General features: G+C 35.6%; 1 protein-coding gene across 2 annotated transcripts; it reads right to left on the reverse strand.

The window, feature by feature from the left end:
* Positions 1-28,493: 28,493 nt before the first annotated feature.
* Positions 28,494-66,033, reverse strand: TMEM26 (transmembrane protein 26). 2 transcript variants are annotated; one of them, XM_081073888.1, is made up of 6 exons: positions 65,717-66,033; positions 50,759-50,837; positions 46,455-46,568; positions 44,513-44,733; positions 35,702-35,778; positions 28,494-32,947 (listed from the first exon to the last, which is right to left on the reverse strand). In XM_081073888.1, exons 1-6 carry the CDS (start codon positions 65,905-65,907, stop codon positions 32,523-32,525), a joined length of 1,107 nt encoding a protein of 368 aa, XP_080930014.1. In that variant the 5' UTR covers positions 65,908-66,033; the 3' UTR covers positions 28,494-32,522. The 2 variants fall into 2 exon arrangements, with proteins under 2 accessions (XP_080930014.1, XP_080930013.1); XM_081073887.1 differs by having other exon boundaries at positions 31,953-32,965; positions 65,717-66,005.
* Between the last annotated feature and the right edge of the window lie 78,146 nt (positions 66,034-144,179).

Below are 144,179 nucleotides of genomic sequence, written 5' to 3' on the forward strand. Positions count from 1 at the left end.
AAGTTTTGTATTACCCTCTACCTCTTTGTAGCACTCATTGTAGTTGTAATTCATTTTGTAAATGCTTTGATGTTGATTTTCCTGAAAGCCTATAAAGTTCCATGACTGCAAAGACTATCTTTTGTATATTTCTATATCATGTACCCTCAGGACTGAACATAATTCCTGGCGCATAGAAAATGCTGAATACATAACAGTGAAATGAATGCAAATTAATGAAAAATTTAAAGACACACCGTTTAGATATTGAAGGTGCCAGTGGAAATTCCAGTCAACGTCGATTCTAGTCCTAGCCCCATCGTTAACAAGTTTTGTAAGCTTGGACAGGTCCCTGAATTCCTCTAACCCCCAGTTCTCTCTTCTAATAAGATGGTTGGATTTGCTGATGATCTTCCCATCATTGGTGACTTTTCACCTTATTCAGCCTGTTTTTTATTTATGAATGAAAGGGTTTTTGTTTTGTTTTGTTTTGTTTTTTTAATGGGAGGTGAGGAGAGAATCTTATTACTATTTATTTATTTTTTTGTAAATTTTATTGGGGGATATTGCGGGGAACAGTGTGTTTCTCTAGGGCCCATCAGCTCCAAGTCATTGTCCTTCAATCTAGTTGTGGTGGGCGCAGCCCAGCCCCAAGTCCAGTTGCTGGTTTCAATCTTTAGTTGCAGGGGGCACAGCCCACCATCCCATGTGGAAATTGAACTGGCAACCCTGTTGTTGAGATCTCGTGCTCTAACCAACTGAGCCATCCGGCGGACCCATGAATGAAAAGTTTTAAGTGTATCTCTTCCATACCCACACATTTTATTCACAGCTCTAGGCAATTAATTGCCTGAAGGTTAGCTTGCTCAAATGAAGATATTGAGTAACTATCATATTTACCATAACTTTTTGTCTTGTTATCTGGCTCTGGGGACTCTAACTGCCTTCATTTCTGTCTCAGTTTTAGTTCCCTTGCCTTATTTATTTTTTATTTGGTTTCTGCTGTTGGTTTTCCATTCATGGCAAGAGAAAAAACAAAAAACGGAAAATACAAAACACTTTGGTCAGCAGTGTGACTCTTTCTTGATGATCTTTTTCCAATAGTGAACATTTTCCTCTGGGAACCACACTACCATTTTTTATTTCCAAGCTGAATTCACATTTATACCTTATTAAGAGCTCATTGGCACTAAATGTCTCTTTGTTGAATTTCTATGTGGATTTGCCTGTGTGTATGTATGAATTTTTGGCTGGATTTATGCCACAGTTTCCTTAAAGGGTGAACCTGCTTTACGTTTTGAACCCTTTAAACAATATCTAAAGTAAATACAACAATAAAATAATTTTTAAAAAAATGTTCCGGATATACGATTTTTTTTCTGAGAGAGATGCTTTATTATAGTTAAGGATGGAGACACAAATCCTTCTTGATTATATCTGTACTACCATCTCCATGGTTTCTAAGCTACTAAAGGAATATAATATCCAGTAAGAACCAAATTCAAGAAGCTTTCAAGTAGAATAAGTTCAATATGCAATCCAGTCTTCTAGTCTCCAATATTACGATATAGCTACAATCAGGCTCTGAGAGGGCTCAAATGAAGGGTTCCAATTCCTATGAGAAAATCAGACAATTAGGAAAAAGGAGTGGTTTAAGGAAAAAGAAAGCTTGAACTACTGTTAAACTAATTATGTGAGTTGAATCAAAGAAGTTTGAGTTGAAATTCTTTTCACAACTTCAGTTTTCTTTGACAGAATTAGAAGGTTATACATGGGAGATCTAGAAAAGAAGATAAGGGAAGGGGTTTGTCAAGGGAAGAAGTGGTCAGTTTCTCGTTATAGTTCCATAACTTGTAATTCTTTTAAAGTTTCCTGTTGTGGAATATTATTTTCCATTGTAAAAATACTCCAAGTAAAAAGTACCTAGATTTTATAGTCTATTGAATCAAGACTGATATGTGGTAATTTACAGAGAGATGCATTGAGGCCAATCCCCAAGAGGGATGCTATCATTTTATACAAAAGTGACACAAGAGTAAAATGAACTATTAGAAATGTTATTCTTTCACTGGCCAACTACTGTCATCCTATAGTCAGGTCCTAAAGTTGATGGGCTCTGATGTGGGAGGTTGCTATTGTAGCTATGTTTCTAAGTCTGAGAAGTTACTGCTCTTATATTTTAAATAGTGAGAGGACTTTGCAACACTGAAACTTTTTCATTGGAAGTTTTGCCTGCATCAAAGAAATAAAGATATGACTTGTATTGAAATAAAATCGCCACAGGAGGGAATTCCTCCCCCTCAGACTTTTATTCATAAAGTATTAAGAATTCCCCTAGTTTTCTAAAATACAGTGATGGATGCATTTTGGCAAAGTGAAAATTGAATATAAAATGTTATGATGAATTATAAATACATACATATTTCATTCTCTCATCTCAACACTTTGCATTAAATATGAGTGTTGTATTTCTTTCAAGTGACAGAGTTAATTTTATCTGAGAAATAATAAAATGATCATTCATTTCAGAAAGGCCTTTGGAAAAGTTTACACTCATTTCCTTTTTATTTTTACATACATGTATAACCCACTATTGAAGAGCCAAGAAAGTGCTTTACACATCTCATGAACTCCATCAAGTGGAAAAGAACTTAAAGCAAATATTGACATAGAGTAGTGACTTACCATATTACCTAGCAGGGAAAAATTTAAATTAGCTTCTTGAAGGATAGATCAACAAAACCCAATGGTAAGTGAAATCTGCACTGATCTTTGAGAAAGTTTGAACTTCAGAATAGACTTTGGTGATTTTAATGAGACCGAATGGAAAACGGGGTGAGAAGTAGTTTACAAATCATGCAGGGTTATTTTAAAGGTGTGTGTGTGTGTGTGTGTGTGTGTGTGTGTGTGTGTGTGCGTGTGTGTGCACGCACAGATGAAGGGGATATAGGGGAACAGGAGGAAGCAGAGTGAGCGTCTACCAATTATAACTTAATTGCAATACATCAATGTAATAAAATAGAATGAAATAATGATGAAATAAAATCCTAATAAAATAAAATATGATGACACAAATGTAATAAGGCTGCAAAAATCACATCAATACAAGATACTGAGAAAAGAGAGTCAGAAAAATTGTTTTGCCTTCCAAATCAACTGTACCTACATGTGTAAATTCTCTCCATGAAGAAGGGTTTGCAGGTCTTGTGGAAGTTCATAAAGCTGCTTATCCTCGTACGAGTCACCAAGATTTCACATGTCCCTCCAAAGAACAGAATAGTGTCATCTGTGGCTGGAAAAGGTACTTATTGCCACTTCTTCTTCAGCCAGTTCTTTTGTTATGAAAATCTCTTCTTGGATGCAAACACATAAGATAACTGAAAAGACGTTCTAAACAAAAACCACTAGGTCAAATTCATCATGTACGTAATAATTTTAACTAGTATTCCGGGAAGGCTTTAAGAAGTAGACTCAAGATTAAATAAACTTAAAAAGTAGATAGGGGCAAGCGATAATTAATGTTACGATAAGTAATTAACATAAGTACAATTACGCTAAGATTTAGATTCAGACTCAAAACACATAGTACAGGGAAAGGATGCCAGATGTGACTCTGAGGTTTCTAATTAATAATACAAAACTTAGAATAGAACCAAATATGATCACTCAAAATGTCTGTTATTTCCCTTAGGGAAAGGCAAGCCCAGATAGTCCCAGCACTAAGGCCAGGCAGAAGTTCCTCCCAGGACTTGATGAAGTACACTCTGAAATGTAATGAAGACAGTTTTCACCACCACCTACCTTCACATGCTACAACTAGAGTCTCTGAGAGCACTTGGAGGTCACGATGGCATAATCCTGGAAGTGTCTCTGGTATCTACGGACATACTATTTAGGATAACCTCACTGATTGGTTTCTGTTTTTGTGCAAACACAGATTAGTAGTAATATAACACCTGTGTAACAAACCCTTCACTTAATTACATCTTAATATTTTGCAATATTTGTGTTATAGTATTTTAAAATGCAAGAGGACATTATAAAGTTTAACTCTCCTCCACCCAAATCTCATTCACCACCCTCTTTCTCCAGAGGTAACCAGTTAGTATTTTAAACTAAAAAAAAGAGTACTTGTTTGTTAAATTTTAAATACATGCTAAAGAAGTGTGTAAATGTTAAGTGTGGAGCACAATCAACTTTCACAAAGTGAAGAGGCTCATACAAATACTATCCAGTTTAGAAAATGGAACATTATTAGTTCCTAAGGAGTACTCGCACCCAAACTTGTACCTCTTAACCACTATCCCCTACCCTTCTTGTAAAGTAAACAAAATTCTGTCTTCTATTGCCATAGGTAAGTTTGCCTGTTTTTGAACTTGATATTTTTAGAGTCAAATTGTTTGTCTCCTTATGTTTGCTTTCTTATGATCAAAATGGAGTTTATGACATATATCACATGTTGCATGTGGCTGGCATTGTTCCTTATCATTACTGTATAGTGTGCCATTGTATCAATATACTGGAACTGATTTAATCACACTACAGCTGATGCCATTTGCATTGTACCTGATTTCCAAATATTAACAATGCTGCTATTCTTCTCCATAGATTTTTGTTGGATATATATCAAGAAGGAAATTGTGGAATTAGTGGATAAAAACAATCCCCAAACTGATTTTAGCAGTTACACTCATACTAGTAGTACATGAGAGCGGCCACTGTTCTGCATCTTTGCCAATACTTGCTATTATCAGTCTTTCAGTTTTAGTCATTTTGATCACTATAAAGTGTTATTGTGATTTTTATTTGCATTTCCCTGATGACTAATGGGGTTAAGTACTTTTATTAAATGTTTATGGGCCCATGAGGGTGAAGTGTCTTTCAAGTGTCTTGCCTTTCAATTGGGTTATGTTTTTTGTCTTATTGATTTGTAGGAATTCTTTACATATTATGTACATGAGCCCTTTGTGAAATTATGTGTGTTACAAATATATTCTCCACCTTGCCTTTTCACTCATCTAGTTTTCTATTTGATTAACAGAAGTTCTAAATTTTGATGTTTATAATTTACAATATTTCCTTTATGAATATGGCTTTCTCCATTCTATTTAAGAAGTATTTCCCCACCTCAAAGTCATGAGGATATTCTCCTATGTTTTATTCCAGAATCTTTATCATTTATACTAAATTAGAATAAATAATTCCCATTTACTCTTCACTCAGATTTACCAATTGTTAGTATTTTCCAGATACACACACACAAACGTGTATATACGCATAAACACATATATTTATGTGCAGTTGTTCTATCTGTTTTTCTTTCCCAGTGCATTACATCAGGAGGTACATAATATTTTCCCCCCATTTTAGTGGTGTTAACTTTGATCAGGTTAAAAAAGAACTTAAAGCAAGAATAACTGAATGGGAACCAATTTATTTTTTAATTACTTCGTAAGGAATATGTGAGAATTGTGAGTTTGTGTACAATTAAAGCAGTAGTCTTTACCTGTATAAAGCAAAAACTGACAGAACTTCAAATTAAATTTCACAAACTAACAATTATGATGGGATATTTAACTCAAGTCTCTAAGAAACTCCATAGGCCAAGCAGCCAAAAATAAAGTAGTTAGGCTACAGATGTTTTAAATGAAACACATAAATACAGAGATGGGGGGGACAGAGGGGAGAGAGAGAGAGAGGAAGAACTTTACACCAAAAAAACAGAAAGTATAATTTCATTTCAAGTAAAAAGAAAACATTAATTAAAATTGAGCTCATATATTCTACATTATCTGACTAACATTAAATTAATAATTCAATCATAAATTAATAAATTTAGAAAAGCTGGAAATTAAGGAAGGCACTTCTAAATTTCAAATAGAAATTTAAAAAGAGTTGAAAATAAGAGTATTAAATAATAAAAATGTATAGCATTTAAGATTATAATTAGAATAAATTTATAGGCTTAAAAGCCTTTATTAAAAGAACAAAAATATTTGGAAATAAATGAGTTTAGCTTTCAATTCGAGAAGCTAAGAAAATAACAAAGAACAGACAATTAGGGAGAAGAAAATTTCAAAAATAAGATTGATGTAATCTTGATGTAATTTTTCAAAAGAAAAATTGATATAAAATGAGTCAAAAAAAACAGAAAATCAACAAAACTAAATGCAGTTCTATAATGAACTAATAAAATAGTCACACTTCCAACAAGAGTGATCAAGAAAAACAACTTTAAAATTTGTGAACTAAAGGGAAAATCAGTTATGGTATCAATTTTTTAAATCATAACGAATACTATAAAAAAAGTAAAAAAAAAAAATGAAAACTTGGATTACATTAAATATTTCTAGAAAAATATACACATTAAAAAACACAAAGTGTAATAAACTAATAGTTTTCAAACTGATTTATAATCAAAATCATTGTCCTCATTTCTCTCTTTTCCTTTCTTCCAACAAAACATAATAAACTCCAGAACCGACCACTCTCAAGGTGAGTATTCTCCAACCTTCAAAAAAACTGGCAAATACAAAATATTTAACAGAATAGAAAAAAAGTAAAAGTCAGTCCCCAACTGGTTTTAGATAAGTAGTAACTTTGAAATCAAAACGGGGCAAGGAGAGAAAAAGAAAGGGAAAATTATGAACATAGATATAAAGTTTCTAAGTAAAATGCTAGAAAAAGAATTGAATGATTTCATATACATGTCACAATCAAATAATATCTAGTCCAGTAAGTCAAGAATGGTTCAACTTTAAAAGAATCTAATAGAAAAATGGAAAAATAACATGAGCTAGCAACTCACGTAAGAGAAAACTTATAAACATATTAATAGACATTAAATCTCACAAATATTCAGGGGAAAATACACCATTAATACCAAAACAAAAATGAAGAAGATTCTTACATACATAGGGTTGGTGAAATTTAAGAAGTCTGACAATATCAAATATTGACAAAAACAAAGCTTGCAAAATTTAGAATTTCCAACATTGGTGGGAGTGTAAATGGCTGCAAATCTGAACATTTTGTTTAGCAATTGGCTAACATTCAACACATTTGAAGAAAAATACTAATTTTGCTACAATTCCCTCGTTAGGCATCTTATCTAGAAAGCAATCTTGTAAAAATTCACAAAATGATATATACACGTGAATTTAGCATCGTTTATAAGAGTAATAAAATTGGAAATAACCTAAAAAGCTTTCAAAAGACAGTGAATAAATTGTAATTGTTTTAGTTATTATTAATGTCAAACAATAGTCTACAAATAGTAAGCACAGAAGTTTAAATGAATGAACTACATATTTCAAGATGCATCAGTGCCAAAAAATAAGGCTAAGTAAAAAGAATGGTAGAATGACGCAATCTGGTATAAAAACGTATACAAAATTGATAATTTATGAGATACCCATTCTCATATTTTTAATTTGTCAGGGTAGTTATGTTATGTCTTAGGTGGATTTTGTTTTCTAAACTTAATGTAAATCAGTCTTTTGTTAATTTTTAGCTTTGTTAGATCTATTACATTTATTGTATTTATTGATCTATTTTATTTCTATCATCTTATTTTGTATTTTATGCTTACATCCTTTCCTTTGCTTCTTTTTTCTTCTGTTTTCTTTTGAATTAGTGAAAAGCTTAAAACTCTATTTCACTTTCCCCTACAGGTTTAGAACCTCTATTTGTGTTACTATCTTACCAAGTACTCTGGAATTAAAAAAAAAAAAATTAAATATGGTTAATTTTATTTTCTAACAAATTTTGCAGATATGCAACACTTCTTCCCCTCTCTCTAACATAACACAGAACCTATCATACTACAGCTATGCATTCATTGTTGCAATCTACCATCTCATTATGTTCAGTTCTATTTTATGTTTCTAAAAATATATAAAAGTTGTTTTGCAGTCAATAAATAATTAAACTTAGTGACATAATTTATCAATTTTTGAGTTCACTTCTCTGTTTGATGACAATCTTTAATTTTTTTTTAAGTTGAGCATCTCTAATAGTTAATAATTTTAGTGTTTGTATACTTGAAAATGTCTTCGTTTTGCTTTCACTCTTGTAGTTCAACTGGGTATAAATTTTGAGGTCACAGTTACTGTCTTCAGCATCTGAAATATATGACTCCATTGTCTTCTGGGGTTTCTTATTGCTAAAGAGATATCTCCTGACAGTTTGAGGGCGATTTTTCTGTAGATGTTTTGCCTCTAGCTTTTAGGATTGTTTTTAATATCTTCAAAGTTATAGTTCCAGCTTTATGTTTCTTTTGCACACTTTTCAGTCAATAATTTGTTATGAATAGTTTTGTCTTTCTTTACTTTTGGAAAACTAACATTTATATCTGTTCAACTATTGTTTCTTTACCATTTCTCTTATTCGCTTATTCTGGAGACTCAAATCAAATATTTCTTAGCTGCTTTTCCTTGTCCTTTAGAAATTGATTTTGTTCTGTGAATTCCTCAGTATAATTATCTAATTCATTAACTCTCTCTTTTTCTACAGTGTTTAGAATTGTTTGGATACCATCTTTAGAATTGTTTTACCTAATGGGTGTTATTTTTTTCTTTAATTTCAGTGACTATAGTTTTTATTTCCAAAGTCTGTGGTTCAATGTGTTTCATCTCTCCTTGGGCCTATTTCATTTATGTATGTTTTGTTTTCTAGATTCTTGCTATGGTAAACAGGAACTATTTTTTCATTTGAGATTGTATCATTGCCTTCTCTCATTTGTATAATGCCATGGTTCCAGATAGCAAGTCAGCAGTATTTGAGTTTTGTTTCAGTTTTTGCTTTAATTTCCCCAGCTTTATTTTTTCATAAGCAGGAGAACTTTACCCTGGCTCCTGTTTCCAGGTAATGATTCTAGTTTTGGTCCTAATTTCATCTGGAACTCTTTTAATTTCCCATTAGTAGCTTTTACAACCTGAATCTAGACTCATGGATTCAATCTTGCTTATCACTTTGCTTTTCTATTCTATTTCTTATCTCTGCAAAGATTTACCTTGATAAGCCTCATTATGACATTTGCAATATCTAATATTCCATTTTACCTCCTATTGCTATGATTCTGGAACTATGCATGCGGTAAAAATATAAGTTCTGCTCCATTTTGCTTGTGTTTGGAAATCGATTATGAGAGCAAAAATTATAATATACTCCTGATTAATATATTTTATAAGAAAAAGGTAAACCTCCCTTCCTTGATCAGATAAGCTTGATAACTCTGGTTAAATGAAGGGAAACGGGTTTGTTTATTGCTGGAAGTCTCAGCATCTTTAATGTGTGCATGGTTGGGAGCCCTCCTGGGTGAGCCATTCATGCAGCATGCAGGTCCCTTGAAGCCTCCACTCCTTTCTTTTTCAAGAAACATTTTTTGAGAACTGGTGCTCTATGAAACAAACATTTAGAATTTAGAGTTCAATTGTTTTTAAGTTGGTATGTACTTTCTTAGAGGAGAATGTAGAGATAGAAATTACAACTGACTGTCATCTTAATTTTGATGGGAATAACCGGATCAAGGTATGAGCTAAAAAAAAACACACACAACAACAATAAAAAAATCTTCCTAGGACTTCAGCTCATTGAACCATCTTAGCAACTTATTCTGACCACTTACAGAATTCAAGGTAAAAGGAAACTTGAGTGGGACCTACCATATATTCAGGGTCAGGATCCTTAGGCTTGGCTGAGAGAGATCAGTGAGCTAAGGAGAACAGCTTCATGGGGCAATGCTAATGGGCTCTGAAGTGCTAGCCTCTGTTTTTATGGATGGCTACTCTAACCAGTTAATTAGGTTAGATGAAGCCAGGAACTCTATTTCTTAAAAGGGAGCAGATGTCATTTGCCTATTTTTATCCAACATGATGATAAGTAACCTGGACTACAAAGAGTTTTCAAATAGCACTGGTCAGCAATCTCAGTAAATTATAGGATTTGGGGGAATGATTTTTAAAATGAAAATGTACCAGATCAAAATTATGTGTATTAGTGAAAATATTTTTAGTCACAGTATCCGACACACATCATAAAAATCACCAATGGGGTATGGTTTAAATATTAACATATATATCTATCCTCGTATACCTACAGTAAGCTTACTTTGTTGTATTACTTAAGTTAATATTTTTACCTCATTTGCATCTTTCTTATAAGCTTCTGTCTAGGTAATCTCATGAATTCCTATAATGTAGTTTCTTGAAATTTAAAATTATTTCTGAGAAACCGTTGGTAACTATCCTCATTTTTTTGTATGATCTGATCTCTAAGAACAGAGAGATGTTGTAACACAAGCTAACACTGAGTTTTTAGTTCCTTCTTTAGAAATACTTCCCCTCTGGCCAGTCCACAGACCTGAGACAAAAAGCAAGGTCATAATTGCAGAATTCTATACTGTTAGGAAGGACCCCAGAGGTCATTGACTTTATATTTACGCTTTTTGATTGTAACCTGTAACAATCATTTAAAAGATGCTTGTAGCATGTATCACTATTTCTCATGACTTGTAAATACAACAAGCAATATCCTACGTAATTAATTTTCATAATATTTATTTTCCTGCCTTTTGTATCATGTCTCCCCAGGCATCAGCAAAACATAAAAGAAGAAACCTCTCCAGTTTTATAAAGTCATTTATTTAGTTCTTGTTCTTTAACATCCTCTGCTCCGTCCCCCCGCCCCCAAAGAGAAGGAGGATCTGAGTTGGCTTAGGGGAGAATGGCTCTCTAGCAAGAGCAGAATTCAGTTTAGACATCAGATCGCCTCCTCCCCCATGATCTGACTGTTACTTAACTCTTCCCTTTGCAACTCTCGTGACCCGGTCTTCAAATTTGTATTCTGACAGCACTTAATCTCACACATCTGACTCATTGTTGGTTATTATTGCTGCATCTAACAGGACTGGCCTTTCTTCCTGCCCATGGCCTTCCTGTCTCTTAGCCTCTTGAACTTCCACTTGTGCTCTAAGATTCCCTGAGCAAGACTTTACCAACCCTCTTAAGTTGATAAGTGCCTTTTTCTGGCTCTCAGAATTCTCATGCAAACAATTCTCATCCACCTTTGCAGTTTCTGTAATGTATTATGTTTATGTGCTTTCTCCCCTCTGCTTGAAAAAAAAAAAGAGCTGCAGGTTTTAGTTTGTGTCACCATTGTGTAGCGCAGTAGGTGCCCAATTAATGCTTACTGGGCTCATGAGCACCATGTGTGATAGGGCCATGTGTGATAACATTAAAGTATTTTGGAGTTGGGTAGGTAAACTCCACTAAAGTAAGGATTAAAACACTAAGCTAGGGAAAGCAAGGAAAACTGAAGGATTAGAAATAGACATTTTCTAAAGACGGTGGTGCGGGATAATTGCTCTCTTGCATCAATGAAGCATTTAACTGTTCCATATAAATGAATTTATCGTATATGACATAGTTAATAAGTGACATGCTAAGTAGGATTGAGAAGCTGGTCTATTTTGGTGCTCTTTACATAAAACTGCATTGCCTTCATGATTCTTAGCTGTATTCCACATTTCACATACAGGTTCTTTTTATTTATGTATATTTTCAGGGTGTGCCCTGCTGCATAATCTCTCTGGCTTACAGATTGGTTTGCAAAGTGGATATGCTATAAGATAACTTAAATTCTGAATATGGTGTTGGAAAAGGACAAAGGACATATTTTTGTAAGTTTACAGTTTGCTGTGAATAAACCTTGGGAATATGCCAGATTTCAGTCTCTGCTCTCAGCCCCTTGAAGGCAGGCACTGAGGTTTTATTAGTCTTAGCCTTTTAGGTTGTTCTCAGCCACACAAAATCAGTGACCAATAAGCATTCCATGACTGTGATGCTCATCCAATAATTCATGCATCAAAGAATAATTTGTTAATTATTATCAAATACGATTTCTGTATTTGTTTCCTGACTCAGAAGTCCCAAATATTTCCAATAAATATATTTATAGATATAAGCTGTTTTGCTGCTGGTAGTATTTTGTTCAAAAATAAAAGGTATGTTGAATCAAGTTAATTACAGAAAGCCAAAAAAAGTCAACTGAGGCTTTAAAAAAAAAAGTCTCTTGCTTTTCTTCAAACACTTTGATCTTAGAATATCATGCCATCTGTAATTTCTTTGATTCTTAATCCCACTGACTGAAAATATTAATCTTCCAGCAGGCCCAAGTGGAATGCTCCTCTGGAGGTGGAAGTGGATTGTGGGGAGAGAGGCAGGAATATAAACAAGATCTCCACTCTAGAGCTCTCACCCAAACTCCATACGCACATATCCAAAGTCTTAACTTGACTTTTCTACTTGGATGTCTAACAGTTGTTTGAAATTTACCATATCCAAAATGAAAGTCTTTATTTTCCCTACTTAAATAACTTCTGATCCTGTAACCTTCCCCCATCTCATCAACAACAGCTTCTAGTTGGCCAAAATCTTTACTCTTTCTTTACCACCATCTTGTCTCAAATCCACCTCTAAACCATCTGGAAACCTGGCTTCTGCCTTCAAATTAAATGAGAACCTAGCACTTGTTTATTCCTGTGTAGCTACTGTTCTTACTCAAGCCACCAAAATCTCTCACCTGGCTTCGGAACAGGTTTCCTTGTTTCATCTTTCCCCACTATTGTCTATACTTAACATAGCATCCTAATACTGCTTTTAAAATGGAAGTCAAATCATGTCATGTCTCTATTCAAAAGCCTCCAATAGCTTCCCCCGCCATCCAGAGTAAAATTAAAAGTCTTTACCATAGCACAGGAACCACCACAGGATCTCATTTTCTACTGTGTCATTCTGGTCTTCTTTCTGTTCCTCAAACATAACACATCCACTCCTTCCTCAGGGATTTTGCATTTCCTTTCCCTCTGCTGGAACATTGTTCTCCAGATGTCTCCTTCCTTATCTCTCTCCCTTATTTCCTTTGTATCTCAGATGCTATTTCATTATTGAGGCTTTCTCTAAATAATCTACCTAAAATAACCCCTTCACCTCCATCACTCCCTATTACCTTTACATTATATTTTTACTGCCTTTTAGTATCTGTCATGCAATATATTTGCTTGCTTTTAACATTTTTAATTTCCACCTCCCTCCTCCAGAACATGTTTTTCTCCTTCTTTTTCTTCTCCTTCTTTTTCTCCTTCTCCTTTTCCTTCTTCTCCTCCTTCTTTTTTTCAGTTTCCTACCACATCTAGAGCTGTGTCAGACACATAGTGGAAGCCCTGCAAATATTTGTTGACTCAATGAATGAGCTTGTCAATGATTGACAATAAAGAATATAACTGTCCATCAACTCACTTTCCACTCCAATGAACCCATGATGAGAGTGGGTGAGGAATTCTTGGTTCCCTGGTAGAACAAGAAAAACCAAGACTTCAGTGTCTTCAAACTCTTGTGTTTGTAGGTGACAAAGATGCCCAAAATCTAGAAAAACAATAGAAAGAACTCCAGCATTATCACATAGGGTATCTCATGAACCAGAGTGTAGGTGTGCAGCCAAATTTCAGGTAGGATCTCAGTGGAGGCTATGGGATGCGGAAGATGACTCTTGCTCCTTCACTAGGATGGCTTAGGAATGCATTAAGATTCGGCCTCCCTTTCCTGTATTTGCTCTTCTTTCTACCACAGTATTTTCTCCCTGCAGATTAGTCTTTTCTGTTCCTTTGTCCACATGGCAGAATGAAGCTTTCTACAGCTAACCTTTTATCAACTTTGCTGGGGGAGAAAATCTGATGGGTAAGGTCCAATTAGCTATGAATAAGGAGTATGCATAGCTTCCCAGAGAAGTGGGAATCATTTTGAGCTAGTCAAATGTCCTTAAAACTATGTGTTGAAGAATAAGAAAGACATTTTCCCAAAGTAACACATCCAAGGAGGGGCAGAGACCGGCCTTGAACTGGGGTCTTCCGTTTCAATCTTGGGCTTCTTGAATGTCTCTACACATACTCTATAGGGAGTTACCCATGAAGCTTCTATATCCTTTTGATGACCATAAGCAAGAGTAATGAGGTTTTTTATTTTACTTTTTTAAGTTCAAAATAAAAAGGGCTTAGAGAAAGAAAAAAATCAGTGTATAAGAATGGGCCTTTGATATTCTGAAAACCCAACCCCAGTTATCATGCTTCTGGGAAGATGACTGCTGTAGCCAGTTTGCTCCACCTGCTTATTCATGTTCACGGTACTGGAGAGCTTGGGGAGAGAGCAGTATTTGCTTCTTTTGTGATTCCAGAGAGTGTGCCCACTGGAGCATCATCGGCATTGGTCTGGCATAATTCCACCACTGCTGAACATAGGCCTGTTCTGTAAAATATTGATTTTATCAAATTTATTTCAACTTCATTCCTTTGCAAAAAAAAAGAAAAAAAAGAAAGAAATGGAGGCAGCTCAGTGCTGCTATTGGTTGATAAAAAAATGTGATTTACTTTTCTTTTTGCCCACAGTTAATTTAGCCCCATTGTTTCCTTGCCCCAAGTTCATGGAAAAATGTGACTTCACTAAGGAAGAATCCATGTAAAGATTGTACATTATACTTTAATGTCGGAAAGGTGGATGAGTTGACATCGTATAATGGAGAGTGCATCACCCTTTTACTAAGAGATGTAATAGCAGAAACAGTCTTGACTGTGGAAACTGCCATAATAACTGCTCTGCTCATTTTTTATTGATGATGGATAAAAATTCTCATAATACTGAAGCACAGTAACTTGCTGGAATATAGCTTCAGGCTGCCCCTGGGGCAGACTTTATTTATGCATCTCTACGTTCTCTATTTGTACTGATAATAATAGTATTATTATTAATAATAATAAATACCAGTACTTTCTGAATTGCAACAGGAACTAGAAGTTTTACCTGCTTTCACCTCGACCTACCCTGCTGAATCTTCTTTGAAAGATGTAATGCAAGAAAAACCATTATAATCCTCACCATTTTCCTGGTTGCTGATAGACCTAGGCTAGCAATTTGGAACAGAAAGTGAAATCTGCCCACTGTGGGTTTTGCTGGTTTTGCAACTATTATTGTAGGCTTTTAAAAAAATTATTAATTTATAAATGCTCCGAGCCTTACAGAATATAAGCAACTGAGCAGGCTGGGAAATAAAGTTACGTAAATCGCTATTAAATTAGTAGCGCAAAGCACAGTGACGATGGCTCAATATAGGAGTTTCAGAACAAGCACAATCAGGAATTTCCAAAACCTTAAAAAAAGAAAGTATATTGAAAAATAAGTAAATTTGTCTAAAAGCTTATAAAAAGAGTGTGGAATGCAGATTAATGGAGATCCCAAAGAATCAAAAACAAAAACAAGGTACGAAATTTGATAGGTATAATTTGATATTTTGAGAGAATAAAATTACAAATAACATTAAAAGGACAATTCACAGTGGATAATCATGCTTTCCCTGAATTAGACTTATAGCCCAGCCAGTCTTGTGAAACACATCACTAGGTTTATTGTTTGAATGCTATTGAGGGTGCTGATCAATGCTATGTACAGTGTAACTTCGTCAGGCGCAATAAGAGAAATTCTTGTCTGATCTTAGTACCAAGAATGGTAGTACTTGTTATGAATAATGGGTTTGTATGTTTTTATTCTACGGGCCCTGGTAACTATGTGATTGACCAAGTTTCACTTTTCATACTGGCTATGCGAAAGCAAAATTCTCATTTATAACCTTCCCATAGCAGTGTATAGGACTTTATAGTAAGTGTTTCCTCATTGTGATTTCTAAACTCACTTTCTGTTCCTATACTACATTTTATTACGTTTATCTGCTTAGCTACCTTACCTAAATCCTTACTGGAAAGAATATGGGGGTTAAAGAAGAAATAGAAAGAGAAAGAACGTTGAAGATGTTTTAACTCAGACATAAATATGATCTTACATAGCAAATTATAAAATCTAATTTTTCTATTTAAAAAGACATCACTAATTCCTCTTGAGGGATCCATATCTCTAACACTAAATAGCTTTCATAGTAGATATCAGTTCTAATTTGTCTCATGTTTGTAGGTATAACCATATTAATCCACACCAAATATCACCTGAAAGTTTAATACTATGGCATTCTTGCTAGGTTTTTTAATATCAGTTTCAATGTATTAATCTATAAAATGGTGGTAAGTGCATGCACCTTGAAGGCTTGTGAGAATTAAAGAGAATCTATATGAAGAGTGAATCTTAACTTTTTTGTATCTCAGTTTTCTCATCTGTAAAATGGGAATAAAATAGTACTATATCACAAGTAGGTCATGAGGATTAAACAAGTAAGCATATAAATCATATTTAGGAAAATTTCCAGCAGAGAATCAATGTAATTACTATTATTTCTAATATTTTTATCCTCAAAGCTTTTACAAATATCCTAAATTAGTTTTATAAATATCCTAAATTAATTTCTAACTTAGAGGTTGGAAATACAGATTTACTCAAACCACATACTATATATAGTAGCCTTCTCAAATGGACTTCAAATGACCATTTGAAAAACATCTCATGGTCTGCATTGACTTCATTAGATTCTCTATTTATATTGGTCTGAAATACTACAAAATCAGCTAACGTAGAGCAGTAGTCTCAATCAGGAGTGATTTTGCCACGTCACCCCAGGGGACTTTGGGTAGTATCTAAAGTCACTTTTGGTTTCACAGCTGGGGAGGAGTGGGTAGAGGCCAGTGGCTAAGGCCAGAGAGACTGGCTGCTAAACATCCTACAATGCACAGGACAGGCCCCACGACAAGGACTGATCTAACCTCCAATGTCAGTAGTGCCATGGTGGACAAACCCTGAGTTTCATTGCCAAAAGGAGAATAACAAAAGGAACTGTCATAGAACTGGTGAAAATCAAAATGCTTCTTGTTCAACTATTGACGTTTCTGGATTTTGTGTTTTTCAAATTTTAGTTTCCACTTTTGTGGAAACTGAAGGAAATGTGACAATGTGTATTTTAAAGAGTCCTGGAGACTGCCATTACCCACCTGCCTCTAAATTCAGAAACAGTTCTGTTTTCAAAAAGCCACTTAGGCTCCAATTCAGAATTTCAAAAAGATCCATCAGAGTCCACATATAGCATATATACTAGACCAACGTGTGCATGTGAGTCTGCAGGGCTTGCAGAACAATACATTTGGTAATGGTGAAACAGAAGATACAATCTAAATACCCATTAAAAAGAAAATAGATAATCACAGGGATGTAAAATACAGTATTGGGAATATAGTCAATAATATTGTAATAACTATGGGTGTCAGATGGGTACTAGACTTACTAGGGTGATCCCTTTCTAAGGTATATAAATACCTAATCACTGTCGTACACCTGAAACTAATATAATAATGTATGTCAACTGTAATTGAAAAATAAAATGAAAATCATAAAACCAAAATGGGTGGAAAAAATAAATTTAAAAGTTAATGAATTAGATGTGTGTCGAAGTGGATAAAGATCAAACATGATATTGAGTGAAATAAGCAAATTGTAGAACAACCTGCTTGGATAACACCATTTCTATAAAAATCTGAAAAACAAAATAATACACTACCAGTTAGAATTGTGTTTGGATGCCATTAAAGAAATTCAGCAACAGTAGCTTAACCAAATAGGGGTTCATCATTTTGTCCTATAATAGTTCAGCTGAAGGTGACCCAGATGAGGCCGGGTGAGTGTGGCTCCAAGATGTCATCTGTCAGGTCCCACAAAGCACGGGAATGAATGCTCATGCAATTAATCAGGTCTGATGGTCCAGAAGGGGAACAGGATATAACGTGTAAATATGTTTAATTAGTCCTCTTTTGCTAGAGGACTCGAAAAATTATTTTCAGGCAGGCTCAAATCTGCATCCAGGGTCCTTTTCTCAAGGCTCATGGCTGATTCTATATTCCTCTTTCACCCTGCAGATTACAAAACGATAGCTTTGGTGTCACACATTGCATCCATGTTTCAGATCCAAAGAAAGGGAGGGTCAAAGATGAATATGAATCTGAGTATACCCCCTCTTACCAAGAAAACAATGGTTTTCTTAGAAGCCCCACCTTTTAAACTTGACCAAAACTAGGTCACATCCTTCCTATCCACCCCTTGACAATTCAGCTGCAACAGAGTCTGGGAGGGGGTATGAACATACTTCCTGGGCCACCGCTTCCTGGATAAGACCAGTGTTCTGATGGAATGCAGGAAGGGAATGACAATGATTAGAAGAGCAATTAGAATTGTCTGTCTCCAATGTTGTTTTACATAATGTTTAAAGATAGGTAGTAAAGATATAAAAATGGGGTCTGGGAGAATATACCCAAAATTTCTGAAAGTATATGCCTCTAGGAAAAGAGAAAGAATACAATTGAGCAGGAGTCCCAAGAGGATTTTCAGTTAATCTCTATTTTATGTATGTGTTTAATATAAAAAGGAATCTCACGCAATGGGAAAAAATATTAAAGTTTTTTGATCTGGGTATTAGATGCATCAGTCTTAAACTCTGTCCTTCTCTGTAACTTTTCTAAGTTAAGGAAACATCTTAAAACTTTTGTTACCCTTCAAAATACGGTGGCTAATGGTAAATGTCCTTTTGCCTTGAGAGAGAGAAATGAAAATACATGCCCAAATAATGAGAAAACAGGGCTGAAAATGAAAGTTCCAGGGAGCTCTGTTCCCACTGGCCAGTAAGTTGGACAATTCTTGGAAGCCTCAACTCTCAAACTCATATTGCATACAGTGTCTCCCAGGTGCATACTCTGAAACAATTAAGCTAGGATTTAAGCAGAGCCATGGGGGAAAAAAATTTAAGTATTCATGATTCATCTTGTTCTCACTGAAAGTCAACCTAAAAGCTTGCATGTACAATATTTCCAAATAGCTGACTGTCCTAACATTTTCTTTCATAAGAGAGAGGTCATGCAGCATACTCATACAGGAGGTGCTTTCATGAAAGGCACTTTATACACCCCACCACCAAAAAGAAAAAAAAAAAAAAAAGAAAAAGAAAAAGAAAAAAAGTGTAATGAATTATTTTCCAAAGCTGATGGTTTCGGAGCATTCATTTTCATTTTCATTTTCATGAAAGTCAAAGTCACCCCCACTCAGTAATGAATTCCTTTTGGATGTGATTCAGACTTTCCAAGGTTACCAATTCAGGTTTTATAGAAAAAAAAAATGCATCAGTCTGACGGGAGCTATCCATGGGAAGTTGAGGGACAAAAAGTTAAGGAAGCAGAAGACAGGATGTGGCGACTGGGCATTTAATGAGCACCTGAAGAACTTATTTTCATGCCAAAGAAAGAAGCCGGTTTAGAATAGGTTTTAATTTATGCAAATAAAGAAGTCAGAGAAAGGAAGACTTACTGTCTTAGTTTCAAGTTTACCTGCTGCAGACTCTTGTCCCCAGTGACCTAAAGTGCTTCTGTGAAAGAGGAAGCCCTAGAAAGGGAAGGGAAAGGAAAGGAAGGGAGAAGTCTGTGTCAGGGGAACTTAGAATGTCTTCTATTAAAGACCCCACATATTCCCTGTCTCTGGGTCTGTCTTTTATTATCTTAATTGTCCTAGAAAATGTGGTAAGGATTTCAGTGTGGGAAGGAGGAAAAATTAGGTTGTTGTTTTTTCTTCTTCCCAGCTCCATTAAATATAGAAAAAGAAGAGAAACAAAACACTGATATAATTAAATCCAATACCACAGAAACAACAGCAACAGTTTTCTTTGAGCACATGTGCACAATACAAATCTCTCTTAGGGAAGAGGCAGTCAAATTATTCCAATATTCCTAAAGATGGAAGCTGTTGGGAGCAAAGCAGTTTAGACCCAAAGAAATAAAGTGATATTTTAATCACATTCTGATTATGCTGACAGAGGTTGTTGTCATGACAGTAGCTTTGGGCCCACTTCCAGGGGCAGCAGGACAATTGTGCCGGTCAAAGCTAAGTTTGGAAAATTTCTGACCAATGGGAAAGGCAAATCTATTTAATTTTTTAGGTTGGTTTGTGTTCATTCCTGCTCACTGATGAAACAGAATCATTTCATAATGAATTCCTGCCTAGGGAACTTAACCTTTGGACTTGTGCCCCTGCTCCACCCGGAAGACCTGACCTTTAGAAGTCCTTTTGGTCACTCTGGAAGCTCATTTCCTCATAGATTTAAATTAAAAAAAAAAATTGCCTTCAGAGTGGTTGTGACAATTGAAATAATAGATGTGAGAGTGTTGTATAAACTAATGTTGAGCATAAACTAATGTTGAGCGAGTGAAATTATTTTAAGAGTATTATAGATATTGCTTGTTATTAGCAAAAACCAAGTATGTTTAATTTTTTTATTGTATTTCTTTTTTTGACAGGTCATTTTGGTCTTGAATTTGCCATTCATTAGACTACAAATAGGACAACCTGACTCTTCTCTTCTCCCAGCTTTTATTTCTTGACTTCCAAAGAGGTAAGGAGATCTAACATCCCTTCAAGCTCAAACACTCCAAAGGTATGTGACTCAAAGTACAAATAAAGTGCAGAATGTATCTTGAGTAAAATCCTTGTGTGGGCAACGTTTGAAAGAAAGTCAAAAGCACAACATTATGTGAAAGAGTAGTTTTGAGGAACTTGAAGCTAAAAACTAGAAATTATAATGGTTGCTGTTTGCTCTGGCTTCAACAAGAAGTTGGAGAAATGAGGCCTGTATTCTTCAGAAGATTCTGATTGAAAAGAAGATTTTTATTAAGTTTTAGGAAAGCCACGAGGCAAGGATGAATCCTCTGATAGCTGCTCAAATATTTCCTGAACAGTATCCCTTTCGAGGGACTGGAGCTTTGATAGATGTGGCTGTCACTCCCAGACATGCCATGTATGGTAGAATAAGTGGATCATTGCCTGGATGTTCAGTCTTCTATGGAAGAACCGAGAACACAAAGATTCAAGGGTAAGCTTATTTTGCTCAGTGCTGATTTTGGATCCGTGCAGATAGTTGTGTAATTTTAAAACACAAACAACCAGGATGCTAAGAGATCACCAGAGCTCAGGCGGGGGAGAGGCATGTATGTGCAGCGGAACCAGAGACGTCTGTGAGTTGAATCAGGTCTGACTCAATAGTCTCTAAAGTAGAAGCAATGGCAGATCCAGAAATACCAGCCATTGTCACTCATGCAGCTGACTCCCAAGCCAAAAAAAAAAAACGAGGCTGAATGAACTTTTTTGTCCCATCTGACTCAGCAACATACAACTTAATGGGCTGCTTCCCCAAAGAGTGAAGTGGTGGACATCTGCTCTTAGAAATAAATGTCTGACATGTTCCCCAAACTAGCATTTTCTCTAAGGCTTTTATGTCATGTATTTCTTAAGTATAATTTTCAACTTTTTGAAATGTGCTTGCAAAGAGTTTATGGAAGAGATTGCAATGTTCAAATGTAGACCTAGTATGTCTCCCTTCTAAGATTGTTTGGCTGTAATTGAGATTGCTAGAATGTGCTGACCCCAAGTATTCTTCCCTTCAGCCCAGTGAATCTGTAAAAGTAAAGCTCACTGTTTCCCCTTATGTGACAAATGAGCCTCTTCTGCCCTGGACATCTACTAGGAATACACTTTAGATTATTCTGAAGGTCCATACACTGGTTTTAAGTCTTCTATGATGCTACCTGGCTAATGTCCCACCACGTTAAGCATAGAAATATGTCTGAGTTCAGACACAAACCTCTTCAGAATAGCTGCAACCTTTGAAAAGAATAGGAGATTATAACCCCAAATCATTATAGGTCCAAGATGAGCTCTTGCAATATTTGAGGGATCCTACAATGGCCATCCTCTAGTGATCAGGAGCCATCAACCTATAAAACTTGTCTTCAAAAGATAAACAACTCTCATTTCTTTTAACTCAGCTCTCTTGGATCTCATTTCTTCTTTGCATCCCCTTTCATATTTCAAAGTGTGTGTTGGGAGCCCGGCTGGGGACTTCAGGTTCTACACAAAACCCAGAGAGAACCAAAAGGCCCTTCACTGGTATGAAGATAGGTGGTAAAGAGCAATGTTTATGGAGGTTATAGAAACATTTTTTTGAAAGACCATGGATATAAATTTTCTCAAAAGCAAGGGCAATCAATGTCTTCTTCATTTGTGTATTCCTCACATAGTTAGCAGTGACTTGCATATAGTAGGCATTAAAAAATATTTATTGATGCCATTGATCATTCATAGCGCAAATTATTCCACGTGTACCAAGAGAATCTCTATGGGGCATCAAAAGATGAATAAAACAAGGTCCCAATTCCAGAGTTTACCACAGCACCATTTGGTCCAGGCTTCAAATTCACAAAAGGCCTAAAACATAGGTATTTTTCATTTCTCCACATGAGGTTATATATGTCTTCATAGAGGTAATACTGACAAGTGTGGGAGCTGAACTTGTTCTTCATACAAATTTAAATTAAGCCATGATTTTTACACCTCTTTTGATGCTATCTTTAAAGATCTAATTAGTATATGACCCCATTTATATAAACTTTGTTGAATCTATCTACAATCTATCATTTAGAGAAATTATATGAAATAAAACATTCATAAAGGAATGGCCTCCAAAGTATTAATGATGAACATTGTAAGATGGTGGGATTTCATGTGGCTTTTTTACCCTCTTCCTTTATTGTTCTGTCTATTTGAAACCTCATATTGAACACATATGACATATAATCAGAGAAAAGCAACAAAACTGTATTCATTATGCAAAATAAGAACTAGGATCTTTTAATTAGGAGCATCAGTCAAAATGTTTGAGCCAAAAGGGCTGGAATGATGGTGGTTCTGTTAACAGAAATTAAGGGTTCAAGAAAAGGAATTGATTTGGAAGAGAATAGAGATCGAATCCAATGGCGGGTATGTTGAACTGGAAATGCCAGAAGAGTATCTACATGCAAATGTGGAAGAGAAGCTCGGGGGAAAGCTGGCAGTATAGACTTAAAGTGTCAATGATGGGAGTGAAATTGTAAAAAGAGAGATTAGCCCAAATGGATAAGATAGAACTTGTACATTTAGAGAGAGACTGAATTAAACAGACCCAGAGATACAGAAGACACTTATCACCATAGGAGTGGAGGAGGCCAAAAAGAAAAGGCATTCATGGCACCAAAGACAGAATGTCAACAGGATGATAGCTCGGAAAGCCTATGGCAATTGGTGATTAGGTCTTTTTCTACATTCACACAGAGGAGTAGGTAGGCATTATGTTCTGAAAGAGGAGTTAACATTAGGAAAAGATCAAGAAATGATACTAAATGAATAAAGCATATATATATATATATATATATATATATATATATATATATATATATATATATCATATATATTCAAAAAAATGTATACAAGTGAACACTTTGGTCAACGTTGCTATTAGTATAGTACATACAGTAGAAAGTGCATAATTCAACCAGACATGAGAAGAAGAGGCGAAAACTTCTGGGGACCACTGACCTGGTGTTTATCCTGCAAATCCTTGTCCAAGACCATGGCAAGTGACCAATCCCATAGCTCTACATCCACATTGCCTTGCCTGGTGTCCTCAGCAGCACTGCTTCTATGAAGAAAACTCTAGAAATCAGGGACCCAGGATGGGAGGAAGTCTCTGGTCTCAGAGGAGTCTATGCTCACTCTCCTGGGCTTCCCTTAGAGTGCAGAGCAATCTCAGCTGATGGGATTCTTCTTCCTCTGTACCTTAGCCATCAACTGTGATGCGGAAATGGGCCACTTGAGCGGTGAGGGGTGAATAGACAAGGAATCAGTCATAGAGTGGTGGCCATGGAGGACATCACTGAGAAAAGAAATAGCTACATACAGCAACACATAGCAATGGAAAGAATAATACAAGGTTAGGGGAGTGTGAGTAGTATGCTATAGTGGCAGGTGTGTGTGTGTGTGTGTGTGTGTGTGTGCAGTGACAAGAAGCAAAATTGAAAAGTCAGGTTAGGGACAGCTTGTCGAGAGTCTTAAATGATTTCCTTGGGACTTTATGCTTGTTCTTCTTGGCAATGGGACGTCATCAAAGTGTTTTAAGTGAAAGACACACATGATCAATTGTGCATTTTAGAACAACTCTCAATGCAGTTTGAAATATTATTATGGGGGATTAAACCAGGAGGTTGGATGACCAATTGGGAAATGACTGCAGTCCCTGGGGCAAAAAATGATGAGATGCTAACTTAGGATAGTGGCAGTTGAAATAGAGAGGATACATTAAAGATTAGAAGGAATTATAAGCAATATAACTGAAAGAATTGTGGGATTACTTAGGTAGGGGGGATAAGAAAGAACAACCAATGGTCAGTTTCAGCATGGGAGCCTGAGTGGCTGGTGATGCTGCTAACCATTACAGAGAACACATGGAAGGGAGTATATTGGGAGTTGGGTGTGACAGAATATGTATTCTGTATATATTGAGTGTGTGATGTTTGCAGAATATTGGTGGGGCGGGGGAGGGGGGAGTGCAAATTCAGGCATGGATTCCAGAAAAGAGGTTGAAGTAGATACTATTAAAAACCACTAGTTATGGACTCCAATTCAAAAATCTGTATGCACTCCTATGTTTATTGCAGCACTTTACACAATAGCCAAGATATGGAAACAACCAAAATGCCCATCGGTAGATGACTGGATTAAGAAGCTGTGGTACATTTATACAATGGAGTATTACGCAGCCATAAAGAAGAAAGAAATCTTATCATTTGCAGCAACATGGATGGATCTAGAGAACATTATGTTAAGTGAAATAAGTCAGAAAGAGAAAGACAAGTACCATATGATCTCACTTATATATGGAATCTAAAGAAAAGACTATGTGAATGAACTAATCAGAGTCAGTTTTGGGGACGCAGAGAAAAAACCGAGAGTGGTTAGATGGGTGTGTGGGAGGGGGTTGGGGATAAGGGGAAAGGTGAAGGGATTTGGAAGCAGCTGGTAACCACAAGATGGCCTCAGGGTTTTTCTTTTGAAAATTAATTTGGGGAAGGTATTCTATAATGTTGTAAAGATTTTGTTGGGTATCCGATGGACATGCGTCCTATTTGGGAGACCACCTCAGGGATACTGTGGATACCTGATCATGGCATTGTACATCAGAAGCTAAACATTAATGAATGCCAACTATAATTTTATATATATAATGTGATGGTTCAGTGTGAGGTCGGAGGGATAGTGGATGGGGGGAGGGGGGTTCACAGTATGAGGGATATAAATGATGAACGTCTAAGTATTACCTTGTTTTGTACACCTGAAACTAATAAATAAATTAATTAATAAAAAAAAAAAATAAAATAAAAAAAAAAAAAAAAAAAAAAAAAAAAAAAACCACTAGTTATGGGAGTTAGTTGAAACTAAGAGAGTTGATGAAATAATTACAGCTTTGACCCAGCTGTTAGCTGTCACTCAGGTCATATGGGAATCCTTGAATAATAGGGAGGAACATTTTTGCCAGAAGGTAGAAACAAACCCCAAGATCCCAGAACCACAACCATTTGAATTCTCCACTTATGCACTTGGCAAAAGTTGCTCAACAGCATCCACAGAGAAGACGTATTTTGTCTTGTAGATCCAATTTTCCGTGCTCAAAATTCTTAGTTTAGATTTAAAGACTATCTGGTATCTGACTTATGCTTCGTTTAGGAATGTTTTATTTCTCTAATAATTTGATAAGAATTGCATGCAATTCATTTGATCGTTTACCACAAGCAACTGTATATTTAGTAAATATTTGACAAAAATCTAAAAAGCTTATGTACACAAGTTATATGGGCTATGAATACGAACTTGGAAACGTTCACAGATTCTTTCTGAAGTTTTCTCTGTCAGGGTTCCTTCAGTTCTCTCCATTTTCTGGGGAAATCAACTTGAATATGTAGTTCATATGAAATTCTTTTTTTGTTTGTTTTGATGGCTCCAAAAATGTCAGAGTGGGTGAAAGTGTCAGACTGGCCAGTTGCAAAGTATCTCCATGGTACTCATCAATATGCAGTGACTTGTTTTGATCAGTCTGATTTCTCTGTGATCTTATAGATCTATTCATTATTTCATTTCCCTAGGTTTGACACTTCATAAGGCAAGCAGTACTTACCTTTGAGTTTAAACCTATGATTTATCTAAAGCATCTAAAGATCATCTTTAGCTATAATGGCAAAATCTTTTTCTTTGGTGAAAATGACTGATGTGTTTTTGCTTTATTTGCAAAATGGTATCAGAACATCTGTACATGGCAGTGGGCTCTGTAAATTCATGAGGTTTCTCTTTATTAATCATCATTTTTAATGTTACAAAAGGAATGCATACTTAAAACTTTCAAACTACTAAAAACATAAAAGTACAAAAACAAAACAAAGAAAGAAAAAGTTGGGAGTGTCCATGATCATTGGAAGCTTGGGGTCATTTCACACATTTATTAACCATCTATAGAATTATGGATACCATTTATAAAAAGAATGACATACTACCTCATGGTTTGCTCCTTTATTTTACGTAACAAACTTAGTGATTGTTCATAATTAGCATTTATGGACCTACTTTATTTTTTTAAAGCTACATAGTAATATGCAGTATAAATGTTCCATAATTTAATAATGACACTATTGGTGCTACTGTAAAAACTGCTATTGGAGGACATCATACTGCTGTGAGTAGCCTCAGACACAGTTTTGCACACATTTATCTGTAGGACACATCCTTAGAAGTTGAGTTGCTGTGTCAGATGATTAGTGAGTTTTTAATTCTGACTGATATTGCCAACTTGTGTTCCAAAGAAGTTGTAATAATTTACATCCTCACCAGCAATGAGTAAGAATGTCTGCTTCCCTGACCCCCTCTAACAGCCTTCTAAAACTTTTTTGACTCTTTGCCAGCCTGATAATTCAAAAATGGTATCTGGTAGTTTAGTTTGCATTTGAAAAATGGTATTGCATTAGGGTTTGATTTGCATTTCCTTAACTGTTCCTTCTGCAATGAATCCTATTAGCTTTTGCTGATTATTCCAATGGGTGTTATTTTTTCGTTTTTTTAATTTGTAAGAGCTGTTTGCTCATTAAGAAAACTAATGCTTTGTTACAGTTGTTGCAAAACTATTTACCCACGTTGTTCAACTTTTGAATTCATTTATGGTGTTGTAATGATGTTGAAATTTTAATTTTACAACTTGAAATTTATGAATCGTCTGTGGTTTCCAGTTTTATATTTTTACTTGGAAAACACTCTGACCATTTCAATTATAAAAGCCACATTTTCTGATTTTTATTTTTAATATTTAATTATTTGATCCCTCTGAAAATGTTTTGAACGTAAAGATTGAGGTAGGGGTCCAATTTGATATTTTAAAAACCTTAAACAACTTATAATACTCTATCACCCCCAGCCCATCCCCACCCATGATTTATCATATATCAAAATCCTTAGGTAATTCCATCTATTGCTTGACCGTATGCTATTCCATTTTTCTTCCTGACAGAATCATATTCTGGTTATTGTAGCTCTATAATATATTTAAATATACTGAAAGCTCTGTCATTTTTCCTTCCTTTTCATATTTTCCAGGTATTCTTTCATGCTTACTTTATCATAAAATCTTTAGAATCAGCTTGGGTAGTAATTAAAAATTAAAATCTTATTATTCTCATTATGAAGATTATGTTAATTTTATATATCAATTTAGGAGCGAGTAATACATTTTAAAACTTTAAGTCTTCTTACTGCAGCCCCCAAAATAATACGTATTTCTATTTGTTAAATTATTCACCAGCGGTCCTCAAAATCATTTGAAGGTTTTCTTCACATGAATCTTGTTTATTTATTAAGTTTATTCCTATGTATTTTTTTGTTCTAGTTTATGATGTATGGAAATTTCTTCTTCAAATACATATTCTGTGTGATGTTTATTTACATACAGAAAAGCCATTGATTTTTGCATGATTTTGTTATTTTAATAGTTTCTTAGATTTTTGTATGCTTTTCTTGGATGTCCAACATTCCATCTTCTACAAAGAAATGATAAATTTGGCTCCTCCTTTCTAATTTCCATATCTCTCATTTCTCTTTTATGAGTGTACTGACGCCTTTCTCCAGAAAAGGAAACAACTGTGATGTGTTCACGATACCTTTGGCCATTCAGAAACTTTAAATCTTCACATAGGAAAAGCTGTCAATCTTTTCTTTCGTAGCTTCTGAGAGTCATGTCTTGCTTTGAAAGATCTTTCTTTCCCATTCCGCAAATGCTAAAGACACATTCCATATTTTCTTCTAATATTTTATAGTTTTCAGTTTTGCATTTAGATGTTTAATCCATCTGGAATTTATTTCTACATATTGCGTGAGATAAAAATCTAACTTTATTTTTTCCAGATGGTTTGCAAAATTTCCCAACATCATTTATAATATTGGTCAGTCTTTCCTCACTAGTTTGAAATGCCACTTTAGTCATACTCTAAGTGGATCAGTTTTATTTTAAACCATAGCTTAAAAACAAAAACTGAATTACAGTATAGAACAAAGACAAGAAATTCAAGCAAAAAAATGGACATTAAGATAAAGTGTAAACAAACTGTTTAATGTCTATATAATGAAATACAAAGGTCATTCAGAAGAAAATAGTATAAATATGAATAATTCAGAGAAAATATTCTTATAAAATATTCTAGGAAGAAAGATTCAGAGGATGGATACCCGTAAAATATAAGGCTTTAGCAGTTGATTATTCAAACATTGTTTAGAGTTACTCCTATCATATGAAAAGTTGTTTAAAGCCTCCGAGCTATAAACATCCTCCAGCTGCCTTGTTTAACCCCAGAGACTCTTCTTACAATTCAAGATTGTTTGTTTTTTTTCACTTACATCTCTGAGGCTCTGCAATATTTCAGCAGCTCACTTTCCTGGCACTAGAGTAGAGTGAAGGTGGACAGAGACTTGGCCTCTTGAAATTCTTTCTCCCTTTTAACAGGAGTGTTGATTAATAGTCATTGAAATTAAATGTCAAAGATAATAAGAGTCAATGGGTAACTCTGAAACCTAAAGCACCTACCCGCATGCCTTCCTAAGGCTTTAAAAAGTTTCTATTAAAGTACAAGTTAATAATTAACATTCTAATAGTGGATTCTGATATTTCTCAGCCATATCTTTCTGGTCTTATAAGTCCTGAAGAACTGATACATACTGTTGGAACTACAACAGAGCCAACTGATAAATTTGTGTAACAATCGTCATTATGGAAGATTAGTAAGATTATGGAAGATTAGTAAGAGTAATATTGCCAATGCATATTTTTATTTTCATATAGTATCTGTTCCAGTTCACGTAAAAATTGGCAAAACAATCCAAGAGAAAGATAGTTTACTAATCTTGCCATATCAAGTCATGTCCTCTGAGACTCATCTAGTAAGGGAAAAGAAAACGTGCAAGATGGTTATGAGGTATGTTTTTATACAGCACCATTAAAACTGTGTTTTCCCACAAGTGAAATGATATGTTTATATGAAGGATGTTTGATTGAGTTTTAATCAAGCAATTAAAAAACAAAATAACAAATAAGCCACTTTCTTCAGTGGTTGGGTTTGGGCGTGTGTCTGAAGGGTTGGTCCAGATGTATGGTCAGCATCACATTACGCAGGTGATCTGAGTCAGTTATCTTATTACAGATAAAATAGAAACAAGTCCCAAGATGTCAACATATGGAGGGTAACTTCTGTTCTAGCCAATTTATAGCAAACACTTGGATGTTTTCATACATTGCAATGTTGAGCAATCTACAATAAAAACATACAATAACTGAATAAATTTTTAACTTTTCATCAGATTTCTAGGGATACAACCTGGACTTAGGTTTTATTTTTAAAAGCTAAATGAATATAGATTTTTCTTCCCACAATAAAAACAGTAAGTCCAGAAGAGTGGGAATACTGGCAATTAGGTTAACAAATGCTGCCCTTAGCTGATTTTCCTGGAAAACATTGCAGTGTGCCTATTTTTGCCACCATTAATTGCTGAGATGGTCCTGGGCACTCTTTGCCTTCCTAGCACTCTAAGTGAAGCTAGACTCTAGACTTTCTATCCTTCGGAGGAGTACTAATTACAGAATACTTTACATAAACACTAGAAACTCATTCAAAGCCAAGACAAGTCTCAGATTTTAAAAGCATTTAAAAATATCCTTGCAACAGCCATACTACTTTGTACGTATCTATTTTTAGAGGCCCACTGTTTGTTTTGCTGGAAGAAAAAAAATGAAACATGAAAAGTATGCCATGAGCAAATCTGCAGTAATAAGTATCACATACATGTTGTGGAGGAAAACATTCACCATAAAACAGTCAACATAAAAACATAGTTTGCTGAGGCATTTTTGTGTTGTTGTGTTTTTTTTATACATAGCAGTTATTATTTCGCATTCAATTGCTAAGCGTTTTAAATAACATGCACATGCCCTTAGAAGTTGTCAAGTTTTTTACTCTATATAAATATAATTTTCTGGTCTTTCATAAAATAATTATGGAAAATAGTAAATGTATTCCATCAGTTCGATGCGTAATTTTACAGTTATCATATTGTTAAAAATTAGAAACACAAGGAAGAAAAGAAATGGAAACACATGATATCAGACACTGAAGAAGCCATTACTTGGAAATTATTAATTTATCTGTATAAAAACAGAATTTACCTATGAACCTGTTCAAATATTTTGAACAGATATCATGTCACACAGATTTATAGATAAAATTTTTCCAATTAGTTGTCAATAAGTCACACCCAATTTAAGGTCATACCCTGCCTTATCTTTAATGTCCCTTTGAGTTCCTGAGCATAATAACAGGGGGTAACTGTGCTCTGAGCCCAGAAAGAATAGTTTTGGACTGTTTGCCTCATATAAATACTGTGATAGAGCCAGGTACATTTTCACACTATATCTTTAAAAGCAAAAAGTCATTTTAAAGGTTCTGAGTCACCTCCATCTGGAAAACACAGTGGTGTATAAAAGAAAAGTATGACATTTCAATACTGAGGACATGAACTCTTGCTACAGGGAAGAAAAGTAAATTTCCTGGTTTCCACAATGTTGTGCCATATTCTAACCCCGGTCACTAATCAAGGGCAGTTACGTAGCTGTGTGTAGGGAACTGATGCAAGCGTCCCTCACCGATATCTTCCCTGAGACCGTCTATAGTATGGGCGTTCAGAGCAGCTACAGTGACTGCCAGCACACACCGGAAACTATGGTAACACTTAAAGGGTCTGAAACACTGTGATTGACTGCTTCAGGGCTTGTTTGCTTCAACCCACATACTTCGCCTTGGCAATATACAGAACGGTGGAGTTAAGAAAAATACTGACAAATGCCGCAAATCACGTTCAGAGTGGAAATTGGGACTTTGTTTGTATTACCAGTATTTCCTGCCTTGAAACCAGTAGATCTGTAACTGAAATGGCTTGCTGTGAATTTTGCAATGCTCAAGCCAAAAGCAGTAAAATTTCTGTAAGAGCATATTCGCCATGACAGAATACCACACCAGCCCAGAAAAATGATTTTCCTGGGAACGTCTGTGAAGCAATGAAGAGAGCTCTCAACGCTATGGAAACTAGGCAGTGAGTGTCACTGCTTGTAATCCACAGTGAGGTAATTTTAAAGGTACATTTCCCTTTATTCATCCTGCTTTTACTGAATGTACATTATTTTATGTGAGAGGGACATTGCAGAAAAGATCAGATGAAATAGACTGACAATGGAGCCAAAGTTCAAAGCGTCTCTGTTTTCAGGTAACAGCTGTATCTGCACTAAATCTCTGGAGGGCATGTCATTGCATTGTCTGAAAAGCCTGTCCATGGCTTTTCAGACAGTTCAAGACAAACAAATCACTTAGTCGTTGAACAACTGTTGCATTTGATACCTTCACACAGAAGTTGTAGCAACAGCCACTAATCAAAGTTCTTTCCATTCAGTTAAAAAAAAAAAGAAAATTTCTCAGCTTTGATTTGATAACCTAAAAATAAAAGGCCTTTCAAAGTGAGAGGCAACATGCATTTATTTGAGATCAATAAGAATAGCTATTTGGAATGTCCTGATTTAGGTGGAAGCCCAAGTAGTGCTCTGATTAGGAGACAAAGGCATAGGGCATTTATGAGAAAGGGAAGGAGAACAATTACATCAATAGAACGAAGGCATTTCTATTGCTGCAGATAACATAACTCAGTGACGCAAATTCTAAACAGTGTTTTTAATTTTCAGTCCGGTAGCCATAAAGTCATAACATCTGCTTCCTTGTTATCCTTGAGAACAGTTCTTTGGGATACAGGCTGCTTTAGGCCCAGTCCAAAGGTTATTTTGCCCTGTTTTCATTTTCCAAGATCTGAGGCATAAGACATGCAAGGCAGTTCCTCTGGCATGGCATCTCCGGCTCCATTTTAGAGGGACTCCATTTATATATTTTGACAGGTTTAAGATCACTTTTTATGTTGTTCTTTTGCAAATTATTATATGCCAATGCTTTAAAAAGAGAGAGAGAGAGAGAGAGAGGGAGATTCTGTTTGTAAGAACTAGAAAATAAAATGTTGCATGCTGTTGTCAATAAATAACTATGGTGTGGGGTAAGAGTCATCAGAGGTGACTGGCGAGGCCCGCAAAGGTATAGCCAAGCCCTCCTTAGAACCACTCTCCCAGGCCTCGGGTGACACCCCACTCACAGCTGGTTCAGCTAGAGAGCTGTGCCCTCCTCTCAGGACTTCTGGCTGACTTCGCAAGGAGGCACGGACATCCATCGCCAACACAACAAAGCGGTAGAGGTGTAACACAACCACAAGGAAATTCTTCACAGCAAAGAACACCAGCATCTGGTTGATCACTTTGAAATAGGTCATCAGTATGAGGCGCAGGACAAGGAAAGGGCCGTCCTGTATGAAGACACTAATTCCAATGTTCCATAGATCGGCACTGTATTGGCAAAAGAATAGGCTTCTGAATCCCCTCGCTGTCACAGACGCCGGGCATGCCGCCTGCTGTACTGCAAATATAAGACAGACTGATTACGGTTATCTCTCTGAAATGTCAAAAAGGAAGACAGAATGAAATGGGAACAAGTTATCAGCAATGGGTACTATATTGGTTCACAATTGAGAGTGATTCTAGCATTTTGTTCTGGTGGAACAGGTAATACCACCCTGCTATTTAATATCCTTGGTCATTTTATTATCCAAACTGACAATTGGTTGTATTTCCAGTAAAACACACCAAATGAAGTCAGTCCTCTAGTTTCTATCCATGTGAAAAATTCAGACCACCTTCTAGTCCTCACACTGAGGTCCGCACAGTTAAGAAGGCTGGAGAGAATAAAGAAGAGAAGAAACCACCTTGTCTGTTGTTGAGGTCTGCAGTGTAAGGAGGTAGTACAGCCAGGCTATCTAGGCCTCAGGTCAGGGTTATGGCTGCCTCTCCGGCTTCCTCACTGTCTAGCAGGGAGATGCTGGCCAAGTTCCTTGACCTGCCTGGGCCTCAGTTTCCTTCCCTGAAAACTGGGATGACAGTGATATTTGTGAGAAGAGGAGCCCCTATTCACTGACTCTTTTTGTTTCCATTAGAATAACACCCCTGGCTCCTCTCTCCTTTTCACTCTATCTTTGCCATAGGATAATAAATGACTTTCCTGACTGCTAAGTTTGCAGATGGAATAGAGAATACATGACCCAGATCCTTCGGGCTTCTCTCTTTGAGATCGACCTATTTACTGGTTGACTCACTTGATTCTATGTGTAAATTATGTTGTGAAAATTGAAGCTCTTATATTCAAATTCAAACTTAATTCACATTAAACATATTTTTCTTATGGTGGTGATCAAAAAAGCCCCCCCAAAACGCCATTGTTATTTTATTTTGTCTAATTCCTTATGGTTTTGTTTCACAGTTTACAAGAACTGGATATAATTACTAACTCTCCAGTTGAAGAAAAGGAGGTCCAATCAACAAATGAACTTTTTAATTTTAATTCCTAAAATGTAAATTTAATTCAGGGTCAAGGGCGGAAAATAATCCTTTTATAATAATGAAGCCTTCCATTTGGCATTTTCAAACAAAGAATGCCTTGTCTACTGAAGCTTGCAAATATTATGGAGCTGCTTTGATATGGGTGAACATACTGCACTGTTTGCTGGAAAATACAATAGTGATTTAGTCAGAAGTAACATTTGGTCTTTGTTTTACAAACAGCTGCATAACATTATCACTCCTGAAAGTTTACAAAATGTCTTTCTTAAATAAAAATTTTCTTAGCAAGGCTATAAACCACAAGATATGGGAGGGTGAGGATCAGCAGAACGCATGGAAAACCAAGATACCGATAATAGCTTTTCCTAAGAAGTTAAGGTCAGGAAAAGAGGATCTCCTCAGAGTATTATTCCACATCTAAAGTGATGGTGCATAATATTTTGTCATAATACACCAGTTAATCAATGGGTATTGAGTACCTTCTAGGGCACGTTATCACAAAACGTGTGTGCGTGGTTGTATGTGTGTATGTGTGTGTTATTGACATAGTTTTGTTTGTAATTATTAACCAGAAATTCAATTTTTGGAATTTCCAAAAAGCCACAGCCACTCTTTCCATCTATTCTGTAGACAATTTTATTTCAGAAAGTAGATGCTAAGGTCCAAAATGGCCTCTGAAACCTCTGAGCCTATCAAAGTGAGACAAAAAAGATGCAGAAAAAAAAAGAAATATCTCTGCCCTAAGATTAATTCTAATCCTGAAGCCATCAGGCAGGGTGCCATAAAAAGAAGTCAGGCTCAAAGAAAATTTAATTATTAAATCCTAGAATTTCTTTAAAGTAGTAAATCCAGGAGAATTTCCAAATCAAAATTTCAGTGTTCCGAGAAATTGAGGTATAATTCCAGATCAATGCTGTCCATTAAAACCTTCTGTGATGGTAAAAATGTTCTATATCTGTGATGTCTAATACAGTAGCCATACGTGGTAATTGAGCACTTGAAATGTGGCAACAGTGACTGAGGAACACTACTTTTAATTTGATTTAATGTTAATTAATTTTTAATTCAAATGTAAATAGTCACATGTGACTAGTAGGTAGCGTATTACACCATGTAGCTCTAGAGCATCACTAGTATGTAATGCCTGGGAAACAATTTACTTCTTGCAAGGTCTTAGGGGTTTATGTCTTTATTAAAAGGAGATCAGTGGGATTTCCAAGGCCACCACTGAGGAAAATGTTAATTTTCTATGTGGTCCTGAAACTGCTTTTGCTCCCTTTAATGTTTCAATCCACGGGTGTGACAAAGGCATGAAAATGACCCCTTAGAAACCTCAAGAGACAACATTTATATGTCAGCAACTGTGCTAAGCACTATACAAACTATATCCGATTTAGTCATCACCATGACCCTCAGCCCTAGCTCCTCTGGTTAGCATCCCCATTTCATGGATGAAGAACCGAGCCACAGATGTGTGAACGAATTTGCAGGAGGTTTTACAAATCTTAAGTGATGGAACCACTGTATGAAGGGACTATTAAAAAGCTGTGCTCTTATCCACTCAGCTATCTTAGGCATACCATGTACCAACGTGGATCTGCTCGTGGCTTTCCTAAGTTTTAATCTACTTTTCGTCTGAAAAGCTGAACTGGAACTAGCATCGAGATGTCAAAATGATTAAAATGATAATCTTCTCAAATACATCTTTAGCTTCACTACAGTTTATAATCAAGAGTTGTAGCATTCTATTTCTTTGAGCAAACATCTGAATACTTACCCGCCAGGTCAAGTGGAAACTGCAACATGCTCCAAGTCCATACAAAAAGGATGGCACAGACTAGGGTAAGGTTATTCCTAGAATGCAGACAAAATTTTAAATTAATAATTAAAACTATGATCACATGCAGAAAAATCTTTTCTTCCCCCCCCATATATGATTATTCCCTAATGAACCTCTTTGAGAGTTGTCAAAATATCTTGGTGATATAAGAAATCCATGAAAAATGTATGCATAATTGTAATTGAATAATGAAAAAGACGTTTTAATAAACCCCCAAAATTTGACCCTTAAAACCCAACTTCCACATGTGCCCACAGCTGTGTGAATTATGGCACAGCCTCTTGCTGTATTTAGTTTTACAAAATCATGGAAACATAATGGAGAAGAAATGCTAGGAAAAATGTTACACATTGACCTAGAAATTCAGAGGGCTTATTTCAAGAAGTTTCAAAGTCAAAAAAGTGAAAATTGTTCTATGGTCCCAAGACTCTAATTTTAAAAATTCATCTCAAAAGGTCTACATGCTCAACAATTAAAAGGTCAGCATGCAAAAGAAAGCTATCCTCACTTGGAAAAATAGTGTGAAGATAAATCCAGTAATCAGAGATTTACAGTAGATTCTAGGATATTAGTCAGGGAGTATGACTCTCATTCACTTCTGTGCCCAGTGCCTAAAGCAGTGCCTGGCCAATAATAGACATTCACCAAATACCTGTGGAAGGAATTGTTGACTATCCAAAAGAAGGATGCGTACTTGGCAAATATACAAAAGTCATAGACCTAGGAAAATGGCCTTGAGGACTAAAGTCCTAAAGAAAAGGTTACAAACATACAAATGGTATTTTAAAAGTATCAAAGTCATTTTTTTAAGCAAAACTACAAAGAAAATGATCAATTTCTGGGTAGTGGTGTAATAACAGATTTTGTGGCCAACTTCTCTGTCAAGAAGGATTTTCAGATTGGAGAGGGATAGAAAAGCATCATGGAAACCAAACTAAATGAGGTGATTGTAAAGAATACCGTGAAATGCTTTCAGTAGTGAGGCCCTGAAAAATTAGATCTCAAAACTCTGAGAGAATTTGTAAATGAGATTTCTAAGCTGTCATTATGTCTTGGCAGTTAACAGTGGAGACAAGCTTGGTGTCAAAAGAAAAAAAAAATGAAGTCCTAACTTTCAAAATGAAACAGAAATATATCTCAAACTGCAAAAGGCACATTTACCATGAATCCCTCGTTAGATTACATAAGTGATTGTGTAAAAGATTCTGAGAGCCCTTATAGAAGACAGTAATTACTAAGAGTCAACATAGGTTCCCTAAGAACAACTGCACTCAGCTATGATTATTCTCTCTCTCTCTCTCTCTCTCTCTTTCTTTCTCTCTCTCTCTCTCTCTCTCTCTCTCTCTCTCTCTCTTTCAATAGAATTAAGATTCTTAGGCAGGTAATGACATATAAATTATTAATAGACACTTGGATTTAAGCAAGGCTTATGACAAAGCTTCTCATACTGTTCTTATTAACAAGATTAAGAAATATTCTGGGTGTGATTACAGTTAGGGGGATTCCTGTGTGACTCCCCAAAGGGAGCTGTCTAATGGGTTGCTGCAGGCTCTGCTTTGATTCTGTTCAACTTCATGTTTCATCTATGACTTGGTTGCCAACATTGATGGTAGGATTCTTATATGTACATATGACATGAAGGTTGGATGGGAAACCAATACCCTGGAAGACACAATCAGGATCCCAAAAGATCTTGACAGGATGTAACTGGATGACCTAGAATAGGATAGAAGAGATAGCATTTCACAGCAATAGACATAAAAAGGCTCAAAGATTTTACCTTACTATTATCTAATTATAAGTCCACCATGCAACATGATTTGTCATTTTCCAAAATCAAATGCAATCATAGGTCACTTCCAAGAAGTATAAAGTCTAGAATTCTATGTGGAAATTCCTAGGGACCCCAGTCTATAACTCTTCCCTCTTTGCAATGTCAATGTCGATATATAGTTGACCTTCAATAAGTGCCTGAATGTTTAAATAATTTTACTGACAGTGTCTGAACTATGTGTATTTGGTTTTCTAACTGTTTAATTTTGTGATCACACTTAATCCTCATACCAACTCTACAAAGTACATACACTTGTTATCTCTAGTTGGAAACTAAGACATAGAGAGTTGAAGAAATGTTCAGCCGTGTGGTTTTAAGTGTTGGAAGCAGAAATCAAAATTAGATAGCTAATTTCAGCATTCACCCTTTTAACCATTATACTACATTATTTCCACGTAAGAAATGTAAAGTTTTAATCCTGCTCTATCCTACTATGTTCAGAATATATCCGAACTATCATGTGTCGTGCTCCATGTTTTAGGAAGAACATTTATAAAGTTTTTGGTCCAAAGGAGAGAGACTAGGATGGTGAGAGAACTCAGAGACATGTTATATGTGGGGTAGTTAAAAAACTGAAAACTGGAGAAGATTCCTTAAAAACTTTATTTCATACATTTAAAGGGCTACCATGTGGAAAAGGAATTAAACTAATTTTCTTGTGCTTCAGGGAGCCAATTCAGGTTCAAAGGATTTTAGTTGCAACTGTAAGAATCCAAATTTCATTACCATAGAGGAAAGTACTTTCTAATAATATTACCTCAAAATAGAATGAGTTGCCCCTGGGGTTAGTATATTCTCTATTAGTGAAAATTATCAAAGAAAGTCTGGACAAAAACTTGTTGAGAAAATTTTAGAGAGGATTTTGCAATAGATGTAAAATATATTTTTCAATAAGTGGTCACTTTTGAAGTTTCTTTTAATCCCAAAGTTCAGTAAGTCTACCAAAACTTCATGAGCAATTTGTCTTTAAGGAAGCAGAAAATGATAGTAAAGCATGAGCTCTGGTAGTAGGTTGCCAGAGTTCAAATACTAGCTCCAACCATCACCAGAGATATGTAGGCCTCAAATTCCAAATTGATTATTAACTGGCTATACGAATATGAACAATTAATCTACATCTATATGCTTTAGTCTACCTGTCTTTAATATGAGGGTGACAATAATAATAGCTATTAGATTTTATATGATAATTTTATTAAGTATGTTATTTAAATATGCTAAACATATAAAGCTCTTAGAATAGCACATGATACAGACTAATTATCGTAGATCACTACCAGTTATTCTTTTTATTATCATGTAACCTTGAGACTTTCTCTACTTCTCTTGCCTGTCACTGTTGAACTTATAAAATGGTGATAATGATACTATCTACCTCATAGTGTTACTGTAAAGACTAAATAACTTATCACAACTAAAACCCTTAGAACAGTGCTTAGGACACAGAAAGTGATAAATATTATCAAGTAGTAGTAGTTGCATTTCTATTATTATGTAAACATACTTCTTAATCTCTTTGTATTTTAATTTCATCATTATACAAAATAGGGACGAATAATAAATTAACCCTAGCCCTAAGCAAGCCAAATTCTAATCTTATAATAATGAATATATATCTTCTGCATATGCAAGTATTATCTGAGCATACACAAAATATGGGAGAATGTGTGTGTTGAGAAACATATTAGTAAACTTATCAAAACTAACTTTGGAAAAGATGGCCAGAAAATTTTTGAAGCAGATAAATTTGTATTATTAAGTCAAACAGTAAAAGTTACTCAGGAAGTTTAAAGGTTGGAATGTAAATAAATCACTGAGTTTAAATGGCAAACACTCAAAATTTGTGAAGGAATTTTGGAGTAAATTTGTCCAACATTGTCTGCATTGTGTAACTGTCTCCCCCAATTGTCTTGCTCCATTTTCTCATCTGTAATCTATCTCCATAAATGTCAATTGAAAAACATGTAAGTAGACAATGGACTCTATTCATGATGAGAAAAAAAGATCTGGAGAAGTATAATTATAGATGTGAGTGTCACCTCTCTATTTGGAAAATTAAGAGGATTAAAGACTGGAATTTGGTGCATCAGTACACTAAATCTATTGAGTGAAAACTAAAATAAAGTCATACATTGCTGATTTGCTTAATTATTTGTTTTTGGAAGTATAAATATTCCTGTAGATAGAGATAATCAGTGAATAGAATTCATCTAGCTTTTTAAAATGCATCCAACAAACTTCTTCAGAGAATGGGGAAAATAAAGGACAGAGAGAAAAAGAAAGAAAACGAAGTATTAAGCTAGCCTGGAAGAAATGTTTCACCAAACAAAAAGAGCTAAAAAAAAAAGTATAAACATAGAAAAATTCTCCTTTGTGTGGTAAAATACTCACAGTGATGTAACAGTAATGCTATGGGGACAGATTTTTTTTTTTAATAAACGATCTGTGCTCAAAAAATAGACTACACAGAGTGATCTCCAAAGACGTAAATAAGGACTTAACTCTTAATGGCAAGATATTGAAATTCAGACTTGTTAAAATGTTGGAGGGGTGGCTGAAGCAGAATGAAAAGTTTAGCAAATTCTCTCCTCAACAAACATACATAACACTGAATAAATTTTCAAAAACAACCACTTCAGATCCCTGGTAATCAACCAAAGGCAAATAACAAATTAAGTAACATTTATTCATAAAAAACTGGTGGAGCTTTAGGTAAGAACAGTGAGAGTCTGAGGCACTCTTCCCTTGGGATATTTCTATATACCCTCCAGCTTGGCTATGTCAAAGAAAAATTGTACCAGACAGTGTCAATTATACAAGGAAGAGTTTATTCAAGACTATTGCAATAGGGGAGAGAGATTGAATTCACCTCTACTGAAACAAAAGGCAGGGGAGGTTTTAAGCACTGGCTGAGCTAGTGGAAAAGTACTAGATTACATTAGAAAGGGAAAACCAGTGCAAGACCTATACATTAAAAACTACAAACATTACTGATAGAAATTAAGGAATATTTGAATAAGTGATGAGATAGTTCCTGTTCATTGAATGGAAGACAATATCATTAAGATGTCATTTCTTCACAAAGTCATGATTAAATTTTATACAATTCTTACCAAAAACTCCAGCAGTATTTTTTTTTGTAAAATTTGACATGCTGATTATAAAACTTTAAAGGAAATACAAAGGATCTAAAATAGCCAAAATAATTTTTAAAAGAGCAATATTAGAGGACTTACAGTATCCAGTTTCAAAATTTACCATAAAACGCCAGTAGTCACAATAGTGTAGTACTGGCATAAAAATAGACAACAGCAATGGAACTCAATAGACTGTCCAGGAAAAAAACCAAACAAACAAAAAAGTTACATATGTGGTCAATTGATTTTTCACAAAGATACCAAGGCAACTTAATAGGGAAAGGATAGTCTTTTCAACAAATGGTGCCAAGACAATTGATCCCAGCTGGGATAAAAACAGTATTGGGACAATGCCAAAAACAAAACAAGACAAAACATGAACGTAGACCCTTACTTCACACTACACAAAAATTTAAGTCAAAATATTACAGAGGAAAATATTGCTAAATTTGGGTGAGGAAAATGTTTCTTAGGTATGTCACCCAAAGCACTACATAAAAGAAAAAATAAAAAAAATGATACATAGGCCATTACAAAAAAAATTTTTAAATGTTCTTCAAATGACAACATTTTTTAAAAAAGGATGTAAATATTTACATTTATGTATTTAATAAAAGATTTGTATCCAGAATATATAAAGAACTCTTATCAATAGTAAAAATATCAATCCAATAAAAAATGAGCAAAAATTTTAACAGACACTTCACCAAGAAGGACATATGTGTACATGGAAAAATGCACAAACTTATTAGTCATTAGAAAAATGGAAACTAAAACCACAATATGATATCACTATGAACTCACTAGAATGGTTATCATCAAAAAGACTGGGGGGAAAAATGTTGGTGACAATATGAAGAAAATGGAATGCTCATGCATTGTTGATGGGACTATAAAAAGTACAGCCACTTTGGAAAACAGTATGACAGTTTCTGGAAAAGTTAATCATGTACTAAACATAAAACCCACTCATTCTAGTTCTAGGTATCTACAAAAAAAATGAAAACAGATCCATCCAAAGGCTTGTAAGTAAATGTTCGTAGCAATATCATTAGTAAGAAAATAGCAGTACACATGTATATCAACTACTGAATGGATAAGTTAAATGTGGTATATGCATGAATACTATTCAATAATTTTAAAGGAGCAACTACTGAGAGATGCAGCAACGTGAATGAACCCCCAAAACATTATGCTATGAGAAAGCCAGACACAAAAGAGTCATATTTTATGATTTCATTTACATGAAATTTCTAGAAAAAGAAAGCATATCAATGGTTGCCTAGGGTTGGTAGTGGGAGTGAAAATTGACTGCAAACAGTCACAAGGAATCTGGATTCTGGTGATAGTTATACAAATCTATAAATTTTCTAAATATCATTGAACCATAAAATTACAATAGTTGAATTTTATGTTGTGCAAATTCAAGCTATTTAGAAAAATTTACAGTATGTAAATTTATAAGTAAATTTATAAGAATAAGGCATATTAACTTCATGTAGGCATAATGAAGAAAATTGATTTAGGTTAAAAAATGGGATTTGACGTTTTAGCCAGGATGTAGGAAAGAGGTAGATATTATTATAATGTACACATCGTTGCAGGCTTTTTCCTAAATCTATTAGCCCAAATTATGGAATAAAATAAAAAATAAAATAAAATAAAATGTTGTAATAATAGGTAATGCTAAGTACCTTATAATGAAATAACTCCCTCTGCTATTACATGTAAACATCTTTTACATGTATATTAAATTTATTCTTCATGATTGTCTTTTTGAGGCCAAAGGGGAAAGCTATGCCACAGTGGAAGGGTTTTAAATATCGTCTTTGAAAAGACGGAGCTTTGCAGTGTCAATTCCTGCAATACCGATGGAACCTGAAATGAAATCAGAACTTGGGAGGTGAGTTTTAGGAAGGAGAAAAAAACTCTCGGTTCTTTCTGGGCCTTGGTTTTGGAGCCTTTGAGTCATGATAGAGACACTCAGGAGTGGAGAAGAGACTGCAGAAGGTCAAGAACACAATGCAGTTATATTAAAAATAAAATGACTTCCATCTGAAACCGTGAAACCTGAAAAGAAATTTAAAAGCAAAAACCATGGCATTGTTTATTTGATTCCATTCTCAGGACATGATACAAGTTTCAAATGAGAAGAAGAAAAAAAGATTTATGAAACATGCAGATTAATTTGTAAGTGGCATAAGAACTTGCTGAACTGAAATTGCCTGGGTTGGCATAGGACTCTGTGCCCTTCCACTCATCACTTGCTCACCATTTGTTCCCCAATCTCTGACCAACACATTGCGTTGCACATACTAAAGAATCAATAGTTGGTGGATAAATGAATGTCTGGTGACATTCATATATCTCCTGAAGGAATACCCCATTTCTTCTCCTATATGCCTCCCATTCCCCTAGATATTTAGCATGTATGTGTTTATTTCTATATAAGTGTTAGTCATCTTTATAATCTCGTGTCCCTGTGCCTGTAGTTATTGTTTTGATGTGCTTGTTTGTGATTTTTTTCTTTTTCTTATAACTCCATGATATTATAAGTGTCCTAAAGTACCTGAAAATTTGTTATACAGTGTAAATCACTGACCAAATATAAGGTATTAAAGCTACAAAACTAAAGTCAACATTTTGAGGATAATGGATCAACTTAGATTTGATTCCTTTTAAAATTCTATGTGTACTTAATAAGGTATAAGAAAAATAAATATAAGTGAGACAGGAAATGATCATGTAAAGGTAACCTATGGTTATAGATATACTTTGGGCTATAATTGAGACATTAAGTTTACTCAGTAAATTTTTGTATTTGTCTCAGCTTTATGTTGTGTTGTTTGAGAAACACAGCATAAAGTAAACCGTAGCATTAAAAGCCAGCCTCATTGCAATTTATTTTTATACCATAGTGCAAAACAACCCAAGCTGAAAGTACATTCAGGCACTGAAACTTAAATCCCTAATGGTAAAAAAGTAGTTCCATAAACAGATGTGATCATGGATTCTGAGTTTATTTGCTTGTGGCAAAAATAAAAGTACCAACTCAATAAGTTTTAATTTATAGGCATCTACTCCAGAAAGCCTTTGGGCACTTTGAACAAAACTGACTAAAAATAAAATTTAGTAAAATAAAACCTATTCTGCCCCATTCTTCATTCACATCAGGGAATATAAATTTCCCAGCTGGGTAAAGGAGAGATTTCACTAAGTTTTCTGTGGGTGCTTTCTTGGAATTATAGCTATACGGTGCTCTAGAAGAGAAAATTATGATTGATTGTAGATAACCGGACACTTGAGAATGTGAAAGAGGAGTTAGGGGTCATCCTTCTCCAGAAGATTTTCAGGTAACCGTGGCCCCACCTAACCTGTGGACCTGCAGACATACAGAGCTTTTCCATTCTCACATATAGGAAATATTATTTGCCACTTTTCTGTAGCAGATATGTCCTGTTTGTATTTTAATATATACCAAGTATATCTATACCTATCCCTATCCCTATTCCTATACCTATACCTATACCCGTATCTATCTGTATCTATATCAATACCTATACCTATACCTATACCTATACCTATACCTATACCTATACCCACACTGGGCTGCTATCTAATATGTATCTGAACAGCAACAAATTCTATGAATCTGCCATTGGGCATATGATATACTGAAAATCCTTATTAATGCAGAATATAAATGATAGAACAAAGAGACAGGTGTGTGGGCTCTGACCTTGAAAAGAAGGTCTTTTCATTGCAGGGCCTGCTTACCTCACATTTTTTTCTCCCAAAGTCTCACTTGTAAATTCCAATATGTCAGCAGCTGTCCCCACAAACATAAGGAGAAGTTCAGAGAGTTGGTCCCGAGTGATCACGCCTCCAATAGGTAGAAGCCATCTTCCAATTATTAGCATCAACAAGAATGTCTGATGGAGTCCCAAAGTCCAACTTTTCTCACATGTTGTGGATAAATTATTTACAAAAACTCTGGCCTGTTTAACAGAGATGTCATCCAGACAAAAGGATTATGAGTTACTACCTTGGAGAGAGATACCTTCTTCACCATGGCTTTTAATCAAGAGTTATCTTTTGTGCAAGGTCATTTTCAAATGATTCTTTACTTACTAAAGAAAGTAAAATTCCTTTCAACTGAATGCTCTAAAAACAATTAAAAGGCTAATGTGGTCCTTCAAATGGGTAGCCTTATAACTAAAAGTAATTTAAACCTTACACTTGCTAGTGGGATTATTCAGTATGATATTTAATGAGCCAATTTTACAATGTTTTAAAGATCATCTTTCATTCTATCATACTCTGTAACAAACTATATCACATAGCAAAATTTTTTAAATCCCATGTTAAAATTCCTATAATTTTCTTTCAGAGATTTTAAATTTTGATTTTACTAATCTGGGAATATTTTAGCATGGTACAAATCTTCTCTTTTGTTTTTTATTGCTTTAAAACACTACCATATCAAATGAGAACATATACAATAGTGTTTATTCATTACCAAAATATAAAGGTGCTACCTATAAAGTTATTTTTATTCTGAATATTTAACATATTATTCAAAAATCATAAGCTAGCAACCAAGTTTTCTTCTGTCCTTATTCTTGGATTCAGAGAAAAATTTACATCCCATTTATGTATTCTGAATGATATCCCTTGTCCACCTTCTAATTAAGTTTTAAACTATATTATTAACCCTATAGATTATGATCTTTTAAGCGCTACCAGAGCATGGGACTCAAGTGGATTGGATAGTGATTCCAAATGATTTAAGCAAGTGACTTAACTACATTTGTGCAAAATTAATTTTTTCCTTTAGAACACTTGCTTATGTCAACTGCAAAGGTAGAGGGAGGAAAAAAGAAAAGGCACAATGCTAACCTGATTGAAGCCATGCATGAAGATCAATAATCTTTCATTTGCATACTTCTTTATATTCTATGAAACTGCACATATGTCTTACTTAATTCTTATAGGAAGCATCCTAGCAGGGGATATATTAACATTTTCAATTATCAAATGAAAAACTGAGATACAGAGAGATTAAGTGATTTGTTCAAACTGATATTGGTAAACTGTGATTGGAGCTTGAATTCGAAACCAAAGCTAATTCTATTAACCTCATAGAATCAATAGCCTGTCTTACTGTTGAAAACATGGTTCAGTGGTCGGGGCCTTGGTCTTGAGTCTCTCCCATATATCATTTTCTAATAGGCCATGGTTATTTTGCCAGATATCAGGCATGTGAAGAACAAAGAAGTGATCCTATTTGGGCTGTAAATCTTCCCTATTTTATTAATATAAGCACATAAAAATATATATAGGGCAGATCACAATCTTATAATGATTTTATTTCTTCACAAATAAATGTATCTCTCTATGCATATATTGTCTGACCAAAATATTAAAGATTCCTTAATGCTGCAAGTTAAACATATGCCATATATATATGCATATATATACTTATACATGTATATATGTATATACATGTATATACACATATACATATATATGTGGCATAAGTCTATTATGCTTGTTAACTATATTTAATAAATATAAAAATACAGTTATTTTATGAATTCCTGAGTTAAACAAATAACTGGCAAATTTCCTTAGAGAAGAATGAGCTGAAAGGTGTAGAGCAGATTATATCCTCACCAAGTGAAAAGATTTGCTAGTATATTATGGGAAAAGCTCTCACCATCTCAATGAGATCACCCCTTCCATGGGTTTGTTCACTTGATATCAGAGTTTGATTGAAGTCTTGTTTGCTGCTGGTATTCTGTGATATTCCTTCAGATTGGCTAATGCAATTCTAATAATTTTGTAAAAAAGCAATATGTCAAAAAATTTCACAATAGGTATGATTTAAAATGGCTTCAATGTATCTAAGAGATTATGAGCAGATATGTGGAGTTCAAACAGTATGTATAAACATTTCCAAAAATCAGTTTATAGGCTTGAGATAGATAGAAAACCACTTTTCAATTAATAGAAGAGAATGTACTTTATATATCTAAATTTTCCACAAGTCTATGAGGCTGTAGGTGCTCTGAGTTGTAGGAAGCTGTAAAATTTATGGATTGATAACTGGGGTCCCTTTCTTGATTTCTGCAACAATTGTAAAACAAACCAACAACCAATGACAACATTAAAATGTGTATGACCTGGGTCAAAACATTCATTCTAAGAATTTGTTTCTTGTCCAGAAGCCTCTTTATCTAAAATACCATTTTGCTTAAGTAGATAATCCAGTTACTTTCAATCTTGCCAGTACTGTAACAACCAAAATAAATTAACACATTCACCCACCAAAATATACATTTTAGTGTCAGTTTAGAGGTCAATTTAGGTTTATAGAAAATTTGATAATAGACCTAAAATTAACGACTTTTTCCCCTTCTTATTCCTTCATTTGGCATGTAAATTTCTGCAAGTAAACTGTATGTGATTTCTATCCAGCCAGATGCTGGGAATCTAATAAAGAGGAAGAAAAAGTATAGGAGAGGAAAGGGATGGCACTTGAAAATGTAACTGTAGCGGATGATTATTTCATATATATATATATATTTCATTTCATACATATGTCATATACATTTCATGTATATTTCATGTATATTTCATATACATTTCATATATATATATGATTTCCTTAAACATTTGCAAAGCTAACATACTTTTGAAATACACACACACACACACACACACACACACACACACACACACACCACCATCACCACCACCACCAACACCACCACCCATCCGTGATCACATATTCAGATTTACAGAAAAACTATTTTTTTAAATGCTAAAGCTGTAAAAAGTTATTTTTCTTAATGATTCTAGATTCTACATCACAGATATTTCTGTGAGATATTTTTAAAAGTAGAAAAGAAAGTCTGTCAAGAAGCTAGTTTTTTCTACCCTCCATCAAAACAACTAGTGTTATGGGTGAAATGGCAAGAACAATTAATGAAAACGAGTACGTGCCATATCTCTAAGAGCAAAATACAGCTGTTTGCACACTTTTTTGTACAGCTAGGACTCCAAGAAAAGATAATAAAGACAAAATTAAATCTCTGAACCAAGTAATAAATCTTCATTGCAGAGTAGTTTTGTAACTTGAAGAACCAAATGGTCAATATGAAACAAATTTTAACCACTTTGTTTGCAGGCATGAAAGCAGCCTGTATATTAAAAGTGGTGACCTTGATGTGTTTTACATCCTTATCACTGAAAATCCATGGGCATCTTGTTATTTTTAAAAAGTTGTCTGCATTACAGTATAAGATAACTTGGTAGCAAATAGCTTATAGTCCATGTTATGATTTATAAGCTATCTGAGTCTCACTCCATTCTTGTAATTCTATTTGTTATATATTGATGAGACTTTCCTTTAAGCAGCAGCTGCATTAGGACTGCAAAGACCAACTGGTTTGACTCCTAAAACCTAATCTGACTTGTATAGTTTTTACTAGAATATAGTTTATATTCAGTATTGTGTGTGTGAGTTCATGTAGAGGATCTGGGTGCCAACCAACCCCTTTTTCATGGACTATGTCTTAAAAGCTAATAAGCTTCAATATACTCCTTTGGGTCAGACTGACACCATCCAAGACCAGAAAGTTTCCATTTCTTTCACTATGCCACTTCATAAATAAACCTAAGAGTGAAGGTCAGAATTGTAATCATAACCATTTTGTTTCCATTCATGTAGAACTAGCAAGATTCAGGAATGAAGGTACAGAATTAATCATCTAGGAGAAATGTCTTCATGAAATAGGTCAGGATGTTTTCCAAATGCCAGGTCATAGGTTACAACATTTAGGATTTAGAATAAATGTAAAAAGTGAATGGAAATTTTATTACTCTTTCTCGTCATGAAAAATTCAGATGGTTTTGACGCTAATGCCTCTAAAGCATAGAAAACATAACTGAGAAAAGTAGTGTGTTTAACAGACTAGAGGTCAAGGCTTAGATTCTAAACTCCAGACAGTTGTCGATTAGCTGTGTGGCCTTGAGAAAATTACTTCATCTTTTTGAGTCTCAGATCTTCTTCTATAAAACAGAAATGTACAGACCATACCCAACTTGTGGAGTTGCTAGGTTCATAAATGACAAAACATATCTGAAAATACTTTGAAATCAAGAAGAAAAGTGATTATTATCACAACCAAAATTTCCTACATGAATGGACAGAGAGAATTGCTGTATCTCCCTTTATTCTACCATTTCTTATTTATTTAAATGCAATTCCAATATCTTTTTCTATCTGTCTCTTGTTCTATCACTTTTTTCTATTTCTATCTCTGCCCACCCTGCCCAATTCAATCTCTGGGCATTCATTTTAATTCTTAGTGTCAAAATGAGTCAAATCCATTACTATTAGAGGGTCCAGTTTCTTTTGTAGCATGAAAATTAAAGAAGTACTGCCAGGGGCTCAAAAATCTTTTTTTTTTTTTTTTTTTTTTTTTTTTAGTGAAAAGAGAGCTTTGGGTTGCAGGCTATTTGTTGTAATGAGATTTGACCTGTATATCAATTAACTGTGCCACACATTTTTATTATAAAAGCATTTGGGGAAATGAATTGTTATTGTATATGATAGCCATGTCATAGAATTGCTTTTGAAGGAAAAAATGATTGAAATCACCAGAGCTTATTTCCATACCCCTGAGAGTAGTAAGTAGTAAGGAAATTGAAACAGTCCCCTAACTCCCTATGGTAGTTTTTAAAAGCCATGATAACTAGAACCAACCAATGTACTGTTATAAAAATAGTTTTGCTACAGACATAGAGATAGCCAATGAGTTTAATTTGTTTTTAAATGAAATTTAAGGCAGACATATGTTTTCTTCATGCCTTTATGATTGGTACATGCTTGTGGAATTCTTCCAGAATAGTCCACATAGCTAAATTTCCCTCCATATGCCTGAAATTTGGAACAAGCATTTTCCAGATAAGGTTTGAATCTCTGAAACATACACAGGAGGCTTACCTTTGCTATAAAATGACCAACTGTAGCAAAGAAGTCTATATAGAGGCACAATTCTCACAGATCTTCCCTCAAGTAATTTATCAGTGAAGGTAATAAAATAATATTATTTCATAACTATGGTTCATCTGTAACACATAGTCCTGTAACCTGAACCCTGAAGACATTAAGTCCAGGCTGGAATCTGATAGACTTTACTAACTGGCTTCCCCCATATTGTAGAGATTCATTAATAACAAGAAATATCTGAAGCCAGCCTAGAGCCTGCTACCTAGAATTGCCCAAGTAGGAAGCAACTCACTTGAAATTCAGCACCTTTCTCCCTATATAGATTAATGTCTCTTATTGGAAGCCGTTGTTTATTTTCTGGGTCAGTGTGGTTCTAATACATAAAGCCCACCTTTCCCAATGGTGAGTCCCATGACTCTTTTACCCTGATTTTGGGTCTATAGAGTAGAATTCCTATTTCGCTGAAACATCTCGTGGGAACCTCAAAAGTGAGTCTCCTGTAATATGCACAGCCTACATTTTAAGACAGCCTATTTCAAATAGACTCTCCAAGTTTGATCGTATTTATATAGCAGAGTACAGATAACGAGGTTTGTTTTGTATTTGTTGTTCCTAAAAATGTTATTTTGTAGGATGCTAGGTTATTGCACCCTGGCCATTCTTAGCCTAATATAGAAACTAATTGAAGCTACAAGGGTGAAAAACTAATTTTTACACCCCCGTGTAAATTCTCGCATATTAGGCAGAGCGGGAGGGGGGAGCTCCTAGGAACAAGCTCTCTAACACAAATTGTTAATTATATAATCTTAAGTGTTAAATGAATGTAATATTTTTATTGTTTTTGACAGATCATGGATTCACTTTCTTTTACTGATGATCCCTTATTTATTCAGTTCCTGATAACTCCAGTTCCTTAGGAAAGTGCATTTCTGACACAAATTGGATTATAATATAAAAGTAGTTTATTGCTGAATAAGCCACTTCCTATTTTGCAAAAGATGTACCTGGGTCTCATGGTGTGTTTCAAGAAGCCATAATGATGGAACAATGCTAATCAGATATAAAAATATGGCTGGTGAAAACCTGTGAAAGAGGAAAAAAAAGATAGTTAAGCTTTTACAAAAAAAAAAAAAAATTAAAGAAAGAAGGAAAAATAAATGCACATATCCTGACCACAGTGAGTCAAACCTTTTTATCTCAAATGTTTATTTAGATGAGGGGAAAAAAGCATTATGTGATTTCTGCCATATGGATTATAGAGAAACAAAGTAACTGTAAAAGGCACTAGCAGCTGTCATTCTCACTGAATTTCTAATCCAATTAATAGATGTTAATTTTAATATGGTATAATGGGATACTGCCAGTTAGTTTCAGGCACAAAACTGGATATTTTGTATTTAATATGGTTTACAGAAAGCAAATAGAGCAATAGTAAATCTTCTTGGATTTTTCAACATCACAGTTTCAGGAAGATTGTCTACATTTTTCAACATTTACCTGGAATTCTGAGAGCTTAAATAACATTCTGCTGCACAAATATCAGATGATAATGAATAGGAATGAGAAAAATCAACTGGTTTTGTCTGTATCTGCTAAACCTACTAAAAATAAAAAGTCACACAAACAGCAACAGAGGAAAGGTTTGGTATTTTTTAAAAGACGATCTATATTCATTATTTTCTTGTCCAAAATACAGAGGGCAACCCAAAGAGTGAGCTTTGTAGTCAGACACACTCCGGTTCAAAAGCCACTTTACCACTGATCTCTCAGTTTGCATCCTAATCCACAAAATGGGGACAATCACCATATTAGTTTCTTTGGGCTGCCATAACACAATATTACAGATGGGTGGCTTGAACAACAGAAATTTTATTTTCCCACAGTTTTGGACGTTGGAAGTCTAAGATCAGGGTTCCAGTATGGTTGGGTTTGGTGAGAGCTCTCTTCCTAGCTTTTAGATAGCCACCAAATTGCATTTTATTTTAGATTGGATTATTACGTTAATAGACCATCTCAAAGTCAAAATTGTAAGTAAACATAATTTTATTAAATTACATTTGACATACTTGTGATGATTTTAAATGACCTGAAAAAATAGAAAAGTTAATTGCTCAACAAAGAGAATTATTTGAGATGAAATATTATTAAAACCTTACTATTATACTACAGGAGAGAAAAGTGAACAAAATAAATCTAAGAGAACATTTAGAATGGACTGCTTTAAAGGCTTTCAACCCTTTCTCTAATATCTCCTTTCAACTTCTATGGAGAGAAAGGGAGAAAGGGCGAGAGAGAGAGTGGTCTTTTTAAAAAATCAATATTTAATATAGATCCTCCCCCGCCTTTGATTTCTTGCAGAAACTAATTTTGAAACAAAAGGTTATGGGTCATGATATTATTAAAATCTGACTTGGAAGATGGCTGGGCTGCAGAGATATCAAAAGCCCCCATGTTGAACATGCTTTTAAAAAGAAAAGAAACAATTTTTTGACCTTACATATCAAGGGAAACATCAGGAGAGAACATTTCCTTTGTGAGATTGGAAAAGGAAATGAATTCTAGTTGGAAGGACAGTTGGAATATGTAAATGTTTGTGTGGGTAGTAAAATGTTGGCTGGACTGCAATTTTGTTGACTCTATGAGGATTAATTGTGGGATTAACTCCCATAACAATACTGTTACAATAATAATGTAGAGAAACCATAGACTGAAAATATAATAGCTCTTGAAAGAGGTTAAAAATAAAACAAACAATAGCTGGTAACGTCTTCTATGTACGAGATTTATTTCTATAATTGGAAAGAAAATACTATCCTTTTCAACTTATTTCCTCTAACTAGGAATCTAATTATGTTAAACAAACAAACAAACAAACAAACAAATAAAAATTCAAGATCCGTGATTTTCTGTGTTGCCTACTACAGACAATCTAAATTCCATAATCTGGTATTTTCTAAGCCTCCATTATATAGTTTATCTCCTCTTCCTCTTCCTCTTCCCTTACACATCCTATCAAGCTGCGCTACTTGAAACCTGCTGTGCATTTCCAACCTGCTGTGTATTTAAAACACAATAAAACATTTTAGAAGGTTTCCCTCACTCAGTCCTTCTTCATTAGTGAAAAGGAGGTAAGGAATCAATGACATTGAGGGCCTAAGAATCGGTCACACTAAACTCAAGAGAGCCTGAGTCCATAGTCTTTGTTACCATAGTCCCTACCCTCTTAAGCCTGTCCTTAGAGGATTTGCTGGAATTTCAGAAGGCTTCCAGATAGAGCTACCAAATACACAGTACCACACAGTGACCAAAAGCGAACCAGAACTGGAAATCAGGAGCTTGTTTTACTGTTCCTCCCTAACTCCCTAGTGGCAGACCTCAGCAGTTGTACATCTGAAATTTAAAAAAAAAAAAACTTATGGAGACAATTAGTCTCTGTAATCTAGAGAAGTATTAAAAACATTTTATTTTGGCTATGAAGAATACATTTCAGCCAAATATGTTTTGTTAGACCATGGGTCCCCGTTGAGAACGAAGAGCTCCATGCTCCTTCAGTTTGGTTACTCTGAGAAGAGGTGCTGAAATGGCTTTAGAGCAAATGTTCCTCCAAATTATAACTGCCTGTTTGGAAAACCCTCCTTTTACTGCTCTATCCACCAACATCATACCTGCATTTTAAAGGCATACCAGGAACTAATCTTAACGTGTATTTCTCTTGTGACTCAACACATTCTCCACTGTTTTATAGTCATGTGTATATGAGACTTAGCTTTCCTAATAGTATGAGTCCCTTGAAGGCAGATCCTGAATTTTATATCTTTATGTCCCTTCCCCGTTCCCTTTCCTTCATCCACTTCTCAGTGTTATCTGGTATCTTAGTAACTCTTTATTTAATGCATATTAAGCAAATGCTTAAATGCTCAAATGCCTGGATTTATGAATAATGGGAGGACTGAGCAGATAAAGAGAAAGGAGGCTGCTGGCATCTAAAAGGACATTTATTGCCATTTCAGGAGGTCCAATAGCAAATATACTTCTTGAGTTCTGTCCCGTGAGGAATCATTACACTGCAGTAGAAATTTCACAAACTTAAGAGAGCCAGATTTGAATCTTGTCTCTTCCATTCATTCATCTTCGGAAATTCACGACCTTCCCTGAGACTCAATATCCTTGTCTTTAAAATGAGGATAATAACATCTACCTCACAGGGCGGTTGTGAGGGTTAGTTGAGAGGGTGCATGTTCTGAGCTTGTTATTGTATGTGCTCAATCCATGTGAATCCCTGCTTTGTCTAGGCTCAGTTCTGCAAATACATATATACCCATGGATGAAAGAGGACCCAGGGGATATCCATTTAAAAATCTGTGTCTGCAAATAACTTATAATCAATCCTATTTTTAAACTATGATTCTGAAAACTAAAGTTATTTAAGCCTTCTGGAATCAAGGGAAGTGGTCTGTATTGCTGAGGACACCATAACTTCACATTCACCGGTAAAGCAATGACTGTCCTACATTGGTGGGTTATATGAGCCTTTTGCCCATCACAAGCTATAAAACGCTGCACAATCAGGGCTCTTCCTACCTCTTGGGTTCGGTTGCCTGCCATTCTTTCTCACTGTGCTCCTATAACAGTTCTGGCAAAAAGCTAAGTGCCTTCCTAACTCAGGCCTTCCCTCATGTATTCCTCTCCCTTGAAATACCTTTCCCTCTCACTTTTTACCTGATTATTTCCTTCTCATAGTTCATGTCAGTTATATGAGACTCCACAGAAAAACTGACCTTGTCCCTCTTGTCTAAATTAGGTCTCCTTGTTATGTTTGTCCTATAGCACTCTTCATTTTTACCCCATATATTTTCAAAATTCATCATTATATATGCACATATGTATATGTGTATGAGTGCATGCATGTGTGTGTTACCATCACTCAATTGTCTCCCAGCAATCCTAAGTACGACAAGCACAAGAACTGTGCCTGTCTGCTCATCATTATACCCTCATCTCCTTCCACGGCGCCCAGCACATAATGGGCTCCCCAATAATACACGTATGTAGTGATTGGATAAGGCCACGGTTGATTTACGGTTCCTACGTGCTTTCCTGCCACTCTGTTGCTGGTTTGGCTAGAAATGTCTTCTTGAAATATCATCGTAAATCGAATTTATCAGAAGTTTTCTGGAAGGAAACTATTCTATTCTTATATGAACCGAATGTGTTTTTGCTGCTATGAAAGATTTAATGTTTCGAGATGACATTTTAGCCATTACTTATTATTTTGAAAATTTGCCATATTCTCGATTGCACATTGTCAGTGCAATTCATTTTTGGAACTGAGGAGAAAATGAGTTCTAAAAATTAAAAGCTAGGCCTAATCCTCCTTTTTTCTGTGTAATTAATCAAATGGCATGCTCTTTCTCAGGAGCTACCAAATCATTTCAGTCCAGTCTTCACATCTTAACGGTATCAGAAGTAAGATGCCAAGCATTTTGTATGAAGACTAATACCACAGATGGGTCTAGCCCATCTAGCATCTAATCTGGATGCTAGTTTACAAAAGTAAGACATACTATCCATAGACTAACAAATACTGATACGTACATGTTTAAATAAGATATGTACAAGTGGAAGTTTTTCACAAAATTGGTAATACCCTAGAATAATAAGTCATCTGCTCTTAGCAAGTCAGATTTATTACAATACCAATTACCACTGTTTTATCAGAATACAGAAGGTGCCCAACATGTCAAATTACTCTGCTTTTCCTCAGCTATTTTTTCTAGATTAAAACCTTTGTAAAGATATTCTTTCTGTCCAAAGAAATTTTTGTTTGTGCGTTTTTTATTTCACAGCCCTTAGCCAGCATACCAGTTCTCTCTAAAGTACTCAGCAGGAGCACCATCTTAAAGCATTTTTTCCTTTATTTGTTTATCTACTTATTTACTAATCAAATATGTTTATAGGTTTTACACACACTCAATGGTGCTCCGAGCTCTTAAAGAGCTACGCTCATGTTTCTTTTCAGTTCATTTCATCCAAAAATAAAATATTATTTATCACACAAAGTTGTAATTTCAACAGATTATAATGTTTTTCACAACATGATTATGTCATGACATTTAGCAATTTAGCCCTGTAATGGATTACGTTTACTTCAACTCACCATTAGTCTAGAATTAGGATTCCATTTTCATCTTTCTAAAAATGACAGTTATTGTGGTTCTTTTATTGAAAAAGTAACAATTTGTTCATTTTAGAAACATATAACAATATAAATAAGCAAATAGAAGAAAAATTAACCATAATATCATCCGGTTTAGCTTTGCTCTCTGCAAACAATGAAGATTCTTGTCTTCTGATCATATGCATAAATCTGAAAATGTATAAGATTTAAGTGAAGTAAAAATAATGTTCCAAAATTATTTTGACGTGAATTGGAATTTTATTTGTATTTAATTTCTCAGTATTTCCTACTCTACAAAGGAGAATAGAGCTGTAAGAATACTAGACCTAAGTTGCAGAATCTCACATTAAACTGCCTTGAGTGTCCTCAGTAAAATTTCTGGAGCACTTTATAATAATAGGCCTACTTTCGTGGAAATCAAGAAAGTAGGTCAAGATACCCTCTTGTGAGCCCCTAAACCCTGTCTAACAATTTGAGGATTGTCTGTCCTCCTTACATGCACAGTAGACTTACTTTCAGTAAGTGGGCCTTAACATCCACGATTTCCAGCGGGGCTACTCAGCAAGGGCTTTCTATTCACAGGGGGAAAAGTGGTCAATACAACAGCCCCGACCTATTATCTCCCTCTCTGCAGCCCCCCAAAATGCACCCAGTGCTCTTGTAGAACATACAACCCCTGAAAGCCTGAAAAAATCACAAATCAGACTTCAGCCACCACCCATGTGTCTTCTTAACCCTCACAATCACCTCGCTCCCAGAGCCCTTTGTCTGTATCTGCCCACTAAGGAAGGACAGAGACCACAACTAAAGGGCCCTAAGCTCATGAGAACTCCCCCCAAAATGGAAAATGAAATATGGAGTGTGTATGTTTTAATAGGCGCCAACATCCGATGATAGCGTTGTTTTGTCCATGATCTTATGGGGGGCAGACTAATAACAAGAACAGAAGAAACGGGGGAATTTCCAGTGGTTTGGGAATACTCATTGCAATGGAATCAAAATCTTTATACTTCCAAAGCCCTTGAAGAATACCCACGTTTAGGTTTTGTAAAGAGGAGACTACTTCTAAGGGTGAATAGTAGGGCTCTTAATTATAATTGTCATGGTTGTTGCCCATTTTAAAAATAAAGCCATCATCCCCAATTATGATGTAAACCAGTAATAGTACTCTGTATTACACTTAACTTAAAATTGTCCAAGAGAATATCTAAAACAAGAACAAGCTTTATTAAAATTGAAGTTGCCCACGTTCAAACCTCAGCAGTAGGCTTCAGTATGACTAAACTAGTTATAGGAACAAAATATGCATCAATTTTAAAATCTATGTACTATTTTCCTCATAAAATTTCTGAGGCAAAGAAAATCATGACATCTTCCTAAATGAATTGGTTCCATTATTGAAACCCTAAGTACTGCCAACATGATATTCCATCAACCGGAAAAGCCCTTCTGTCTTCTTTCCACTCTTGTAAAACCACCATCTACTTCAACGGCCAGTAAATAAATCACTTACAAGAAATTTTCCTTGTCTAACAAGCCTACCGTACTGATTGTATCTTTATTCTGCAGCTTTTCTGCACTCCTGAACTTAGTTTGTGGAAAAATTATTTGGTTGTCAGAGAGTTGTTTTGTCCTGTTCTCATGTATCTGTATATATTTTTATATCCTTCAAGAACACCATCATAGCACCTAGTACAATAAATGACGGTTAAATGCATAAGTGAACTTAAGCGCTGATGACTACAGGAATTTTAACGGTCTCCGAGAGGATAAAATGCATTATGGGTATTATTTATGTAAGGCTTTAATTTATTTCATTCTATAAAAGACAATGGTATTTATTTCTTTTCTATGGAAGAGTTTGGTTTCTCACTTTATGACCAAAAATAATTTAGACTTTTCTACTCATCTGTTTTCTTTTAATCCTGTTTTGGTTTAAAAAGATTTCTACTCATGCAAGAGTGTCTTTGAACCATTACCCTGTGTAGTCTGCACTTTTCTACCTTTTGTTCTAAGCAAAATTATCCCAGTGCGCATTCACAGATCACCTGGGATTTACCTACCTAATTTTGAAAAAGAAAAAATATGTATTTCAACCCTTTCTCCACTGTCAGAAATCCTTGACTCTAAAAATATATGTAGCTGTATTGTCCACAGGCAAGCCCAGTTTGGTTTTTGAATGCAGAGAATAACAAATATGCTGATGGATCCTGGGATGGGGAATCTTTCTCTAAGCCTCAGGCTTCCTTATTTGCCAGTAGGAGCAAGAACTGTTCTACCAGGGCTCTTATGGGGAGTGAATAAGGTAAGCACGCAATGCTGATGCCTGTCGCAATAAATGGGAGTGCTCACCAGGTGCTGGGAATTATTTTTGTGATTGATTATGATTTGTTGTGACCTTAGCTGAGTAATCTAGCCTAACTGTGCGGCAGTGTTCTCATCAAATGGTGATACAAATGTAAACTAACCCATAGGCTCATTGTGAGGATGACCTGAGAAAACGCATGTAAAGCAGGCTGGGAGCATTGTCAGTACTCGGTAATTGATACCTGTTACCACCTCCGTTATCGCCATTGCCCACACTTTCATTGCTGTCCTCATTACTATTACGAACAGGCTGTCAGAAAATGGCACAGCCAATGTATGAAGAGGCTATTCTAGGTGGATTAAATCAGGTGTGGGGGACAGGAGGCCCAATCGGGGAAATTAGAAAGCAAAGGAATAGTGCAGGATGTCACTCGGGCTACCAGCAGCCCTGAAGGGAAGGAGGACTTCTTTTATTCCTAAGGATTACTAACTTCCATTCTAACAGGCGTACAGCACCAAGCCAGTTGTGCACCAGCTACCTACTGTGAGGTCAGACACACTGAAGATAAAATATAACCCCCCTTCCTAAACAACTATGAGTAGGAGGCTTATGTTCAGAGAAAGGAAACAAAATTAGTCATTTGATAGTAACAATCTGTATGGCCTTAATAGTAGTATTTCAATGTGACTTTCAAAGAAAGTTTATTTTTGGATAACTATATAACAAAACTATTTTATTAAAAACAAACAAAAAAAAAACTGGTTTTCTTAGAAAAAAAAAAAAGATTTATATACCCCAGGATTAACTCTCCTGATACCAGTACTTCAGAGGAACCTTGGGACTTGCGAGGGACATGCACAGGGGAGGATTATCCTTGATGTAAAAGTGAATTTTCCATTGTTGGAAAAGAAGTTAAACGATTCAGCTTTGTCCTGATGCTGTTTGCATAATCACGCCACTGCCTTGAGAAAGAGAAATGCATGAAATTTAGAAGTAGGAATAGATTTATACTGGCTCATGGGAGCTCCCCACACTAACTTGCACTTTGTTTTTCTACCAGTCAAGTATAAGAAATGACTAAATATTATAACCTCAGTTTTCCTTTCTAAATGCCACAGTTGAACATAGTGATGGAGAAAGCATGGACATCATTCAAAAGTTCAGTTTCCTGGGACTCCCATTCTAAATGCGGATATAATGATTGCTTTAATCCCAAATCCATTGTGAAATAAATGAAAATATGGCTTTTTCTTTAGTGTGAAGCATAGTACTAATTCAAGGTAACCTAAGACCTTCCAAAAACCATGAGTAAGATCACAAAAACAGTCATTTGCTGGTAACAGTCAATGTGTGTTTCCCAGAAGGATGCAAATTTAAGTCACCCTTTTGCATTTAGCTCAAGTCTCAGGAGATAAAATGCAAACACACAAACACATGTGAAGATGATGAATGCTTTAAAGTTCTGGGTACACACTGCAGGCAGTGCTGATAAATCCAATGCACAGTGGAAAGTGTTACTGGAATAACTAAAAAGCTAAGAAGAGATTTCAGGAAATATGGACTGCAAATGTGAACAAAAAAGAAAAATTGTCTGTTGGGAGAATCTCCAGTGCCCAAGTTGGCCATATGGAAATCACAGGGTCTTCTTCCAAATCCCTCCATTTCATCCTCTCTGAGATCCAAAAAGATCAGCAGGAGAAGAGCGCTTTTACTTCTCAGCTTTCTCACTGACATTTGAATAAACAATTTTAGTGGAGGACGCTACATATTATCAAATACTCCAGAATTACATTAAAAAAGTTCTACACTACTCAAAACTTGTTCAAGATCAGACTTCTTATGGTTTCCATCAAGTTTAGGTTTTCCATTTCGGCTATTGAACCTTTTAAATACAATTGAATAATCAAAACAGATTTCATTGAGTTTTTTACAAAATCGGTTTAAATTTGAAATCAATTTAGGATAGAATCTTTTCTGATTCCTAATTTATCTTTTTTGTTTTCATAGAAGACTCCTGGACATTTTCTAATACATGATGTTCCAAGTGAAATACAGTAAAGATGTAATATTTAGGAGGAATTTTTCACATGGAGGCAAGGGACATGGGGAGGAAAAGAGATCAGGAAGAGTAGAAAAGAAAATGTGTATCTGTCTTCTGGGAATATGTCAGAAAAAGGCACACTTAGCTCTTCCTCTCTCAATTTTTCATCTCCTTAGCTCTCCCCGTGTCTAGCTCCTTCTTTTTTTTTTTTTTTTACTATTTTTTTAATATATATATTTTTTAATTTATTGGGGTGACAATTGTTAGTGAAATTACATAGATTTCAGGTGTACAATTCTGTATTACACCATTTATAAATCCCATTGTGTGTTCACCACCCAGAGTCAGTTCTCCTTCCATCACCGTATATTTGATCCCCGTCACCCTCATCTCCCTCCCTCACCCCCCCCTTCTTTTCTCTAACAGACTCAGCTCAAATGTCTTCTCCCCGGCGAGGTCTCTCTGACCACCCTTATAGAGGGATGGAGAACCAGGGGAAAGGTTCTCTTACCCTTGGTTCTCCATCCCTCTATAAGTCATACCATTTAGGCCTTCATAGTTCTGATAACTCATTTGTTTACTTGCTTATTGTTCCTTATTGACTTGTTTATTATTTCTTTATTTTCTGAGTCCCCTAACTGAAATGTGGGTTCTTTCAGGGCAGGATTTTACCTGTTTTATTCACCTCTGTATTCTTAGCACTCAAACACTAACACATGCTAGATGTTCCAGATATTTTTGTTGAGTGAAGAATGATAAGACTCTGTCTTTCCTCCAGAGAAACCAGCTCAAGTTTCCCAACATGCATATCCCTCAGGATGTCCATTACCTACACAGCCTGTGCACTTCTCTCTCTTACCCATTTTTCCTGCTTCAGCTCATGTGCCGTGAAGTCCCTTCTCCTCCCCACCCTTTTCTTCCCCTACCCATAGTATTTCTGATCACATCCTTTCTCCTCTAAGTTATTGGAGTCTTAGTACCCCTAAGAGATCCTAAGTAAAATACTAAGTGAAAGAAAACAACAACCAGCTCTGGGCCTCAGTTTGCTCATCTAAAAATGGGTGAGATAAAATAATTGCAGCTTCTATCAGGATCAAATGGGGTAATCTATATAAAACACTTGAAAGAGCCTGAACATAAGTAATTGCTAAACATTCATAATTATTCTTATTCCCACACATTTGAGTACTTAATCAAAATGATACCTTTTATTTTACAGTCTCAAGTGTGTTTGTTTTCTGTTTGCTCTGCCTGTTCTTTCAGTGTCTAGTATAAAATCATGCTTACTAATTAGGCAATTCAACATATATTAGGTTGGTGCAAAAGTAATTGTGGTTTACAAGGTTTACTTTTGCACCAACCTAATAGTTGTTTGATTGAACTTAATAAAGAAAGGGAGAAAGAGAAATAATGAAGCAAGGTGACCAAATAGGTGACATTTTATTAACTTAATTATATTTACCTTGTATTCTTGAAATTCCAATGAAGAAAGCTCAGTGTTTAAAATTATGTGCTTTTGCCAATAAATGTAACTTAGATTTCTACTTATTCTCAGATACTGTCTACTTTCAAATGTGTCACAATCTTGGTCATTTTTTCTATCCCCTAAGGAATATTTTAATCAGTATTTGCAAGAAAACAAGTAAATATTGTCTTCTGCTTGGCTTTACATAGATGGTTATTCACAGATCCACTGGATTATTGCCCAGAAAATAGAAAATAAAATCAAGAAAAAATAATGCAAAGTGATACTAATTTCTACCTTACAGTAATGTAAGTGAATTTGCAGGTGAAATTAATAAACACTGGGTGAAATGGAACAAATTCCACTAGGGCACATTTATTGCACTTAGTAAGGGGTGTGTTGTTGGCTTACTCTCTCTATCCTATAGAATTCCAACGAGTTAAATGTCTCCAACTGGCAAGTTATCAGTGTTGATGTAATGTTGCCTGTCCCTAGACAGCTGAGTTCAGCAGCTCTAGTCCCATATTCCTTTCCAAAGGATAACTAAAGAAACATTCTTTGGACAAGTGTAATATGTTTGCTATGTTGCAAGAAATTTGGTTCACATTTCTTCTATAGTTCTGTTTATTGTTCCATGATTTCTGTAGCTTTGATTTATTTGGGACCAGGTGCCAATTATAGTAAAAAGAACAATGTTTATACTAGCCCAGAGTAGGCTCACAGAGGTCCATGGATCTGATGTTCCAAAGAAGAAATTTTCACCTCATGTGTGTACAGAATATAGTCAACCATTCAGGTATTATTTGACTGATGGATATTCGATACAGGAGGAGTTTTCCTTCTTATTCTTGACTTGTAAATAGATAGTGTATTCAACTGATACACAGAGTGACTCTTTGACAAGTACTTTTTAAAAAAATGAGATTTTATATACATAACTCTGTAGACTTATTTTCCTGACAACATATCATAGACATCCCTGTAGGTCAATAGCTAAAATCTAGCTCATTGTTTTTAATACCAGCAAAATATTCTATAGTATGGGTATATTACAATTTTCAAACAGTCTACTGATTTACATAGACTGTAAATCAAGTTGCTTTCATGTTTATTTTCCTCTAACAAGATGGAAATTAACATTGTGTACATGTCTTTACATATGGGTTGTTTTGGTTCTGTAGGGTAGATTCCAAAATGAAATACCAATGGATGAAAAAATGCTAATCTATATTAATACAGATCTCCGTACAGATCTATATATTATCATTTTCCTATATACACGTATAGATACTGCTATAATACTTACTTTATGGTTTTCTTTAATTCCATCAGCCTTGATTTACTCTTGGAAACTTTTTCTTAACACTCAGAAGCAACAAAAAATATTATGCCATGCCTTACCCAGAAAATATCAACCCAGAAATGAAATATGTCCTAAATCAAACCCTTTTTAATTATTACCATGTTGTATCAGAGATAATTTTCTATACTTTTAGATCTCCGTCTTCTGATTTTTTCTCAAATTTATGACAGAATGAGAGTTTTGTTCACCACAAAGATTACCATATTTTCAGAAGCAATTGTAACATCAGTAGAACAAAGCATTACTAATCGCAGTTCTATTTAGATCATATGCAAAGACTCATTTTCCCCTGAAATTTTATAAGCCAAAAATCTATCAATTTTTTTCTTTGCTTATTTTCAGACATTAGTCTAGATATTGAAACAGCAAGATTTTTGTGAATTACTGCTATAATATACAATACACATCATGGGCCTGTTCTGAAACAAAGGTGAGAATTGTTTTTTTTTTTATGCTTTTTGGCCCTGAACCAATGGTTTATTAGCCAGTTCCTCAAGTAAAGTTGTTTGACTTGTACAGACAGAAAATATGTCCAGTTGACATAGAATATTTTTAATAATAAAAAAAGAGAAACCCTAGGATCTAGAAAAGGCCATTCCTTTTTTATTCATTGATCATTAACATGTGTTATTTCATTTTATTCATAACCTTTGAGATACGTATTTACAGATGAAGAAACTGAGGCTCAGAGAGGTTAAGTAACTTACTCTATACCTCACAGCAAATAAGTAGGAAAGCTCAGGTTTTACTCCATTATCTGTCTGATTTTGAGGCCACACTCCATATGTGAATATGTTCCCAGTTCTCTATTTCACGCGATGCACTGACCATCACCCGTTTTTGCCCCACCTTTTTTTTCTTCTCTTGATTGTAAGTTACACATTACTCTGAATCAGCCATCAGTGATGATACCGACATGAAGGTCAAGTTCCATTGACTTCAATATTTCTATACAACTGGAGTGGAATTTTGACTTAATGTGCGCGAAGGACTCTGGTCTACTCTTGGAGAAGGAACAGGGATATTTCAGGGCCTGCTGATGTAGTCACTCTATTGAGGTTGACATTTCTCTCAGAAACCCTGATAGTAGGTAGCTGGACTACCTTCTGTGTAATATTTTCCAGCCTCCGACTTCATCCTCCTATTACTGAAGGTATTTTTCTACCCTAGAATATTGAAGCTACTCAGTAAAAACTAAATCAATTTCATATGACCTGTTCTGGGCACACGTTTCTCCCCTTTTGTTTCTTTAACCCTAAGGCTCATTTTGGAAGCTAATGCCATTTTTCTTTGAGATTTTCAAAAGACACACTGGAAAGCACCTCAACTCTCTCCTGCTTAATAAACTGTTTATGGGGGGAGGAGGCTGGGAGTGGGCAGTAACATTCCAATCTTCACTGTATTAATTTAAGATTCTACTTGAATAATTTTTTCATTGGTAATTCTAGAAATTTTTCAACAGTGGAAAATGTAAGCAATATTCACATCATTTTAAGAGAAAACACACTTACCCCCTTGCACTGTCATGAAATACACAGCCTTTTGTAGTTAGATGTGTAAAACTGTAGAGAGGGTTTGTTGGGGTTTTGTGTGTATGTGTGTGTTTTAATATGGTGGCTAAATATAATTCCATCCTATGTGTAATTCTTGAATTGGCTAATATTATTTTCTTCTTTCTCATAGCATTAGGTAGTTTTTAAAGTATTCACATATATGAAAACACAGCCTCACTCTTTAAAAAATTTTAATACAGGAGAAGGCCTAACCTGGAGAAGTTTGGGATGTCAGTCTACTGGGAGTGGAGGAATGGAGGTGGAGTCTCTTTGTAAATGACAAGAGAATCTTTTTCTCATTTCTTCTTTCGCCATTCGAGTCTTTGGGGGAGGAAATAAAGCATCATGCAAAGCCTGTAGTTCTTGCACGTTGAGGTTAAGTCAGAACCACCACCTGCTGGTCCCTCCACCAGCGTCGCACCGCAACCTGTCTTTCACGAGTCGGTCTGACCATTAACCAAGCTCCCAAGCGACCAACCCCAGACACCTGAAACTGATGCCACACCAGGGTGCCAGAGGCTGAAAGGAAGCTAAGTAGCTGAAACCACAGACATGTTGCAAGGGGCTTCTCGCCCTTCATCTCAGCCCGATGCACACAAGCTCTTGCTAAAGTCGCTGATGCCCAACGAGGGTCATCCTCATACCTGCATACACGCAGAGGAACCATGCACATCCACACGCCTCCACAGAAAGTAGCGCACATGCTATCTCCCTTGCCCCACGACTCCCCCATTTGGAGCACTTTCTGCAGATCAGGCAAGTGCCTCCCTTCTTTTTCTCATTCTCCCAGTCGGCAAACCTGGGGGCCGGTGACACGTGGCTGTGACTGGAGCCTTCCCAGGGTTGCCCTGGGACCCTGGGGTACTCCGGCATGCCCAAGGGACGCGCAAGCATCTCGAGCTCCTTCGAAGCTCCGGGCAAGGACAAAGGGGGTCCGAATCCTTGTAAAGAGTCAGCAGGCTGCGGGGAGAAGGGGTCTTGGGCTGCCTGTGAGTGCCGTAAAGAACAGGACCCGGGGACTCCTCGCGCCCTCCCTTTCCCAGGGTGCCCTCACCATTTGTAGCCTCTGCCGCGCTTGAACTTGAGGGTGAGCGCAGTCTCCAAAAAGAGCAAGAGGTTGAGCAGCGCGAGCAGCCAGTACCTCGGCTCCTTCGTCACCACGGTCACTCTCCAGACCCCAACCAACGAGTGCAGCACGAATAGCAGCCGGGTGGTCAGGGCATTCAACAGGACCAGGCCCTCCATGGCGGTCCGCGCGCTCTGCCCTCCGCTCCTCACCCGCCACCGGCAGATCCCACCGGGAGCACCCGAGCCCGCCTGTGGGCGGGAACGTGACAGCTCTGAGACCTGCTACTGCTGTGGTCCTTCCTCACCCTCCCACGCCTGTAGAACAGAAGAGAGCGGTTCGCCCCTCCCCCAAACTTCCTGAGAACTCTTCAAAGAGGGGGGAGAAAATCTAAGCCCAGCTTTTCTAGACTGCAGGGCTTTCCCGGAGGTCGGGGCTCACCGCCCCGGCTCCTGGGCGTTCTTCTCCAGGGCTGCCCAGCCCCCTCCTTCCCCGGCAGGCAGTCTCCATCCCTGCCCTCTATCCCCACTCCATGCCCAGGCTTCCACGGGGTTCCATGAACTTCCTCACCCCAAGGGATTGGAAAGAGGAGAGAGGTGAATAGAGGGTCCAGATGCTGCCAGAAAGGGAAGGAGGACCTGTCTGGGGCATCTCCTTGCTTTCCACTGAAGTACTTTAATTCACTCACACCCCTTGCAGGAACAGGCTCTCACAGTGACTAACAGGGGACGGAGGAGGGCCAAAGAATCTGCCGTCCAAGCAGTTTTAGAAATGCAGTGCATGCACACTTTTGAAGCATTGAAACCTAAAACCAAAGGAAATCAGACGTGTTGGGCTTTCTGAGCGCTCCCTGCATCTCCGTTAGCGAAAGGGTAGCCCTGGTGACTTCTATACTTTGGGTACAGTAATTAAAGCAAAGAGATAGTCTTTATTATCATCCCCACCCTCACTCCCCCACCCCCTCCACTTTTTTTTTTTTTTTCTGAAAGCATACAGGGTTGCAAGACATGAAAGCAGACGGGAAATTGACGGGGGGGAGATAAAAGAGAGAGGGAGGAGTTAGATTAGGAGGAGAAATTCATGGAGCGGGAAACTGCACCTTGAGGGCAATGACCAATAAATTAAACTCTGGTCTTTCCAGGATCCAAGGCAAAGAGGAAACTGGAGTCAGGGTGCCCCAAAATACCTCCATGATTTTTGTTCCCTTGTTTGATCTCCTACCACCTGTACCACTATTTACTTAACATTTTCCTTTTGACAAACTCAATTTTTTTCACTGAAAGGAAACTTTATATCACTTATAAATGGAAAATCAGTATAGTAGGCTACAGATGGAAGGTAGTTACAAAAATAAATAAAATGAAGGTACTGAAATTTTGCTAGATATTAATTATTGCTTTTCAAGGCTCTGTGCCTCACTGTCCCTCCTCTTGGGGAGAGAAAGAGAACTACGCATATTGCTACCTCGTAGGAATGCTCTCTTTATCACATTAGTAAATTGAAAGAAAAATTCAGAGGGGATATCTTTCTTGGTTAGGTTTATATTCAACTTAAAATCATACCATACCTTTCTCAGAATTATGTTGAAAACTCTGAATCATATGATTAATGACATCTTAGGTAAAAAAATAAAAATTAAATTAAATTTAAAAATCCAGCTGCTTAGAAGAAGCTCAGTTATTTCTGGTACTGTGAGTAGGGAGAAATTTTTTTTTGTTTCCTGTGGAATATCTTACAGAAACCCAGCAGTGATTTCTTAATAATGCTTTTTTAGATAGAGGAATGTTTGTTCATTTTTGTGTTGTGGACAATATTCATGTTTTGTCTGTATTCAGACGTGATTGCAGAGAGGTCCTCTTTTTTTCTCGATCCATCACACTCACAGAGTAGCCTTCCTAGATCTTCATGTTTTATGAAATTTTGGTGTTCAACGGGAGAATACCGAGGCCTGGTTGGTGGTACCAGACCAGTTGCCTGATATGGGGGCTGCTTTTCTCCTTCTCGGCACCCTACGAGGTCTCTGTAGGAGAAGGGTTAAACCAAAAAAGGAGGGAGGTCTGTCTGACATCTTCCGCACATCTTTGCTGTTCACTGTTTCGAAGGTTTAAATTCAGTATAGATTCTGTTGATTCTGGATCTGAAAAACAAAACTGTCATTAAAGAGAGCTTTAAGGTTATGTCTTTAATTTTCTCGTCAGCCCATTTTAGAAGACTGAAGGTTTTGAGAAATATCTTGGGACCTCCAATCCAATAGCCCAATAGTGCTCCCAAGGGAAATGGAATCTTTTGGAAGTGAAGCACAGCAGATATAATAGGACAGGGCCTTGAGCAACTGGAGCTGGAGGACAGCTGTGGACTCGGGTGGCTCCGGGGACCTCTTGGTTGCAGTTTGTGGACCTTTCACAGCTACTGTCTGACACTCTCAGCTTCCAGCCAACATCTTTCCATAATCTGAGTTCAGTTTCCTGAGAAAATGTATTCAATTGAATCGCTGCGACTCTAGGTTTCAGGTCATGGTGGACCACTGAGTAGGCTTTTGACTGACTTTAGACCAGTCAATGGCAATTCCTATGCAAAGACCAATGTAGTGCTGTTTTCTTCATCCTGTCACATGGGGTTCTGGGCAGGGTGGTTTGAGCAGGGTGGGAAAAAGGGCATGACAAGCACCTTGACTGATACATCCTGTACCATCCAGTCCACAGGTGACATGCACACATCCTATGCCTACAATGCCAGAGATGTCCCTGCCCTAAACATTGTGCATGCCATTATGGGCCCACCTACATAGGGCTTCCAAACAGTGATGCAATCCAAAGTTACATCTGCATCCAGAGGCCACCAAAGCTGAAGGTTGGTCTCAAAAACTATAGCCCCTAGTAAAGTTCATTTCTTAGCTCCATTTTAATCCTATTCAGATATCATTCATATACACATACACACACACACACATATGTGTGTGTGTACGAATGATGTGTATATATGTGTGTGTGTGTGTGTGTGTGTGTGTGTGATATAATTCATGGGAAAAAATGATACACTATCAGAAAATACAATTCTATTCCCCAGAAGGAATTATTCCCAAGTAATACTTCCCATTTAATTTTTTCTGCCACAATTATATTTTTAAAAATACGCTTTGTATTCTTCTGTTTCTTGATTGGCCAGCTTACAAAAAATGTTGCTTCTCAATTTGAAAGTTGGGGAGTCCAATACTCTTATAATACCTTCTTTCTTCCTGACTCTCCCTCTACTACCCAAATTTTGTTAATGATGTGGTATATAGCAACACCATTTTCTTTCCTAGCTCTAATTCAATCTATTGTTTCTTGTCAGTTGATCCTAAATATTGAAAATCAATAAACAATATTTAAGATATATAATTATTATTCAATGTATTTTTCAGATGTATGTTTCCCCGAAATTTTGAAGCATTCATTATTTTCTAGAATCCAGTGTTACTGACAAAATACCTGATGTTCATCCCTTTGTCGTTTCTTTGTGGATAAGTATTTTATTATTATTTTTTTTCAATTGCAGTTGACATACAACATTATGTTAGTTTCAGGTATACAACATAATGATTAGACATTTATATGATTAATGAAGTGATTCCCCCCAATAAGTCCAGTACCCACCTGGCACTATACATAGTTATTATGATATTATTGACTATATTCCCCATACTATAGATAAGTATTTTTTTAATTTTTTAAGATTCTTTGGAATGGTTATCATTTCAATGTGTCTAGATATTGGGCTTTTTAAAATATACTCTACCAGATTTAGTAGTCTTATGTCTTTATTTAGGTGAGTCAAATATTCTGCTATTTCTTTGATAATTTTTTTCTCTATTGTTTCTGTTTGTTCCTTCTGGAATTCCTTGTTTCCTATCTGTGCTTTTTTTTATCTATGTTCTGGTAAAGTGTCTTAATTTTATATTCTAGATGTCTAACTTAACCACCAAATGATTTTATTTCATCATGTAACTATCCTGTTAGTCAACTTATTTTGCAATAAGCCTATCTTATTAATTGAAACTTGGTTTCTCATAGCAATTTCTTCTTGTTTGATGGATGCAATATCTTTTTAAATGTCTTTAAGAATATTATTTATAACGTTTTAATTATTTTGTCTTTCTTGAATTATTTCTGTTTTCACTTGTTGGTTGCTCAGTTTATTCATTTCCTTCCTTCACTTTCAGGATTTTATAATCTGTTGATCCTCATATGACCTAATGATCCTTTGTTGTCCATTCGTATTTGTAAATAAAGGACTGGGCTGGCTATTTGGTACACATGTTCTGAGCTGCTATCTGTCTATTGAATGAAAGAGCTGACTATGGTTCTGATACTTGGACAGGACACACTTGTCAAGTCAGCTTCTGTGTGGGGTGCAATGAGGAGAAGTAGGCAGTGCTGTCAACGTAAGAAGGGTTCCTTTGGGAGCTGATGTTTGTGCCTCTCATTCAGGCCTTGGTAGAGCTGCCTTGATTTCTCTCCTTGACCCCATCCCAAAGATCCAAAACCACACCCAAGGGTGTTCTAATTCTTGTATATCTTTAGGAGGAGTCTCAACCAGCCATCTTTTATTTATTTTTTTCTTTTAGAGGACAGCTCTCAGATTTTTGCTTGAAATTATTGATGACTTTAAGTAAGGAGGCAGGGATGATCTCCAATCATTTCTATTGTTCTAAATGGTATAATGAACAAATGCCTTGAGCAGGACTGCTCTTTGCACTTGCTGATATAACTTCAGCTTCTTGCGGGCTCTCACAGAAAGAACTGTTCACTTCTGCTCTCTTAAGCTGTTTTCTTCTGCTTGGTTTCTCCACTGGCCCAATCTTGCCTGTATTCTATGTTCCTGGAATTCTTTAATCTCCCTGATCCAACCTGTCATGGTCTCTAGCACTGTTTTTGTTTGTTTGTTTGTTTTTGTTTCTGCATCCTTTTTGGTTTTAAAAATCATTTTTGTCATTTCAAAGGTGAACACTGGGTTCCTAGTTCACAAGTTTGAATCAGAAAACTCACAGATTTCTTTACTGTCATGGAACATGTGAATTAAGTAGGAAATGTAACTGCAACCATTTCGCATTATCTGTAATAATGGATGATAAACAGCTTTATTAAGTTAGCAACAATAGTAATAATTACTCTCTTATTAAAAATAACAAAAGTAAATGAGAAAGGTCATTATCACTCTTCAGACACTTCAACAGCTAGCAAGGAAAGAAATCTAAAGTACAGATGAAGCGTCCAGAGACAGGCTCCCTTCTCCAAGTTGCCTTCTTCAAGTCTTGGCTGTACCTCTTCAGTGAAATGACTGTTGGCAAATGACTTAATCTATTTGAGCCTTGATTTCTCAATCATAAAATAAGAATAATGATAGTACCTCCATGTCTATTGTAAGGATTACTATTTCAAAAGTGCTTAGGAAAAATGCCTGAATATAGTAGGCACTCAGTAAATATTTATTGAAAAAAATAAATGAAGATATGAGTTGGGGTTGAATAAACAACACCCCAAAACAGAAATGTATTATTTCCCAGCTAGTGCTGTAGCTGAGTCTTCCTTTTTCTAACGCTGGCTGCTTATAAATGATGGAGTACATAATAAAGCTAGTAAATATCATTGGTATGAGCTCAAGGACTCATGATCCTGTGAAGGGAGATCACAGATCAGTAGCAACACTGCATGATTGGCTGTGGTGATAAGCAAATCTAGAAGCTGATGGTTTTACTGCCCTGAATAGTATGAGGTTCATCTCCTGAGATAGCTGAGTAGTTAAGATTTTGACTTTGGAGTCAGATGATTTGGGTTTGAATCACAGTTCCTATTGTAGATTGAATTTTGTTCCCCCAAAATCCATATGTTAAAGTCCTAACCCCTTGTACCTCAGAATATAACAGGATTTCAAGATAAGGTCTTTAAAGATGTGATTAAAATGCAGCTATTAGTGTAGGTCCTAATCCAGTTTGACTGGCATCCTTATAAAAAGAAGAAATTAGGCTCACAGAGAGATAGACTCCAGGGAAGCACAGGCACAGAGGAAAGGGCATGTGAGGACACAGCGACAAGGTGGCTGTCTGCAAGCCAAGGAGAGAGGTCTAGGGAGAAACGGAACCCGACAACACCCTGATCTTGGACTTTCTGTGACGTGGGACTATGAGAAAATAAGAGTCTGTTGTTTCAGCCATCAAGTCTGTGGTGTTTTGTTATGGCAGCTCTAGCAAACGAAATGCTTCAAGGACATGATCTGTGTAAACTTGGGTGAATTTTTTTATCTCTCTGAGCCTCAGTTTTCTCATCTGTAGAATGAGGATATTAGGATTTAACCCGTAGATTTTGAGGATAAAATGAGACTACCATGATCACAGAGCCTGCCTCATAGTAAGAGTTAAATATGTTAGCTATTATTATTATTGCTACAATTATAATGATCACTATTGTTGTTTTTGTTAGGGTCTCCAGAGGGACAGTTATCAGGCCCCCTATCTATCTGATTGGAAAGTGAACAACATTATTACATACCCAAAATATTGTATCTTTTTGTAGATCATGAGCCGGTTTTACAGCTAAAGAAACCTTCTTTTAAATGATTTTTCAGATCTGGTAAGAAGGCTTGACTATTTAAGAAAGTAAAGTATGACTATGAAACACCAAATAATTACATAGTTGTGTGTTTTTTAAAAAAGAGGTTGTTCCAAATGTGACTTTAAATCATGATGTTTAGTTCCTGCATTAATAGTTTGTTGGTTGTTTCATGGTCACTTGATTGGATGTTTTGATCCATTCTGACTTTGTGCCAACACGCCTAGGCTTATAGCTGTAGCTGAAGATACCATTTATCATTTAGTCATGATCATTCTTAACCACCAAAGCAATAAAACAAATTACACTGGAAAACACTGTGAGACATTGCTCTTCATCAGTGCTTCTTTTAGGTATGATTTAGAACAGGTGGTCAGAGTGCTATGAAGAGATTGATGGGTTGGCAGTCATAACACCTTATTTCCAGTCCCTGCCTCAGGGTCTGCCCTCATAAAATGGAGCTGAGTATGCCAGCCTTGTATACTTCATGGTCCTTAAAATAATCACATGAGGTAATGAATGTGAAAATGTTCTGTAGAAGTACATCAAAGCCAAGGTTAACAATTCAGTGATAAATCATGTTGATAGTATATACATTTGATAGTATGTGATAAGAATGGAACTTTATCCCTGTGATCTTCCTCCCCAAGCTCTATAACCACAGGCGAGCCATAAGAAAAAGATCAGGCAGATATCAGACAAATGAGGAACATTTTGGATAATACCCTACCAGTACTTCTCAAAACTGTCAAAGTCATGAAAAACAAGCAAAGACTGAGAAACTCTCATAGACCAGAAGCAATTAAGGAGACATGAATGCATTACCTTGGATGGGAGGCCAAAACACAAAAAGAACATTAATGCGAAAACTTGTGAAATCCAAATAAGGGCTAGAGTTTGGTTGGAAGCAATATGTCAGTGTTGGTTCTATAGTTTTGACAAAGGGAAAATGGTGATAGGAGATCTTAAAAAGAGGGAAACTGAATTGAGGATATACAAGAACTCCCGGCACTATCTTTGCACATTTTGTGTAAATCTAAAACTATTGTAAAATTTTAAAAAGTTTATTTAAAAAATAAAATTGATGTACAAATATATCACTGTATTTGGTTATTGCATTGATTTGAAAGCAGCTTGTAAATTCAAAACCTCACCTTAGAGATGTCATAGAAAGGAACTTTTATGTGATATTTTGAGAATACTTTTAGAATAGCAGAGTTAGTTATCTTTTTTGCTGTAGTCTGTGAATGGAGTATCAACAAAATGATTTCCCTGCTAAAGGGTCTACAGTGTTTACCCAGTCCGACCTCCTCACTTTGCAAACTGACGTCTCAACTGTGACCTTGGCCAAAATCACAACTTATTTAGTTATTAATAGTGTTAAAAATATGAAACAAAATATATTTTTATTGCACATAAAGTACTAGATACATATGAATATAGGTATGTGTTTGTGTATAATTATGTACATACACACATATATGCAACCTTTCTTTTAAATAGATAAAATGTAAAAGCATAGGACAGTCTCTTCAATGCTAGTCCGGTTGAATTTTTGTCCAGAGTGTTACGGAAGCACATCCAATTCAGTTAAGGTATGCAATTGTTATTTTTGTTTGCTTGCTCTGTGTGTGTGTGTGTGTGTGTGTGTGTGTGTGTGTGTGTGTGTGTGGTTTCTCGGGCTCCTGTGGCTGATTTTCCAGGAAGCACACACTTCTCCTTCTAACAATCTTTGCTTCTCTCTACCACATGCCCAACCCAACTGGGTCACAGAATGAGGAACCAGCTGTCCTCTGCCTACAGCTCTTCCTTCTGCCCCATAGTGTTCGTGGTCCTTAGCACCCGCTCACCCATCTTCCGTTCCATTCAGGGGCATCACATCGCTCTTGTTTATTAACCCTCAGCTAAAGCAAGACTTGTGACCATCCCAGGCAAGCTAATACTTTGCCATTCCATCAAGCCTGCGGGCTTTATTTAAATTTTTCTTTTTTTTACTTTTTTTTTTTTTTTCTATCCCTCCACTTTCCTCCCCTTTGGCAACCATCAGCATTTTATCTATATCTATGGGTCTGCTTCTATTTTGTTTTGTTTATTCTTTTTTTTTCAGATTCTTCATATAAGTTAAATTACATTGTATTAGTCTTTCTCTGTCTTATTCACTTAGCATAACACCCTCTAGTTCCATTCATGTTTTCGCAAATGGCAAGATTTCATTCTATTTTTTTACTGAATAATATTCCTGTGTGTGTATGTATCATCTTTTCCATTCATCTATTGATGGACATCTCTAGGTTTCCTCCATATCTTGGCTATTATTAGTAATGCTGCAATGAACATAGGGGTGCATATATCTTTTCAATTTCGTGTTTTTGTTTTCTTCAGATAAATACCCAGAAATGACATTGCTGGATTGTATGGAAATTCTAATTTTTTTGAGCAATTCCATACTGTTTTCCATAGTGACTGCACTAATTCACAATCCTACCAACAATGTATGAGAGTTCCCTTTCCTCCACATCCTTGCCACCATTTGTTATTTGTTCACTAATTGTTGATAGCCATTGTGACAGGTGTGAGTTGCTGTCCCATTGTGGTTTTAATTTGCATTTACTGAATGATTAGTGATGTTGAGCATCTTTTTATAAGTCTGTTGGCCATTCATGTCCTCTGACCATTTTTTAATTGGATTATTTGTTTTATTGGTGTTAAGTTGTATGAGTTCCTTATACCCCCTTATTGGATGTATCATTTGCAAATATCTTCTCCCATTCAGTAGGTTCCATTTTGTTTTGTTGATGATTCCTTCACTGTACAAAAAACTTTTTAGTTTGATGTAGCCCTATTTGTTTATTATTTTCTTTTGGTGCCCTTATTCAAGGAGATATGTCCAAAAGGATATTGCTAAGAGTGATATAAAAAAGTTTACTGCCTATGTTTTCTTCTAGGAGTTTTATGGTTTGGGTTATTATATGTAAGTCTTTGATCCGTTTTGAGTTTATTCTTGTATATAGTGTTAGAAGGTGGTCCAGTTTCGGTTTTTCGTTTTGTTTTGTTTTGTTTTGTTTTGTTTTTGCATATATCTCTCCAGTTTTCCTAATACCACTTACTAAAGAGATTTTAACTTATTGTATATCTTTGCCTCCTTTGTCATATATTAATTGACCATGTAAGTGAGGATTTGTTTCTTGACTCTCTATTCAATTCCATTGATCTATCTACCTGGTTTTATGCCAGTACCATATTGTTTTTTGTTTTGGTATTGGTTTTTGGTTTTTGGTTTTGTGGACAGAATATTGGGACACTTTATTGACTTTTTTAATGTTTAGGATAAATGATAGACTTAGGGCTATGGATGTCTCTCCAGCCTGGATTCCAAGAGAGCTTTATAAAATGCAGATATTAAAGAATACATGTAGGTTTACAACAACATATTCACCTCCCATTGCAGTTGATAACCTTCTTCCAAATCTAGTACCCACGTGGCATTAGGGCAGCCAAGGATATTATCAGGGTGAAATAATTAGCTATCACTGTGGTCTTTGCCATTGATTCAGAGAATTCAGTTCTTAAAAGTGTCATCATATTCTTATGAACTCCTGGTTTCTTGTGACCTTCTTATAAGAACTGAAACTTTGAGTTTTATTAAGTCTCAATTCCAAGGATATTGTTTGGCTCCTTTCTAATATGTGCTTCTTTAATAGATCAGGTGTATAAGTCCTGATTGTGAACTAGGGGAAGATGATGACAATGGATATTAGAATAATGATAGACAAACATACTGTTTTGATTATTGTAGTTTTGTAATATAATTTGATATCAGGGAGTATCATACCTCCCCCTGTGTTCTTTCTCAAAATTTCTTTGGCTACTTGGGATCTTTGTGATTCCATATACATTTTAGAATTAGTTGTTCTAATTCTGAGAATAATGCAATTGGTATTTTAACAGGGATTGCATTGAATCCAGATATTGCTTTAGGTAGTGAGAATATTTTAACAATATTAATCCTTCCAATCCATGAGCAAGATATGTCCTTTCATTTATTTGTAACTTGTTCAATTTCTTTCTTCAATGTCTTATAGTTTTCAGAGTACAGATCTTTCACCTGCTTAGTTAAATTTATTCCTCTGTATTTTATGCTTTTTGATGCAATTGTACATGGAACTGTTTTTTTAATTTCTCCTAATTTTTTATTATTGTTGTATAGAAATGCAACAAATTTTTGCAGATTGATTCTGTATCCTGCAACTTTATTGAATTCATTTATGAGTCTCAATAGTTTTTTGGTGGAGTCTACAGGGTTTTCTATATATAGTATTATGTCATCTGCAAATAATGTATTTTTTACTTTTGCCTTTCCAATGTGGATTTTTTTTATCTCTTTTTCTTGTATGGTTGCTGTGACTAGAACTTCCAATACTATTTTGAATACGAGTAGAAGTGGTGATAATGGGCATTCTTGTGTTGTTTCTGATCTTAGAAGAAAGGCTTTCAGTTTTTCAGCAATGAGTATATTACTTATAGGTCACTCATTTATAGCCTTTATTATGTTGAGACATGTTCCTTTTATACCCATTTTGTTGAAAATTTTTTATCATAAAAGGATGTTGAATTTTCACAAATACTTTTTCTGTATCTGTTGAGATGGTAATATGGTTTGTATTCTATATGTTGTTAATGTGATATATAACATTGATTTATGGATGACAAACCATTTGCATTCCTGGGGTGAAACCCACTTGGTCACAGTGTATAATCCTTTTTATATATTCTTGAATCTGGTTTACTGACATTTTGTTGGAAATGTTTGCATCTATGTTCATCAAGGATATTGGCTTATAATTTTATTTTCTGTTGTTTTTTTTTTCTTTCTTTCTTTCTTTCTTTCTTTTTTTTTTTTTCTTTTTGGTAACATCTTTGTCTGGTTTGGATATCAGGGTAATGCTGGCTTCCTAGAATGAGTTTTGAAGTGTTCCTTCCTCCTCAATTTTTGAAACAGTTAAAAGATAGGTATGAATTCTTTGAATGTTTGATAGAATTCACCTGTGAAGCATTCTGGTCCTGGACTTTGATTTGTTGGGAGTTTTTTGATGACTGCTTCAATTTCATTGGTCTGTTTAAATTTTGTACTTCTTCCTGGTTCAGTCTTGGAGCGTTATATACTTCTAGAAGTTTATCCATTTCTTCCAGATTGTCAAATTTGTTGGCATATAATTGTTCATAGTGTTCTTTAATGATTCTTTGTGTTTTTGTGGTATCAGTTGTAACTTCTCATTCATGTATTATTTTATTTTGGGGGGGGCTCTCTTTTCTCTTGAGTTTGACTAAAGGTTTGTCAATTTTATTTATCTTTTCAAAGAACTAGCTCTTAGTTTTATAGATCTTTTCTATTTTTAAAATTTCTATTTCACTTATTTCTACTCTACCTTAACTATTTCCTTTCTTCTGTTTACTTTGTGTTTTGTTTGTTCTTCTTTTTCTAGTTTCTTTAGGTGTAGAGTTAGATGGTTTATTTGTGATTTTTATTACTTTGAGTTAAGTTAGAGTTAGGTTAGGTTAGAGTTTCTTATATTAGAGTTAGGCCTGTATAGCTATGACCTTCCCTCTTAGAACTGCTTTTGCTGTGTCTCTTAACTTTGAAAAGCTGTGTTTTAATTTGTTTCAAGTTAGTTTTCATTTCTTGTTTGAGTTCCTCTTTGATCTATTGGTTGCTTAGTAGTATGTTGTTCAGTTTCAACATATTCCTGGGTTTTTCTCTCCAGCTTTCTTCCTATAGTTGATTTCTAGTTTCATGCCATTACGATTAGAAAAAGATGCTTGTTCTGATTTAAATCTTCTTGAATTTATCGAGGCTTACATTGTGGCCTAATATGATCTGTTTTGGAGAATGTTCCTTGTGCACTTGAAAAAAAAAATAAATGCATTCTGCAGTTTTTAGACGAAATGTTTTATAAATGTCTATTAAGTTGATCTGCTCTAATGTGACATTTGAGGCCATTACTTCCTTATTAATTTCCTGTCTGGATCATCATTCCATGGACGTGAGTGGGGTATTAAAATCCCTTCCTATTATTGTAGTACTGTGGATTTCTCCCTTTGTGTCCACTAATAATGCTTAATATATTTAGGTGTCCCTACGTTGGGTGTGGAGATATTTATAATTGTTATATCCTCTTCTTGGGTTGAGCTCTTTATAATTATGAAATATCCTTCTTTGTCTTTTTGTTTATTTGCTTTAAAGTCTGTTTTGTCTGATAATGAGTATTTCTACCCCAGCCTTCTTTTCATTTCTATTTTCATGAAATAACTTTTTCCATCCCTCCATCTTCAGGCCTTATGTGTCTTTTGATTTGAATTGAGTCTATTGTAGGCAGCATATAGATGAGTCATGGTTTTTAATCCATTCAGCCACCCTATGTCTTTTTATGGAGCATTTAATCCATTTATATTTAAAGTAATTATTGATAAATATGTACTTATTACCATTTTGTTAATTGTCTTTGGTTGCTTTTATAGTTCTCTGTTCCTTTCTTCTTCTCTTGATATCTTCCCTTGTGGTTTGTTGGTTTTCTTTGGTGTTTTTCTCCTTTCTCATTGTTCCTTGTATATCTTTTGTAGGGTTTTGGTTTGTGGTTACTGTGAGGTTTATGTGTGTCTTCCTATATCTATAGCAGTCTATTTTAACCTGATAAATGTTTAATTTTCAATATATTCTATAAAGACTGCATTTTTACTCCCCTGTCTATGTTTTATGTTACTGGTGTTATGTCTCAGATCTTCTAGTGTTGTGTATTTCCTAACTATTATAGGAGTTGAATTTAATACTTTTTTTAACCTTCATAGTAGCTTTTGAAATGTCTGATTTACTGTATTTACTAAATATTTGGCTTTACCTGTGTGATTTATCCTTTTCATATAGATATGAATATATATATATATACATATATATTCATTTCAGTTTGTTATATATATAACAAATATATATAACAAACAAATATATATGTGTGTATATAGATATGCATATATATATACATACATATATATACATACATATATATATATATATATATATATATATATATATATATACACGTTTCTGGTTATTGCCTTTCCTTTTCTGCTTAAAGAAGACCTTTTAACATTTCTCCTATAGTTGGTCTAATGGTGATGAACTTCTTTATTTTTTGCTTGTCTGAGAAGCTGTTTATCTCTCCTTCAATTCTGAATGATAGCCTAGCTGGGCACATTATGCTAGGTTGTGGGTTCCTTTCTTTTAGCACTTTAAAGATGTCTCCCCATTCCCTTCAGCCTATAAAATTGCTGCTAAGAAATTAGCTGATAGCCTTGTGTGGTTTCCTTTGTATGTAACTATTTTGTTTTTGCTTCCTTCAAGATTATCCCTTTATCTTTAATTTTTGCCATTTTAGTTACAATGCCTTAGTGTGGGTCTTTTTGGATTCATCATGTTTGGAACTCTCTGCGCTTTCTGGATGTGGATTACTGTTGCCTTTCCCAGGATAGGAAAATTTTCAGCCATTTTTTCTTGAAATAAAGTTTCTGTTTCTTTCTTTCTTCTCCTTCTGGGATCCCTATAATGCAAATGCTTGAGTGCTTGATATTAACCCTGAAGTCCCTTAAACTATCCTCATTTTTTTAAATTATTTTTTCTTTTTGCCTTTCTGATTGATTACTTTCTGCCAGTCATTATTCCAGGTCACTGATCCATTCTTCTGTACTAGCTAATCTGCTATCGCTTCCTTCTAATGTATTTTTCATTTCAGTTATTGTGTTCTTTAGGTCTGCTTGGTTCTTTCATCACTCTTTGTTGAAGATCTCCCTAAGTTTCTCTATTCCACTCTCAAGTCTGGTGAGTTTTCTTATGAACTTTTCTTTGAATTCTTTACTTATCTTTGTTTCCTTAGGTTTCCCCCTACCCTCTGGGGATTTCTCTAGTTCCTTCATTAGAGATATATCCTTCTGTCTTTTTATTTTGTTTGATTTTCTATGTTTATTTATATGCCTTAGACAAAATAGCAGGTCTCGCTCAGTCTTGTAAAAGTGGCCTTATATAGATGTGACCTCTGTGTACTCTGTGTGTGCCAGGTGGTTTTGATGGGCTGGTAGGAGCTGAGTGGGTGCCTAAGGCATCCAGGCCACTGGGCTACCAAGCTGGAGAGGTTCCGAGTGGAGAGGCCAGGTGTGTGTAGTAATGCTCTGTCGACCCTGCTTGCTCCCTTTGTTCAGGACCAAAATGGGCTCAGGCAGTGAGTCCAGGAATGCACCGTAGCAACCTTGCAGGTAGGCCAGAGCACCTAGATAGAGACCCTGCTCACTCTATGGAGGTGGGGGGCGGGGGTTCACAGTGGTGCTCACCAGCCCCAGCAACCCTGTAGAACCCCCCCAGTCCCCAAGCACCTTCGCTCCCTAGCCTTCTCTATACCATCTCTTGTTTGTTGTACAGAAAATGATCCCATGTAGAAGCGACCTCTGTGTAGGCTTCGGGAAGCTGGTTGAAGCTGAGTAGAAGCTTATGTCACCTAGCGCACTGGCCTTTGGGTTTGGAGTGGCTTGCAAGGAGGCCAGGTGCTTATGGTAAAGCCCTGTTGTTCTTGCTGACTACCTTTGCTCTGAGGCAAAAGGCTCTGGGCAGTGTAGCTGAGCACGTGCCATAGTGATCTCACAGGTAGGCCAAAGCCCCAGAATAGAGTTCCTGCCACCCTGTCAAAGCAGAGGAGGATGTAAACAATAGCACTCACTGGCTCCTCTGGCCTGGAGAGTTCCCGCAGCTCCCGAGGGCTCCCGTGGCTTCCCAGCCTTCTCTATTTGGCCTCTTTCTCTTGTTTGTTGGTCAGAACCTATTCATTCAGACCTCAGTTGCTTTGTAGGGATGATTGCTATCTATATATTTGTATATTTGGGTTTGCTCATGGGAGGGGATGAGTTCAACATCTTCTTATGCTGCCGCCATCTTGGGCCTCTCTCAAGGTTGGAAGTTGGGTAAGAAAAACAAAGAAGTAAAACTGTATCCCTTTTAGGTGACAGGCCTGCACTAGGCATTGAGGATTTAAATGTGAGTAGGATCTGCTTCTTGACCTGGAGGACCTCACAGCATAGTCTAGGAAGCAAAAACCTAAAAAGCTTTACACTACAGCATTGTAAGCATAAGGATACGTGCGTATGTGGTGAGAAAGCTCTGAGGAGAATCACATGACCCAACTATGGGGCCAGATTTAAAGAATGCTGCCTTAAGATGAGTGAGAAGTTAGCCAAATAGAAAAGAAAGGGGAAAGGGATTCCAGGCAGGAGAAGGGACTTTTGTCCTCTGAGATTGCAAGGAAGGAGGGAAGTGTGTGAGTGTACATAAGACAAGGGCTAAAGGGAGACAGGTAGTCAACAGAAATCAAACCTGAGGACCTCAGTGATCACAGAGATGGAGAATATGAGGCCATGTTCTGACAATGAGAGGTGGGTGTTTTGTGGGGAATTTGAGGAGCGTGGTGAAGATTTGGGCCTACAGCTGAAGGAAAAGAGATTGGAATCTAAGCAAAAGTAAATAAGGTGTTAATGAACAATTCAGAGCTAGTATAAGCACAACATATAGGAATATGAGGTCGGATAATTTACTTTGTAAACTCATCCTAGAAAAAGTACTGCATACCTCATTGCTGAATATCACTACGGTCACCTTTGAAGTACTCACCTTGGGAAGCTATGCACCAATGCCAGCACCTAGTCCACCCTTCAAAGCAGTTTTGGAACTCTTGTTCTGGAATGGCCATCAGAGCTGTCATCATATTACCCTTGATGTCCTGAATGTCATCAAAACGTCTTCCTTTCAATATTCCCTTTATCCTCAGGTAAAGAAAGAAGTCATTGGGGGGCAGATCAGATGAGTAGGGAGGGTGTTCCAATACAGTGAATTGTTTACTGGCTAAAAACCCCCTCACACAGTGCCATGTGAGCGGTGCATTGTCGTGATGCAAGAGCCATAAATTGTTGGCGAAAAGTTCAGGTCATCTAACTTTTTCACGCAGCCTTTTCAGCACTTCCAAATAGTAAACTTGGTTAACTGTTTGCCCATTTGGTACAAATTCATAATGAATAATCCCCTCTGATATCAAAAAAGGTTAGCAACATCATTGCAACAATTTTGCAAACTTAATTTTCAGGCCTCTTACACAGCCTTCAACTGTCTAAGTGTGGGGAAAGTATAGAGAAAGTGAACTGTAACATTCGTCTTGGGTTCAGTTTTCCCAGGCAGGGTCAGAAGACTATGGATACTTAAGGGAACCATGGATAGCTGATAACAGTTCAGATATGACATGTAGGGCAAAAACGGAAATGGAAGATGTCGACAGACTGGAAGAAAATAAAGACAGTACAGAATGTGACGTTTCTATCAGGATAATGGAAACTAAAAATGTCTTAAAACTAAATTTGGTAGAAAAACAGACTGATCCATGTGTCAAGCTTGTGAGTAAATAAAAGGAGATGCCTGAAGGGGTAAGAAAAGCAGAGGACATTAAACCCAAGTGACAATGACTTTAATGGAGGATGACATTTACAAGAGAGTGGAAGCTCAGTGATGTGCCAGGAGAATGCAGCCTGGAGACTTGGGGTTGCTGGGATGCAGAATTGCAAAGCACTAAGGGATGAAAACGCACCAAGGAAAGGAGATGTGTGGACGGATTGCAGAACTGGGAGGAAGGTTAGGATAGATTCCTTCTAGCACGTAGTATGGCTGGGAAAGAAGCAGCTCACAGTGCAGGCATGGACTTTGGTATCAGACCAACCTAACTACAGGCAAGTGCATTACTCTCTCTAAACCTCTCTTTCCTCATTCATAAGAATACTGCTCTAACAGGCTGTGGTGGCATTAAAGAAGGTACTGTGCCTATACCGTCGTAAGTTGTACATAATAAATGAGAGTCAGTGTTTGTTTTTTCTTTTCCTCAACTTTGCCTGTGGCTGAAAATCCTAAGTGGTCTGGCCTGTCTATGCAAGGCCTGCACACAGTGGACAGAGAGCTGGTGCTGCAGAGAGCTGGACTCCAGTTTGAAAACCAGTAGCAAGAGTTTAATATTGACGTCAACTTTGAGGTACAAAAAATGATGGGGGTCAACATCCCAAATCACTCCTACAGATAAATGTCGTAAAAAACAATTCCCTTTTTGGTTCTGATTACTCCCCAAAAGGCTAATCTACTGTCCGTAGGTATGGAGAAGGGATGTACATAGCAGAAAATAAGGACACAGGAAAGAAGTTGAGCTGCGTAAGAGGAAGGAAGAAAGAGATGAAGAAAATCAGTATAGAGGCAGCATTGTCAAAGGAATGCAATTGAATTCGACGGCGCTCTGCTTAGGTAGGTTGTGTTTATGAGGAAAGGGCCATTCATGAGATCCATGGGGTCTTTAATTCTTATTATATATAACATGCTGGTTGTATTTATAAAATAGAATCATAACTACATCTGGAACTTTTACACAGAAATTAAGGTTGACGTATGCGCCAGATTGATTTATATTCCCTGATAAGATGGTAAAGTAGAGATTTATTTTACTTTGCACTCTTACAGCTTGGATTATTATTCATACTTTATTTTGCAAATTGGTGGTAACCCAAATGCAGCCAAATCAAGAGTTCACATGCCAAGTTTTGGTCTGAAAAAGTTTTTGCATCCAATATATACTTGGCCACAAAAATAAGGAGATCAAATAATAGAAGAGAAAATAAAGTGTTTTATGTACTCTGGAGGTCAAAAACTGATGTGAGGAGCATTCTCATGGAGTGTGGCTAGCTAACATCTGGAAATTCCTAATGCATTTCATTGTCCATTTGCAAGTTTCCCCCAATGTTTAATAACAGCTATTCAGGAACGCAGTGACTTGTGCAAAGAATAAAACTTGTAGATATCAAAAACAAAGTCAGAAAACCACTCTGTTCTTGGCATCCATCCTTCCTGGGCAAGGATTTCATATTTTCTTTCGGTCAATGCTATGTTTAATAAACCTATGTGATCGGTTCGATTTTGATTGAGCCAAACTTGTTTTGTTTTGTTTCTTTTCTATGACTCAGTGACAAAAGAAACATAAAACCTTCTGCTTACTTTAATCACAGAACTATGGTTTCTTCTATGTAATCTGAAGAAGAATTGAGAAAATATTCCCAGAAGGACTAGTTGTGCTATAGTAGGGGAGGAAGGTGAGAAAGGGGTGGTGAGGGAAGTAGATAATTTAGCGTGTTTTCTTCTCTTGGCACACAGCCTACGTGGTTTCTTGTTCCCTTTCAAACAACTCCTTTCTGCAAAGACAACTCCCATAATTGCAGAATTTATAAGGAAATTTACAGAGGAGAGCAGACATGTCTGTATTTCTGACCACAAATATTTAAAACGTTGAGGGACATGCTGTGAAGCTAATGGAGAAGAAGTTGTGATTCCCATTACTAAATGCAGCAATTAACATTAGACATATGCTCTTCACTCCATTCACAGGTCCATGTTGCATTTTATAAATTAACAGTAATCTAGACATGCTTTGACAGAATAGGGTAAGCCACAGAACTGATTGATTCATCACTAATTCAGAGATGACAACAAGGTATCAACTTGTATGCCTACTCAGGTCCACTGGTAGTGGCGGCTAAGAATACAAGGCATTAGAAGAATTCTACAGCTCTTCACAAGCTCAGTGGGAAAGTGCCTCCTTTGTAGATTTTGAATGTGTGTCAGGGAAGTGGGTAAGAACAGTAGTAGCTACGGTACTTGAGCTACTTAGTTACCATTCCTGATTTAACGAAAGAAGTGTCATGATAAAACCTGTTTCTTAAGTTTGGGGAATTTTTAATTTAAGATAAACTCAAAGTAACAAATGCATATACATATATATATGCATATATCTATATCTATATATATATGTATATACATATATGCATATACATATATGTATATATATATTGCAGTAATAGTAATAAACCCCACCACATGATAACACTCTGTATCTTTAGAAGAACTTTTACATGTATAATCTTACGAGTTTGTAAATTGATCCCATGAGGTTGAAAGGAGAAGTATGTTTATCCACATTTCCAAATGAGGAACTGGATTTCAGAGTAGATGAGTGATTCATCCTAAGTCATGCGAGTAAGTTAGAGAATGTAGGACATATATTTTGTAGTCATTTGACTATTTTGTGATCACTCAAATTTCTGACTCAAATTAGGAGTCAGAAAACTGTAGGAACGATGATTGGGATTTTCTGATTCCTAAATATTGCAACAATAAAATATAAACATGACTACACAGGAAACATTTGCAATAAATATGTATACGCATGATTAAGTGACGAGTGGGAGATAGCTGGCCGTTGAAGTGCATGAGTGACTGTACTGCAGAGATTGCCAAAAGAACAGAATATAGATAGATTTATTATAAAGAATCGGTTCATGCGATTTTGGAGGCTGGCAAATCGAACACCTGCAGAGTCTGAAGAGTAGCAGCCTGCGGTAGAACCAGGAAGAGCAGATGTCCCAGTCTGAAGGCCATCGGGCAGGAGAATTGTGCCCGATTTATTTATATAAAAATTGTTTTATTTATACATAATAAATATATTTATATAAATTTATTTTATTTAATATTTATTTTTTATAAATAATTTTTCAGAATTTATTTCTTTATTAAATATATTTATATAAATTTATAGACATACATTTATTTATATAAAAATATGTAAATAAAATTTACTTCTATATAATTTATATATTTATATATTTATAATTGGGCCTTTTGTTTTGTTCGGTCCTTCAAGTGATTGGATGAGGCCTACCCACAATACGGAGAGCAATCTGCTTTACTTGAATGACGTAAATACGAGTTTAAATGCCAAGCTCATTCAAAACCACTCTCACAGAAAAGCCACAGTAATGTTTAACCAAATTACCTGGGCACCCTGCAGCCCAGTCAAGTTGATACATAAAAGTGATCATCACAAGTCCATCCCTTATCAACTTGTCATCCATACATATCTCCATCAGCCATACTTAATGTCCAAATAAGGCAAATAACAAGGTTATCCTTCTTCCTAACAGGAAACAATTATCCTGTGTACAACCAAAAACACACCAACCATTTTCCCATAAGAAGACACAAAGTCCTTGAACAATATTTACTGTTCGCCTTGATATCTCCTAACTTAAATACTATGAGGGTAGAATGTTATGGACTGAAGTGTGTCCCCTCAAAATTCATATATCAAAGCCCTAACCCCCAATGTGGCTGCGCTTAGAGATAGGGTTTTTAAGGAGATGCTTAGTGTCAAATGGGGTCCTAAGGGCAGGACCCTAATACCATAGAACTGGTGTCCTTATAAGAAGAGGAAGATATTAGAGCTCTCTCTCTCAATCTGCACGTGCACACAGGAAAGACCATTGAGGACACAGTGAGAAGGTGGCCATCGCAAGCCAGGAAGAGAAATGTCACTAAAAACCAATCCTGGGGGGGGGGGAGCACCTTTATCTTGCAATTCCAGTCTCCAGCAGTGTGAGAAAATAAATATCTGTGGTATCTTGTCATGGTAGCCTGAGTTGACTGATACAGGGACCAAAGCCCTACCTAAGTTTCTAGCAAAAATCCCAGCTATTTATATGGGCTTAACTGGAGGTTACTTCTCCCTGACTTGGGAAAGTGTGCCCCTTTTCACTTATCATCTTTGGCTATCAGCAGGGGTAGCAGAATCCATGTCCTAGTTATCCTGACATCTTGAAATTGTGCTACTAGCTAGGCTGTAGAAGACTTGATTTAGGTATAAGGATTGTGCAATCAAAGCATGCCTAGAAGATAAATTAGACTAGCAAAGACTGTGTGTGTGTGTGTGTGTGTGTGTGTGTGTGTGTGTGTGTGTGTGTGTGTGTTTTAAATCAAACTATGCAGCCAACTTTTAGAACCATAATTTGTTGCAAGGTTCCTATGTTGGTAAGGAGGGTAAGGAGGTGGTTTTCATTCTTTAGGTAAGATTTTTTTTTTTTTTTATAGAGTTGAACAGAGCTCTTGAAATAGCTTCAGTGTTAATACAACACCTTTATGCTGTAAATCCTAAAGAAAGCCAAACAAAGGGTGGTTTGTTAACAACACTAGGTGTTTCAGTTTTTCACTGTACTGCATTCATGGATTTTGGAGAGGACCTATGAAGCTATAAATAAAAGCAATACATCTTTTGTGCGTGTGTGTGTGTGTGAAACAATTTCTAAACTCCCCAATTGGTGCAATGTTTGACTCATTTAACAGCTTGCGACAGACTTTCCTGGGGGAACATAAAGGATATTTTTCCCCTTTTTGAATCAAAAGTTGTAAATGTAGAAATACTGCACAACTACCATGACCATAGCATCTTTCCTTTTCATTGAACAGCAGTTGTGGTTTGCAGAGTAACTTACTTCAGAAAATTGTGGAGACTTCATAGCAATGGTTGAAGCTGTTTGGATTCTCCAAATTACCTAATGGAAGAGGTAAGCTTTATGCTTTAAAATGAGCCATATGTGTGTGTGTGTGTGTGTATACACACACGAACATATATATTTTTTTCTTTGAAGCCTCTGGTACAGAACTTTTCACCTCAATATTTTGTATTGAACATGAAATTTACTGCAATTCTTACGACTTCATCTTTTCAAAAATGCCAGTATAGGGAAAAAAATTGAAAATTTTTAACAAGCCTAAGATTCAACAATTATACCAATGCTGCCTTTGTTTCCCATAAAACCTTAAGAAAAATCATATATTAACACATCTGCTGCTAAGTTATCGACTTTTGTTGTTCTTCTAACAACAACAGACTCCCAAGGTTGTGGTGGTAAAATGAGTGATGAATGATGAATAGAAACAGTAGGAAATAGGCTAATAGATAGTGGTACTTTGTACAAGAAATTCAAGAAACTTAAACAAGTCTATTATGAATCAATTCAATCCAATTTTGAGTCAAGGGCATTCAAGACAATTTTTACCATTTTCTGAAACTACTAAGAGTTGAAAATGGAGTCACAGATGAAAATGTCCTTAATGGAATTAGCTAAAAATTGATTATAATAAATGGAAGTCTTAGTATGGCTGACCACATATACCTATCAAGGAACATTGGAACCAGAATGGAGGCTCAGACATGCTAGCATAGATGACATTTCGCCTCCCCCCACCTCTTCAACCTCTCTCTCTGCTCCTCATCCTCCTACACACACACCCAATCCCACCTTCTACGAAGCTACTGTAATTTGCTCTCTTGCCTTCCCTGAGATAGAGGCTGTTTATTCTTCTATTACCACCCCGACCTCCTATTCTGCACATTCCAAACTAGACCTTGCCATGCTCCAGGCTTCTGTGGGACCCATAAATCTCAAAGAACTTGAATTCCATCCACAGGCAGGATGTAGACTGATGGGGGCTGAGTGAAAATGGGAGACACACTGTAGTAGGGCCACTGCAAAGAGGGCACTTGAGAGAAATTATTTCCCAAAACTGATGAAGGATAGTGGCTCTAGGAGTCAAACTCAGTCAGTCAGCCGAAGCAGGTGAGGAAAAAGTGGTCCTATGTGCTCTGTGAGGCTGCTCTGTAACCCCGCCAGTTCCTGTGTCACCGACACGCTTTGGATGAGTGTTACAGCCAGCAATGACGAGGGAACCAGACCACTCCACCATGGGACGTCCCTGTAAATGCAGGGTGTGAAAAGGGGAGGGCGTTTTCCTACTGTCTTACAGAAGAAAACCAAAGCCAAAGGCAAGCGGTGATGGAGCTCTAAGTGCAGTGTGGCCCTAACGATGCTGCAGAGGGCAGTGTCAATGGTGGATCAGCACCACCGAATGAGTAACCAGAGCAAGAGCCCCGAAACTGCAGTCCTGGCCCTTCCAGAGATGATCGTCTGTCCCAAGAGCACTGAGCCTCAAACAGGGCAGAGGGACTATCAGTTATATTCAGGACAACCACCTGACCTCAGAGACTTGAGGACAGACTCTTTTGCTGACTTTGTCCTCAAGCTGGAGAGCCACAAGCTGGAGAAACCTGGGACCATATGAGTTACTTATGTCTTAAACCACATTAGATCAAGTATTGTTTATGATTACAGAGCAAACAAAGTGTTAGGCATGTAATGTAGACCTTTCACTGCTAGCTTGATGGACCACCTGCTTCTTTTATCTTTCTTGTTTGTTTTGGTTTGGTTGCTTCATTTTTAAACAAGAAAAGGCAAAAGTGAGTCTATTTCATTTTTCATTCTACATCTTTTTGTAGCAAAAGAGAGACCTCATTTTAAGTTCTGTAGTCCTCATCAAATACTGTGTCTGTGAATTATGATTGGTGCCTTGAGGTCAGAACCCACAGCAGCATACAGACAAACATTGAATTTGGGGAATAGAATGTAAGGAGAAAGAGCAGAGGGTTGAAAAGTCAGGCTTTGGGATGTTCACAGTTAGGCAAGGGAGGAATCCGAGCAGAAACAAGAGTTCAAAGCCAGTTCCCTCATGCTAAGATCAACCTCCCCAGATGTCTATCATAACTACTAGGAAAAACGCTGCTTTATATGTTTACTTTAAATATAGAACAAAGTTGACTGGTACATACATATATACATGCATATATAAATACATACGAATGTGGGATTTCTATATAGAGATATCGATGTATGGAGAGATGCCTGCATACATATTGAATTATATATAGATTTGTGTAAATCATAGCTGTATATGTGTGAAGCAACAGCAGGAGGAAACAGGAAAGTAGGAGAATGTATTCCTCTGACCCCTTCCTGTCCAATATCCCTGTGCCTCGCACCACTGTTTACCTTGGTGATGAACAGGAGCCCAAACTTCCCGGGTGTCCGTTTTTGCCAGGACTCTCATCTCCTTACGGTGGTGTAGGTCCCCATAATATGAGCTAATTCTTCCCTGCCCTTCAAATCCTTTTACTTTAAGCAATTTATGATTATTAAATAGATATTATTTAGCCTATACTCATAATGGACTATTCAAAAAATGACTAACGTTTGTTCAAGAAGAACACAAAGTAAATTCACTTAAGCCATTTGTTCATAATTACAGTAGACACAATGCTCTTCGTTATTGAACAAACTCTACGCTAAACATTTGGCCATGAGGACAATGGACCAAATTATACTGATCATTTTTTTACTGTTTTGCGTTTGCACTGACATACATGGCCGTAGACAGTTAATTGGATCTATAAATACTCCCAGTTAAGTTTAATTAGTTCTCTGTGCACAATCTCCGGTTATAACTCTGATGATAATTTTGGATAATTTTTTTTAATTCCATAGGAAGTCTGATTTAAAAAAAAAAAAATGACCTAGAATATGCTCTGAGAGAAAAAAAGAGAGAGAGAGAGGAAAAACATAAAAAGAAATTGGATAAAGGAGTGAGAAATAAGAGTATGAAAAGATTAGTTACTCTGTAAAAGCCAATATGATTGTAGAAGTATTAAAATCCCTGTAGGAGATTTACAGAGAAGTCTGCCCTGGATTAGAATTTGATATCAAATGACTTAACTGAACTCATACAATTTCTGTGTCATTTGTAGTTGAGTTAATAGCATATGTTCCTGGAGGATTACAGCCAATGATTAAGGAAATTAGGTTTTGTTTGAATTTAATTTAGTTATATAAAGCTGCTACTATAATTTACAGCTTTGATATTTAATATTTAATAACCCAGATCTGAGAAGAATACTAGATATAGCTGTGTCATTATGCCTTGAAATATTGTTCCCATAAGTCATTTATATTTGCTGGCTGATAAGGACGTTCATCAACTAGATGGACTCAACATGAGTCCGCTGATAAAGCCAATGCAGTTTCACAGTTTGCTGAGTCCCTTGTACATTTCCACTTCATTTCCCACACCTGTAACTTACTGAATCATAATTTATCTGGCCAGTCAATTGTCATAATGAAGAAACATTGCAGCCTTTATTTCAGCAGCCAGCTATGGGAAAGACTCAATTCTGCCTTTCTCTCACATTTTATGTATCTGTGGCTTTTGTTGCTAAAAATCGTGGAAATTTTAATGTAAATATTGCCCCCTTAATATTTTTCTTGTTTTTTTCTTTGTTGTTGTTGCTTTGTCATGTTTTTTCCCCAGTCCCATCTCCTTGCCTCTTTCTTTCTTTTTTTCCTTCATTCTTTCTGAAGCTCTATAGAAATGACTCTGATTCCTCTTCTGTATATATCTTTATCTTTGTAGAAATTTAATTTTTCATTTTCTCTGATTTACAAAAATTAATCCTACACATCTGATCCTATACACTAACTTTTAGTTCTAAACATTCCTATTTTTTTTCTCCCTATGTAAGAATATTTATACTGCACAAACCGCTTTTCTCTATTAGTACTTGTGATTTAAAACTTTTATGTGTTTTATTCACTTTTTTTGTTGTTGTTGCCCTTGCAACTTCCGAGAATCCTCCCCATCACTCTTCTGGTTAGTTTTGTTCCTCTCACTTACTTTTACATTCTAGTTTGGGCTTTTTTCAAAGACAGGTTAAGTCAGCCCTTCAGAAAATTCACAAGGTATAACCTTTAACCTCAAAGATTTTAGAGGTCTGAACAAAGGACTTAGTAGCAATACCTACTTTAAATACACACACACACACACACACACATTTATTTATTTATTTATTGTTTAGGTAGGTAGCAGAGTGGAAATGAACAAAATTGAAATATTTAAAGTTGGTCAACACTTAAACATGCAAGTTGAAACACCAGGAGTTTGTTTGAAGGGAATAAAGAAATGCAGTAATACAGCCTAAGAAACGAGATTCTTTGGTGCTTTCCTGCCATCCCTCTAAAAACTCTAACTTGGTGAACCCATTTAATACCACTAATAATAAAGCAAAGCGATTAAGCGTGGGGTCTGGAACTACATTGACTGGCTGGCAAACTTGGATTCCCTGCTTTATAGCTGTGTGATTTTGGATAACTTACTTAACCTCTCTTTGCCTCACTTTTTAAATCTGTAAAATGAGGGTAACAATAGTACTCTTGTTGACAAAGTTGTTGTGTTACTGCTTGTAAAATGCTTACAATCATGTCTCGGACATAGGAAAATCTCAATAATTGTGAGATATTGTTATTTACTATTGTTTTTGTTATTGCTATTATAAAATAAAGCACCAATTACAGTTGACCCTTGAAACAATGCAGGGGTTATGGGCACCAACCCAACACACAGTTGAAAATCTGCATATAACTTTTGACCCCTAAAATCTTAATTACTAATAACCTACTGTTGACTAGAGGTTTCACCTATAACATAAATAGTTGATGAACACATATTTCGTAAGTTATATGTATTATACACCATATTCTTACAATAAAGTAAGCTAGAGAGAAGAAAATGTTATTAGGAAAATCATGAGGAAAATGCATTTACAGTATTTATTGAAAAAATCCTCATATATGTGGGCCCACACAGTTCATACCTGTGTTGTTCAAGGATCAACTGTGTTAGGAAATAGCGAATCAAAAAGCAAACAATTTTATATATATATAAAATTTATAAATAAAATTATATATATATATTTATATAAAATATTATATAATTATATATAATTATATATAATAATATATATATAATATATTATATATATTATATATATTTTATATTATAATAATTATATATTTATATATAATTATTTATATTGTATTAAAATATTATATATATTTTATATATATATTTATATGTATATAAAATTTTATATATATATACACACACACATATGTATACATAGATATATATATATATATCTATTATATATATATATCTATATATAATATAAACATTATCAACAATTGTTCTTCCTAGATCAAAAGTAACCCATATGAGGAGTTGAAGGAAAACCCTGCATTAAGCATATTTGAGATGCAAAGATTTTTTTCTGTTGTTGTTTTGTTTTTGTTTTTGTACCTGAAGATAGTGAGCTGCCTCAAATCCTGCAAAGCTTGAAATTCTGGTTGTTAAACATTCCAACTCAAGAACCAGAAAAACAGTATATTTGCATGAATGTAGAAAAACAGAACCCTAAAGCAACAATCCAGACCTAGATCAAGATCTCACAAGTCAGAATTCCCTGATTGATTTCAAGAGAATTCCTTGAGTACTGACTGTACAGAAGGCACTGACCCTACCCAGTAAGGAAGTTAAGAACTAGAACAATTCAAGTCCTTAATATCTAATACAAAGGAAAGGATGGAGTTTGTATATTCCAATGAATCGTGAAATAAGAGCACTCCATGAAAGAAAGAAACTTCAGACTGATCAAGAAGAGAAACGAGATTGACTTTCTCTAGCTATGTTCTCATTTATTCACAAACTGGATCCTATGTTATACTGGGAAAGGGTGAAAATCTACATATTAACTAACATCGCATAAAGAATCTTCAACGAATGGAAATACAGGCAGAATCGGCATGACCTAGAAATACAGCAGCGGGAGCTACGAGTATAACAATAGAGAGGCTAATGATGGGTATTCCTAGGAACAAGATTGCCAGTAATAAGAAAGAAAGCAGTAGAACCAGAGTCAAATCCAGGTCCATTACAAAATTAGTTTCAATTACAGACACATTTTAAATAGCCTAATAGTTATAAAGTTTGAAGAACTGCCAATGTTTCTGAATTAGAAAATCTGAATGTGAGTCACATCTACACCATCTATTAGCTCCACAATCTTGAGCAGTCGTTAAGCTTGCTGAGCCGCATTCTTTCCATAATGAAAATAGAAGTGATAGTATCTACACAATACCACCTTATAGAGCTTTAATAGTAGTCAAATGAAACTATACTCTGAAACATAAAGCACTATTGGAATGTAAATTATTAATATCATTCAGCTTTTGCTTGATTTCCCATTGGTGAGAATATTACTGATTTATTATATTATTTATGAACAATAGCTCTAATTGTTAAAGGGGGATGTCTGGCCAATATATGAAAAAATATATGTAACTCTTACACTGGTCCAAGCTATATCCCTGGTGCATCAAAATGAATTTTAATCTACTATCCAATGGTATTTCTTCAAATATTTAATGATCGTGATACCCTTGAAGTTTTCTATTCTGCATATTAGGAAAATTCAAGGGTTGGTGAACTCAGTTATATAATGACATTGGAGCTCTGGATCATGTCTGGTTCTACTGTCTACTCAAAATATGATTCAGTTTCCAGACCCTGGAAATCCGGTCATTTTCTTCTAGATTCCTTTGAGTTTGTTAATATCTTTCTTAAATGTTGATGCCTACACCCATGACAAATTTGTGTTTGCTTAGCCAATACATATCCTCAGTCCAGTTGCACCTTCTCTTTTCCATCAGAAGCCTATTTAGTTCATGTTGGAGGGCAGTGTCTTTAGGAAAGACAGCCCCCCCACCCCCATCTGAACCCCCAGTAGCCAAGAAGTGAATGTTGATTAGTTTAGACCAATCGTGGCAATTTTATTGCCCTGCCACCTTCACGGGCATGTGAATGCAGTCTTGGCCACTGAGATACAAAAGAATGTCTTCAGGGAGGCATGTAGAAAAGTCCTCTTCATTCTTTAGGAAAGAACCAATGCCAGGGTTCACCCCGTCCTGCCTGTGAGATGCTTACTTCTGAAGTTTGGTTGTGCTACAGACAATCTGAGATGATGCTAGTAGGAAACCAACATTATTACAGAACCACCGACCTAGGGCCCTTTCATCATAAAGCCACTGAATTAAAAAGTATTTATTCTTGCCTTTTCCAGACATTTCTATGCAGGGTGATCCATTATGGTTATTGCTTAAGCCCCATCTGGGTGTGTATCAGGGTCTGTTGATGCCGCAACTTACCCTTTTGCCCACCTGAGGCAACCTGCTGCTATAAGAAGCAGTGCCAGCAGTCATAGTTTCCCACCTCACATGCCTGCACCTCTTCTCTAAGCTACGATGCATTGCCAAGGTGCAGTACGAGGAGTTTAAGCTCCTTCCTCCTAATCCTCAATCAAATGGAATGACATTTAGGGGAGGAGTGGGGTTAAGCCTTCCCACACTCTGGTGGGACATTTATGAAATATGTCCCACACACTTTCTCAGAGGACTCCAGCCGAGTCCCAGTAGCTGACAGCAGAAACCCACTTATTAATATATCCTTTCCTGTCTTACTTACTTCCAACCCCTCAAATTTGTTGTCCTTGATCTTGGGATCACCTTCTAAATAATTACATGTGCCTAAGACCTTGTCTCAGGGTCTGTTTTTGAGGAATCCAAATTAAGATATGTCAAGTATTCTGTCATCTACAGCTGAAAATATTCTGATGAAACGGAGCTTTCTGGGATGGTAGGAATGTTCCATCATTCCTACCTATTGGAATGTGTAGTCCAATATACCAGCCATTAGTCACATGTGGCTATAGGGTATGTGAAATGTGGCTAATGTGACTGAGGAACAAATTTTTTTTTAATTTCATTTTATTTTAGTTTATTTAAATTTCAATAGCCACATGTTGCTGGTGGCTGCCATATTGGACAGTGCAGCTCTCGATGCATTCCAGTGAGGACTGAGTGAATGAATCACATCTCTGTTTTTTTAAACATCAGAATTATATTTCATAACCTATATTTTGCATAATGAAGAATTGTACTAGGTTAGGCTTTGTGAAGAATACAAAGATGAATAAAATAAACATCTTTTGCCTTGTAAAATCAACCTAGTCAGGGAAACATACATACATATGAATATATAAAAGCAGGACACATATTGCAAGAAGGGTATAAACAACGCACTACTGTATTTCCCAGAAAGACCTAGCCGGACAATTAGCTCTAATGCGTCTTTTGGAGCAAAAATTAATATAAGACCCGGTCTTATTTTACACTATAGGGTCTTACATAGTGTAAGACCCTTATATAGGGTCTTATATAGTGTAAAATAAGACCAGGTCTTATATTAATTTTTGCTCCAAAAGACACATTAGAGCTGATTGTCCGGCTAGGTCTTATTTTTGGGAAAACACAGTATGGGAAATAAAAGAATGCACGATTAACTTCTCATGTGGGAATCCAAGAATGCTTCACTAAGGTAGCATTTAAGCTGAATCATGACGAATACAATATCTTCAGGGAGGGACAGAGGGAGAATTATATTTATAGGTGGATAGAAAAAAGAGACACAGGGAAGCAGTACAAATAAGAAGAATGAGAATGCAAGTGGCACAATAAAGCTGGGCTGTAGAACAAAATTCTAGGTGGAGAGTACACAGAGCTTTGAATTCCACATTAACACACTTAGATTTTATTACCCTGTGAGTGATAGAAAGGTATCAAAGTGTTTGAGCTTGGGTGGTGATGATGGTGTTGTCAGTGACATATTGGTTATAGAGAGGAATAATTAGAAACATAGAAATCAGTTAGATATTTACAACATTCGTCAATGTATAAATGCTATTGCTGTGAACTTTGTGCCTAGCGTTGAAAATAAAAATAAGAGACAGTTCAACCATATCTCACAGGTAGATGTGGTAGGTCCTGACCACAAAGTGAAAGTAGTGTATGAGAGAGAAGAGTTGGAGAGGGCCCCAAGAGAATCACAGAGGATCAGGATTGAGGGAAAGAGATTCTAGCAGACATTTGAACATGCAAATGCTGGGTGTTGGTGGTCACAAATGTCAAAAGAAGCAGAGTTTTAGCAGGAAGTAAAAATGAGAGGAGGCTCTTGAAGTGTACTTGTAGTTCAGGGAAGATGAAAAGAATTTGGAAAAACCAAAGTGAGCAAAAGAAAAGATTAGTTTTTTTGTTTTGTTTTTGTTTAAGTACCATATTCTGATATGCTTTTAGCTAATATTGAGTAAAAGATGGTTATTTATTCCTAAGTTCACTTGTTGATTTGGGTTCATTATTCCATTACTGAATTTATTTTTTGACTGCCAGTCATTACACAGAAAGTTACTCAGCTTTTCCAATTGTCTTCTTTTGTGTGTTTAGCCTAAGTTAGTTAAAATATAAAGTAGTTGAATAAAAGGAAAAGCTGATAATTTTCCTGGGAAATAAAGCAGTATTGTATAAATTGTGTAGTGGGTGCCATGGTGTACAGCACATATTCCCATTCAGAATTAAGGCTCTCATTCCTAGAGTTTGAGTGTTGGCTACTGACAGCTCAGAGCTGAGTCCTTCTCCAAGGTCTGTCTTTGGCTTGGCCCATTATATCTCCTCCTTGGAAGCAGCCTGTACCCATTGACTGGTTGATGTAGCCCCTTTGTTTTAATTCTGGTCAACTCTGAAGGATCATCCTAGCTCTCTATAGCTCCGTGCGGGATCAGCTGAAGTCTCTGTTGCAACTTCCTCTCTGTTCAACTTTTTCTCTGCATCCCTTCCTATCTCACAGGTGTTACTCCCACAATCACCCCCAAATAAATTACCTGCTAGCAAATCTCCATCTCAATATCTATTTTCCCTGAGAAACTCAACCTAAGATTAACTGCAAATCAAAATCTCAGCTGGTATTTTTTTTGACTTGACAAAACCATTTTAGACATCATTTAAAGTATCAGATTCTTTTTACATTTGAAAAAGATTAATGGCGATGACTTTTCTAAAGTTATGTTAATTTCATCAGCCTGGCACTGGTGCAACAATAAAGAGACAAATTCATAGATGAGAATAGATATCTCAGAAACAGATCCTACTATATACAGGAATTTATTATATTATCATGGCCATTGATATCACAAGAATATAATAAAGATTAATGACATAACAAATGAAAGAGGAAGGGAAAGATTATTCAGTAAATGGTTCTGGGACAAAGGATAGAAAAATAAATTTAATTCTTATATCATATATTGAAATAAATCTCTGATGGATTAAAAATGTTAGTTCAATTTTATTAATAATCAAGGAAGCAAATTTAAACATCAAGGAGATGCTGTCTTTTGCTGCTCGTATTGGTAGAGAGAGTGTATTGTTGAGGGCATAGGGATAAAAAAATACCCTCATATACTGTTAGAAGAACTGTACATTTTTACAGCTTTTGAAGGGTAATGTGACATTTACTATGCAAATTATAAATGTATATCTATGGTTAAATTTATTAAACTTTTAAATTGGAGAATAATATAAAATATTAAGAATTATATGTATAAATAAACTTTACATATCTTAAGGGTTTTTACAAATTTATACCCTCGTCCACATGTAAAAATAAATATATACAAACACATAACTATCACCTATATAAAGACATGAAATACTTTCAGCACGTTAGAATTTTCCCTGGTGTTCTATCCTAGGAATAGTCCCCTCCCAATAGGTGAATAAGACAGACTGTCTCCATCCTTCCTAATAAGTGACTAAGACAGACCATCTCCTTTCATGGAACTTATGGTGTACTGGAGGTGACAAATATTAAGTAAATAATTATACAAATGATTATTTATGAATAATTGATCCTAATATTACAATGTAAAATTAAAAGTGTGAAAATAGAAATAACATTTAGATTGGGGAAACTGAGGGAATACAAATCAGAAGTAACGTATAACGTGAAGAATGAGCTGGAGTTAGCCAGGCAAAGAGAGCGGGGAGGGAGAAACATACCAAGGAGAGAGAATATTATATTGTTTGACTTAGGAAAGAGTTTCAAGGACCTGAAAAGTGAAAATACTGTTGGTAAGCAGAAAAAGAGACAATGAAGGAGGCCGGAGAAACAGACAGGAGCCAATCCCTGTAAGGCGTTATAAGCTGGTTAAAGATGTACATTTTAACACAATTATAAAACCACTCAATGATTTTAAAAGAAAGTGCATTTTAAAATGGTCATTGTGCACCACTGTGAAGATGATGGATTGTTAAGAAAATTGTGTGGAATTTGGGAGACTACTTTATTAGGCTATTGCAAGAGGTGACGATGACTTGGACCAGAAAAGTGACTTGGAAACAAAAAGAAATGGAGAATTCAAAAGGTGTTTTGCAAGTTGCATCTACTGAGCTTAATGACTGATAGGGTGAGAAGGGTGAGGGCAAAGGAGATTGTAAATTCATTTAAAAGAAAAGCTTCACAGGTTACACACCAAACTTTTGGCTGTTACCTCTGCTTTGGGTTTGGATGTGGGGGGAGGATAGGGACAGATTTTTGACTTTTTATTTTGTATAGACTCCAAACTAAAATGGTATCGTGGTGGTGGTGGTGATGGTAGTAGTAGTAGCTTAGAGTTATTTTAATGACCTTGCAAAATTGCCTACAATTAATTGCATTACTTAGTGGAAATACTAAAGAAAATGGTCATTCATTTGATTTTATAAAATAATTTTATTGTATAAATGAATAACATAATCCAAATTAAAATGCAAAAAACAAAACGGGAAGAATATTACAAGTATGACCATGGGGTAAGATAATTCTATATAAAAAGTTCAGATAAGTTATTAAGGTTTATGTGAGGTTTTCCATACTAATCAGCAATTCACAAAAGAAGAAATAGAAATAATTTTTCTAGGTTTATTGAGATATAATGGACATGTAACGTTGTATCAATTTAAGGTATATAACCTATGGATTTGCTACACTTACATATTATAAAATGATTACCCCTATAGGTCTAGCTAACACCTGCATCACATCACATAATTACCATTTCCTTGCGGTGAGGCTGTTTAAGATCTACTCTCTTAGCAACTTTCATATATATAACATGGTATTAATTATAATCACTATGCTGTACATTCGATCCTCAAAGCTTATTCATCTTATAACTGCAAGTTTGTACCCTTTGATGCACATCTCCCTTTTCCCCCCCACCCACCAGCCCTCAGCCCCTGGTAAGCACCATTCTAGTCTGTTTCTGTGAGTGTGGGCTTTTTTGTATCCACATATAAGTGAGATCATACAGTATTTGTCTTTTTATCTGACTTACTTCACTTACCGTAATGCCCTCAAGTTCCATCTATTCTATCCACAATGTGGAAAATGGCAGAATATTCTTTTTTCATGGCTGAATAATATTCCTCTGTGTGTGTGTGTGTGTGTGTGTGTGTGTGTGTGTGTGTGTGTGTATCACAACTTCTTTATCCATTCTTTCGTTGATGGACACTTAGGCTGTTTCCATATCCTGGCAATTTACCTTCCTACCAACTGTATAAAATGGTTCCCTTTTATCCACATCTTAGCCAACACTTGTTATCTCTTGTCTTTTTGATAATAGCCATTCTAACAGATGCGAGGTAATACCTCATTGTTGTTTTGATTTGAATTCCCCTGATGATTAGTGAAGTTGAGCACCTTTCTGTGTACCTGCCCTTTGGATGTCTACTTTGGAAAAATGTCTACTTTGGAAAAATGTCTATCCAGTCTCTTTGCCCATTTTTAATCACATTGTTTCATTTTTTGGTATTGATTTGTATGAGTTCTTTATGTAGTTTGGATATTAACCAAACTTGGGGTGAGAGGTCAGAGGAGAGGTACAGGAAGCAGTGAAATATGCCATCTAAAGCATCAATGCTTTAAGTTAAATTGTTGTGAGTCTGGCAGTTAGGCAATATTGTATATATGTTATTACAATTTTCATATTCTTTGACTTGAACTTTTACCTCAGGGACTATATTCTAATGAAATGAGCACAAATTTGAAGAGATCTTTATGCGTTGCATGCAGCCATTATTTATAATACCACATGGGAAACAATATAATGCACAACCAATGGTAAATGGCATATCCCTGACTATCGTACAGTCATTTACATTTATGTGTGGAAATACTGACGCTATCATTTTAAGTGAAAGCATGTTTTTATGTCTGCTTGATGCATTACCCTTCTATGATCCCTGCCTGTGGATACCATAGTTAGTCTTAGTCCTGCCATTATCAGCAACCAGGTTTTACCTGACCTTGTCTCTCAGGTCTCCAGCCACTCCATTTAAGATGGATGGCATTCACTGTCTTCAGGAAACCTGAAAAAGGATTCAGGTACACTTAATTGCTGCAATCAAATTGACTTTATAGATATAATACGGAACACATTGCAGAAAAAATAAATTATGAAGTTGGAACTATGAGATAACCTGAAAGTCTGTTAAAAATAAAAAGAGGGATGCTATAATGGTCACTGTAGATAAAAGAGAAACAGCCTTCATGAAATTTAGCAAAAAGAACAGCTGGGAATTCATCCTGTTGCTACATCCAGTACTCTGCCTTGCGCTTAACAGGCCCTCAAATCTATCTGTTAATGACAATGTTTTAGGTTAGTTTTTTCTTCCCACTAGAGGGCAAAGTTTAAAGGCCCTTACCTGCTAACTTATTTGTGTAGAAACTTGCATACTATTGAACAGTATACATTCAAAATGTATTTATTCTATTCCTGAAACAGCTAGCCTTGAAATCAGTAGATTAAAAAAGCATAGGCTGAATAGTCTCTGGAGAATGGGATCGGGAGAGGATAATAGAAGATCATCATTCTTTCATTTATTCAAATACTTCGTTTTTTACATTATAATTTTGTATTATTTTTGACATTTTTATAATTTATATATAGATTTTAATTAAAAGTGGACATATAAAAGCATACTACTGTGTTTTACATAATCTTTTATTGTTTTTAATTGTACAGGTGTAGGAGGAATGTATACATGTAGTTTATATTAATCATATTGAAACTTAGGATGAGAAATAGTTGCTTGCATCAAACCCAAGATAAGAATATTGCTGTTATTGGTGGTTTTAGCAGTTGTAACAGCAGTGATAGAAGTAGTATTAGTAGCTATACTAGAAGTAGTAGAGTCTTATAAATGTTTGTTCAGCCCTTGTGAGTTTTAAATGACCTTTAATATCACCTTTGTCTTATTAAAGAGCTCTGTGAAATCATTCCCATCGAACTAAAGGGAAAAATGAAGTTCAATTTTTTTGCCTAACAAATGGTATACAGTTAGCAAATGGTAGAACTAATGCAAAATTCTGTCATTTGATTCCTAGACCTTCATTAGTTTTACTATTCTTCTAGGCAGTTTCATATTCAATCATCGCAAGTCAATACAGACAACAAATTGGCACAAATATTTGGGCTTCCCGTATGTTATAATTTCAAGGGTGGTATATTTCTCAATATACAAGAAGTGATCTAATAATTTTAAATTATTTAATTGATTTATTGTAATCAATAAAACAATAGTAATATTGATGACTATAGGATCTTCTGATTTTATTTAGCTCGTTGTCGATGACATTTTTCCTAGAGAAGGTAAAACTGAACAAGTATAAAAATAGAGTTTAGTGTGTCCTTGGAACACATTATAATTTTGAAGTAGTTCTGAGTAGGAAATGATTTACTGTAGTGACTGGAAATGAAAATTTCTGCAAGGTCATCTGGATTTCAAAAATTATTCTAATGAATCCTAAGCTTGATATAAGCTTTATGTGAGTTATCACCTTATAGTAACGTGTGCTAATAGACACCATCCCTAATTACTGTCATTTGATGACAATAAGCCTTATAAAAGTTTTGTTTCTGAGCAACTCATCTCCTGCAAAAAAAAAAAAAAAAAGAAAAAAAAAGAATAAAACAGTAAATCTTTGCTTTAAATTACAATTTTTGCTGAGACACACTCTTTAGGAGTTAAATTGGTGACCATTTTAGAATTGTGAATTTTAGCATCCATGAAGTCTGCCAGTTTGTTATTTTCATGTTGCTGTGAATCACTTCTGAATTGTCATTCCCTCTTACTTTTCCTGTCATTTCTAAAGCTTTGCCATAATCTGATGCTCACTGGAATACTTAATACTCTGTTGTTTCTCTAGTGACTACGCCCTCTTTTCTGTGACATAGGAACTGGTCCATGCCTCCATCACCACCACCACCACCACCACCATCAATCAGGAGACACTTGCCCAATACCTCCCCCAGAGCACAGTCTTTCCTTGCAAAGGGACTGTCCCTCTTCTTTGAATGCTCAAATATTTTATTCTTCTCTAAAGTATTTCAATAGCAGTTTTACATTTCTTTCCATTAGTGGGCTGTATTTTCTATTTAGGTTCTTGTTTCATGAAGATATAGGAAAAGATGAAACTGATGCTACAGAGATTTTGAAATGCTAACATTGTGTAGTGAATATTTTACAAGGACTAAACATTTATGCTTAAAGATGAAGCATAAAGATAGAATACCATGAACAAGAATTCCTAAGAGTCCAGAAATAATTTCTAGCATAATACCTTTTAGAAGGAAAAACATAATGTTCATTACCAAGGCTTTTAGAATGCAGTTTCTCATTTGCCATGGATATGACCACAAAACTTTTTTCCCACTAGATTTTTCTTTCTGCTAGGTTGCTAGCATTCAGCCTATTGGGAACATTTTATTTTCTTTAAAAAAGGAAAACATGAGATGAGAAAATATCCCCCTTTTTAACTTATTCAGATACAGTCCTCTGTGTTTTAGATATTATTTTTTTCTTAATCTAGCATTTTTTTTGGAGGGGCGGATGTATTCATTATTTTCCAACCATTGTACATGCAGTATTTCACATAAACATTACAAAACCTTTAAACATTGATATTATGTACATTTTATAGATTAGAAACAAAGGCTTAAAGAACTTAAATAACTTATCCAACTTAGCTAATAAGAAGCAACAGCCAATACATAGACACAGACCTTTCTCTAGATAAAATCCAAGCCTTTAGTCAAGTTTGAACAAAGGTACCAGAAGCTTCTACTAGATTCAGTAAAAATATGTCGTGGGACATATTGCCCAAATCAGATTTGAGCTATTTCACTCAGTAAACATATCTCAAGCACCTATTGTGTATTGGGCACTATGCAAATATTAGCATTAAAGTTCTGTCATTCTGGATATAGAGAAAAAAAGTAAGCACAAAGAAATTATGTAGGATGAGCAATAAGGCTGTGAAAATCGCAAATTATGGCGCAAGAATAAGAAAGGACTGGCTATGCATAAAAATAGTGGAAATGATATGGGGCTTGTAGCAGATTGCGACGTTAACATAACAGTTAGAAATGCAATACTGTTTGAAAATAACGTAAAGACACACATGTAGTAACTGCAAATAATCTTCTGTCCGTATTTAGCTTTGGCTGAGCTTTTATGAGAACAAGTTGTTCCAGTGTGACCATAATCTAAACAAGATACAGGGAACCTGGAGAGAGTCCAGAGGTCTATAATGAAAATAATTAACACGTAAGAAGAAAAGAAATCCTTGAGGAAATATATAACGATATGGGGTTATTTTGTTTGAAGACAGCAAAGATACAAGCAAGGAGAGCCGTAATAACTATTTCAAAATACAAAAAGAATGTTTTAGAGGATGAGAAATCGTTGTTTACCCTACGCACTAAAGAGAAAACAAAAGAAACATGTTCCTCAGAGGATAATACATAAAAGTAATAAAGAGGCCATTCTTTATCCTATTTGAGAAGAGTCATCTTAATTCTCCCTCTTAGGACTTGTGAGTAGGCAGAAACAAAAACTTTAAAATTGTCAGAGGATAAAAGTTTCTCGTCTCACACCTTTCCTGACACACACAGCCAGAGAGTATCCACCTACCAACCAAAGACATAAACAATTGTGCAACATAAATGTCGCCCCTTCCTGAAAGAATGAATGGCATAGGCCAGAGGTCTGAAACTCTTTTGGTTAGCCACATATTTTATAAAATTGAATTATTTATCAAAATAAAAATATTTTTAGTTTAGATAATAATAGAAATCTCTTATTTCTTTAATTTTTAAGTTATCAGAATATCTGGCAAACCTGGCCACAAGGCTGGAGATGTATAGTACATGTGTCTTCCCCCATCCACCCTCCCCCCACACCTTCGCCCCCTCCTCCCATCCCCCTCCCCACCGTGTGCCTGCATCCCCACCATTTCCTATAATACTCATACTGGGCCTCTTTCACTCATTCTTGCTGCCTACCTAGTCTCTTTAGACATTTGGCTTTGTAAGCATGGGCATAAGTTAAAAGGAGCAGTGAAAGGGGAACCATTCAATTACTTTGCCAAACCTAGCAGAGTTACCCCCAGAACCCTCTTGCCATCACTCTATTTAGAGCTATGCAACTAAGTGCAAACTAGTACAGAGTCCCTGGGCAAGAATACACGAAGAGGAGGTATGAAAACGAGATAATCCTCCATTGTCTTCCAAAAGTATTCTATGGAACTAGGCTTCTCTGACTAAGATTGAGACAGTGTGTGGTAAGAACCGTTTCAAGCCACGAAGACCTGTAGTGACTGGATCTTCTGGAGGATTATTTGTATTCAATGAGAAGTAATTTAAAACATGATTTTTATATTAAAATATAGTATTACATTATGCAGAGTTCAAGAACCTTTACAAGGTAAAGCACGATATTTCAAAGCCATTTGTCACTAGCAAAAGAACCAGGTTTGCATGTGTCTGCCATTGGTGGTTTATTTTGTTGACAGAGTTTAAGGAGCATTACTAGGTTTCTGCCAACTCCAAATCATTGCAGTTTCTATCCCCTGTAGCAGTCTGTCTTGAATCTCTTCTTGGAAGTCTTGTAAGCATAAAAGTGAGTGTCCAAAACACAAGTAAATCTTAATTAAAATTATTCCCATAAAAATTAAGAAGCTCTTAACTTGAAATGTTACGTTAAAAATGATCTCCAATTAAAGCACCATTTTATCCAAATGTCTTGGTGAAGGACACATGTTTTGAGTCAGATTGCCTGGGCTTTCTACATGCAATACCGTGTTTCCCTGAAAATAAGACCTAGCCGGACAACCAGCTCTAATGCATCTTTTGGAGCAAAAGTTAATATAAGACCCGGTCTTATGTTATATTATGTAAGACCCGGTCTTATAGTAAAATATGACTGGGTCTTATATTAATTTTTGCTCCAAAAGACTCATTAAAGCTGATTGTCCTGCTAGGTCTTATTTTCAGGGAAACACGGTAGCCGTGCCATCTTAAACAAGTAATTAACCTCTATGGTCTTCAATTTCATTGGTTCTCCATACCATTGTTATGAGAGCTGAACGTGTCAGTATTTGTAAGGCATCTAGAAAAGTACTTGGAATATAATAAGTGGTACAGACCTTATTATGGGGAACACTAAAGTTTTATTTTTCTAAAGTTTTATTTTCAGGTAACAGCACTACAGCTTCATAACCCCACCCTGAGGTGGTGGCTTTGGGTGGAATATATGTGTTAGTGAATTCTCTAGTGACCCAACCTTTAGTAGCATTAGAAGGGAAAACAAAGTGCCAAAAAAAGAGAACTCCTAACTCCAAACAGCCAAGTGTTTTTTGACATCCCCCAAAACAATAGAAAACTGGGGCTTTTGAAGCAATACCAAATAGCATTTATTTCAGAAATGTGAGAGACTGGATCTCTAAATTTTATATTGAAGAACCACGTTTTAAATAAAGAAGCAAACATTTAATGGCCTATTCTATTCAGTGGCATTTAAATAAGACAAACTATATTTGCTTGTGGGCATTTTAAAGGGGTTTATTTTGTTTTTAGTCTAAAAGATTCAAAAGCATAGATTCTATTTCAGAAGCCATATCCAAAAGATTAACTATATCCAACTAGATAACAAGTTTATTCTAAGAATAAAGACCCATGTTTTTGCTCTATTATAATATACTTCATAATTAAATAACAGTAAAATCTTAGCAACCTCACATTTTTTCTGATAAGCCTTGCCTAGCAGTTCTCAAACTGTTTGGTCTCCGGACCACTTTACATCTTAAAAACTATTACAAACCCCAAAGAGCTTTTGTTTATGTATACAACATCAAATATTTATAGAATTAGAACATTTGAAGCAAAAAATTAAACATTTGTCTTTTAATGTCATTAAAAACAACATTAAAGCAAATGCAAGCTAAAATAAACTATATACTTCTATGAAAAATAACTGTTTTCTAAAACCAAAAATGAAAAAAGGTATTAGTGACAATGGTGGCATTGTTTCACATGTTTGCAAATCCTTCTAATGTCTGATTTCAGAGAATACAGTTAAGTTCTCATATCACCTACTATGTTCAATCTGCTGCAATGTATGTTTTGGTTGAAGTGTATGAAGACAATCTGGCCTGCACAGATATGTATTTTGGAATGGGAAAAGTATTTTAAGAGCCTTTTAAGACAGTTTTGGATAGTCTATGATATTACAGTCAAACCTGAAAAGGAGTAGTTTCTTCAAAGTTGGTTGCAGTATGGAATCTGAAACTATACAATTGAGCCTTTTGTACATAAGATTGTCTTGCACTTTCAATGAGTTTTTCACCTATGCATAATTTGGTAACATCTTGCATCGATCATCTAGAAAACTTGACTATAAATTATGTTAACCATCAAATGATGACAAATGTAAAAATTCACATTCATTAATATGCCATCAATCTCTCAGAAAAGTCTTTAAGGAGCTCAGATGCTGTGAAGCTCATGGTGCCAGATAAACACTATCTGAAGTTTTAATTTTGCTTGAGAGCTCAAATTTTATCAAGAATGAATGCTATCTTTTGTTTTCCTTGAACTAGGAGGCGCACTTGTTCATTTTTAAGAAGATGTTCGTTACTACAGTTTGTCAGACCTTCTTTCTGTGTTCCAAGAAGAAATGTGTTCCATGAAAAAAGTGGCTATTTCAGCTTGTAACTCAATCACACAAGTGCTTTTCCTCTTGGCAACCATACTACTTTGGCATACAGCAGAAATGTTTTATGCATAATTTCCATTTCACAATACAGAATATTAAAAAGATTTAATAAAATCCAGGGTTGGGTATTTAATAAAATTAATGATGTTTACTGCTTCAACAAGGGCATTCTTAAGTAAAACTGTCATTTTCCCTTTTGTTTTTTTAACTGTGAGGGGATCATCATAATGAATACTCTGACTAGTGCACAATTTGATGTCCCTGCTTTGATTCATGCCAATTGCCAGCTGTTTGATTCACCATTGTTTTTGCACCATCACTACATGCCAACATAGGGGAAAAAAGAAAATAACGTCTTCATATTATTATTGAAGCAGTTTTGACTTCATGAACCTGCTGAAAAACTCCCAAGTCAAATTGCAGATCACAGTGATTGGTCCATGGGTGGTCATGTGTAATTCAGACCGATTAGAGTCATTTTTCAGAATCATATGGATGCTGAGAGACAGGAATGCTCTTTTCTCTGGGATTATTAGCTGTAAAGTCAAAACCTTGAATTGCTGCTGGCCATCTTTGGTACAACATAAAGGAAAGCTCTCTGAAATGATTTCAAAAAGAGGAGGTCAGAAGTCAGAGATGGAGAGAGATAGACTCGTAATGACATCATTTGAGCTCCTGGATCTGGCTCAACCTAAAGCCATATATCCTCATGATTTTCAGTAGTATGAATAAATAGATTTTCTTTGGCCAAAGATAGTTTGAATTGGCTTTCTGTTCTTTGCAACCAAAAGAGTTCTGACATAAGATGAAAAAATCTATAAGGACAAAACATATAATTTATATTTTTTTAACCCTCAAAATATCTAGCAAGTGCCTTGACTATGACTATACTATGACTTGACTATTCTTACCATCTCAGCCTCCACTTAATTGAATCTCCTCATTTTATACCTTTCTAAAATGTACATTAGATTATGTCAATCTTCGCTGAAGTGCTTCCATTCTTCTTTGCCATGGTAGGGAGGGGAATGTGTTTAAAATTGTTTTCACAATATAGCTCAACCCACCTTTACAGCTTCTCTGCCAGTTCTTCTCCACCAATTTCCTTTATCACATTTGCTGGTTCTTGAAGGAGCCATAGCCTTTCTTTCCACCAATGCTTTGCACATGCCATTCCCACTAAACCCCGGATATCTAACTAATGATCTCCTACTTCTTCTCGAAAAGTGTTTCAAAGATCACCTCACAGAGAAGTCTTTTCTAATGCCCACTCGTTTCCCTCCCTGAGTTTGTATTCCTTCTGTGTTCTTTATCAAGTCTTCACAAACTATATGAAAATTGCTTGCATATTTGTCTGTTAGCCTGAAAAATTGTGAACCTCTTGCATGGTGAAATTTCATATTTCATCGTGTATTCCCAGACTGAGTACTGAACCTGACACTTACTAAGCACATTCTCAATATTTATAAAAGCAAAGAATAAAAATAATAAATAACAAAATTGTTTTAGTCATTATTCTTGGATGCTGCCATTTATTTGCTCTGTGACTTGGGTTAAATCACTTATGCTATTGAGAACCTACATTTCTTTATCTATAAAACTGGGATAATAGTGTCTTTCTTGCCTAGTATGATAAATCCACAGAATAATAGGTAGAACAATGACCTCCCCGTCCAATGATCTCCATAGCTTAATCCCTGGAACCTGTGACTATGTTATGTTACGTGGCAAAAGAAACTTTGGAGATATGATGAAGATTATAGACCTTGATATGGTGAGATTCTGGATTATCCAGCTGTGCCCAATCTAATCACATGAGCCCTTAAAAGAGGAAAATTCTCTCAGGTGGGAAGCAGAGACGGCAGAAAGGGAGACCAGAAAGATTCAAAGCTTGGAAAGGACTTGATCCACAATTGCTGGCTTTGCAGATGAGGAAAGGAGGCCATTAATGAAGGAATGTGGCTGGTTGGTAAAAGTTGAGAATAATCCCTGGCCAACAGCCACAAAGAAATAGGGACTGCAGTCCTACAACTACATGAAACTGAATTTTGCCAACAAGCTGAATGAGCTTGGAAGTGGATTCATGCCCAGAGCTTCAAGAGAAGACTACAGCCCTGCAGATATCTTGATTTCAGCCTTGTAAAACCTGATGTAGAGCATCGTCTAACGCAACCTGTGCTGGTACTTCTGACCTACAGAATTGTGAAATAGAAAATAGTTCTATTGTTTTAAAGCACTTTAAATTTATGGTCATTCGGTATGGCAGCAATAGAAAACTAATACATATGTAATATAACATTTTATAAACGGAAATGTCAGACAGATATGTGCTCTTATAATTTGATACTACAATACTGGAGATTTGGGGTTAAAGAAATGTGCTGACCCAATGTTGTATTTATTTTAAGGAGGATAAGGGTGAGAGAAGAAAGAAAGTGATGTTAAAGTCATGAATTTAGTTTGCTCTTTAAATGTTTAACTTTGAGGTTGCCTCTTTTCAAAGCCCTGGAGATTTGGCCTTCCTGCCTGCAGAGAGGTTTTATTAAAACTCAAGTCCCTTGTAAAAGCTTTTAATAGCTTTCTTAAAAAAAAAAATCGTCTTTAACTCTCTCTTCTGTGCTATTTCCCTAAATGCAAGAAAGCATAAAGATACTAAAGAAAGACAGGACACAGAATTAAATCAGGGGCCCTCCTAGCTCTTCCATTATTCAAAGCACTTAGTGAACTATAAATGATTTAAGAGTGATACAACCAGCCTTCCCAGAGTAAATAGTTTTTATTTTCCTGATTGGTAAGCAGCAGAAAGAAGAGTCTGTATTCCCATTAGCAAAGATTTTGAATCATCTTTTGCCAAGAATAAGACAGCATCTTCTTTTCCTATCTAGTCTACTTTTTAAAAAAATATAGAAGCAAATCAAGAGAAAAGGAAAGGGTATTACAACTTTATTATGCTTTTATTGGATAGTTATGATATGCCAGCAGACTACTGGGCACTGCACAGAATATAGAAAGGAGACCCTGAGTACTTGCTCTGTAATATAAATGAAGCTTATCAGAATGTCCTATTACTACAAGGTGCAAACCAAAGCGATGGGGTTTCTCATCACTGCAGTTGAGAGCAGTTAGAGCAGTTGAGACTAGCAACATGCTTCATAAACATTAATTTATTATGCTGGGCTTAAGTTTCATTCCTCTAGTGGATTGAACATATGTACAGATGATGAAAGAGGTAACCTAGTGCTCATTCTAATTCTGGATTGTAGGATCAGCTAGTAATAATCATAATAATGGCTGACACCAGTAATCTTCAAAATGCCCTTTAAGCATTTATTAGCCATCACACCACCCTGTGGGAAAGATAAATATTATTCTCCTCATTCATAGCCTAATAAATTATGTTTTCAAGTGGAATGGTTTTGCCCAGGATTCCTCCCAAACCCCACCTGGAGCATGGAGAGTTAAAGTCCCTGGATTGAGTGGAACAGACCATAAAGTTTACCAGTACCCCATTATGAGAGGGGGTTCAAAGTGGCGAAACTTACACAGGGCTTCTATTACGAGAGAAAACGTCCTAGGGTACATCTAGAAAAGAGGAAAAAGTTCAATGAATCGGAAAAACCCCAGGAGTTTCCTTTGACTGCAACACATTTCCCCAATTCGTCCAGCACAGTCCGTCCTGGAATGTTCAGTAAATGAGTTTAAAATAGAGGGTAAAAATTTCCAGCCAAAAGCCGCAGAGAGCCCACCGGTGTAACTAACTGGCCACATAGTGTTTTATTTTTAATGAAACATATTTTGGGTGCAGACACACTTATATTCTATCCATTGGATACGAGACAATGCTGGTTATTTGACACCCCTGGTTATTGACATGTATAGAGCACACCATTTGTCTTCTTACACCCAGAACCACCCCCAGCTCAGGGCAGATGATGCTTCCTTTCTTGGAACCATCCTCAGAAAGGATAGCTGACTGAGGGAGCTAGAGTATTTCCAACATAATTGCAGTTTTCTTCTCTCCATTCTTTGTTCCATCTCTTATTTCCCTTCTTTGCCAGCCATCGTATTTCTTTCCACCATTTCTTCTTATTCCCAATTCAGAGCTTTCACACTGACCTTTCCATCTGCAGGGAATATTTTTATCTCCCTATCATCCCTATATCAAATGTCATTCCCACCCCAGTCCTTACCTGCTTTATGTTTCTTCATAGCAATCAACACTCCTGAAATTATATGTCTGCTGGTTTAGTTCATTTTTAATTTTCTGGCTCTCTCACTAGAATGCAAGCTTCATGAAGACAGATCTGTTTTATTTACAGCTGAAGCACTTAGATCAGAGCCTGACACACAATAGACATTCAGCAATATTTGGTGAATTAATAAATTATGAACATATTTCCATGTGTATATACACACATGTTATTTTAATAGCTGCATAATACTCCGCTAATATCAAAATGTCCTAAACCATCTTTAATTTTTGGAAACTGAGGTTGTTTGCCTTTTTTTTTCTTTTAAACTAGTATAGCCTGAAGATCATGTTGAGGAGGGGAGTGTAACAAGGAGAGAATCAGAATAACAAAACAAAACCACCATGTTTCTTAGTAGTCAGGGACTGCTCTGCTTCCTACCGTCCAGATGATTTCTAACGACCTCATCTCTTTTTACCCTGTTCCTGCAGCAACCTTTCCAGATGGGATGCTTCCTTGCTGCTACTTTGTCCCCATGTTTAGTTGGCTGGGCCCCAGTTCCTGCTTAAAGATGACAAGGTACAAAACTTTATGCATGTTTTCTGCAATGTCAAGTCCCTTCCTATCCCCACTGATCAAAGGGGAGAGCACCAGTTCATGATCTCTTAACCAGCGCTCTTATCCTGAGTCTTATCCCTTTGGGAGCTAATCAGAGAAAGAGTAATCTAATTACACTAATTAAGAATAATGCATTAATACAAGAGATTTTGAACAGTCAAATAATTATCTGCTGAATTTGGAACCTTTAGGAGAAATTATCAAGCATTGTGATTTTCAGAAACAGTTCTGGGAGGGGCAGGAGAAGTTAAGGGGCAAAGAGAGGGTGTTTGTGGCTACTCTCAAATGAGTCATCTTATCTGGAAAATAGAGTGCTGAGTTCACAGAACAATCCAATGCCCCATTTCCCCAGCTCCTCACTTACAGTACGGAGTCTTAGCCATGAGAATATTTGGGGCCTGTCCTCCGTTTTGCCCTCAGTTTCTTGACGGCATGCCACTCAGCATGGGAGTAATGTATGTGTGACGTGAGGTTGGTGCTCCAACCATGGCTATACGTCCTCAAGGGTAGATTTTCATCTGATGTTGCTAACAGAGCTCCCCATTCCATAGTGCATACTAAAATATAGCTTCTGCTCCTCTTATAAAATGCAAGGTTGCTGGGTCTATTTCCTAGAGGCAAACAGTATTAATCTGCATACCTGAAATTCTGTTTAAATATTCATCTTTGTAAAAGCATTTGTAGCTTTTGTCAGAAACACACAGTGTTTAAGAAAACTAAATTAATTATGTGCACTTTCATATTGAAAGTACAAAATAACAAAACTTACCTAGAATGCATATTTTCTCTGTCTTGCTGAGAGGAGAGACACATGAAAGAAAAATGTGTACTTAAGCATTCATTTAATACTGTGGATGGTGAGGGGCAAACGTGTGGATGAACAATGAATACTATAATCAGATATTTTTGAACTAAGTGAAATAGAAATGTTTATGGCTAAAGTACAAGTATAATCTCAGAAACTACTGAAACAAATATCAGCCCTAATAAGATATTTCTGGAGGCTCACAAAAATATAATCAATTTTTCAGTTCATAAAATTTCAAAAAATTGAATTTACATTTGCTGAACCAATTAACAAATTCTAATTTACACAGTGTTGATGCTTCTAATTGGCAGACGTGCATTTTTATGAGTCTTCTTGTTAATCTCTTATGGTAATCAAACTCACAGATGTAAAATTCATTGGTGTTCTTGATACATGTAACTAGTTAAAATTCTTAATTAAATTAGGGAGACTAAAAGAAAAGTCGTTTTAAAAGTAAAATCATAAAGTGTTATGACTAATGCTGTACAAATTAGCATAAAGTAGATTTGGGGAGAATCATTCTGAAGACTTTGCAATTAAGAGCACCTGCTATTAGTGTACTTGTTAAACTTTTATCAGTTAATCATTACTCTCTCAAATAGCAAGAAAAATGGAATGTTGTGAATATGAAGAGAGTGATTAATTGCAAGTGGCAAATTGCTGACTGGCTTCATTATTATCTGCGCTTTAAGGATATTTAGAAATAAATGTCTATTATCAGTTTTATGAATACATAAATTACACTAATGAGTTCAGTATTGGTTGGTTTTCTGTCTTACTTATTCAGGTATGTTTTCTCAAAGTTTTAAAGGTGACTTAGAGAACATAGATTCTGTGATAGGATATTATTATGGCGACCTCAAAAACATTTAATGAGTACATTATGTAATCTTATTCTCTTAATACACACTATCCATATTTTTTTATTGAAAAGGCATGGAGAGAAGGAAAAGTTGTTTCACTATGTTGTAGAAATCAATCCCTACTTTAAGCACAATTTAGGAATAAGCAAAATAGTGCTATGGCTTCAAAATGTTAATTAATTCTCAATTTCCCCTGCTGTTCTCGAACCTGAGCAGTTAGATTGCAATGGGCACTTTCTTCAAGACTCATTTTATTATAAGTTAAAATTGGAAAAAAAATTGATTTAAAAATATGTTTCTAAATCAATGTAGCAATGGCAGAGTACCTAAAGTATTTGCTAGAATGTACTTTTCATTATTCCAAGATTCACACAGAGATCTTTAATGGTCCCTGAAAATCCAGAGATTATCAAGAAATGTGACTTTAAGCACTAGGAAATTGCTGTAGCTGTTTATCTTAGCTACTCATAGATAAAGCCTTATAACTCTTACACAGAAAGAGTCTCAAATGTAGGAAAGACTTCAGCTATATTTTAAAAACTATAGGACATTGGTCTAAATTAAGAAGTGTGTGGGTGGGGAGTAGATGAACTATAAACCAAGCCTTTACAAATTCCAAATTCTACCAAATAATAACAAATGCCAAAGGAGAACACTCTTCTTACCTTCTGGGAAAAAATTACCCCCCATCGTATTGCCCCCCGTAGACGCTGTGAGATCACAAACTTCATCCTCACCTTTACCTGAACTCTTATGCTGGCCTCTCAGGTCATGTTTGTTCATGACTGACTGAACCATTAGAAGGAAGTCACTGATTTACAACATTACCGTTCTGGCTGGAAAAGACAAGTCTAGACTACGGTTTCTCTACTGACATTTTGGGTTAGATCATTCTTTGTTGTGGGAGGCTACTCCTTTCTGTATTGGAAAATGGTAAGCAAGTATCTGTGGCATCTATAGTACTCTGCAGTCATGTCATTCACAGATGTCTCCAGACATTGTCAGGTATTCTCAGGGTGGCAAAATTGTTCTCCATTGAGAACCACTAATCTAGTCTGATCTAAATTTCTGAATATTTCTAAATGTGGTAAATCAGGTAAATTTGGCTCCCAGTAATCGTGTCCCCTTTCAGATGTTGGCAAATATACTGCTTGGACTCAGTTTCTAGTTCTGCCACTCACTGTCCTCCAGGTGACTTTGGTTATCATCTCTAGACCTTAGTCTGTTCATCTGTCAAGTGAGGATAATAAGTTCCAAACTCAATAGTATTATTGTGAGAGTAAATAAGGTATTGAATAGAAACATGTAGCACAGTGTCTGGCACATTATTATCCCTCAATAAAACTTGGTTGTTACATGTGTATTATTATTTTTGGTTGTTATATATCCAGTATCATTTATAAAGCTATGGAATCTTAAGTGTCCACACATCTTTTGAGTTGCACTAAAGAAAGTTTCCAACGTAAATAATGGTAATAACGTAGAATCGCTTAGTCCATTAGAAGGTCTAAACCCTATCACAGAGGATATTTTTTTATTTTTCCATCAAAGAGTATATTTTTAGGATCACTATGTCTGTTGAGCATAATGAAGGAGTTCAAAAGAGACAAAAGTCTAGTTTAGGGCTTTAAAGAACGTAAACCCTAGTCAGGAGATTTAATCTTCAACCTACAAAATAATGAGAGAAAAGTAGATGACGCTGTTTCATATATTTTTACTAGATTGCAAACTTGTTGGGGATAGTAGCAGTATCTTAGACACCTCTTTAATTTCACCACTAATACTTTACAAGTATAGCAGCTCCATAAATATTGGTGGTATAAAGGAATGATGGGAATATCAGAAAAATATATGTTTTATTCCAAACTGTCCACGACTTATTACATGGACTTGTTAAAGTCAGTTCTATAAGTTGCTATCTCAATAAATGGAGAAGGAAATAATTATGCTTAATACCTGACATTTATATATTCCCACATAGTTTGCAAAGCATTTTCAATTACATTATCAAATCTCTTGATAATATATCGTCAGCCCCCTTCTCCTTTGAGAGCTCAGCAATTTAATTACTGCTGCTATAGCACAGGTCTTGGCCCTGGAGTGCTTCTCAGCCTGGGATACATTTCAGTCCTTAAATGACCTTGATCCTATGTGAATATTCTTTAATAACATCAGATAAATTTTAATATATATAAGATTAAGTTACAAATATAAAACTCTTTAGAATTTTTACCTGGTAGTACAGAATCACAGAACTAGGAAGAACCCCAAGAATCAGGTTCGTCTTATCCTTTTCTAGATGAGGAGATGCAGACCGATGGGGTAAGAGAATTTCCTAAGTTATCTTGCTGAGTCATTGGCCAAGTCAGAATTAGAAGCTGATGACTCTTTCATTGTCTCATGATATTAATCATTACAAAACACAGAGGATTTAAATTGAACTCAAATTAGTCAGGCTTCCATTGGCTCCAGGAAAATATTTCACTTGTAAGAGCATGTAAATTTTTGAGCCCTCATTTATTAACACAATAAACTAATGAGTATATAATTTAGTTAGCAATATGGAAAGCAGTAATGTAATGCAGCTGACATCCCTTCACCAGTCATTTGCTTATTAAGTCCAAATGGAATTTCTGTCTCCTCAATTTCTGTTTTAACATCAATATACATTGAGGTAACTGTCTTCATTTTAGAGAAATTGTGCAACTATTGTCAAGTAAAAATTAATCATACATTTTCAAGTATTTTATGTATCCATCATGAACTTTTATTTGCATTTTACATTCACATAATATTTTTGAAAATTGAATTAATCATGCAAAAAGCATTGTATGGTACTTTTGTGATGTAGACAATGAGTCTCTTACTTGTTCAGACACAGACATGTAAGAGGTGGTCGATAAATATTGAAAATGTGGGTGGCTGCCTGCTAAGATTTTAAAGAGCCACCAACTGTAATTATGTATTTGGGCTTGGGGCCATCTTCATCTAATGTGAATGTCTATGGGGTTCTTTATATAGAAAAAAAACTTTAATAATAAATATGTAAAAGAAGAGATGAGTAAGTCAATCAGCAATAATTATATTCAAGGCTAAAATGAAGGACCTTTGTGAGTTATGTAATCATTAGTGAAGTATTAAAGAAGTTAAACTTTCTTCTAACACATTCTGAAACTTGAGGCATTTCTGATTGTCAAGTTTGGCAGCAAGTAGGAATATCATGATTGATTAAAACTTCTAAAGGACAGAAACCATAGTTTCCCCATTTCTCTACAGGTTAACATGCATTTAATCATTTAATTAATTAGGCATTTAATAATTATTTTGTAACTGAAACAAATCCGTTTCTAGAATATTAAGTTAGCTGTTAATCCTTCTCTGAAATATAAGGATGACACAACTTCCAAGGAATTTTCTGCTTGCACTCCTACACACAACTAGGTTTAATTGTATGGGTTACTTATGTGGATGCAAACTGGTTGCCAAATTTACCTGTAAAGATTCTAGAAGCTAGGTTGGCTAATCTTGTGCTACCCTTGAGCCTTTCCAAATTTTTTTTTTTAAGCCAAGAAAAATTACCTATTTAACTAGAAGATCCCAAATCTTAAATCCCAAATAAAGAGAAAGATGGTATTCTCAAAAATATCTGGCTACCACAGCCAGTTGCTGCAGATGTCTCAGCAGTATCAATAAGAATTGCAGAGAACCTGGACAGACTATGATCCTAGTAGAATTTTGTAAATGAAATCTGTTGTGGAGGCCCTCTGAATTTGTCATGATAGTCCACTCGGGGAACTATAGACTAGCAAAACTTACAGAGAAGGGATCCACTTTATCAGTCAACAGGCTTACCTCTCTTAGGATAAGGAGATGGCTGACTGGTGTTCTACAATCTTTTTTCTATAACCCTAAGGGAGAATAAGTTAATGACCCACAGAAGTTGCATTCCCTACTGGATGATTTAAACAATCTTTGATGCTTCTGCCCTAATAACAAAACTCATCATCCAGTAACTTGTATTATGGTTCCTTGCAAGATTCCATCTACACAGGCTGGTTTTTCCCTGTGAAAGCCCTGAACAGTATTATATGACCTGTAGGCCTGTACCCAGTTCAGAAACTGGTAACCATCCTAGAAGTCCTGAAGTTTCAAAAACGACCAACCAACACTCACATAGAAATGTTCCCCATGCACAAATGAGATTGGTTTGCCACGTCTGAAATGAGCAAAGGACTCAGGGAATGCGCACCGCACAGTCAATCCAACACTTTCAATGCTTCTCACCTGGTGGGCGCACTTGAAGGTACTTCTTGAAAAGCAAAGGTACTGCTTCTAAGTCAGCAAATGCAAGTCAGCATAAGTTGTAGGCCCCAAAGTTAAGGAGCCCAGTGGACTGAACATGATAGTTAACACAATTTATGCACAAGAGATTTAAACTTTAGAGCACCCATCTCTCCAGCATCATTTGATTCTTTACTTGTTGGGGGAAAATATTTTTAGAGCACTGTCCATTCTTTTTCCTGGTTGGAAAAAAAGACTTTCTGGTAGGAAAACAAGCCACTAGCAAAGCTGGGAGGGACAATTTGAAAGGGACTGCTTTTGAGCTGCCTCTCATATAACTAGAGCATCTATTCAGCATGAGTTTTTATCTGGTATGGTAAATGCAATTTGTTATAACAGATAAATTTCCTTGTCAGGGAAAACAACACCAGCCTATATGAGTTATTTTTAATCTTGGCTGCATATTAGAATCACCTGGACAGCTTTAAAAATACTGATGTCCAGGCTCACCAAAGATATTCTTATTTAATTGATCTGGGGCAATGCAAACCCATTAGTATTATTTTTTCCTAAATCCCAAAGTGATTCTAATGGGTGCCCAAAATTGAGAACTTCTGCTTAGATTTATAATCTCTTTTCGATAATCTTTTAAATTTATTTAGCTTCACAATGTTCTACAAAGATAATCTTCCCTGGAGGACTGAAGGGTAAGATTAATGATAAACTCAGTAATTTCCCTACCTGAAGCCACTGGGGAATGAATTGGTCATTGCTTCCCACCAGGACACTATTTTAGTTATAGAAAAATTAACCTAAAAGGGATATTTATCATTGAATGTGTTCATGAACTGAACTTGGTGGTGCTAAATGGTAGATATAAATCCAGAGGAAATATTACACTTGTCCCTAGATCAAATATTCTCACTTATCATTTATCATCTAAAGACATATTAAAAAATTCTGCCATAGTTACTCAGGGAAAAGGTTTCTCCCATCACTTTCTTTTAACAGATTAATGATGACTTAAACCTAGTCTGCCCTTGATCTTCTAGGGTCTGATTTGACAAGGATGGCTGGGCAGCCAAATGAATCCCTGATCAGGTTCATATACATATGAAGTAAAAAAAAAAACAGTACAGGCTGATTGTGGTTTTTACAAATTTTAAATCTTTCAATGATAGCTAATTCTGGTTTTGCCAAGGTGAAGTAGCCCTATTGCTCCCAGACTCTCTCCTTTACAATTCAAAAACTCTGAGCATAACACAATGAGGAAGCATAGGAATTTTCTGAAAGGTAGAAAGAAGGCTGGTGGCTAAGGCCCCTTGAAACCTGAGGAATAGCCCTGGTGAGGAAGGGGGTCTCCTTATTGCTGCCCACATATCCTAGACAGGGTACCATAGAAGACTACAACAGGCAGCGACCAAAATTATCCAAGTAAAGCCTGCTCTTCCCAAGCTAAAGAACCAGAAAACATGTGTCCTAAAATTAGAAAATCTCATGAGCAATACCCACCCTACTCTAGTCAAATACCAAAGCGAAAACAAATCACACCTCTCACCTTTGCAGTCTCAGCCATGGAGTAGAACGTTGATCTTCTACCCCAACCCCTGCCCAGGAAAAAGCAGGCAACGTTCAGATTCCCCCATCGTTGTTTGATGTGTGAGGGACAGAGCAAGAATCTGATCTTCCATCCTCTGCCTGATGGAAGTGGGCAGTACTCCAATTTTCCCAATAGGATAGTGGGGCCTTTTGGGGAACTGAGCACCCAACCCTATACAACATCAAGGAGACTGAACAAGGAAGTGCTACTTGGAGCTAATACGTGTTCCACTTTGCCTCACCCCTGAAGTCAGGAAGACTTAGGGAGCTGAACCTCCACACCCACATAACATCCAGGAGGTAGAATAAGTGGTATGAGGTGGGACAGTAGATAATCCATTTACTCCACAGGACCCTCCCCTGGTGTCAGTGGGGGCCATGTGAAGCTGAGTCTCAGCTCCCACGTGGCATCAAAGAGGCAGAAGTAGTGGGAAGCAGAGATAGTTAGAACTCCCCTTCTCCTCACCTGGTGTTATAGGGGCTTAGTGTGGAGCCAAGCTTCTAACCACACCCTACAGTAACACAGCAGTGTGAGACAGTGCCCACTTTGGCCAAAGTGGGTAGTCTAGGCCCTGCAAAGAACTGAACATATACAACCACCAGACATTGAGGTAGGTGCACTTTAACAAGAACATGGCCTGCACAAAATAGGTGATTAAGTAGGAACCAGAGTCTCATAATGTATACCCAAAATGTCTAGGGCACAATGGAAAATTATACATCATATCAAGAATGAGGAAAATCATGATATGAATTAGAAAAGCAACAAACAGATGCCAGCGCCAAGATGAATCAGATGTTGGAACAATTTGACAAGGATTATAAAGCAACCACCATAAAAATGCTTCAGTGAGCAGTTACAAATTCTCTTGATACAAATGAAAAAATATAAAATCCCAGCAAAGAAATAGAAGTTATTAAAAACAAAAAAGAATCACATGGAAATTATAAAACTGAATATAATAAGTGAAATTTAAAAAAATCTCTCTGTATGTGCTCAATCATAGAAGAGGGATGATAGAGAACAGAATCAATGATCTTGAAGATAAATCAATAGAATTTAACCAGTCTGAACAGAGAGGAAAAAGGTTGGAAATAAAATGAACAGTCTTCAGGGACCTATGGGACAATAACCTATATAAATGCAGTGATTCAAGAAGCTAAGCAAACCACAAATAGAATAAACACAAAGAAATTCATGCTCAGACACATTATAATTAAACTTTTGAAAACTGAAGACAAAAGAAATCCTCAAAGCAGCCAGAAAGAAATGACACATTACTTAGAGGAGAACACCAATTCGAATGAATGCCTATTTCTCATTTAAAATGGTGGAGGCCAGAAAAAACTGACAAAACATTTTTCAAGTATTAGAAGAAAAGAATGCAACCTCAAATTCTATATCTTGTCAAAATATCCTTCAAAAATGAAGGGGAAATAAAAAACATACTCAGAGGAAGGAAAAGTAAGAGACACTGTACTCCAATTATATGGAGCAAATATTTAAGACAATTATCTTTAAAAGGTAGAGAGGGTAAAAAGATCTAAGTGGAAATAAACTTTCTAAACTTCACTCAAAGTGGTAAGATGTTGATAATAACAGAATGTGATAACTCGCATGTTGTTATATCCAGGACAATCACTACTAAAACTAAAAATTCTATAAATGAAAATTAGAAGGAATCCTTAAAAATTGTTCTAATAACCCACAGGAGATTAAAAAAAGTAAAAAGAGGGAGAGCAATAGCGGAAAATGAAACAGGAAACAAACAGAAAACAAATGTTTTCTTCTTTATTTTTTGCTCTCTTAAAAAATATATACACATCATGTCCACATAAGAATACCTGAATTTGGCAGTCACATTCATGGAAAAAGAATCTGAGACATTATTTCCTAGGCTGTAAGTTCAGTGAGTGTAAATATTACTTTTTTAAAGTTAGAAGATTTAAAAAAAAAAAACTTAATTTTTTTTTTCTGCCCTCAAAATGGTAACTTTTATTTTAGTAAATTTTTCACTGTTTATATAACTAATATTAAAGTTAGTTCCATATGGTTGGACAAAATGAGGCATTTTCTATGTTTTAAAGGGCTATCTTTTACTCTTCCAACATTATAGAAGCATTACCTTACAAGAAGAGACACATATATCAAAATATTTTAAAATATTTTTAATATAAAGGAAACAAATTACTAAATTGAAAGCTAAGTGTCTCAGGCTAACATTCTGCTGAAAGAAGAGATATTAAAGGCACATTTTTTATATGCTAATCACTATTACATTTTTTAACCATTGGGTGAAAAATTACTCAAAGTATTAAAAGACTGTTACTTTTATTAACATTAGTATTTTATTGTATTTTTCTTTTTGCTCATTTGTACTTTATAAGATTTCTTCAATAAGCATGCACTGGTTTTATAATAAGATCAAAATTCCAAGTTTCAATTATATAATATCCACTAGCAAATTCTAGTTTATCCACACAGTCTCTCCCAAAATGTGCAAATTAAGGAGGCAAGTAAACATCAAAGATGATAGTTAAAGAAAGAGAATATACAAATTACTTTTGGGAGATGAGTATAAAGTTGAAACTATAAAGCTGAAAACTCACATAAGTATAACTACAGATAATTTCATTTATGAATATCAATGCAGAAGTCTAAAATAAAATATTAGCAAACAAAATCAAACAACACATTGGAAAATAATATATCCTGACCAAGTAGGATTTGTTAAAATAATGCAAAGACGGTTCAACATTTGAAAGTCACTAATGTCATTCAGCACATTAATAGATTTAAGGAAATAATATCATACATTCCCTAGATGCTTAAACGATATTTGAAAATTTAGTATCAGTTTTTAATTTCAAAAGAAAAAAATTCTGATATGAAATTCAATGAACTCATGCTTAAAAAGATTGTGTGTGTGTGTGTGTGTGTGTGTGTGTGTGTGTGTGTCTATTCTTCAACCCAAAATGTCACATTTATTTATGGAGAAACATTGAATAAATTCTCACTAAGACTGGAATAAGGCAAGGATGCCTATCAATTGCATTACTACATACTCTTGTTTTACAGATATTATCCAATGTAATTGTGTATTAAATTAAAAATATAAGAATTACAAAAGATAAAAATATATCTATACGTACGAATTAGTGAGTGTGCTTGAAAAAAATCAATAAAAATATTATAAATAAATAATATGCTATTATATTTGTAATACAATTACAAATAATAATATCTTTATAAAATTAACATGTAAAATTAAGATTTCATATATTCAAAAATTACTAGTTTGAAAATATAATGGAGGAAAAGATTCTACAACATAAACTGAGAGAAAACAAAAATAAAATAAATAGTACATGTATAAAATCTACACAGTTGACCCTTGAACAATATAGATTTGAACTGCACGGGTCCAAGCCTATGGAGATTTTTGCAATAGATACAGTTATTCCTCCATATCCCTGGGTTTCACATCTGTGTATTCAACTAACTGCAGATGGAAAATAATATTTTCATGATCTGCAGTTGGAAATCTTCAGATGGGAAGGGCCAACTATATGCGTTGTTCTGTACCATTTCATGTAATAGACTTAAGCATCCATGGATTTTGGTATCTGCGTGGGTCCTGGAAGCAATCCCCTGCACATACTGAGGGATGACTGCAGTTATGTTTTTGGGGAATTGAAATTTATACATAGATTTTTGACTGTGCACTTCCATATTGTTCAAGGTCAACTGTACATGGAAAATAAAACACTATTGAAAGATACAAAACTATACATGAACAAACAGAAAGACAACCCTATATTCTTGGATTGGGTGATTCTACTCATGAAGAATTAATATTGTTAAAATTAATATAAAACGAGATATGATTAAAATATGTGATCACAATAAAAATACTATTATTTTTGTGAAGCTGAAAAATTAGATTCTTACATGCACAAGCAAATAGCCAAGAAAATGTTGGAATAGTAATTAAAAGTATCTTAAATCATACTACAAAGTCTCTATATTTAAACAATGTGTTATTAATCCAAGAATAAAAAGACAAAACAATGGAACAGAATAGAAAGTACAAAAATAGAGCAAGTATATATGAATATTTGATATATATTAAAGGTGGCATTTCAAGTGACTGGGAAAAAAAGATGGAATTTTAAGTAAATGATCACAGGACAGTTTGATAGCCAGTGGGGGGTAAAAATGCAATTGAATCCATACCTCACACTGTTAAACACCAATAAAAAATCTTTATATGCATTAGGAATCTAAATATAAAAAAAGAGAATATTACATATACTGGGAGAAAATTTGAGTAAATTAATTTACAACTCGACAGTTAGAAAGCCTTTCCAATTATGATTCAAATTGTGAAGCAATTACAGAAAATATAAATAAATTCAACGACAAAAAATATTTTGCATAGAAAAAAAGAAAAAATCTCCATATGTAAGTCAAAACACAACTCTACTTATCAGCTTTTGTAAGCTTATGTTGTGTAACAAATAATCTCAGAATCTCAGTGGATAACAACAAAGGTTTATTTCTCGTTTGCCTTACTGGCCAACTCTGGATTGGCTGTTGCTTTGTTCCACACCACATGTCCACAGTGTAGGCTAATGGAACAGCCCCTTTCTGAATCACTGCCATCCTCTTGATGTCATTTAGTAATCCCATGCATAGTTCACGAGAGTTCTAGTTTTACGTCTTTGCCATTACTTATTTTTAATTCTAGTTTTTCTCATGGGTATGTAGTAGTATATCATCATGGTTTTAATTTGTATTTCCTTAGTGATCAGTGAATGATATTGAATAACTTTTCCTGGACCTGTTCATTTGCAAAGAAAGCATTGACACATTTTTTTATTTAGTTGTCTTCTTCTTATTGAGGTGTAGGATTTCTTTGTATATTCTGAATCCACATTCTTTGTAACATGTATGCTTTGCAGATATGTTCTTCCCATCTGTGACTTACCATTTAATTTTCTTAATGGCATTTTCTGACAAGTTTTTAATATTGAGTTTAATTCAATTATGATTCTTTCTTTTGTGATTCACATATTTTGTGTCCCGTCTATACAACTTTTGTTTTACCCAAGGTCACAAAGATTTTTCTTATAGGTTTTCTTCTAGAAGTTTTAGGGTTTTAACACTTTTGTTGAGGTATATAATCCATTTTGAATCAATTTTGTTTATGGTGTTAGGAAAATGCAAAAGCTCCTTTTTCCATACATATATATCTAGTTATTCCAGCACCATTTCTTGAAAAGACAGTTTGTTCCCCATTCAGTTATCTTAGTAATTTGTCAAAAAAAATTGACCATATAATCATATTATCTATTTCTGAACTCTCAATTCTTTCCTATTGATCTAAATGTCTATATTTATGCCAGTGTCATACTCCAATATTTACTGCAGGTTTGTAGTAAGTCTTGAAATGAGGAAGTATAAGTCTTCCAAACGCATTACTCTTTTTCGAAATTCTATATTCTGTGTTTTTGTATTCCCACATAAACTATAGAATCATTTTAACAATTTCTTTTTAAATGTCTGTTTAAAAGACATTATCCCAATAACACAACTTGGGGTTGTGTTAAATCTATAGATAAATTTGGAGAGAATCAATACATTAAAAATATTCAGTCTTTTAATTCATGAACATTGTATGGCTCCCAAATTCTTTATGTCTTCTTTAATTTCATTCAGCAATCTTTCCTAGTTTTCATTGTACAATTATCTCAAAGCACTTCATTATTGTTTTCATAGCTATTGTAATTGTTCATTGTTAGTATCTAGAAACACGTTTGATTTTGGTATACTGATCTTGTGTCATGTGATGCTGTTATATTCACTTACTATTTAGAGTAGATTTTTTGGATAGAGTCTTTAGGAATTTCTATGTATATTTTGGGGGTATTTCTATGCTACCCCAAAATAAAAAGTTGTATCTCTTCCGTGTGTGTGTGCCCTTATTTATTGCACAGGCTAGGAGCCCAGAACAATGTTGAATATAAGTGTGAGCAGACGTTCTTACCTTGTTCCCAGTCTTAAAGTGAGAAATTATTTAGCCTTTAACCTAATCAGTAAGTGTGATTCTCGATAAATGTTTTCTTCTCTTACCCTAATATTTACATTTTGCTGAGTGCTTAGAATTTGTGGATGATGCATTTTGTAAAATGTTTTTAATACATCTATTGAGATGATCGTATGTTTTTCTCCATTATTCTCTTTGCTTTGGGAATTACATTGATTGTGTTTAGAATGTTAAACCAACCTTACAATCCTGGGATAACACTTGAATATTATATATTATTTGTTTTTGTCTTTTAAATATATATTGCTTGATTTGGTTTTCTAATATTTGGTTAAGGATCTTGCACGCACTTTTAAGAGGGATATTGGTCTTTAGCTTTGTTTTCTTTATAATGTCTTTGTCCGGGTCTTTGTCCGTGCTACAGGACACGTAGCATTCTTTGGAAAATGTTGCATTCTCCTCTGTTTTTAAAAGAATTTGTGTCGGATTGGTATTAAGTATTCAATAGATTCCTTAAGTATTCAATAGAATTATCCTGTGAATCGATCTGGGCCTGGAGTTTTCTTTTGTGAGAGCATTTAAGTAATAAATTCAGTTTCTTTAATGAATATAGAATGATACAGGTGTTTGTATGTGAGTCAGTTTTTAATTTATGCCTTTCAAAGAATTTTTCTAATTCATTTAAGTTCTCAAATTTATTGGAATAAAGCTGTTCATCATATTCTCTTATTATCCTTTTAACAATTGTCAGATCAATAATACCATTTCTTATTTCATTCCTGATAATGATAATTGGTGTCTTCCCTTTTTTTATCCCTCTTGATCCATCTACTTACAAGTTTATCAGTTTTGATGACCTTGTCAAAGAATCAACTTTGAATTTCATTGGACTCTGTTTTCTCTTTAGGTTTATTCTCATCTTTATGATTAACTTGCTTTAACTTACTTAGGTTTTATTTGCTCTTTTCCTTTTTGTTTTAGCTTCTTATGATGGAAGTTTAGATCATTGATTTTGTACTCTTCTGTTTTATTAACATAAGCTTAAAAAGATATAAATTTCTCTGTAAACAGTGTTTTAACTGCATCCCACAAATGTTGAAATGTAGTTGTTTTCTCTACACTTAGTCACAAATATTTTCTAATTTCCCTTGTGATTTCTTCTTTGACCTAAGAACAATTTAGAAGTGTATAGATTGTTTTCTAAATACTTGAGAATTTTCCAGTTATCTTTCATTTATTGATTTTTTTACTTAATTCTGTTACAGACCGAAAAGATATCCTGTATGACTTCAGTCCCCTCAAATTCAGTATTAGTTTTTAATTAATTAATTAATTAATTAATTCAGTATAAATTTAATTCATCTACTTTCTCCATGACTCTGTGTTGTAGACAGAAAATTGCTTCTCAAAATGTCCACAATGGAATCACCAGAACCTGTCAATCCCCAGAATCTTACAGAGGAAAAGGAATTTTACAGAGGTGATTAAATTAAGGATCTTGAGGTGTGAAGATTCTGGATTATCTGTGTGAAGGTATAAATATGTGTGAAATTTTGCTAGATGTTGCCTATTTCTCTCCATAAAGAATTATACTATTTTGCATTGTCACCAGCAACATGTGGGTGTCTATCCTTCCTGCCTAGCCAGTAGAGTATGTTGTCTAATATTTGAATTATTGCCAGTGTGGATAAATCAAAATTTGTACCTGGATAGAGTTTTAATTTACACTTAATTTGTGATCAAGTTGAATCTATTCTTATATGAGTCCTTTGCATTTCTTTTTTTTTTTCCAAAAAGAAAATTTATTATTTGAATATCTAACAGCATGTAGATGGACACTAAGTTTATGTCTGTTGGATGTTTTTATACCTGAATATATATTATTTGTTCATTTCCAACACTGATAATGTTTTTTTTTTAACTGTTTTTGTTGTTTTTTAAAAAATATTTTCTCATTCTACTATCTCTTTTTGTTTGGGATATTAACCATTTGCCTTTGATAAAAACTGCCTTTTTTCTAAGTTTATCAATTGTGTCTACTTTGCTCGTGGTATTTTTTTTTTCTAACTTTTTTATTGGGGAATGTTGGAGAACAGTGTGTTTCTCCAGGGCCCATCAGCTCCAGGTCCAGTCATTGTCCTTCAATCCAGTTGTGGAGGGCACAGCTCAGCTCCAAGTCCAGTTGGGGTTTTCAATCTTTAGTTGCAGGGGGCGCAGCCCACCATCCCATGCGGGAATTGAACTGGCAACCCTGTTGTTAAGAGCTTGTGCTCCAACCAACTGAGTTATCCAGCCGCTCTGCTTGCTTGTGATATTTTTGCCAGACAAATGTTTATGTTACTTTGATTCAATATTCTGATTATACATCGTTAGACCATATCCTAAAGAGAAAAAAGAACTGAAACAAAATTTTAAACCATACTCAGAGTTTTATTGTTGGTAAACATTGGAATTTTTAATTTTGTAATCATTTTATGCATATCATAGAATAAAGTAAATTTGTTAATTAGGAACCAAGAATTTCCGTGTAGAACAAATAATATAAATACAAAAATCAAAGAAATTAAGAAAAAAAGCTTTTGAGAGACTAACACTAGTCAATTTTAAGACTTGAGTATTGAGATTTGAGTATCCAAAGGGATAATTATTACAATTGTCTGAGTATAAAAGATATAGATACTAAAAAGCATAATTAATTTTGAAACATTGAATATATATGAAGATTCTCAAAATGAAAGAGACAAAGACAGAGAGAGAGGAGAGAGGGAGAGAGACAGCAAGAGAGAAATTTGATGTGTCTAATACAAGGAATGATCTTGTCATTTATTATCCAATGTGTTAATTTTTTTAGAGTGAACAGGGGCGTAATAATATTTATTTTGGGGAAAGAGGCATAACCAGGACTGTCATGGACAAAATGGAATATATAGTAATTTTATTATTACACAGCTTCCTTACTCTACTAGCTAGTAATGAAAGGGGAGAGGTTAAGTAAATTTTAGGAGGAAAAGCACTATTTTTTTAAATAAAAGAACATCAGTTAATAAAGATAGGAAGCATAATAGTATTACAAAATCATAATTTTCTGACCCCCTATTAAATCAGTGATTCAGGCAAAGATCATCCATAGAGGTTAAAATCATTAGGTAAAATGTTGCTGGAATATAAGATGTATACAATGTTGCCAAAGGAAAATATACTTCACAATGGAGAGGACTGCGGGTCATCACATCAACTTAGCATCCATCACCTCTTGATACAATGCAAAACAAAGCACACACCTACGAATTATTTTTTTTCCAAAATGTTTACTGTCAATCTAGTCTTTATATCCATCTTCTAGTTTTCTAGAAATAAAACATAGAGAAAAAAGATAAAAACACAAAAAAGACACAATCAGATACATTAAAAATGTGGGAAAATCTATGAGAAAACTGATTTTTTTAAATTCAATGTTATTAAATACACAAATAAATAACACAATGTTATTAAATATCCAAAGCTATGAGACTGAGATTATTCTTTAAAAAAAAAGATGCTAGAGACAAAGCAAATGCAAATATGGCCGTTATCCACTGCTGAATCTTGGTGGTGGATATTTATTTTATTCAATTTTTTCTGCATGTTTGAAATTTTCCATAATAAAAATAATTAGAAAAAAATCTATTCATTTGATAGTATTGCCTTGATTGGAAATTGATCAGTTCAGTCAAAATTGCTAAAATGATAATGTATCAACTTTAGGTATTACATTTTCTCTTTATGATCATCTAATTAGTTAATAGGACATACTAGTTTAGAGACTTTCTTTTATTAATTTACTCTTATACTTAAAAAAGATAAAGCAATGATTATATCTGAAAAAATAAAATATTCATTATATCAACAGTAATTTCTGCTTGATTTATTATGCACAAATGATGGAGGAGCTGTGATTTGGGTAACATAAAAAGAAATAGGCATCCAGGTAAAATTCTCAAGTCTTTTATTCAGTTTTAAATGTGTATTTCACCCAAAGTTCAAGCCAGCTGGTATATTGAACTCGGGGGGGGGGGGGGGAGGAAGGTAACTTTAAGCATCAACTCTGCCTTTGCAAACCAATATTTTGTCTCCTTAATTAAGCTTGTGACTCTTAAGAAAAGAATGTCTACAATTATTCACCCCTTCCCACCCCCAGAATTAAAGAGGGTCTTTAAAAGCAAACTCTTTGACACAAACTCCTGGTAAGCAAGTTGCATTACCATTCTTTTTTAAAGTTTTGCTATTTGTAATTTCCATCAAAATTTTCAGGGCCAATAATATCTAAAAAATATCTAGCTGGAAAGGAATTCTGATTTTTTTCTTTCATGATTAGCAGTTTAAATAGTAATTTCATTTAGACTATAATGTGAACCCCTGCCTCAGTATTATGAGTCTTGGATTTGGAACTATTATAAAGGAGGAAGAAGTAGAAATAAAACTAGTGCTTAGCAGAGCACAATAAAAAGAGATGCTTGATAGTAGGTTGTATAGTGATGGTCAGCATTTAAGAGTGGGGTCAATTATACAGGGATGTGGGCTGTGATAATCTAATGGGACTAGGAGCTCTTTCACTATATTTTCAGCTCAACTTTCACTGAGCGTATATGAGTAGTGATTTGGAAGGAGAAGCAAACTATTGACCACAGAATAAAAAACATTCCAAATGCTTATCTATCAATGGTTCAGCAATTGGCATCATCTTCATAGACCAGAAATTTGGAAACTTTTCTGTTTTTTTTTTTTTCTTTAAAGGGGCACATAGTAAATAATTTAGGCTTCACAGGCCAGACTGTCCCTGTTGCACCTACTCAGCTCTGCCGTGTGGTGCGAAAGTAACACAGACAATGCATAAATGAGGGTGTGTAGCTGTGCTCCAATAAAATTTCCTTTATAAAACTAGGTAGCAGGCCAACATTGACTTATAAGCTGTAGTTTGCCAACCTCTACCATAGATGATCAAATCATTCAGTTTAGCAGATAGCATCTGATGTAGAATTTGGTTCCTGACGCATCAAAATTTAGGAAGTTAAAATAAATTATTTTCAAAGGACAAGAAATTACTTATGATTCCCCATTTTGTCTTTTTTATAAATGAATTCTTATTTGCTAGTAGTATGAAGGTACACAAGATTAAAAAAAATAAAAAAATAGAAGGCTATAGTATAGAACAAAGCTGTCAGCTAAGCATATATATATATATATATATATATATATATATATATATATATATATATATATATATATATATATATATAAGTATTTTCATTCTTTTTGTCCCATGCAACCATGCAAAGTTAACATTTTCCACTTTGAAAAGAGAAAAATAATACATTCTTGAGTTTTGGGCTTAAGCCTTGTTGGACAAACATCAAACACTGAGCCACAGAAATTACTTTTATGTCAGGGCCCTATGTAGATACATGATAAAAAATATTAAATGAATAGGATACTGTTTCCTAATGGGTACAGCACTGGAACATTTTGATGCATTGTAAAGAATTTTTTCAAGTCCAGCCTAATTGATGCATTCTTATACATATATTTCATGAGAATTGAATAGTATTCATGTAATATCAGCTCAAATCTGGCACATAGTTCTTAAAATAATAATTGTTAAGGGCCTACTATGAGAGGCCCTGTACACTGATTAAGAGTATGGATTCTGGAGTCAGACTATGGTGGGTGTGAATCACTGTTGTGTGACATTAGGCAAGCAGCTTAACCTCTCTGTACCTCAACTTCCTCATCTGTTAAGCAGAGGTAATAATATAAACCTCTTAAGACTATACTGAGATACAAATGAGTAAATATGTATAAAACACTTGAAACACTGGCACATAGTTGGGAAAATATAAGCATTGAATGAATTTATATTAGCTAGTTTTCAGCCTATGTTCGGAAACTGGAAGTTCTTTTATGGCCCATAAGTAAAGAGAATGAGGGAACCATGTGATTAATACCTATGCTTTTCTATTCTATTCACAAGAGATTTTTTTTAATTTGTGGTAGATGTTACTGCTGCTTACAGAAGGACTGTACTTTTCTAATTTTCTTGAAGTTATCAATAGACATGATGTTTTTGGCCAATGATATGTGAGCAGAAGTGAAAAGTGTGAGGGTATGTCTTTCTAATCTCAGATATTTCTTTGGCAATATTCGTGGTTTTGGGTATACATCAAATTCTAGGAAAATCATAATGAACACCAAACCTTTTTATTGTAATAGAAATGTGACTGTTTTGTAAATATTATGTTAGTTTAGAGAAGCGTTTATAAGTATTATGTTAAGGAACCATTTATTTATTTATTTAATATATAAAATACCTAAAACTATTTGATCCCTCCATTTGGCGATCACTCACCAAATTCAAAATGCTTCATCTCCAATTACGAGCTCTCACCTCTGCTTTGTTGAATATGGTGGTCTACAGCCTGTTTCATGTGTCGCATCTTATCTTTCTTTCCCATCTCCTTTTAGTATAATATTGGCTCAAAGGTAGGCTTTTTGGGGGAAAAAATAACCAAATCTTCCATTGGAAAAGCAAGTTGTAGATTTTAAGCAAAAGTTAAAAACCCAAAAAGCTGTCTATAGATTTCTTTCAATCTCATATAACCATAACATGATTTATGGTTCTACAGATCCTTAGTGGAATTTATATTCTTTGTCCATCTGAAATGGACCATGTCCTGTGTTGAACATGCTATTTATGTATCTCTTTTCACATACTCAACAACCATACTCTGAGAGAATATTTTACAAATAAGGACACTGAGACTCATATAAATGGAATTAATTGACTCCCTAATATATGTTATGCATTGTAACAAGAGTTTTATGTATGTTATTTCATAATACTACAAACTTTTCAGTAGTAATGTTCCCATATTTTCAGACGAAGAAACTGAAGCTCAGAGAAGTCTATGGCCCAAATTAGAGATTCAAATTTGACCCACTCTAACTGGTCCATATCTTTGTTCCTTCTACATTTCTATGTTTCTTCAGCAGTTTAGAATGTAATTTTATTTTTAGTAATTTTCTTCTGTTTCTTCCCCTTTCCTTCAAACAAGAACCTTTGCAGCAATTTATTATTCAGCAGTAAATAATTAATACAACTATTAACCAAGTGATATACTGGAGAACTGGAACCTTCCTATTTCTGCTTCCCACAATTGATTTAATAAATATTTGAGAGTTTACTATACGTGCCAGTATTAGATATTGTCCCTGCTCTCAAATAACTTTTCATCTAATGGTGGAGGGATGGGAGAAAAACAAAATTTAACTTAACTTTTTAAAATTAAACCCAAAGTAAGCAAAAGAATAGAAATAATAAAGAACTTACAGAGATAAATGAAATTTAAAACAAACAATAATCAACAAGCACAAAAGTTGATTTTGCAAAAAAAATTACCACAACTGAATAATCTCCAGCTACAATGATTAGGAGAAACAGAGAAAACGAGAACACAAATTACTAGTATCAGTAATGAAAGAAGGGATATCACTACAGATCCTACAGATAACTTTTGAAAAGATAATAGGAAAATTTTATGAATTAAAATTGCTTAGTGAAAATTTAAAAAATATATAAGGCTTCTACAATGAAAACAACATTAACACTGTTGAAACACATTAAAGCAGACCTAAGTAAATGGTAATATACATCATGTTCATGGATTGGAAACCTCTGTATCATTAATTATCTCCACATTAATCTAAAGATTCAACACAATCTCTTTCAAAATCCTTCTAAGAATTTGTTTTAGATATTGTCAAGCAAATTCTAAAACATATACAGAAATGCGAAAGACCTAGAATAGCCAAAACAATTTTTTTAAAAGAAGAACAAAGATAAGTTAATTATACATACTTGATTTCAGCAATTATGATGATGCCACAGTAATCAAGTCTTGTGCTACTGATTTAAGGATAGACAGACAGATCAAAATAACAGAATCTGGAATCCAGAAATTCACTCACTTGTACATAATTAATTAAACTTTTACAGAAACACTACAGTAGTTAAATAAGGAAAGGAAAGTCTTTTCAGCAAATGGTTATGGGAAATCTGGGTATCCATCAGGGAAAATAATCAACCACTGTCCTTGCCTCACATCACACATAGAAGATAATTTTGAGTGAATCATAGACTTAAACATAAAAGCTACAACCATAAAGTGTCTAGAAATAAACAGAATTAAATCTCTATAAATTAGAGTCAACAAAGATTTCTTAGATCACAGGAAACATTAACCATAAAGAGAAAAACTTGTGAAATTGAACTTCATTAAAATTAAAAATATTCATAGGGTGAGCTATTGGTGAGAATGTAAGTTGGTGCAACCACTTTATGGAAAACTGTGGAGTTTTATCAAAAAATTAAAAATGGAATTACCATATGATCCAGCACTCCCACTTCTGGGTATACACTGTAGGAAATGAAATCACTATCTCAAAGGGATATCTGTACCATCATGTTCATTGCAGTATCATTCTCAATAGCCAAGATATGGAAATAAACTAAGCATCCATTGATGGATGAATGGATAAAGAAAATGTCATATGTGTGTGTGTGTGTGTGTGTGTATGTGTGTGTGTGTATTCTATAGTATCATGGTGACTGTAGTTAAGAATACTTACTGTATCTTGAAAGTTGCTAAAAAGTAGATCTCAAATGTTTTCACCACCACCATACACAAAAGATGGTAATTATGTGAGGTGATGGATGTGTTAACTAACCTTATTATGGTAATGACTTTACAATATATACATGTATCAAATCATCAGGATGTACACCTTAAACTCACGCCTTATTATATGTCAATTATACCTCCATAAAGTGGGAAACTAATATTTTTTAATTCAGTGAAAGACTCAGACACTTCAAAAAGGAAAGTAAATGAATGGCTAATAAGTATATGACGAAGTTTTCAATATCATTAGTCATCAAGAAACTTCAAATTAAAACCTCAATGAGATACCATTCCATAATCAGTAAAATGGCTAAAATTAAAATGATTAGCATAGAAAAAGTTGACAAAAGATGTAAAGAAATAGGAGCTTTCATACATATCTGGTGAGGGCCTAACATGGTAAATATCTTTGGGAAAAGATAAGGTAGTTTAACTTAACTTTATAGAATTAAACACACTTTGTATGACCCAGAAATTCTATTCCTAGCTAATCATCATAGACTATTGAAACTATATCTTCCCTTAACTGCCGTGGCAAAATGTGTCACCAAAAACTGTATTAATGAGACCTGCCTTTGGTATGTCTGGGATTGAGACATGTTTTAAAACACTGCTTTTTTAAAAATAAAGTTTAGCTTGAAATAAGAAGTGTAAATAATTTCCTATCCATTGAAAGAGTCACCAAAGCAAAATTTCAAAAGACTGCATTTTTCTTGAGTAATTTTTCGTGGGGTTCATTCCATTTAACTAACATTATTCAATGTCTCCTACGTGCAGTCTATTGTATCAGAGTTCAAATGTTAAAAAAAAAAAAATTATCAGACTTCACTGAACCCGTAACATAGTTGGGCAGATGAACACATAAATATCTTATCTAAGGTAGACAGTGATAAATGCCACAATGGAGATAGAATGAATTTGCTATCAAAATATAGCAGTGCGAACAGAATTCCCTATACTCTCAGAGTTCAGCTGAGAGTATAGGGAAATTGTCTTAGACAATACGCAATTTGAACTGAACTTTCACAGGTGACAAAAATAAAAGGCAATCACTCAAAATTTACTCAAAGTTGTTTTAATTTCTTAAAGCTTTGATCTAATTATGTTAATAAATGTTGGACAAATTTGCTCAATAGATATGAAATCAGAAAATATATACTAAGGACCTAGTACGTCAAACCTGATAATTGACACATTAAGTACTTAGTAAATACTTATACTTCATGCACTTCTTTCCATTTCCACTACAACAACCCCTAGTCAAAGCTGCCAGTGGTCTCCTACCTGGACTGAATGACTTTCTAAGTGGCTTCCCTTCTTTCATTTTAATATCCTCCGATTCAGCCTCTTCACAGCAGAATGATCTTTTAAAAACCTGCTAGAAATATGTTATAGGGCCATTAACTAAGATGATACTTGTTCTTGGAATGTTCTCTCCCTACTTTTATACGGCTGGGTCCTTCTAATACTTCAAATTTTACTTAGCATTCACATCCTCAGTGCTTCCTTCTCCTGACAACTCTAAATGGGTCTTCCCAACTCAAAACACAATCCTTTAATTTAGCACCATTTTGATTTTCTAACAAGATTGTCGGCCACTCAAGGGCAGGGGTTTTGCTTTTTCAGCTACCCAATGCACACCTACCATCTCATACAGAGCCAATACATAGTCAACCCTGAATAAATTGTTTAACATTGTATCATAGGCAAAATCAGACACCCTCCCTGACTTCATGGCACTGACAGCCTATGAGTGAGGCAGATATTAATTAAATAACCACAGCAGTTAATGGGAAATTATAAGTTGATAGGGGTTTGAAATATACCACATGATTTTATGGAAACATACAATAGAAAGATGACTCAGGAAAGACTTTCCCAAGGCGCATTGAGCTGAGATCTGGAAGGTGAGTAAGAGTTACCGGTAGATGAGAGGTAAGAGCGTCTTTCCTTAAGGGAGAACAGCTGTGACAAAGCTTTGCCATGAGATTGAATATGATGGGGAGGGTGTAGTGCTCAACTGGGAATTTGGCAGGGTCTGGAGGTATTCTGAGTTGTCATAATGGAGGAGGGGTGTGCTACAGACATTTAGTGGCTAGAGGCCACAGGCACTACTAAACATTCTATAAAGAACAGGATAGCTCTCCACAGAAAAGAATTGTCCAAACAAAATGTCGATACTGCCATTTACAACAGTCAAGATATGGAAGCAACCCAAGTGCCCATTAATAGACAATTGGATAAAGCAAATGTGGTACATATATACAATGGAATCTTACTTGGCCATAAGAAAAATAAAATCTTATGATTTTTGATCACATGAATGTACCTAGAGGGTATTATGCTGACTGAAATAAGGCAGACAGAGAAAGACAAACACCATCTGATCTTGCATGTGGAATCTAAAGAACAAAATAAAGAAACAAACAAAACAGAAACACATTCATTGATACCGAGAACAAACTGATGGTTGCCAGAGGGGAAGGTGATTGGGAAGCTGTGTGAAAAATGTGAAGGGATTGAGGAGTACAAATTGGTAGTTACAAATAGTCACAGGGACAGCATAGGAAATATAGTCAATAATGTTGCAACAACTATGTATAGTGCCAGGTGGGTACTAGACTAATTGGGGGGAATCACTACATAAATTGTATAAATGTCTAATCACTATGATGCGCACCTGAAACTAATATAAAATTATATTGAAAGTCAACTGTAACAAAAAAATAAATAAATGTTTAAAAATATCAATAGTGCCAAAGTTGAAAAACCCAGGGTTAGAGTATTGCTTCTCAAACATTTTCTTTTTACTTAAGTAAGAAATATATTTTACAACACAATCTAGTAAACAAACACAAAAAATAGAAATCATTTACATGAAATATTTGCCCTTTTGCTTGTGATGTACTCTTTTCTATTCTATTCATTTTTTTAAAATTCATTTCATGACATACTGTTAACTTCCAATCTGCAGTTAGAAAAGTCCTGTGTTGAAGGACATGAAAGAAGGTGATTGGCTAGAATTCAGAAATCAAGGGGAAGATTGGGAAGTGGTAAAAATGGTGAGGTAGGTAGGGGTAAGACTCCTCAGGGACATGAAGGCCATGTTAAGGATTGTGGTATTTATCGTAAGAGTAACAGAAAGACACTGAAAGATTGCAAGCAGGATATGACATCATTAGATTTTTATTATAGCATACAGCAGCACTGTCCAACAGAAATATAATGCATGCCACATAATCTAATGTTAAATTTTCTAGTAATGTCATCTTTTAAAATGGTAAATATAAATGGGTAAAAGTAATTTTACTATTAAGTTTAATTTAACCAAATAGATTATTTCAACCTGCAGTCATTACGTATCGCTAGATAACTGTTGTATCACTGAGTTATTGGGGCTAGTGTTTATTAGTCTTTCCTCATCATCTGCCCCAAATTTCCTTAGCAGGCAGTTTTTTTGCATGTGTGTGTGTGTGTGTGTGTGTGTGTGTGTGTGTCTGTGTGTGTGTGTGTCTGTGTGTGTGTGTATTCTGGACTTAAAAATCTATCCACATTCCATCCACCAGATACAAAAGGCACTACATTTCTTTTCTTTGGGACATGTTAAAATGAGATGTGACCTTATATCACGCGTTATTTCCTGACCACTCTGGACTCTGCCTCTGGAGCTGTGGTTCACCCATCAGTCACTCTGCCTCAGCAAAAACCAGCATTACAGTGTTTTGAATGATCTTTTCTACTGTTACACTTTACAGCATAAGTTCCTACCAGACTCTCTTGACACACAAGTAGGAAACAAAATATCTTTTTAAAATTTGTTCACGCTGATATTACAGAAGGTACATATACTTTTATACAAAATGCAGATGGATTAAATATAAATATAATATAAAGAAATAAAATGGGATGACACAATATAAATTGCTGTGAACCCTTTCTTTCCCATTTGATAGCTATCACCATCTTTCTATGTTAATGAGCACTGTTTGGCATCTGTATGTATCTACCAAGGAGTTGAATAAGTTCCTCATCCTTGGATTTCAGATTGCTTACAGCTTTTCTGCTATTATAAACAACCCTGAATAAACATTTATGTTAGTGTTTCTGCATTTTTGTTATTTTAAAAATAAATCTCTAGAGTAAAAAATCTATCATGTTAAAGGTTATGCAAATGTTAACGGTTTTAATACAGCCAAACTGCTTGGAGAGGCTGTGCCAATCTCTGCTTCTCCCAGCAGTATTCAGTACTAGAGCGCCAAACACCACACACCTGTCCAATCAAGCTCTTTGTCTTTGCCAATTTGATAGATGGGAAAGTGTCATCTCATCTTCGTATTAATTTGCATTTCTTTTATTACTAGCCAGTCTTTTTGAATATCTTTCATGTGTGTTAGTGATCTGAGTTTCTTTCTTTGTGCATTGTTCATTCATGTCTTTAGTCCATTTTCTTCTCAGAAAGATCACCTTTTTCTTTTCTATTCATAAATGCTCTTAATATACTAAGATTATTAGCGTTTAATAACAGATGTTTTAAATATTTACCAGTTAGTTGTTAACTGGGGGGAAAGGGAGCCTTTGTTATATTTTGGTTTAACTCTTTATGTTTTCAGGTCTTTCAAGTCTATGTAGCTTCTGTCTTAATATCACATGACTAAGTCATTCCACAACATATATAAGCATTTATCAATATTTTCTATTCTAATTACTTTTATGATTTTATTTTTAATATTTTAATATTTAATCTGTATAGACTTTAGTTTAGTATAAATTAAGGATACCATTTCATTGTTTTCCTAAATGGTTAGCCAATTAGAACAACATACTAGGTATACCATACTAGGTAAGGTATAATCAACTCTGCTCACTGACATGATTTTCTAATTTTATTATATAAAAATATTTTACTCAATGAAGTAGCATAGGATTGAGTAAAAGAGGAGGATACTTTAACAGAGAGCCAAAAATAGTATGAGGTATGACAGTGAAGTTTGCGAATTTGTTGCAACGATGTTGCTAACCATTTTTGATATCAGAGGGGATTATTCATTATGAATTTGTACCAAATGGGCAAACAGTTAACCAAGTTTACTATTTGGAAGTGCTGAAAAGGCTGCGTGAAAAAGTTAGATGACCTGAAGTTTTCTCCAATAATTCGTGGCTCTTGCATCACGACAAGGCACCAGCTCACATGGCACTGTCTGGAGGGAGTTTTTAGCCAGTAAACAAATAACTGTATTGGAACACCCTCCCTACTCACCTGATCTGTCCCCCAATGTCTTCCTTCTTTACCTGAAGATAAAGGAAATCTTGAAAGGAAGACATTTTGATGATATTCAGGACATCAAGGGTAATATGACAACAGCTCTGATGGCTGATGGCCATTTCAGGAAAAGAGTTCCAAAATTGCTTTGAAGTGTGGACTAGGCACTGCCATCGGTGCATAGCTTCCCAAAGGGAATACTTCGAAGGTGACTGTGGGGACAAAGCCCCCAAAAACAGTTTCCAGGCTCTCGGCCTCACATAGAAAGGTGCTGGCTCGGGTAGTAAATGGCCATCAACTGTGATCAGAGGGCAAGCAGCTGTGGCTAATTGGCCGTCAGCTGTAACCCGTAAGCCATTGGCCACTAATATAACTGCTGTGGCTACACCAGCAGAAAAGAATGGGGGCTAGCAAGAGCGGATTGCAGAGAGGCGGATGCCGCCGGTGAGAATATGTTGGTATGACTCCCCTACTTATGGCTCCGTGGGTGTTCCTTTTTGGCCTCACCATGTCCTGCATTCTTATGTGGGGAGCGGGACCAGAGACCCCGCAGGCTGCCCTGCCGGACGCCCCGCACAACACATGGCGTAGGCAGCAGGATATGGTGCTGGCCAAAGCTTTCCGAAGGGCAGTGGAGCAGTTTGTGCGTATGAAAGCTCAGTCTGAGGAAGACCAGGAGGAGCAGCTGCCGGAGAGCTCGATCCCCATGGAGGGGTGGAAAGATGTGGATGGTTCCCCAACCAGCAAAGGCCGGAGAAAGCGAAGGTTGTTGCTGCCCTGTGGGCTGGGAACTGCTTGCTGATGCAGCCTGGATGCAGGCCTTTTAGTCCCAGGAAAAAACGCTTGCTGAGTCCTCTGTGGGAGATGAGGGTGAGGTCAGGGTCATCCCTCAGCCCCAGGACAGCCCTGGCGAATGACTATGGACTATGAGGAATTGCCTTCTATCCCTGATTTAATGGACGCTTGACTGTTTGGGAATATACCACCATGTAGTGGGACTGGCGGATGTTTGCTTTTGTGTCTTGACTGGCCGCCATTGATAATATGTAAGCACCTTGATGTGAGCCGCTGTTGTTCCAGCACAGTACCCCGAGAGGCCCAGAGAGAGAGTGGCAGTGCCCTGAGAGGCCCTGGCTGTGTCCAGGAAGTCTGGCTGTGCCCAGAGAGAGTGGCAGTGCCCTGAGAGCCCTGGCTGAGTCCAAGAAGTCTGGCTGTGCCCAGAGAGAGTGGCAGTGCCCTGAGAAACCCTGGCTGTGCCCAGAAGCACTGGTGGTACCCTAAGAAGCCCGGGAAGTCTGGCTGTGCCCAGAAGTACTGGTGGTGCCTTGAGAAACCCTGGCTGTACTCAGAGAGCCTGGCTGTGTCCAGGATATTGCATTCACCTCCAGGCTTCTCGCACAGGGACCCTCACGGAAGACACTTGTCGCGTAGATTGTGAGGCAAGACCCTTAGGGGTGGAGTGTGGGGACAAAGCCACATAGAAAAGCGCTCGGCCTCACATAGAAAGGTGCTGGCTCGGGTAGTAAATGGCCATCAATTGTGATCAGATGGCCATCAGCTGTGGCTAGTTGGCCGTCAGCTGTAACCCGTAAGCCATTGGCCACTAATATAACGACGGTGGCTACGCTAGCAAAAGAGAAAGAATGGGGGCTAGCAAGAGTGGTTTGCAGAGAGGAGGATGCCGCTGGTGAGAATATAGTGATATGACTCCCCTACTTATAGGTCCATGGGTGTTCCTTTTTGGCCTCACCGTGTCCTGCGTTCTTATGTGGGGAGCGGGAACAGAGACCCCGCAGGCCACCCCACCGGATGCCCCGCACAACAGTGACCATAGTGATATTCAGCAATGAGGTATGTAGCACTTTTTCTAGGATGATTTCATGAACTTAATTGTGTGACTTGTATAAAGATCTCTAAATATGATAATAGGTCTAGTTTTTCTAAAACTGAGTGTTCGCAATGTATATGGAATTGTTAAAAGCCTAGGTTAAATATAAAATTAAACCATAAAATCAATTTCCAGAGCTGTTTCTGATCTCTCAGTCGTAATTCCTAGTTCTCTCAGTTTACTTGGAACAACTTTTATGAAGCAGAGGAAATTGATTAGAAAGAAATTTTGTCAATGTTAAGTTTCAGCAGGTAATTGAGTTTCTATGTTTAATGGTATCTTATTAACTTCCTTGAAATATTAATCAAGAAAATTCATACATCAAAATTCTTGATAAAGGGATTCTCACTGTTGCTCTTAGTAACTACACAAATTTGAATTAATGGAAACATTTTTTAACTTTTTATTATAAAATTTGAAAACATAAATAGAAGTAGAGAATAATATGATAAACCTGATATACTCACCACCTGCTTCAACAATTTTAAACTCCTGGTGAAGGTTCTTGTGCTTACCGTAAACACAAAGCCATCACCTTAAAATAATGTAAAACATTGTTTTAAAACCATCATATTCATCATTCTTCACACATCCTTAACTGCCTTTTTTTCCCTTTCAAAAAAATGTTACTACTTGATTTGTGATTCAGATAAAAGGCAAACATTGCAGTTTATTGACATATGTCTTGTCCTTTATGGATTCTCCTTCAATTATTCTGAGGTTTTAATCTTTGTATTTTTTCACTGTTGTTAACAAAATTGACTCTTTTGTCATATAGAATTCCCCAGTCTGAATTTTGTTCATTGCAGCTCCATGATGAGATATAGAAGAATGATAAGATTCAGATTCAATTTCTTTTTTGAGTGTGGCAGGACTGTTTTATAGGTCATTTTGTGTATTTCTATCTAGAGATGCAAGATATCTATTATCTCTCATTTTTAATGTTATTAGCCAGTGATAATTATTATCAATTCAAAACTGGTAGCATTCTAAATCTGCCATTTCTTCTTCATTTATTAGCTAGAATACATAGAAGGAAAATTGGCTTCATCAATTATTTGGGTACCATATGGTACAGATCATATTGGAAAGTCAGGGTAAATATTTGGATCTTTCGCTTTGTTTACTAGTTTTTAAAATAATAAACTATTCTCTTGCCTCCAAAAATCATAATGAATTCTGATTTTTGAATATTCAATATTTTAAAGTTTCTGTTTCCATTAATTGTCTCATCTTTGTCCCATGGGAGCTAACTCAGTTTAACTATTGAGTTCTTTTGAATAGAGCCTGTTTGGTGACTTCCTTTCTCAGGTACAAGATGTGCCAAGTTTTCCTTGTGCATTTCCTAAACCAGGTCCAGAATTCAGTCATTTCCTAAAAACCCTGGTTTCTTTAGGTGGAAAATGACACTTCAAGACACACTCAGGTTGCTGGTAGGGCTCCACTGGGTTGACCACTGTTTCTTGCCTTTTGAAAAGACCAATCTGGGAAATGTGCATTTCATTAAAAAATAAATTAGCAGGTCATACTGGAGCTTCCATTTTAAATTCAAGAATGTAGGTTTGCTTCTCTATCCTCTTTCCTCCATGCTGAAATCTTGGCTTTCAATGATGTCAATATAATTACTTATTTACTCTATCCCACATTACACGTAAAACCATCTCAGAATAATTATAGCACCACTGCCACCAATAATGTAATTATTCAAAACAGTTTTTTGCAGTTCTTTCTCGCTTCAGAGTACATTTTACTACTAACATGCAGTCAAAATTCCCAAGTTTTAAAGTCACTTGAAATAGTTTTTTCTATGAGATTAGGCCAACAGGACGTAGAGTTAGGTTCACTTGTTTCATTTTGTCTTAGATTTTAAGAGATTGCTTTTACATTCAATTGTCTTTATAATAATATTTAAAAATTTAAGGTTCCAAAGTCGATCTCTAAAATAAAGTATAT

This window comes from Rhinolophus hipposideros (assembly GCF_964194185.1).
Source record: "Rhinolophus hipposideros genome assembly, chromosome: 15".
In the NCBI taxonomy this organism is placed as follows: Eukaryota; Metazoa; Chordata; class Mammalia; order Chiroptera; family Rhinolophidae; genus Rhinolophus; species Rhinolophus hipposideros.

Excerpts from the sequence above, each read along its gene's own strand:
- TMEM26 (XM_081073887.1), bottom strand. The coding sequence starts at position 65,907 with ATGGAGGGCCTGGTCCTGTTGAATGCCCTGACCACCCGGCTGCTATTC. Across the intron at positions 50,838-65,716 it reads CGCGGCAGAGGCTACAAATG|GTTTTCACCAGCCATATTTT; the intron begins GTGAGGGCACCC and ends CCTCTTTCACAG. Across the intron at positions 35,779-44,512 it reads TTGGGAGAAAAAAATGTGAG|GAATAACCTTACCCTAGTCT; the intron begins GTAAGCAGGCCC and ends TCTGCATTCTAG.